The following is a 120,153-nucleotide window of genomic DNA, read 5'->3' on the forward strand; positions in this document are numbered from 1 at the left end:
CTGGTGACAGCATCCTAGAACTGGTACATCTCTGAGGGATTCAGAAAAGTTGGGGATTGAACTCCTTTCTCATCTCTGACCCAAGATGGTACAGAATCTAAGAGCTAGGGTGAAGCCTTAGTGAAGGAGGGAAGAATAGAAAGTTCTTTATAAAATTTTGCTTGGAGACTAGTATTTAAACTTAGGTATGTGGTCATTGACAGTAGGCATATTTAACTGATCAATTCACTGACTGTAAACAGTAAATTTTAAGATCAATGTTCTCTGAAAAATCATCTTGTTAAAATAGAAAATAGAAAAAAGAAACCCAAAGCAAGCCTAAAGAAGCCAAAATGGAAATCTACATTTTGGACAGGAAACATTTGTTTCTTGTAGACTTTTTTTTTTAAGTAAGAACATCATTTTTTATTAATGCTATACTTTTTTCTTCCTTTCATACAGATTTGTGTCTTTTTCAAACACTCTAACAATATTTTCTGGTGATTCCCTGCAATTTCTTAGAGAGTTTCTTGTAGTATTATTTTAGCTTCCAGGTGAAAACTAAAATGTTTGTTTGAAATGACCCTAAAGATTTCTGAAACTAAGCTCTCTGCCCAGGACGTGGGGAGTCTGGGTTATGTGAAACCCTAGCAATTTGAAAAATCTTGGAAATCTTAGAGAATCATTAAAGAAACTATCAGCTGTTCCTCTTCTATGTTTAAGAACAAAGAGTTATGTTCAAAACATTTATTACAAACTGAATTGTGTCTCAATAAGAACTTTTAACTAGGTGATGGTGTTAAGTTTCATAAGGGACTTTAAAAATTAACACACACGCAAACAAAAACATTTGTTCTAGCAGAGAAATTGCTTTTTGAGCCTGGACAATCAAATGCATAAATTCTTTATTAGTTATAATAATTTGACACTTCACATTTTCTACCATACTCTTTCTATTTTATACCTGGCCATCCTCCATCAACTTAAGTTATTTTCCAAGTTTAAGGAAAGCAGTAAAACTAAGTTACAGGTTTTATCTGAATATTTGATATTTATTTCCCAGTTTGACGCTTGTTGCAGCTAGTAGTATCCTCTTATTTCTTAAGCAACATTGCCATCTTGTGGCTAAATCCATACATTTCCCAGAAAAACTCTAGGCCTAAATTAATAGAGACCCCAAAGAGCACCAAAAACTTAAATTGATTTATGACCCTAGAATTGCCTCTAATTGTAGATCAGCTTGATTAGGAATACAGAGGTCATCCAAGAAATTTTACAACTTTGGTTTCCAATAATAAATGTTGTTTTGTCTTACATTGTCACCTTTGGCTATTCAATAAAGAAAAGCTGAATTCAGACAAGGAAAAGATAAAGAAAAAAGTCTATCTTTTCCACAAAATATCTCTGTTAGAACTATTAGCCCATGTGTTTCAAATCCTATCATATTCAAACTGGGGTTACACTTGGCCTTCTGAATCAATATTTCTTTCTTGGAACTTTACAGAACCTGCTTTTCAACCTAGACACTATAATGATGAGAAATTTTATTAGGCTCTAAAAAGAGAAGAAGAAGAAAAAATGCTTCAGTTTTCATGAATTAAAATTGAAACAGATTTGTTTCCAATCTTTTCTTTGGGACATTTGGTCTTTGAAAAGTAAATAGAAAAAGCCAAATTGCTTTCCAGTTGAGGTAAGCCACCTGTGAGGTCTAATATTTGGATGTCGGTTTCATTCTATTTTAGATGCTTCTCTAGAGACTCATATGCATATTTATAAAGATGCTCCTAACTCTGAATTGTCCAGGTGACTGGCTCCATTTGGCAGACAACCACGGCAAGGCAAACTATGGCCAATGGGGATTCTTTAGTCATGATTCTAACCATAACTCTAACTCTCAGTTACACACAGTTAACACAGAGTGGAAAGGAATGACTTATGAGTTTAGTAAGAAATATATATTCTGAAAGCTCAACAAAGAAGCTGTCCAAGTGGAAACACAAGTGGAAAGTTTTAAAATGTAGGAAAGAAAAATAATTGTTATTTTCATCCTTCTCTTTTATTGAAAATTCAATTGTCTAGCCCAAAATTGGCCATATTTTATATGTATGTATGCAGATAAAAAACACATATACTAAACTTCAGTAATGTACCTGTTACTGGAGTGAAACAAATAATTTAATATTCTCAGAGGCTTTTAAGTTAATATAGTATTTTCCTTTTAGAAAGTTAAGGGTAGTATAACATATGCAATAATTTATGCAATACTTTGCTTGTGGGACATTAAAGCTAGAACAAGACTAGTGTTTTACAAACTCATCTGCTGATGTTAACAGATGCCCCTGGAGATGCTGATTCAGCATGCTTGGAGTGGAGTCCAAGAATCCATCTCTGATAAGCGTGCCAAGTGATTTCATCACCAAACAAATTTGGGAAATACTAGTCAACATGTATATTGAAGTGACATAAGATGTAAATAAAAGCAAAGCTCAAATGTATTGGAAGTTTAAGTATAATTTAAGAATTGATTGTTATTTTTAATAAACCACGTATTCAAAAATTTAGAAAATAATCACTTGAAATTTCATAAAATCGATGCATTGTATCAATCAGGATATAAATGCGTCTTTATATGGAATGCTATTCAGTGTGTTCTAGTTTTCAATGATATCCATTTGTCTCTTTCACTGATTCATAATCACATTATTTAGGTGCCTATTTTTAAGAAGTGTAATAGATGTGCATTAGAGAGATCAACTAGGAAAGTGGAAACCCTGAAAAAGAAAGCAGAAGTGAACTAGACAGAAAACAGAAGATGCAAAGGAATAACATGGTAAGGGATTTAAGGGAAAATACAAATGTAGGAAAAACAACACTGACATAAATATTGGGCTTAAGGGAATTTTATTTCATAATACAATTGATAGAAGGGTGAGGAAAATAGGACAAAAGGAAGAGATAAGCAAAAGTATAAAGAACAGGGATAAATAAGAGATTTCCATTGGGGCCTCTTATTTAGTAACTAATTTATTGGCTGAAAAGTCTTATCAGGTGATAGAGTCAGGATTCTTCCTTTGTTGTGAAAGCTGATAAAACCTAACTCCCAATGGTCAGCAGCATCTATAATTCTAAAACATAAGTAAAGAAATAGGTCCCAAGGAAGCATTTCCTGAAATGGGTCTTCTAGAACAGTACCTCTACAAGAACTGCGTAAAAAAAGGGTTATACAGTGAAATAAATATGGAGGGCGCTGCACATGACATGCTCATGACGTGTTCCTTGAAGCTGCCCAGGAAGAACAAGGGCCCTGCAGACTCCCGCAGAGATTTGTTCAACTCACTATTTAATTCATCATTTTCCAAACTTATATAGTCACAGGGTGCGTTTTATCACTTCACATCTTAAAATCCCATAGAGTCAATGAAAAGAGAGGGTGGGCTCAACATAAGAAAACCTGGATTACAATTTTTACTCCAACATTTAGCTTCACGACCTGGAGTGGGTTACTTAATAATAATGACCTTGAGCCTTAGCCTCTCCATCTGTAAAATGGGTTTAATAATGTAGAGTGATTAGCATAACATCTGCCACATAGTAAATTTTGGATTAAGTACTAGTTATTTTTTTTAATAATGAAAGCAAAAAGTTTATTCACGTTTGCAACAATATATAACTACCAGAAGGAAGACTTTTTCAATCCGGGGTGTAATACAGTTAGAAGGGAACACAAAACGTTTTTAATACATTAGTGTTATTAGTGTTCTACAGAGCATATTCTGTGAAACTTAAGGTCATCTTAAGCTTTCAGTCCAATTATCAATATAAAGTATATGTATTAAATCATGCCTTCACACTTACGACATCCAGAAGAATTTATTTTCCAATCAAAGAAAACACGAAAGTTTTTTATTCCTCCTCCCCTTTTTCTTTTTAGTTAGGCAATTTCAAATCAAACCAAGAGTCAGAAGTCAGTCACATCAAATCAAGGCTAGGGATTCGCAGCAAAGAGGTTGTCACAAGCAACAGGATGTAGTATGGATACAAATTGGTCTTGAATCAAAGATAACCACTGTCTTAGTCTGTTCACGCTGCTATAACAAAAATGCCATAGAGTGGGTTACTTAAACAAGAAACATTTATTTCTTTGAGTTCTGGAGCTGGGAAGTCCAAGATAAGGCACTAGCAGATTCAGTGTTTGGTGAGAGCCTGATTCCTGGTTCACAGATGGACCTTTTCTTGCTGTGTCCTCACATGGCAGAAGGGGAAAGGGACCCCTCTGGGGCCAGGACCTAATCACCTTCCAAAGACTCCACCTCCAAATGGCATCACATTGGGGATTAGGTTTCAACATATGAATGTGTGGGGGACACAAACATCCAGTCTACAGCAATTCTTTGTAAAATGAAGTTGCCTTTTGGAAAGACAGAACTCTCACTGGCTAGTAAGTCTGTGCTCATTCCAGACGCAAGAGTAGAATAGGTGAAACCTGGTTTTCGTGCCCTCGACCATCCCATTCAGAGTGAAAAATCTTTCCATTACATACCCTGCTAACCTTAATCACAAACTAAGGGTCCTAATAGTCTCTCATCTCTCCATCCATATGGATTTCAGGGAAAAATCTAAAACCTCATTCATACAATGGGGTTACTACTCCAAGTTATTTGCATTCTAACATTCTTCAAAGTCTTAAGTCTGAGTAACCTTTAAAAGTGAAATGTCAAGAATTTGCTAAGAAAGTGTGGGTGAGTGGGAAGGCTTTCCTAGATCTCTTATAATTGCTTCTGTGGAAAGTAGATTCTCCAAATTTGACAATGTGTCTTCTCTTGTTCTAATTAGCCTCCTTTCTAAGGGTAAGTACAAAGTCCTTTATGCCCTGCTGGCCATTTCCAGCCCATTATTTAAGCTGCACCTGTTTTCTCTCTTATCATTGTCACACCATAAGTTACATTAAGCTGGAGAACCTCCCTAAATGAGTTATCACTTGGTGCTAAGTCTGGGCGTCCAGGTAACCATGCCAAGGAAGAGTGATTCAACTCACTAACAACAAAATTAGTTTAAGATTATCTCCAAAACAAGAAGTCATTACCAGTCATTGTCCCATCTTTCAGAGAGATCATAGTCCATTCCCATAGGCACACTCTGCCCAGGAGTACTGAGTGCATTCTCTCCACAACTGAAAGTCTTGTTCTATATTGCATCTGCAGGCCTAAGACAGTTCTTGGAACATCATTTAACAAGAATTTGCAAATGCTTGTTGAATGGATGAATGACGAATGAACAAATCACTTTTCCATTCTCACTTCAACTTGTCGCCCACAGCGCTGGGCCAATCCTAAAGTCTATTATTCTGCAGACTTGACTCTGAAACTTACCCCAGTCTAAGAAGACAGGAGTAGGAAGAAAACATAATGTCACATCCTCAGCATCCCAACACCAGAACTTACACAAGGGTCTGCTTCATCAAATGGTGCTCCAAATCTTCTGATAATCGCCTAACGACTGAAAACCTTTTCTAAAACATATTTCACATCACATTTCAAAACATTATTTTGGTTGTATCACTAAAACTGTGGCTTAATTTATATGGTAATAAAGCTATAACATACCTGTTTATCAAATTCTTTTGTTGTTCGCCCAATAAAAAAAAAAAGACTTAGCTGCCTAGTTGATGTATAATTGCCAGTATTATTACTATGGAAAGTATGACGTTCGTGCTGGCACCCAGTGGGCAGTTTTTTAGGTGTGAAGTTGTCCTATCACATTTTATTTTAAAATAAAAAAATTAGTTCCCACTTCATTATCAAGGCCCCTGTTGACTCATTATACTAAGGCCAACAAACTTCACTGCTCTGGTATTTAAATGGCATATACTGAATGTCACCCATATGGTTCCCGGGCTCACATTTCAATGACCTAATGCTGTTTGTAATACTAGTTTCTTAAAAGCTCCATTACACTTTACCCTTAATTATAGACATATTATTCAAGGTCATACTACTAAGAATCTTCCACTCAACACAAAATTCATAGAACACTATTGGCAACGATCTGCCTAGTGAAGGATTTGTGGCGTGCCTAACAGTGAATTAGAATGGTCTGCAAGTTACCCATTTACTTAGGAATACATATAGCAGGAGAAGCACACAGCTGTGGTATGGGAAGTGTAGGAATCAATCTTATAAGCTCCTCCTCCCACACTCATTTTATTGTTAATCCTAGGATCACAGGTTTAGTGTGTATTTGTTAAAAGACTGAGTAATTCGCCTGCAGATGACATAAATGAGTTACATCGAGTTACGTTCTCTTGTGTAGTTTACCAACTTCCCTTATTGTTTTGTGTAACTTTCTTATACACAGGTATTCCACCACCCCCGCCCCACCCTTGATTAATGTATTTAACCTCTTCAATTGATATGTGACATTCTCTCTTTTAAATGACACCATTTTTTTCATCCATCATATCACCAAGGAAAATCACCAAGGAATGCAACTGAACATGACATTAAGCTCCCTAAGAGCTGGAACCCTGTCCACCACTATCTTCCTAGAGTATATCCTATATCTGGCACACAGGAGATCTCACCGAATAAGCATTCATGAGTGTATGAATGAATGAATGAATGAATGAAAGGAAAACAAAAGCACTGATGCTATAGGCCAAAAGAAAACAGGACAGAATATTATTCTGAAATAAAATGCCTTGGAAGAAGACTGTGTGGTGTACTGAATGAACAGATTCCTTACCTATAACACTGAAGACATCTAGATTTGTCGTGGGGAGTGAATGAAATAATTAAGTGAAAGCTCCATGGAAATGGTAAAGCACAACTCAGAGAGAGTGTCTTGAATATGATGACAATGAACTGTGAATGAAATAAACTAAAGCTGGAAATTAAGCAATAGCATGAAACTGCAGCACTCATAGGGTCAACACCAGAGTAGGGGTGCAGTCTGCATTTCCTGAATGAGTTCCTGGCCCCGGTTTGGGCCTCAGAGAATGGAGATGGGTGAAGGACATCACTGAACTTGGGAATCTGGAAGGAAGGCATTTCATAATAAAGAACCTACAGATCCAGAAGCACTCTTTTTCTCGCTTTTATTATTAGATATTGAACCAAAAATACAGAAACTAACATTTATCCAGATTATGAAGTTAAGAGCTTTTAAGGTTAAGTTATTAAGTTTAAGGTTTTGCCCAGAGGAAATGAGTAGAGGTCAATTTCCTTTGGTTTTGTGGATCCTTTCCAAAAATTATTCTAGGCTGTTCACCATTCCCTGTGAGGTTACAATTCAAATTAGAGACCTGTTAAATGGCAAGTGGCCAGAGCACAGAGAAAATAAACTGAATTACAGGTGACCTTTTTCAAAATCAGGGCATGCATGTCTGCATTCTAATCCTAAAAAAAAATATTCTGATATGTAGGCATTCTCATAACTCAGTGAGGTTTTAGAAGAATGCACTTACTATGAAAGTCAAGGCAAAACCATAATATTTTTGTTCAAAATTCTACCAAGAGTTGTTGACCATTTCAGAAAATCATATCCAATGATAACACTGAGGTTGCCAGCACGACACACGCTGATCTGCATCATGATTCTACATTCAGGCGCAAGCACCTGATGACTTAATTTTATCTTCTAGGATGGTTAGACCCAAGCTTTTTAACTGAACTACATTTTATTTTATTAAAAACTGCTTTTTTTTTCTGCTTAACATTAGAGTACTGTACCATTTCAAAGTACATATGCAACATAGATCATATTAACTTTGAATTTCATTTCAGAATACTGAGAATAAAATATTTGTTTTAAAAGGGAGCACTGAGTCTGGGAGGGCCAAGAGGACCACTAAGCTCATCCACCCTCCTCACTTTGCGATGAAACTAAGGCTCAGAGATGTGAAGTAACTTGCTCGAGGCCGCAAATGAAGGTGATGACCAAATCAGGAATGGAGCCACCTGGACACCAAGTTCTCCTTAGAGCACAGTGCATTGCCTCAATGTGGTGACAACACAAATACACAGCGGGAGAAAAATTAACCTCACACTTCAAAGTAAGTTAGTGACCTATTGACCCAAGGGGCAGAGACTGAGACGGTCTCTCCCTCCTCTCTATCTTCCATCACAGGGGACAAAATGTTTTAGAGAAGTTTGGTTTTTTTTCACCTGCAAAGCCTCAGATGCTGGTTTTGGCACTGAGCTGGTACAAACTGAGCTGTGGCCAATTTAGAGTTTCTCTCTCAAAGGCGCGCAGCGAAAGTCACTTTGGTGAGGCTTGTGTTTAAGGCTGGCTTTAAAGTAAAAACATAATAAATAAGCAGAAAGACTATTACTTATCTTGAGAAAGCCACATTCTCTTATTCTCTTGAACTTTCAACAGTACTTCACAGGAAAGAAATCGAGGGATATATGTTCAATTTAAAATCAATAAATGGTTCTTTATGCCTTGAATTTAAGTATTTTAGTCAGATAGAGCTTTTAGGATGTCTGAATTTGTAAACAACTAGGTGGAATATGTAAAGGGCATTTCTCATGTAGCTTTTATATTCAACATGTACATTAAAATCATCTGAAACCTTCTCAGGAGATAAACACAAGGTAATCAACATTTATCTCAAACCTGGCTTCTATCCAAATCACTGCTTTGCATGTAGAGTGAAGGAAGAAAATTCTCTCAAGTAAGGAAGTAGTTTTGATACATGGCACTCAACTAAACCAAACTGGGTACTCAACATAGAAAAAGAGAAGCAGGACAATGAACTATAGTGTGTTAAATGATCATCATCATCTACTTTAGCCTGAAGTCGCTGCTACCGCTATGCTTTCCCCACTCTGAGATTAAGGATATCTTCCAAACCTTAAAAGGAAACTAAAACACCAATATTGTTTTCAAGTTAAAGCTAATACCAGCGATGATAATATTTATGATCAATTCATAAACTAAAATGACTCCTCTCGTCTTTTGGACTCAGAATAGTAAAGGTTTTCCATTTTTGTTCATATAGTTGCTATAAAAGGGCCTAGTACTTCAGCATGAAAACCCTGAACCTGTCTGATGAACTCTGCTTCAAATGAATATGATCCTAAACACCTAGGCAATCGTTTTTATCAAATTAATGGAATCTGTATCTATAAAATAAAATAAAATGCAATATATCTGAAGTTACAAATGCACTAAGCCAAAACATTTAACTCTCTGTGTGGAGTGATACACAGAATTGCCTTTTCACATTATCTTAAGTGAGGTCTGAGGCAGACACTGCAGGTAGATGGAGGCACTGGGGAGGCTGGCTGTTGCAGATGTTCCGTGGCAGAGGAACACGTCTGGTGGTTTTAAAATCCTAGGAAGAAAAAGAAACAGCTCATTATTATAGTCGCTTTCTCAGAATTTCTTTTGGGTGGACCTGAATGAAAGCAGGGTAGTTAATCTAGGTTTACATCAATAAACACCTCTCAATTCTAAGCTCCTTCTACATCGGTCAGGTAGCATCCACCCAGAAATGGAAGGTGTGAGGTGTAGGTAAAAGATGTTCCCTAGGAAGCAAAACATTCGTTTTGCTGCACAGTGCTGAGTACTAAAAAGAGCATTAAAACGCAGAAAACTGTTCCATCTAAACCATCTCACTTACTTGGCAATCCACATCTTATTGGAGAAGGGCTCCGGCTTCGAGATATCTAGAAAATATAAAAGTGTCATGTGAATTACACAGCAGATGGATCTCAATAAATGAGTCCTTTTGATGTTTTTTTTTACAAAACCAGCTAAATGTTGCTCTGAGACACTTTAGAACTAGGATTTTCCCCGCCTAAAGCTTAGCATTGCAATTCCTTTTTTACTTCCCGAAGTAAATAAGCACTCCGTTTAATGTAAATTACATTATTAATTAAAAGCAGGGCTCAGTGGCCCAGTTTTTGTTGCTTTTGTTGTTGTTGTTTAATGGTTACTAAAGACACTGAGACAGATGCAGAGTGGTCATATTACATTCAAAGCGTTCCAGAAAATTATATTATCTAATTAAAACTAAAATGATCGAATACTATCTGTTGGATCCTTTACATAAATTATCTAATGTGTCCAAAATATTGCCATATAAAGGAGGGTCATTAGGCAGCCAGAAAAAAAGTCATTTTTCAAATCTCACCTTCGCTTTCACTAAGCAAAATCTACCACATATACCCACAAACCTGCTGCAACTGAGAAATAACTGACTGCAAGCACCATTCTTGCTCTGAGCTTTTAAACACTTTAGATACATGGACACTAACAAAGACAGAAGCTGTTTTGAATTTGAGACCTCAAATAAGCCAAAAAACTAGACTAACAAAAAATATTCGTATTTTATTTTGCAGGTGTGCCAGTCTTGTAAGGAGACAGTGGTAGAAAGGGACAATTTGGGCAGCAATTTCACCTTTGAGAATATATTTTACTCTCATCTGAAGTTTAAATTAATTCGTTGTTCTTGGGCACAAAGTGGAAAAGAGAGAGGAAGTGGTTCAAACACGTGTAGGGGTTGATTAGAGAGGGACGGTGCTCATTGATAGCCTTCTAGTGAGCGTCCAGGTGAAATACTTGCCATGGCTGTAAGCACGACGGATGTCTAAATTACTCTTCTGATATGTCACTTCTTCTTAGAATGAGGAGAATTATGATTCTTCTGGTATAAAACTCAAGATTTCCTTTTTATCAGTCCACTAAATGTACTACCATTTTGTTTTTATGTATTAATATTTATTCACGAATAAAGACAATTAAGTTATATTAAAATCTCTGAGAGCAAAAAAAACTGTGTCAGATACATGCCTTTTCCATTCTCAGGCCATTTCCTTCATCGGGATTTTCCTCCCTAATTTCCCAGCTCATTGAAATTCTGCCAGATCAAATCCAACTCCTGCATGAACCCCTCACTGCCAAATCCAGAAGGAATTTCTACTTCCTCTATGCCTCTTTGTGCCTCTTTTGTAGACTGTATCATATATCACATTAAGTTACTTTGCTTAAATCATATTAAATTTCTTATATTGAAACCCATTCAGACCACGTTTTAGTCATTTTTGTGTCTTATATTGAAACCCATTCAGACCATGTTTTAGTCATTTTTGTGTCTTATATTGAAACCCATTCAGACCACGTTTTAGTCATTTTTGTGTCCCACCCTGCCTCATTCCCCCTGCCCCCCCCCCAAAAAAAATCTAGCATCTAGATACAGGAAAAAAACATTTGATAAAAGAGCGTGCTGGAGTACTAACAGATGCTCACTAAACTCAGTAAGAAAAGTGGGTCTCGTTAACTGCAGGAGTTTTTTTTTTTGGGGGGGGGGTTGTTTTTTGTTTTTTTGTTTTGTTTTGTTTTGCTAAGGGGGTTTTAGAAGTTTTAGGCTAAAGCTGCGTTGCTACAGGTAATGTCAGAGAAGTGGGATGTTGCCAGTCATGGCTCACCTTCTCCACCATTCTCTCTAAAACGAGGTCGAACAAATAGTTTTTAATTTTTTATTGGAAGGAACAGCATATTATTGTTAGCCTATTTGATGTTCATATGTCTTGGTTCAGCTGTGTATTCAAAAGACATTAACTAAATATTATTTGTTGAGTAAATGAACAGTGTTTATTCAGAAAAATGTTTTTAGTTTTCAGAGATGTTTTCATTATTCTTTGGTGTTTGACAGAGTATTAGTAATCCTCCAAAGAACTAATATGCAAAGAGACTAATCTTATTCTTCCTACTTTGAAGTTGGGAGGAAAATTAATGCCTGCAGTGCCCTTTATACGATATTGAAATCCAGACCATTTGAGCAATTTATCCTAATAATACAGTAAATTCCAGAGGAAGCAAGGACCTGTGCCGAGATCATGTGACTAAGGGAGGTGTCCCATTCTCTATTCAGAAGACAATACCTAATACCCCATTTTCATTCAAAGACAAAAATAAAACTATGAAATAAGTCTACTAGTCTTTCAACTAAGTCAGAAAAAAACTACTTCTACTTTCTTCTTTCTAGAATGATAAATTCTTCAGCTCAATGTAGTATAAATATCATTCTGGGGTGATTACGAAAGGTTCTCTTTCTATCAATAGACTTTTAATCACCTCTTTTATAGGCAACTGTTGAAGAAAAAAAATGTTTACTATAGGATGATTTTGTGTAAAAATGATTAGATATGTACCGTGCTTAAACCAATATGGCTACGAGGGCAGATGGGACTTAAACTTCTGCTTCGACATCGACTTACAGACCGCACCGAATTCCACTAAAAAGAGAAAGAAAAATAGTCAATAGTTTGTGAACACTCACGTGGCTTAAAACAATAGGCCTATCCCACAGAACAGGAGATTTTGCTGATATGATTACACTTATGCCTTACTGGTCATCAGCATGAAGTACGTTCCTTTCATTTCCTATAGCCATTCCATTATTTGACAATAAATTTGGAGTAGTTCTCAAAAAAAAAAAAATCCTACAGTGAACTTTGGTACATAACTCATGGGTGCTAATAGGATTTTGTTTTAATGAAGAAGTTGTTAGAAATTACATTAAGGTTCCAAGCGCTAGAGAATGTAAGCTCCCTGTGGGCAGGGATTTGTGTCTGCTTTGTTCACTGCTGAATCCTCAGCACCTATATATACAGTGTTTGGGTCATAAATGACTACTGACTAAATAACTATTGTTGAATAAAATGAATTAATGAGTGATTGAGTGAATCACCACTGCTGCCCATCTACTCTCTAACTAAATTAATGAATAGGAAGAAAATTATATCTACTATAATGAGATTTCATTAGTAAGGACTTCTTTAAAATATCCCTTCATTCAACCTTTTCCTTTTCTAAGTTCTTCCTTTTAGGGTATTCTCATTTTGTTCTAGGAGTTTAAGGTTGGGCAGATGTTGGTGATATGCTTGTGGGAGAGAAGGAAATTAAAAGGCAATTGCTATTTGATGTGGAACATAAGACTAGTAGCTATTTCCTCTCTGTTCCAAAATGTACTGCAGAGGGTCTACAGTAAGTGTTTCTTAACAGAGGGTAATTACTGTAGGGTCAAGCAGCATGTTTTCTGAGCTCATTCATTGTATAACATGGGTAGTTGTCAGATCAACACAACCCAATTTCTGTGGGCTCAACTTTCATAGCACAAAATATTTCATTGATACAATTAGCTACAGGGGGCTGCTTAAGTTGCAATAACCATTTTTGTAAAATCGTTTAAAAAGACACTACTTCCTTTCTCCACTAAATGGTAAAAAAGCTGCCATGAAGAACATCTCTGTTCTCCAGTTGGAAGAGAACAGAAACTGAGACCATCCAGATGGTGGCTTTGCTCTGGACTGAGGAGCTAGCTTCACTTCAGAATTTACTTAATTCTTTCTCAGAATGGCAGTGTAAAAACTCCATAATGTTCACTGTACAGAATATCCAAGCGCCCGGGGCCACCCAATCCCCATCACAACGCACACACTCACACTCACACACTTGCAGACCTAAGACTGTATTTTGAAGGATGCCCAGTTATTTAACATGTTCAAATATTTACAACTAATGTAAAATCAATCATCTCCTCTCTTCCCCACCTCCTCTGCCCTCTTTTTCTCCAACCCTCCCCACTCTATATGTCATACTAAGGAGAGAAAAATGGGGCACATCCATCGTTTCCCAAAACAGAGAATTATCTGTAAAATTTTGGCAACTGCTTCCTGAAAGTTAATCAATCACTTTTAAATGCTTAGAGTTACACAGGGCCTCCAATAAGATGATTTTAAAGGCTTTCTGCCTATAACAGCATAATATCTCTAAGATGGAAGAGGCAAATATGACTAATTCCATCTTATAAATAAATAAGGCAAAGAAATTACTGCCAGGATATTATGAGGAATTAAAGGCAAATCAAAGAAAAAATGTATTCTTTCTCAGTTAGTCCCTTTCCTCTCTTTTGTATGAAATCTTATCAAACAACTCTGTATGAACTTCTTTTATAGAATCTCTGGGTTTATAAATGTTCTCGAACTTGTGAATCAAACACTTGGGATGAATTGTCACTATGCAAGGCCACCGTACAAAAGCCCCTCTCTTGGTGACAGCTTCTCCTTTCATAATGACAGTGTCATTCTCCATGAGAGCAGGCCATACATGATAGAAGACCAGGGGAGCAGTGTAATCAGAGTCATAGCTGCGACGGTACCTATTTTGAACACACAAAAGGAGAAAGAGAAGTTAAGCAATTATGTAGCATAACTGGTCAGGGGGACATCAGTGTAAATTTTCATTTTGATTATGTTTAGATCGAGATAAATATGGAGCCTGATTCTGTTATTAAAGAGATGGCTGTGGGCTCTTAGAAGAGGAACCAGTGACGACAAGGACCCAGAATGGATTCATTAAGAACAAGTCATATCAGACTAATCTTGTCCTTCTCTTCTTAGGATTATAAGAGTTGCAGTCCAGGGAAATGTTAGAGACCATGTAAGTCCCATAGGCTTTCTAAAAGATTTCTTATGCTATGTTTGTGGACAAAAATAATGGAAGTATAAGTGGGTGATTAACTTAAGTGGGGGTGGTGGGGGGTTGGAAACTAGTTGAATTATCATCTCCAAAGAGGGGTGAATAATAGGTCAATGAGAATGTGAATAAAGGTGCAAAGTACTCCCTTTCCATCCTGTGATAAATCAACATATTCAGCAATGACTTGCGCGAAATAAGAAAAATCGTTCAAAGATGAGGACTGTGGAGTGCCAGGAAAAAACAAACAAACAAACAAAAAAAAACAGATGACAAGACTAAAAAACAGCTCAATCGGTGGGAACAGTAAGCTGATTCTAATAAGATATGATGTAATGTGGATACCTACGCAGTTCTGCAATTGAGTCTAAAAAGCATTTAACTGCACGGGTAGAAGTGACAAATGGCTTAATCACAGCACAAGTGAAAATATAATGATTTCAGTTGAACTCATAATCAGTGAACAGTGTTATATGACTGAAAAAAAAAAAAAAGAAAAACTACTACAAATTAGCTGAATTAATAGAGAATAAGAATGGAAAGCATGTTGGTCACTCTAGACTGGTCAGTTCAAACCAGGGGACTACATTCCATGTGGACACTTTCTTAAAAAGGAATGCTCAGAAGAGCACAGAGCACAGGCCAAGGAAACCAATCTATTTGTCAAGAAGTCTCAACCCCGTCCATATGGAAAAATACTAAAGCCATGAGGCCAGGGGAGGAGAATTTAAATAATTGCTTTTAAATGTGCGATAGGCTGCCCAAATAAATAAAGTGGATTAGTCTTGTTCCATGAAGTCTTAGAAGTAGAACCAAATCCAATCATTACTAGAAACTCCAGCTCTACTCCACAGCCAACCAGGAGTACAGGCCACAGAGTGTCCCCAAGAGGCTGTATGTTCCCTCTGATTAAAGGCATGTAAGCAGGCCTGCCAGAGATCTTCAGATTACATAAACTAAAATGGGTGAATATTTCCAAGTGGGACCATGCATCCTCTAAAGGAAAAGGAATGAAAAAGGAGGGGGGGGGGGGACACAGACATTATGTTCAGTAAAAGAATCAGAAAGATCCAGCTGCAGTGCAATGTTCTAATATTCAGCTCTTCTGTGAGTGGACACACGCCGTGAGCAGGAATCTGAAAGAAACTAGAAACAGGCAATGGCAAGAAAATATGGCATGCTATAAGGCAATTAGAAATGCCGTCACTGCGATTTACATAAGCAAAAGAAAGATATATGGTCACTATCATCAATAAATTTGTAGGGATATGAGGTGGCCACCAACCCGTAACTCTACAACCTAAACAAAGACCCAGAGCTGACATTTCCTAGGTGCGTACTGCAAGCCGGGGAGTGTCCTTGCGCACTTTATCTGAATGATCTCCATGAACTTTCCATAGCCCTAGGAACCAGGTATTATTATTTCTCCCATCTGACAGAGAAGAAACAAAAGGACAGAAAAATTAAGTAACCTGCTCAAGATGTACAGCTAATTAATGGTAGAACCAGAACTGGAATCCTGGTAGCCTGATACCAGAACCTGTTCTTAAACTAGGTTGGCCTCCTCCAGGATAATCTCTAACTATATCGTAAGACCTCATAAAATTTCAATAAAATGTTTAATAAATTAATTTAATGTCTTCCAATTTATAAAGAAAATATTCACCAAGTAAAAGTTAGTAGAAATCTAATGGCTGTACATAAAATAGTCTAGAGCACTCATTCCCAAATGTTAGTATGCATAAGGAATGCCTGCTGCTCGTTAAATTACAGATCCGTCAGCCCCACCTCAGACCTACTGCGAGAAATGTCACAGAGTATGATCCAGTAATCTGCATGTTTAACAAATACCTTGAATAATTCTAATGTAGGTGATCCATACACCATACTTTGAAAAAGCTGACCTAAATAATGCAATGAGAACCAATAAAAGAAAAAAACTGTTTTTGATTAAAAAATGGGCAGAGAATCTGAATAGACATTTTTCCAAAGAAGACATACAGTTGGCCATCAGGTATATAAAAATACTTAATTTGCAGTGAAATGCAAATTAAAACTACAATGAAATATCACCTCACACCTGTTAGCACAGCCAGCACAAAAAATAACCAGTGTTGGCAAAAATGTGAAAAAAAGGAAACCCTTGTGCACTGTGGATAGGACTGTAAATTGGTGCAACTACTATGGAAAACAGTCTGAAGTTTCCTCAAAAAATTAAAAATAGTCTATGGCCATGCTACCCTGAACATGCCCCATCTGGTCTGATCTCAAAAGCTAAGCAGGGTCAGGCCTGGTTAGTACTTGGATGGGAGACAACCTAGAAAGACCAGGTGCTATAGGTGCAAAAAATAAATTAAAAAGATAATAAGGGATTATAAACTGACAAGGTCCTTGCAAACTGTGAGGTCAACCAACGGGTACCTCACCTAAAAAATAGAAAATAAAATAATAAAGTTAAAAATAGAACTACCATATGATCCAGCAATTCCACTTCCGGATATTTATCTGAAGAAAACAAAAGCACTAATTTGAAAAGATATATAACACCCCTATGTTCACTGCAGCATTATTTATAATAACCACAATATGGAAAGAACTTAATCTCATATATATGTGATGGAATATTATTTAGGCACACAAAATAATGAAATCTTGCCATTTATGACAACATGGATGGGCCTAGAGGGTATTATGCTAACAGATATCAGTCAGAGAAATATGAATACCGTATGATCTCACTTATATGTGGACTCTAAAAGAACAAACAAAAACAAAACTCATAAATATAGAGAACAGTCTGGTGTTTGCCAGAGGTGGGGATGGGCGAAATGGGTTAAGGAGGTCAAAAGGTACAAACTTCCAGCTATAAAATAGATAAATCAAGGATGTATCAAACAGCATGGTGACTATAGTTAATAATACTGTATTGCATATTTAAAAGTTGCTGAGAGTAGATGAGATCTTAAAAGTTCTCATCACAAGAAAAAAATTTTTGTAAATATGTATGATGACAGATGTTAACTAGATTTTCTGCGGTGAACATTTCACAATATATACAAATATCAGACTATTGCGTTATATACCTGAAACTAATATAATGTTATATGTCAATGATACCTCAATAAGAAAAAAAATTTAAACAAGAAAAAATAAAACAGGTTTGCATTTATATAGCACCTTTCTTTTAAAATATTCCAGACAGGCTCCAGGTACTCATTAGTTCTCCCCAAGGCCAATATGTTCCATGGAAATCCTACCATCCCCTCTGAATCACACTTAATTGAGAAGGAAAATGACCCCGGGAGAGGGCCCTGCCCCAGAGAAGTATATGGCAGGGCCTGGAAACCAGGAAGTGTCTTTTGATTACCCCACCTAGAGTTCTTTTTCCTAAATTGTTTCCAGGAAATACAGACAAGGTCACTTAATTATAAAGAAACTCGTAGCTTCTGTCCTATGTCTCTTACTTGCAATCATTAAAAATTTCTCCATCGGCCCCAAATGCAATATCTAGGGGTGGCTCTAAAGTCTGCATTGCAAAGGCAATGCAACATATCTCCTGGATGAAGTTATTGAGGAGGCAAAAGTCAACTTCCGGAGGGAATGAAATCTTGGGATTGACATTCATGGCTCGGATCACATCCTGAAAAACAAAAAGATGGCATCACCTTTTTACCAACCTGTGACAAGAAACTCTGACACAATCCTAAGGACCTGATGACTAACAGAAGATTAAAAAAAAAAAAAAAAGCACACAAATAAAAACAAGTTAAAGTAGAGAAGGGGCATGTGTGCTAAAACAAGAAAGCCTCATTGATAAGGAAGGAGGAAGGACGGCAGTACAAATGACATAATAAAGGTCTCAAGAGAGTCTCAAAAAGAAAAAGGAATAAAGAAAGAAGATCCTTAGCAACTTTTATTTATTCTTTCCTTATTATTATTTTTTTAATTCTGGGCAAGTTATACGATGTGCCAACACAGAACTCTGACTTGTTCATAATCTATAAAAATAACAATAGCTTGGTTCTTTTTTTTTAGTTTACTTAGTGCAAGTCTTGTGCTAAGCAAATCACTCTTTTTCTTTCATTTAATCCTCTCAAGGTCATAGTTCATGACTTTATGGGGTCATGACCATTGTTGCTCCCACTTAAGGAGTATGAAACTAAAGCACAGCTCTAGAGGTTAAGCAAATGTGAAGATCAAACAGCTGGTAAGTGGCAGAGCCAGGATGCAAATCCATACCTATTTTTTCCCCAAATCATTGCTCTTAAGCACTATGGTAGTCTATCTTCCAATCTTAAGAGCCCATCTAAAGAGTAGAACTATAAAGCTCAGAATATTTTCCCGCTTAAAATGCCTAAGAAAGAAACAGCCAATAAGGACTGGTTATACACAGTAAATTGGATATTGCTCATTTCTTCTCTTCTGTTACATAGAAGCGAAACTAAGCGCTGAATGGATTTCTGAGTTATTAGTATTCAGAGTAAACATGAATACAGCAGCAGCAAATCAGCTCCAATAAGAGATCCAACACTTACGTTTACACTGCCTTGGGAATCATATAGATCAAGATGACAAATGATATAATCTGAGACAGCATCCTCAAAGTCATCGGACCCCACATAAGATGGTGACAACGATTTCCTCACACGGATCTTGAAATGTCTGAATGCCATTTTGGCTACATGGAATGCCTCCTGCACATAAAAATTGCAGCAAATTTATTTGGTGAGAGGAGAGGGTCTAAGAGGTCCAAAGCAAGGAATGAAGAAAGAATGCCCACCAAAAATTCAACATCATATGGGTCTCCTTATAACTAAACACAGTTGGTCAAAACTATTTCAATCTGGGAGAATGTACATATCCCAATTTTAAAAAGTACATTAATACATATACTACAACTACATAGTAACTCCTCAGACAGTGGACCATCGTTCTGGTGATCCTAAGTGCAAGAACCAGGACAGTACAGAGGGTCAAGGAAATAAATCGTCTATGGCTACATAAATACTTGAAAGGTGTTAGTTGTTTCTATGATCCTATACCATGTTACTGGTCAAGGAATATGAGAAAATTATCAGTCTAGTGTTTATGTTAAACATAGATGCATATCAAGTGTCTGGAATGTTTTCTGGCATATATTAGTTCAAGAAATATTAATTAAATGACTGTTACATAGTCGGCACTGGGAAAACTTAGTTATGCATGAAGACATGGCCTCTATACTCACAAAACTTTAACCAATTCACTAAGTGATTCTTAATTATATAAACCAAGGGTTGGCAAACTTTTTCTGTAAAGAGTTGGATAGTATATATTTTAGGCTTTGCAGGTCACATACTGTCTTTGTCACATTTTTTTTTTTTTTTACTACCTTTTAAAATTGTAAAACTCTTCTTAAAATCTTAGCTTGCAGGTGGTATTTCTCTTAGAAATACGGGCCAGGGCCAGATATGGCCCACAAGTCCTAGTTTGCTAACTCTCGATATAAATGAATACATGATAAAGTTTAGTAGATTCCAATAATTCTTCTCCCATATCATTGTTCTGTTCTGTTTTTTAATATTTAACTGTTCTCATAATGAACTCAGTATCTTAATATGGTAACCCAAGGAACAAATTCATTTGTTTTGGGAATTAAGGATTATATATGAGCACTTTTTAATCTGCCATACTCAAGTAGCTGATATGTTAGCAGCTTTAGTAACTAGTCTTAGTTGAATAAACAGAAGAGTTAACACAATCACAGCCTTCTGATTTTTCTAAGAATGAAAGGAAATCAATCAAATGATAGCCATTAGCAATAATATATCTCCTGGTGTACCTATGCCAATTTAGAAGACTCATTGTAAATCAATTTAGCATATACCCATTTGAGATAGCCCAACAGTTACGACTACTTCAACAAATGTCTGGTCGGTATCAATATTAATAAATATGAATAGTTACTGATTGTGAAAAATGATTCATCCTAAATACTTGCAATGTAAGGAAGAAAGAAAGGAAGAAGGGAGAAAGGAAATCCCACCCTCTCGCAGGAACCTCAGGATCTACCAGGATCTTTTTAAGATCCTGGACCTTTTTAGTCTGTACTGTTCGGTTTACCAAAAATTGTCTCCCCGCTGCACCCGAGGCCCTCTGGAGCGCAGCCTTAGCGTCACATACCACTGTGGCAATGTAGATGATCCGCTGCACGGTCTCGGCTTTGTCAATGCAGCGCCGTAACAGGCACTGGGCGTCCAGGCGGGCCTGGGAATAGGCGTCGCTGAACCGCGACAGGAGAGCAGCCTTGCGCGCCACACTGGACAGTTTAGCGCGATTCGGAGACGGGGTCCTGATCTTCACCACTGCAGTGGAGGGGCTGCCTGACCTGCTGCGGCTGCGGGTGCGGGTGGGGCTGTGGGTGGGGCTGCGGGTGGGGCTGTGGCTGAGGCTGCGGCTGCGGCTGTGGCTGCGGCTGCGGCTGTGACTGCGGCTGTGGCTGCGGCTGTGGCTGCGGCTGTGGCTGCGGCTGCGAGGGGTAGGGCTAGGAGACCGGCTCCTGGTGGACCTGTTGGTAAGCAAAAATCAGCAGGGAGGTGCCCTGATTCACTACTGTCTTTCCTTGTTCTCCCCACACAAGGTGCGAATGATACTCAGGAGTCACCGGCCCTTGCTGGCAGGGAGAGCAGCAGTTGCCTCCATGACCTGCCCACCAGGCCTGGGAGAGGCACTCTCTCCATGACGCCTCAAATGTGACCACAACCATGAAAGAAGACTCTTATTTGCCTGGTGAATTAAAATTGATAAAGCACTTTCACTCACTGAGCACCTCAATTTATCCTTTAAGCAGTTCTGTGAAGCCAGCATTGATAGTTGGCCATTTTATAGATGGTGAACTTGAAGCTCAGAAAAATTAATCAGCTGTCCTAGACTAACACAGCAAGCAAGAGCCCAAGTTAAAAAAGTCAGATTTCCAGTCCTTCTACCCTCAACCTTGGTAATTACTCCTTATGGCATAAAATCTTACACCATATGAGCCGTACAGTCTAAAATGAGACGAACACTGAACAATGAGAAAGATCTATGTTGCAGTTCCAGCTCCAACATGTCATAGCAATGGGGGCGTTTACAATCATTTTTCCTCCCCAGAGCCTGAGTTTTCACCTACACAATTTTTGCTCTATTTTGGGGTGGAGGAGGGATTGGAAGATCAGGTGAGCTAGTACATGTGGAAATACTTGGTTAATTGGAAAGCAGGTATCGGTGAACCGGGCACAGCTACCAAGTACAATGTAAATTACCAGACTAGCTAGCACAAAGGAAAGGGGCCCCTCAAAAGGGAACTTTTGTAGAAAAAACTGTGGAGTAAAATGTAGTGCAAAGCAGACACTGAAAGGAAGCGGAGAAAGCCCCCATTTATAGTGTTTGCCAGTTTTCATGGTGGAACGAATACTCCAACTATGGCCGATTTCAAATCATCAATGTGATGTCATTGAATTTGGTGTTAGGAAGAAATGCACGGAATCCTAATCTAACAGGAGCTAGAACAAGCCAGCACCAGCACAACACTGGCAGAGTGATTCCCCAAAATGAAAGACTAAGGTGACATTTAAGGAATGCGGACCTGGGATGGGAGTGGCTTGACAGCCTGGATCAGGGCTGGCGGTGGGGAGAGGCGAAGTGGGAGGTGTTAGAACAAGGAAGATGCAGCAACTCCAAAGAGAAACCTCTTACTTTGTCCTCACTTAACACTGTCTGAATAACCTTGTCTTAACGCCTCTGATCATCAGTAGAAAGGGGTTTCACAAGAACACTTACCTAACCTACACACTCCTTCAAACAAAGCAAGCTAGAAAAGGAAACAGGAAAATCACAGTGCCATTCCTGCACAGAGGACTCTCAGGCCTCAGAGACCCTCGTGTCACAGAACCTTCTTTCAGCATGGGTACCACCTCTGGCATCATTGGCCCATTCATATCTGATTTCAAGCCAAAGAATTGTCCTTTCACATATGTCTCAGTTTCATTCCTTAACCTTCAATGTCAGCCCTAAACCAGTTAGTGCCCAAGTTCTGGCAATCTGGGAGGTGTTGTCTCTCTCTGGAAGAATAGAGATAGAGAAAACCTTTTACAATTCAAAGCTTCCAGTATTGTCGGGGTTTGGGTCCAAGGATGTCATTTTACTTTTTCTTTTCCCAAGCCAGGCTGTCACTAACAAAAGGAACTTAAATGAAAAGATCTGTGAGACTGTGTCGGACCTTCCTTGGGGTGCGTCCTTCAGTGTTCGGGGCTGGTCCTCATATTCTTGCACGGCTTCTGGGCTCCACTTGTCAGCGCCACGCTTATCAGTGCCCCGCTGCTCCGTTCTCCTGTGCTCTGAGCGCCGAGGCTCGGTCCTGACCTCGGCATGCCTGGACTCTAAGCGCCTGGACTCCGAGCGGCGCTGCTCTGTGCTCCTCTGCGTTGAGCTTCTGTGCTCTGGGTTTTTGTGGCGGGACTCCTCCTGGGCTTGAAGAGATTTAAGCCTGAACAGGAAAAAATAAATAAATAAAATGTTTTTTTTTTTTAAAGAAAGGAGAAAGATAGAGGAACGGAGGAAAAGGTAATAAGCAACAATTGCCATACTTAAGAACAGAGGCTACTCTACTTCATATGCCATTATTGCATTGGAAAACACTGACGGAAATACATAAGAACAAACGCAAATTAGCAAGGAGTTGATTTGCCAAGGCCAGGGGGCCACTCCATGTCTACAGCTTGCATGGAAAAAGGCTCCTGAAGAAAAGATAGGTATGCAGATCCTCTGGCAAAAGCGGAGTGGGCCTATAGTCATACCATTCTATGTTGGACTGCTCTTAACAGCACAAAACTCCAGACACATATGATGTCCAAAACCTAGTCCAGAAGCTGGCCAAAAATATACTCCCTTATCCTCACTAGCTCTGCAATTCTCTGAACAGGTGAAAAGAGAGAGGAAACTACAGTGGAAATTTAATAATATCCACAATACTAAGCAGAAGTGTGGACCTATGAAAATAATGTATCACAGGAAAAAAAACAAATCTTTAGAAATAAAATTAGCATCCTCATAAAAATACAAAGAGGCATGACCATCATAAAACAGGAGCAAAAGCCATAAGAAGAGGATATGTTGTGATAAAAATGACAATGGTGTAAGATGAAAAGGTAAGGGGTAAGACTGAGATGGATGTGAGAAGCTAAAAATGCAATAGCAAAATTAAAAGCTGCACTGAGAACAGTAGAGAACAGAATCGATGCTATTGGAAATCAGTGAGTCATATGATCAATGTATTTGAGAAAGTATATCCAATAGGAATAAGAGACTAAAAAATGATGGGAGGGGAGACTGAAGCGGAAAATAGAACGATAATCCAAGTTAAATTTATGGCTATTTCTGAAGAAATCAGAAGAGCTGGAACATATGTAAAGGCAATAGAATGGTATTGGTATATGTATTTACATATATGTATTTTAATACAATTTCCACTTGCTCTTTTTGGGGGAAAAAATCAAAATTAAGATCAAGTAAAGTATAACCTTAAAAGATCGGTGTTTATTTTCCCCTTCTAGAAATTTATCTTTAGAGAATAATGTGAAATTTTAAATTAAGATTTTCCACAAAATTTATCACAATGTTATTTCCAGTGTTAAAAAAATTGGTATAAAAGTAAACAGTCAATATTAGGGAAATACCCAAACGATGGAACATGACACACCTATTCAAAACTGAGTTTTGTAGTATGTTTTTCTTAGTAATAGAGAAAAACAATGTTAAGTGAAAAAATGGGGTCCAAAATTGTAAACTTAGTCTCATGTTGTAGTCGTAACACTATTTTTAATGTATCTACTGGAAGAAAAATGTCAAATAGTACCAGTAACTAGTTCTGGAATTAGGAGAGGGTTTTTAGTTTCCTTTATACTACATTGTACTTTGAAATTTTCTCTAGTAGATAGGTAATGTTTTTGTAGGAAGAAAAATATATAAAGCACTAATAAAAATATTGTTGCCTTTCCTCATTGGTTGTGAACAGATTCTTTCACATTGTAATGGAACACCAAAAAAGCTAAATTCAAAGATTAATCATCAGGCTGCAATAATCCTGTCATTTTTTTTCTTACTGCTTTTTTAGCTGATTTATTTCCTCCTCTGCAGCCAAAAGTGATATGGATGATCTGTTCTTGGTTTCTTCAAGAGTCTTTCCAGTTTCAGCCAGACTGTAAGAGAAATCAGTAACTAAAGACAGATTTTCCAAAATTGGCACTTTCTAAATCAAGGCATAGATTCTCTTGGAAACTTTTGGCATATGATATAAATTCAACATAAACAAGATCAAATTATAAGACATCTGCATTCAATCAGATGATACTGCAAATATCACGGTGCACTTGTATGCAAAAACATGCTAGCATCCTTTCTCAATGTCAAACACGAAGAAATTACAAAGCTACCACCCCCAACCCTAAAATCCTATGTAATAATTATAAAAATTAAAATGTAAAGAACAAAGAAACTCATTCACTTCCTCCTCACCATCTTAATTCGTCTGCTCTAATCACACCAAATCCTGCGATTTACTTCGCTCTGTAAAAATCTTCATTTTTCTGCCGTATACTACTACCTATTCTCATTACTCTGCATAGTAGAGCTACATTTCAATTTTCCCAGACTTCTTAAATGTAAAAAAAAATTATTTGCCCACCTATATAAAAAGCCCTACACAATTACACTAGACAAGTATTTCTTGTCTTCCTGCCTTTGACTTCTACCACTTATTAAGCATGAGTTTCTCGAGTTTTCCACAGAGCTCCATCACTGTTAGTTGTAAGTACGCTCTTCATTGTAGGAAAATCATAATAAATCATACAATTTCTTGAAGTCTATCTAAATTTAAAAGGAAATGGGAGTGTGATGGATAACACTGGATGAAGACCAATGATTCTCAATTAAACTATTCTGATGCAGTGAGAGATCATGGGTTGGCAAAAGTTTCTTGACTTTGCCAACCCTACTTCCCAGAACACCCAGGCTCTTTCATCACAGTGGTCCTGAGGCTGAGAGAGTACAACTGCTACCTAAATTCACACCAGGCTTCCACATTCTTCAAGAGCCACTCCACAGGCCACCCCTGACTCTCTCAAGCAAAGTTTGTTTCTCCTTAGCCTGAGCTCCTCCAACACTTGGTTCACAATTATAATCTCATTACAAACACACTATGAACTACTTAAAGGCAAAGATTTTATTTTATTTATCTTTTTATCCCCAGCACCTAAAACAGTATCTGTCACATAAGTAGATATTAAAAAAAAGAATGAATGAATGAATGAATGAATGAAACATCTAAAGTCTAAAACAAAGCCATAGTAGCAATAACTTCACAAAAAAGACTCCTAGACGCTGAAAGGAAATTGCTGTAGAAAAGAAAATAGACTAAGAAAGGAAGGAAAGTATGAATAAGAATAAAGCGGTTTTTTTTTTCCTTTCAAGACATAGCATTCATGTGTGAGCACACACAGTGCCCTTGGATGACAAACACAGAGAAGAAAGGACGGTACATTCGTGTGCCAAAAATTGTTTTAAGCAGGTTAATATTTATTTAAATTTATTACAGATTTATTCATTCATTGAGCAAATTATTGAGAATGTACTATGTGGCAGGGATGATGCTGGGTGCTGGAGATACAACGATATCAAAATAGCAATACAAGACAGTAACGCTTTGGGGCTTCCTGTCCAGTGGGTCACAAATATGTAAAGAAATTTTTTAAAGTTTCAAACTGGGGTAAGTGCTATTCATAGATCATTGTGAAAAAGAATTAAAGGCGGGGGGGGGGGGGAAGGAAGGACTTTTCAATGTATAGTGGTCACAGACAGACTGAGAAAGTCACATGTAAGCTGAGACCTGAAGGACAACAAAGAGCCAGCCATGCAAAGAGCCAGCAAGAGACTTCTATTTTTCTGAAAAAAAACACAGGCAAAGGCCTCAAAGTGAAGAAGTAAACGGTTGACTAGGTGAGGGGAGCCTGGCAAGAGATGAGGGTGGAGCTAGAGGTAGGGCCAGATCATGCAGGGTTGTGAGAGCCTGGGAAGGAGTTTAGAATTTTTTTTTTCCAGTATGAAAGGAGGCTACTACCAGCTTCTAAATAAGGAAGTGACTTCATACAATAAAAATATATCTATACTTGGCTATGTGAAAAAATGTATTGTGTAGAGAAGGAATGAAAACGTGAAAGCCAGTTGGAAAGCAATGGGTTGAGGCAAGGGCTATCAGGGCAATGGTAGTAGAATAGAAAGAGACAAACGCGGGAGATGCTTAGGGGGCAAGTTCAACTGGATATTCCAATAGATGGCTTATAGGAAAGGACGAAAATTGAGATTCCTAACCAGAATCCAGGCACAAAATCTAGTGGTCTTCCTTTGCCTAGGGTGCATCGAACACAGGCAGACCTGTCCCTATCAGCACTGCATTGGAATTTACATTCTTTAAGAGTCTGATCTCTCAGTCTAACCCTTCAAATGAATACAAATGACAGATAAATGTAGCCTGCTTCATCTTGCTTTTGCTCTTCCTTTTAATTTTTCTCTTTACCTGATATCTGACACCCTCCTCAATCCTTCCCCTCTGCATCTTGATAGATTTTCATGTAACAATATGTCTATGTTTATAAATATGGGCTGATAATGGGCCTATGAAGAAGGAGCTCCAGGGATGGAGCCAAGGAGACCAGGGTCTTAGAGATCATAATATAATACAGAAATCCCGTCCCTCAAATCAAAGACCCTGACTCCCAATTCTCTCTCTCTCTCTCCTTCCCTTCCTCCCTCCCTCTCTCCCTCTCCCCACCGACACATATTACTTATAAGCAAATGTCCACATTTTACACGAGCCATTATTCTCCTTTCAAACTAAAAAATTAAATGATTAAACGATTCCTTTTGGAAAAAGATAACTTGCATTCCTCTTACTCGTCTTGAACCTGGTTGAGTTGATTACGAGTTGAGTTCAGTTCATAGTCTAATTGTGAATCCCGAGCACCAGACTCTTTCTGTTTCTCCTTATCAAATGTGTCCTGCAATGATACACACATCAAAAAATTGTTTGAATATACAAAACAACATAGACAGATTGCAAAAACATCATGCTGAGCAAAAGATATCAAGCACACAATGTATGGTTCTATTTACATGAACTTCTAGTGCACGCAAATTAATCTGGAATCATAAAGTCAGAAGAGCAGTTGCTGGTGCCCCCTTCCGGCCACCATGTTTCATGGTGTGTGGGTTTCAAACGGAGCTAGAGGCAATGGCGGCGGCAGCAGCTCGGCAGGATCCTGTAGCTCCTGCCTCCCCAGCGCTGCTGGCTACTGGTGGCCCAGAGGAGCAGAGGTCAACATTGAAATTGCAACCAAATTATAAAATAATCAATGTGGAGAATCACGTGAAGTCCAGATGATCATAACACCTACGTCTGATAATATAAAAGAGACACATCGAATCCGTGGGAACTCCCAGGCACAGAAGTTGTAGCAAAACTGAGGCTGTATTGGCTGAATGGACTTTGTCTCCCTGAGATCCTGCTTCGCCCAAGCCACAAAGTGTCTGCAGCCCATTGACAAGCAGCTTCTTGTGCCCTGCTTGGCTCTGGGGTCATGCAGTCAGCACAGGCAACAGACCTTGGCTAGTGCGGTGAGCACGTAGTGAGGAAAACAGTTGTTGATAGACTGCTGCTGCCTGTACAAGCTGCAATATCTCTTGAGGGGATCACAGAGGTCTGTACTGGCCTGACAGCCCTTGACTCCCTGAGCTCTTGCCCCATCCAATACACAAAGTGCCCGCTGTACATTGGTAGGCAGCTGCCTCTGCTCTGGGGCAGCACATTTAAGCCCAGGGTAGGCAGCAGCTGACCTTGTTATGAATGTAAACTTGTATAGGAGCTGCAGAGGCAGCGTTGGTGTGTAAACTGACACTGCAGTGGCAGGGAGAAATTTACTCGATAGACCCAGGAGATTTCCAGGGTTCCTGTGCCTCCCAACACACATATCACCCAGAGGCTCAGCCAGTTTCAGAGACGTAATTACAGGCAACTGACACGTAGTGTCAGGCCTTGAGGAGCACTGGTCCCTCTGTTAAACTGCCATAGGTCAGGGATGGGGAATAACTGACTGCTGCCTACAGCATTGTCTCTTCCACTTACCTAGAGATTCAGCATAGGCAACAACCATCTGCGGAGCGCTTTGTAGCTCTCACTGGGTAGCCCTGAGCAATCAAAAGCAGTGGGTGACCTTGGCCTACGGGAGAGCCCCTCTCAAGGGGCCACAAAACCAATGCATTTGGAGGCTGGCACCAGACCACAACAGAGCAACTCCTGACTAGTCCCATTAGTGATACACACAAAGGGTGGTTGTAACAAGTACACAAGCCTGCTAGGGCATATCCCACTCAGTGGGGTCAGCCTCCACACAACTCTTACCCTGTGGGTGCAGCCAATTTCCATAACTTGTCAGCTTGAGCGTTAATCCCATCCACTGATTTACTAACGACAATAAAGGCTTGGAGACAACAGAAGATCACACACAACCCACACAAAGATCACATCCGGAGTCCCCAGCATAAGGGATCAGGGAGAGTTCACCACTGGACACCTTCTACATTAGGCCATCTGTCCAAGGCTGAGAGATGAAAGAAATATTCCTGACACATAGGAATAAACACAGAGAGGCTAATAAAATGAGAAAACAAAGAAACATGCCACATATTAAACAAAAGGGGAAAAGTCCAGAAAATAAGCTAAATGAAATGGAGGCAAGCAACCTACCAGAGACAGAGTTCAAAATAATGATTATAAGGATGCTCAACGAACTTATGGGGAGAATAATGAGAACCTCAAGAGCATAAAAAAGGATATAGAAACCATAAAAAAGAACCAGACAGAAATAAGGAATACAATAACTGAAATGAAGAATACACTAGAAGGATTCAACAGTAGATTGGACGAAGCAGAAGATTGAATCAGCAAGTTGGAAGACAAGGTAGCATAATACATCTAATCAGAACAACAAAAAGAAAAAATGAGGATAGATTAAGAGACCTCTGGGACAACATGAAGCTTAAAAATATCTAGATCATAGGAGTACCTGAAGAGGAAGAGAGAGAGCAAGGGATTGAGAATCTATTTGAAGAAATAATCAGAAAACTTTCCTAACCTGGCAAGGGAATTAGACATACACATTTAGGAAGCACAAAGAGTCCCACAAAGAGAAATTCAAACAGACCTACACCAGACACATCATAATTAAAATGCCAAAGGTCAAAGACAAAGAGAGAACCTTAAAAGCAGAAAGAGAAAGGAAGCTAGTTCCTTACAAGGGCTCCCCCATAAGAATGTCTTCTGACTTTTCAATGGAAACTTTGCAGGCCAGAAGGGAATGGCAAGAAACATTAAAAGTTATGTAAAACAAGAATCTACAACCACAAATACTCTACCCAGCAAGGCTTTCAATTAAAATGAAAAGTGAGATAAAGAGCTTCCCAGACAGGAAAAGGCTTAAGGAATTCATCACCAACAAGCCAGCATTATAAGAAATGTTAAAGGGTCTTCTGTAAAAAGAGAAAGGGTAAAAAAGAAAATACAAATAACAAATATGAATAATAAAATGGCAGTAACAATGTACCTATCAGTAATCGTTTTAACCGTAAACGGATTAAATGTTCCAATCAAAACACATAGAGTAACCAAATGGATAAGAAAACAAGACCCATACATATGCTGTCTACAAGAGACCCACTTCAGATCAAACGACACTCATAGACTGAAAGTAAAGGAATGGAAAAAGATATTTCACACAAACAGAAATGAAAAAAAAAAAGCTGGGGTAGCAATACTTATATCAGATAAAGCAGACTTTAAAACACAGGTTTTGTTTTCTCCCTGATAAAACAGTTTAGAAAGTTTAATCCTTTGGCAATTATCTTTTCTTTTTGTTTTCCAATTATGTTAAATGCATGCTACCTAATTAAGGAATGTAGTCAGCGGTACTGTAATGGCTATGTGTAGAGCCAGGTGGATGATAATCAGGCATTGTTTCATAAACTATGCAAATGTCTAACCAATGTACTGTATACTTGAAACTAACAATAAAATGAAATGCTTTAAAAAATGTATGCAGTTTATGCTACCTATTAATACTGCATTTGTTTTCCTTTTTAGATAACACTTGTTATCTGGGCTGTGATTCGCATTGGACCTATATCACTATACCCAGAATAACATGCATTAGAAGCATATGAAAGTCCACAGGGAAAAATTTTGCCTAAAGTCAAATGATGTCTATAGAGCACTTACCACATCTAGTTGTTTCACATGCATATCACTTTAAATTCTCACAATGATCCTATTAGACCAGCAAAAGCATTATCCCCATTCAACAAATGAGGACACTGTGACATAAAAGGTTAAATAACCTACCCAGGACCATAGAAGAGGTACTAGAATTCTGTTCAGTGTTCTCTACTACCTCATAAGGCCCTGTTGCTTAGAACAGACATGTTTTAATTTTAGAAAGGAATTTATGTAAATCCATATAAACATTTAAGATCAAGGTTAGTGTTTTGCTTACCCAGCCATATGATGCCAATGCCTTAAGCAAGGTATATATTCTCTTTCCAGTCTGGTCTTCAACTGTTAAAACACGTATACTGTCCCATGGAAACCACCAATACCAACCACAGGCTGGGATACCCTTTGTCAGTCTATCAGAACTGAGCTTTCTTCTTATCTTGGAAGTTTCCAATTAGTTTTATTTTACTCTTTCAAAATACTGAGCTTTTCCCTATCTAATGATCTCTTTCTCTTCTGAGCCCCCACGGCACCCTAAAACTGCCTGAGTGACTGATCTGTCATTTAAAAGTTACCATTTAATGCCTAGTGTGGGCCAAGCCATGTTCCAGATGTACATCATCGCAAGGCCCTTTTTCTAGTGGAAGAAGCAGAGGCTCATCGATTTGCCTGAAGGTACACCACTAGTAAAGCTGGGATTTGGATGCAGGTCTGTCTTAAGAGGAAACTCAATCCATTATACCCCAGACCACCATAAACAGAAACCCACTTCTTATACCTGTGTCCCAATTCCCTAAGCATAGTTGAGCCCCTCACTAGGTCATATCTTACATATGTTTGAGTTTTCAGAGCCTGCTAAAAGTCAAGGGGAATCCTTTGGCATCCTTACCTGTAGAGAGGGGACCCTGCTGTCAACAGGTTTTCCCACGGAAGCAGCAGTAAAAGAGGCCTCCAGCCAAGGTAAAAGGCGTGATTTGATTACCTCCACACCGTCATAATGTCCTCCTAAGAGAATCCACAAATCAGGTCAGTGAGAGAAACTCAACCACACCAATTCAGTCAGAGAGCACAAAGAAAAGGAAGAAGAAGAGCTGGATGGGAAAGCACAGGCCATTCTTACCTTCTTGAGCTGTTGTGGTGAGGATTCCAAAGAGTTGTCCCTGCACTTTGGCAACTTGTTCAATGAGTTCGAGGCAAAGACTCAGATTTTGATCACATGAGTTTGTCTGCAAAGCCAAAATAGCAGGCATCAATGCAATTTCTTTACTCTGGGACCCACTACAAGTAGACAAGGGCCCCCCTTTATGTGAGGGCTGCCTGGCTCTGGTAAGCTCCCAGGACAGAGGCTGCTGTGTGTTCACCAAAATGTGTTTCCCTTTCTTCCTGTGCACACAGCTAGAACACTTTCCCAGCTACCCTAGCAGTTTGTGCAGCCATGTAACTGAGTCCTGGTCCATGAGATGGGAAGTGATGTGTGCCACTTCCAGATATGACCTAGAAGAAAACTTAAGTGATTCTCTTCTTTCTCTCTCTTTTCTCATCTGCTAGCCAAAGGCAGAGGACCAAGCAGTGGACCCCCAAGGACTTAAGGGATGGTGGAGCCACAAGATTTGGAAGTGTGCTAACTAAACACTTACAATGACTGTTACGTAACTGAGAAAGTTTATTTGTGGGTGGTAAGCCACTGAGATTTGGGGGTCATTTTAATAGCAATAACCCTGACACACTCAATGGAATCCCACAACAAATCCTTCTATAAAGTGAATAGACCCTTTGTAACACAATACAAATCATTGCTTCCTAATTTACCTGCTTTATTGGTTCTTGACCTCTAAGGTCAACATGTGCATAAAGGACACTACTTGTTAACAGTAAGAAAGTAGCACTGGGTTGAGGATACAGTGGAGAGTAAGACATAAAAGATGAGCCAGGCCACACAACACATGCAGACTAGTGGGGGAGACAGGAGAATAGGCAGTTATCCTGCAATGAAACAGTAAGTCTTACTATAGGGATAAGCACAAGCGTCTACTCAAGAGCCCATTGTCTTGGAAAGTCAGGGAAGTCTTACCAGAGGAAGTAAAAGCTAGGCAAGAAGAAATTAGGTAGACTTGGGAAAAGGGCTGTTTGAATGGCTGTGGAACATTTTAAGCAATAAGAGCAGAACATGAAGAAATCAAGGGATAGGCTTTTCAGTAATTAACTTGCTTTTGTCATCTCCTTGGTGAACTTTCACCTTTTCCTAATTAGCCAAATCTCTAATCAATTTTAACACTAAAGGAAGGAGCCCAACTACATGGAACAAGCGAAGAGTATGGGTGTAAAATGCATAGATTGATATGTCGTCTCAAGCCATACTAAGTCACTAGCACTGGGTGCTTCCTAGGCACTACAAATCTTGACACAGGAAGCAGGGTACACGGAGGATAGAAACTAGAATGAAGAGGAAAAGTTCAGAGGACCTCCGTGCAAAAGTTTACAAGTTTATAAAAAGCATATCTGTGTCATTGAGGAAAGTTGTTGAGGCAAGCAGTAAGCTCCCTGTGGACAGAGGACATGCCTTCCCCATTCGCTGTTGTATTCCCAGCCCTGCATTGAAACTCAATAGTATGTATTGGATGGATGAATAAATATGAGATAATTCACTCACTTTGGATTTGTGACATACCTCCTAAGTGCCGGACACTACTAATGCTTTACATATATAAACTCTGTTCAGCCTCACGAGAGTACACAATGAAATATGAGAGTCATTATTATCATTTCATCTTCAGATGAGAAAACTTAGATGCAGAGAGATTCAATAACTAGCCCAAGGTTGCTTAACTAGAATAATGTCAGAACTGAGGTTAGAACCAAGCTGCTAGTTCCAGAGGTGCTGGTAACTAGCTCTGCTCTAGCACTGATTTCTATTGTAGCAATTTGTCTCTGTCTCATCCTCTATCCCCTTCTCCTAAGAAGACTATGAGGTTTTTAAAAATGACTTAATCTTTTTCATGTTTGTATCAACTACCACTAATATCCATAGCAAATTGAAGGGCCCAACAATATTCATTGGATGAATGAATGAATGGTGACTTAACGCATAATACTGATATGATCGGAACATTTGGAACCCACAGCCTGAACAATTATCTCCACTCCTTCCTCATTGAACCTGCGGCTCTTTTGCCCTTGCTCTTTTACTCCTGCACTTATCACATTGACCTTCAATTCCCCTGGACAGAGAACGGGCGAGGGAGTCAAGTAGACCTGAATGAGTGTCTCAGCTCTGCTACTTGCCACAAGTTCTGTGTGATCCTGCACAGGTTACACAACCTCTCTGAGCCCATTTCCTCTCCAGAAAAAATAAGTATAGATAATGCCTTGCAGAGTGTTAGGAGAATTAAATCAAAATAGTGCATATTCAGCACCTCAGAGAGAGAAGGAGTTCAACGACTGGAACCTCCGAGGTGGTATGCAGTATTAATAGGAGCACTGGGCTTAGGAAGAAGGCAGACCTTGGTTCTACTTTTGTTCTCCATTTATGAGCTGCATTCCCTTAGAAAATAGATTTTAAATAAGAGCCTCCATTTACTCATGTGTAGGAGGTGGTTGATCTCACAAACTAACTTAGGAGAGGAGTAGAGGAGATACACAATGATCAGAAGTATTACTGTGGTATTATTACTATATGCTCCTGTGCCTTGCCTAGTACCTGGTACAAAGTAGGTGCCCAAAGGAATGTTTGTCAAATGTCTGATTTTGCAACTTAAATAACAAAAGAGAATAGACTGTCAGTTCCTGGTCCCAGGACATGTCACAACATGCCGCAACTTCTAACACAAAGCATTGCAAAAGAGACGAGTTTCGGTAGGGTCACATTACTCTACCAAACACGTACTCACACAAAATAAATAAAATAAAGATATGAACTAATTATACTGTTTTCTAATTCCAAAGCACAGACTCTCAAACTTCATTCATTATAAATCAGAATTCTTATTATATGTAAGGACTTGGGCTGCCAGCTCAGGACACAAAACCACATTTAAAAAAATTTTTTTTAAGTGGCCTGGTGACCAATGAGCTCACCAACTACAGCAGTGGGATGGAGAATGGGAAATATACAAGGGTTAAATAATTACCTGAGAGTTTAGTAGGTACTCTAGGTGGATAATGAGCTGTAGGAGGGACACAGCACTCTCTGGTAAAGGGTGAGGGGTAAGAAATTAGGGCGTGACAAGCAGAGGAACAGCAGGTACCAAGGCAAGAAGCAGCAAGGTACATTACAGGGAAAAATGGAATACAGGGCCCAGAGACCAAATAAAGAAAAACTTAATTCGCCACATGAGGGGCTCTGGGCTTTATCCCATCACTGAAGGATGTAATGGGGCAAGTAGATGAGGATGGGTATGACATAGTCGGATTTGCTTTGCATTTTACAAAAATCAGTTCTGGTAGGAATAGACCAGATAGAGTTTGGATAGACAGTGAATCTAGCTGAGAGATGCTGAGGACTGTGCAGACGCTAAGGGTCCCGTAAAGGTCCTTTCTAGACCTCGAATCATATTTGTGTCAGCCAAGATCCTAGTGATGCATTACTTGAGGAGGAAGTCGGGAGGTTCAGAAACAGGCAAGAGGTGTGAGAAGGATGACGCTGTTTTGGAACAGTTAAGATATCTGCAGGACCTTCAGATGAAGATGTCTAGTCATAGTACCTAACAATTACTGAGCACCTACTCTGTGCCAGTGAGGCACTGTGCTAAGAAGTGTAAATACGGTTTCTTTTAATCCTCAAAACAACCCTACAAATTGGATACCATCCATCATCCCGAATTCACCAATGAAAAAAACGAAGATCCTAAGTAATTTGAAGGAGACAGTGGTCGAACTAGAGCCTAAACCCATTCCTGTGGCCTCTAACACTGCAGCAGAGCTCTTGACAATGAGGCTTTACCAAAAAAAGAGTTGGAAAATCAGTCTGACCTCAGGAGAGAGGTGTGTTGGAGGCATAACTTTGGAAGCCTTCAGCAGGTGGACAGAGTAGAAGCCGTGTGCATAGATAAGATCACCAGATAGAGTACAGAGTGGGGCGAGGGCCGAGGGCCCGGCAGAAGGCAATTTTGGTAATTCAGAAATGGGCTGAGGAAGAAGAGCTGATGATTGAAAAACAAAACAAGAGCAGTAAAAAATAAGAGGACAGCGAGAAGAAAGATGAAGAAGAACCAGGAAGGCAAAGGAGATGGTTTAGTCTCTCCTTCACTCGTACATTTATGCTCTCAACAAATCTTTATGAAGGGAGTTACTGTGTGCTGAATGCTAGGGACACAATGATGAAGGAGATAGTCTCTTTCCTTCAAGGAATTTATAGCCTAAGATAAACATGTCGATGCATGCAAAACCAGGTACTGCTTGCCATAATAAAGGCAAAACCAGATTTCGGGAGTGAGGCTCAAAGGAGGAGGTGGTAAGAAGCCAAGAAAATTCAGTAAAGCCTTCACTAGAGGAGATTTGTGGGCTCCAATTCCAAGAAATTCTAATTGCTCTAGTGTGGGGCTTGGGCACTGAAAAATTTTTTAAGTTTTCTAGATGATTTTTATATGCAAACAAGATTGAGAACCATGGCATTAGTGAGAAGTGAGATCAACTTAGTAAGGTTCAGTCAGCCTAATCCTTTAAGGAAAATTAAGAGAAAAGAGTATCACAATTACTAAAGAACAGTGAAAACTTGCTCAGTTACGAAAGCATAAGGGTGTTACATGTGAAGTAAACTGCATTGATTTCTGTGGATAAATTTTAAAAACATTGTTCTAGGGAATAATGCTTTGTCCCGTGTCAAAAATCACTGGTCTGAGAAATGAATAGCCACAAAAATGACCCCTCAAACAGCCGTATCAAAGTTGGGTTGGAGGTGAGCACAGAGGAAAGCAGGGAAATCAATAGAAATATGTCATGTTATAGGTGTGGAACATAAACAAGTCACCTTCACACTTATTCTATGGCTTCATACAGATAGGAAAGCAAGAGGTAACAGAAAGGAGTAGAATATTCAGGAATATAACTGCCAGCATTATTAACATAAATAAAACTTGTCCTTTTAAAGCTACTAACCCCTGTACAACAGATAAGGGTTACTCTCCTCCTTTTGTAATCCTGATGGCTATAAAAATAGAGTCTTGTTAAGGGCAGAATGCAGGTATTTTCGCAATGAAGTTCACTTGAGATCTGCCATAAACATTCTCTAGAAGCTGGCTTTTTTTCACATGTAAGAAATGCTGGGAGCTTGAATAAGAGCAAAAGCAGCTAGAGGGGAAAGGTGGGAGATACTCGACAGATATTTAAGAGGTAGAGAGTCCTCAAGGCTTGATGAACCCATTTTGTAAGGAGAAAATAGCCCAGGTTTCTGACTTGGGCTGCAGAGGTGATTGTGATGCCATTGCCCAATCCAAGGCCACAAGCAGAGAGCCAGCAAGACTGGAGAGAGGGTAACTAGTCCTGTGTGATTCATGTTGGTTTAGAGGATGTAGAGCTCCCACATGGAACTGACTGGAAGGCAGGTGGACACTCAGGTGAGGAGCTCTGGGAAAGGTTGATGCTAGAGAGAGACTTAAAAGTCACCAGCATCTGGGAAGCTAAAGTCAAAATTTGATACCATGTGTCAACTGCTGCAGAGAAATCAAGCAAAGACTAGGGAAAAAGGAGACCAAACTTGACTGACCACGAAGTAGCCTCTAATGACTGTTACGAGCGCTATTATAGCAGAATAATGGAGCAGGGGGGTTACTTGGTGTGCTTCCAGATTGTTCCGGGTTGAAGAAGAAATGGGATTTGAAGCAGCAAAAGCAATGAGGACAGAAGGACAGATTACTCCTTCAAGAAATTTCATAGTATGGGGAGGGAGAGCAACAGCACAGAGGCTTTGTTCTCGCTCCTTCAGTGTCACCAGAAGCTCTTGACTCATTGAGCCTAAATGTTGCCTAATTTCCCAGGTCCTTCATACTACGTCCCCATACGACCTATCCTGCCTCACTCCTCCCACAGCACCCCTCTCTACTCCAGTCACTGTCGTGCTTTGCCACCACTCAGCACGTGTGCTCCAGAATGACCACCGACCCTTTGATCCCTTTCACTTCCTTCTGAGCAGCCTTGACCTTATTAACATTTCCACACGGGAGTCTGATCATCCATGCCACTACCAACGGTTCTCTCCTACCCGATATTTTATTCCTAACCTTGAATCACCTCCACAAAGTGAAGAAAAAAATTAATAAAATTTGTCACTAAACATTTGAACCAACTTGCAAACTTTGACTTGAAAAGCTCTTAAAATCCATCAATATGTATTTCAGTATGAAATACAGTTATTTCCACTTTAAGAAACTTCAGTCTCATGCACACAAATTATGCTTAATGTATATTAAATAAGAAATAGTACAAAAGGATTCATCAAAATATTTCTTTAAAATATGAGTGCTAATACATTAAATGGTTTACCTGACATTTTTATTTTTTTAAAAAAATTAATTTAAATATATTTACGTAAAACAAGAGTGCCATTCCAAACCCTCCAATTGGAGAATCTGGAGGTGAGCAAGAAAAACACTATCAACAATAGGTGTGTGGAAATTAGTCTAAGGGGTGGCATTTTGCATGCAGCTCCTTGCAGCTGGCCATGGAAATTCACACATGGAAAACAAAAGCCTGAATATCTACCTTCTCTTTTCCCCACTGTCCAAGATACATATGCTTGGGGGTGGGAGTATGGGCGGGGGCGGGGGGGCGGTGCAGGAAATGAACACTACAAGTAAGTGGAATTTCCTTACATCTTCCCTTCTCTGTAGGAAATAAGAGAATAGACTTGGCAACCAAAAGACCTGTTTCATATCCAAGTTCCACTCCTTCTTGTGGAGTGACCTTGGGTAGCTAAGCTGCCCTTTTAAGGTTTGGTTTTCTCATCTGTAAAATGTAGAAAACAAAACTTGTGATTTCATAGGTTCTTATAAGGTTTAAAGGCAATAATGCAAGAAGAGTGCTTTGCAAGTTTTCAAGGTAGTTCTTTATATATTAGTTATAACAGGCTACAACTGTTCCCCTAAGGAAGCACAGTTCCGTATGCAGCAGCCTTTCAAGTAGCTCTGCTCCCCAAATCAACCCTTTAGTCTACATCATGGCTGGCTTTGTCACAATGCTACCTCCACAGCAAAGTTTTAAAATGAAAATGCTGAATTTTAGATATAAGAAAAAAATAAGTTTATATGTACCTCGACAATGTAGCAAAAGCTTCTATTTAGGCTTCTCTACTGGATTTTAGTGTTCCAGGCCCCAATTAATATTCCTATAAGATTTCTTTCATTGTGTATTCTCCTTAAATATTAAACCATGATGATCTTTACATTAACAAGTTTGTCCAAGATGAAAATAAGAAAAGTCAAATTAAAAAGTTGATAGCCCCTCTGCTAAAAACAAAAGAACCTGCCCCAATCACTTAATTTCTCTTCTAGCCGTGAATTCATCATTAGTAACAGTGGCAGGAACAGTATCACCAATCGTATATTTCATGCGCTCTCCATTTCTCAGGCTCCCCTACAGTGAGACTGAAGCCACGTAATTCTGACCAAGGGGCGATGAGTCAAAGTGATGTGTATATGATGTAAGAGTAGTGCAAGTTCTTTGCTCTCTCTTCGCCTGCAGACCTTCGAGGTCCTGTAATGAGATGGCTGCTCCACCAGATGGAGGGCTCCCGAAACTGAGCCCGGGATGGAGAGAGTTGCCATCAGACTTTGCACGGATGAGAAATGAACCTCGGTTAACAATGAGACACTAAGATTTGGGGTTTTATTCGTTACTGCAGCATTGTCTTTCTAGGAGAGAGGAAAAAGTCCTGAAAGGAAGAAAAACGTTCTTTATAAATTTACTAATTAGAACGAATCCTCAAGAATGTAGCAGTATATTGACAAAGAGGGAGAGGTGAAGGCGGTAAGGCAATCTGAAGACCCTATAGCAATCTCATGACCTTTCGTACCAAGAATTAGGCTTATTTTGGCAGAGAGGCAGCCTCTAGTTCAAATGAAAAGATTATTCTAAAACAAAAAAGAAACCTCTTTAAGGCTCCTTTTTATGTGCTAATATTGAATACCTGTTTTCACTTGTTAGTGCAGATTTCTATAACACAAGAGGAGGATAAGGCAACAAAAAGCATTACCAGCCTGCCTTACCATCCACACTCACCTATCAAATAATCAAAAGTTTCCACATCCTGGGTCTATTATTTTACTTTAAGAAATGTAAACCCATCCTATTTTAGGGATGGGGTTATCAAGGGTATAGTAAACTCTTACCATATACTACCATAGTTACATAGAGTACATTTTAAAAGTAATAAATCTCAGAGCATCTGACCAAAGTTAATTAACTCTTAGTCCACAGGACTCAGAATGGGAACAAGCATCTCAGAGGGAGGAGAGTTTCAGCCCAGAGTTGACCTCCAGGTGCCGTTAACCTTGTCAGAAGGATAATTTCTCATCATAACATCTCTATGGAGCAATAAGGTAATCAGAATCCAGTTCTACACAGGTCATTACATAACCTTTTCACAGTTGACCAATAGCCCCATGCAGATGTAGCATGGTAAATTGGGGGCACTGGGGACAGCATCCTCGTACAAGAACCTGAGGACCATTCTCAGAGTCTTTGACCTTGTTCATTAAGTGTGCCAGCGTAGTTTACAAGAGGCTGATTCACATCATCTCTTGCCTAAAGTATCTCCCAGTCTTGTCCATTTTCCCTAGCGTTGCCTATGTCCCATGGTGCAATAACTAGAGCAAACTTTCCAAAACACAGTCCAAACACAAGTCCTCACTGCACAATGCTTTTAGTTTCTCCTTACTGCCCTCAGGATCAAGTCCAAGGCCCTCCACCCTCTGGCCCCCACCACCCCACCTCCTCAGCTTTATCTCACTTCCACGCCCTGCCTTGAACTATTTACAGTCCATTCAAATATCCCAGGCTTTTTACACTCCCATGCTTTTCGCACATGCTGTTTCCTCCATCCTTCATCCTCTTCTCCAATTAGAAGTTCATCATTAAGATGCACTTGACATTTCTATTCCTAGCACCTGGCACAGATGGGTACATCGTAAGTGCTGAAAAATATCTGTTGAATAAATTAATAAATATGCACTACAAAAAGTATAAATATAGAATGTCTCGCTGAAATCTTTACACGTAGCAGAAGCTCAGTAACCATTTGTTGAATGAATTATTAAGCTCTTAATAATCGCTTCAGTTCTTGGTTGAACAAGAAGGGATTCTCTATGGCTCTTTCAACAACGTTCTCAATAACCACAAAGGAGGAAAACAATTCTGAAAGTTATGTGTTCACACCAAGCTGTCACTGAACATTCAGTAGAATCTAAGTTTTAAAGGCCAAGTAATGCAATAATCCAGCATCAAAAAAAAAAAATGAGTTGGCAATGTTTGTTATTGTTTTTATGACTTGTTTCAAAAGCCAACATATGGACAGTGCAGATATAGAACATGTCTGTCATCATAGAAACTTTTATTGGACAGCTTCGCTCTAGAAAAAATAAGGCAGCCAGTATTGCTATAGTGGATTGAGCAAGAAACAGAGTAATAGATGAGATCACAGAGTTTAAAGGAACACAACTGTGTAGGAGTTTGATGGCCTTAGGAACTGCGGCTCTTATTCTGAGTGACATAGAAAGTCTGGAGGGTTTTGCCAGAGGAGTAACTCGATCTTATTTGACATTTAGAAGAATTAATTGCTTTGGGTTACTATTTATGTAATAATCCAGACGAAAGATGTTTGAAAGTGGACAAGGGTGGTAGTAGTGGAGATGGTGAAAAGTACTCAGGTTCTGTGTGAATTTAGAAGCTGGCACCAATAGATTGCGCTGGTGAAAAAGATATAGAGTGGTTCATGATAAAGATAAATTAGGAAAGAAGTCAGTGTTTGGGGCATTGGAGAGATAAGGTCTGTTTTGACTTCAAAATGATGGGACAACTAAAAATGTCCGATGGTCAATTGGAGAAATGAGAGTTCAGACAAGAATTGCCCCTGAATATAGATATGAGATTCATCAGCATACATATAAGAGAAGTAGGAATAGAGGTAGAACAGCCACAAGAGGGAAGCAGGTTAAGGCAAGGAGAAAAACAAGGGTGCCATAGTCAAATGTGACAGAAGCCAGAGAGTTGGATAGAAATGATGGGAAATAAACATAAACTTTGGAAAGACATTGGTCTCTGAGAGTGCAGTTTCTACTTCGTTTATAGGACTGGGCGAGAAGCTGGGTTGAAATGGTTCAGTGAGAACAGAGGAATGGGATGGGCCACTGTTAATCGGAAGGGAAAGTACAATAAATTTTGGCATTTCTCACAGGTAGTTTCTAAAACAGTCATTTAATTTGGTCCAGCCTAGTGTCATTTGTGTTAAATGTGTCTTGTGACAAACTAAACATGCTTTTTAAAACTTGGAGTTTATTTAGGCCACAGGGCAATAACAAATTTTTTTGTAAGAGCTTGTTTTAAGGAGGGTAAATATATGTATCAAGATGTGTTATTCTCAACCTTCTGAGACTAGGTAACAAGTAGGTACTGTTAAAGGCCACAGGGGGACCCCAAGGCTTTTGTAATAAAGAGGTAAATTTTAATTTTCCTGCCATCTCGATGGAGAATAGTTCTTCAAATGTGGGCAAAGCCATAAACACTAAACACTAAGAAGGAAGGCTCAGAAGAAAGCTGTAGCTGTTCTTTGAGCTCCCCCCAACTTCCACCTCAGTAGCCCTGGTTGAAGGGTGAATGAGAAAGCCCAAGGGACTCAGGACAGCAGCCAGTTGTATTTTTCCTGGTAAAACTTCAGAAACAAGCTGAGCTAGATTTAAAAACCTGAGATCCCAAAAGAAACTTTATGTATGCTATAATCCAGTCTCTCCCACCTACACAGAGGAGGTACTGAGACCCAGAGAGGTTAAATAAACGGCCCAAGGTCGTTCAGCTAATTTGTTCTATGCAGAGAGAGACCCAGGACATAGCGGCGCTAATTTCAGATCCCTGGCTCTGTCTGCCTCACCGCTATGTAAGAGTGACACTTTCCTAGGACGGACTAACTGAATGTAAAGCAAATTCAGCACTGGAGTTGCACCTTCCGTCGGGCGGGAGTAATGGGAGCTAGCGTGAGGGTGGGGATTAGGAAGCTTTGAACAGTGAGTTTGATGACAGAATATTGGCTTCTTACAAATGCCCTGGCAACGGGCTTTCTGAAATCTGCCTAGGTGTTAAAACTGTGCCTTACATTCCGCACTGACCAGCATAACAGTGAAACCTGCAACGTTGACAAGTATTCGGTTCACTCACCTCTTAGTAATAAATCCTGGGTGTATTTTCATGAAACGCTATTCTGTTACAACCCCTGGGAATCCTCAAGAGTAGGAGACATAGGGAGAGGCGGGGGCGGAGGGGAGGTTATAGCAAAAAATAATTCGAGTTGGGGGTACTGAGGTGGATTGCTGGAGGAAAGGGACGGGAGGGAAGGTGCCAGCTTGACCAGACCCCAGGCAGACAGCACGTCTTCCTCGTTGCTAGGGCCGCCAGAGTCCTTGGTTACCATTAAAAGGATTGTGCTCTCCACTGCTCCGCTCCCAGTCTCGAGCTCTGCCCGCCGCGCCACCCCAGCGCCTCCTCGTGCCGCCAGGAGGAAAGGGCGCCGGCAGACACATGCCGGTCCTTCCCTCCCAGCAATCCCAGTCCGAGGCTGGGGCCCTGTTAGGACTCTTAACCGCCGGGACTTTGCAAAGCGGCCACTCTGATTCCAGCCCTAAGAAACTCCGGTCGTAGGCTGTGCAATGAACTAGGGTGAGGGTGGGGGGAGCCCCGGGAATCTCCCGCCCCGACTCACGCTGTACTCTCTCTGCCAGCGCTCTAGCTTTTCAGGCAACGATCGTAAAAATTCGTTGGAGACCAGTTTCTTCAGGTTTTCCGCCATTGCTCACTTATCCGCTCGGCCCCACTCTGAGAGATGGAGACGTGGAGGAGACGAGTCGGTGGCCTCCGCAAGACTGCGGGGTGATACGGCCGGAAGGGTGTTATCTTCCTAAGGAGCTCAGAGCGCGGCTGATGTTTCCATCCTCCCCCTCGGGTTGGACCGGGCAGGGTTCGGGAAGCCGGGGGGAGGTGCCCTGGGCCGCAGCGGCCGAGCCTCATCCGCTGCCCGGCTCGGTTTCCTGGCTCCCCCGAGCCTGCCTTGAGCCCAGGCCATAAATACCCGGTCGATTATTAAACAAACCTTGACGTGGGCGGGCTGCTGCTAGGGACGCGCACCTCGGGCGTCTTGGCAACGCCCAGGTCGCAGCCGCCCAGCCCCCATTGCGCCCTCTCTCCACCTCCGGCCCAGACACTTCCCTAGTTTTTTTTTTTTTTTTTTTTTTTTGGGGGGGGGGGGGGGGGGGGGAGTGGTTCCAGGCACCCGCCAGGGTGCGCAACAGTTGCAGCTCCTACTGCTGCTGCTGCAGCAGCAGCTGCTTGCTGCTGGCCGAAGGCGAGGGCGCCCCATGCCGCTGAGATTCCGAGTTGGGTCAGGGGCCGGAGGACCCCCAGACTACAGATGGCAGTTGCACGAGACCCGCCCGCAGTATGGAATGGGGCGGAGGGGCGGGGATGGGAGGGTCAGCAAAGGTGGTTTCTTCATGTACGTTTTTGGTTAGGAAAGCTCGTTCGGCTCCTTTATTCTTTCACTTCTTAGGCCTTTAATTCTTCACTTGTAACGCCAAGGGCTTGCCTATATGAATTCGCTTAACTAAAAGTTCAATTCTTCCTCCTTCTATCTTTTGCTTTATTACGTGGCCCACTGAGTGAGTGCTCAAATCAATGGATTTTAGCTCTAAGATGTTCACAAATTTAAATTAATCCGTCAGTCCAAACCGAGTTCAGTCTTAGTTTGACACTATTTTAAAAGGCTGTATTAATCTGTAATGATAGCTTGAATTACTTAAGAAATGAAAGCGTTTCAACCACCGTTAAGCACTTTAAAAGCCCTTATTTTATATGCCATCAAATGATGTACTGATTGCAAATCATCCTTATCTGATATTCATTAAAACAGTAGGGGCGGTGCAGAGCCTAAGCTCACTAGTTTAATTTAATTTCTTTTCTCTAGGGACTTGAAAATATATGAAAATCGCATATGTCAAAGTACCGTAAAATTCAGAACTTTCACCACCTCTTTTCATTTCTCTTAATTACAGTGGTTTTACTGTCCTCTAATAAAAATGAGAGAATCATTTTTGGAACCTGTGTTCCTACTATTTTCTGTAGATCACAAAATGACTAAAAGGGTACATAACACGTTATTCTATCATAGTAGGATAATAATTACTAAAGTAAAAAAATATACCAAAAAAAACCCACTAAATATTCATAAGACATTTTTTCTTTAAAAAATATAAAGGGAATAGAAAAAAACTCACACATTTCTTAATTTGGAGCTAATAACTGCATATTTCAATAGGCAGTTGGAAACTTTGAATGGATTTATTTACATATTCATAAAAAATAAGTTGGAATATTTATGTCAGATCGGGGTTAAATCTTTTCCCTTGCTGTGGGTATTTTAATTAACCTCTAATTATTGATTTCATCGTCTGTAAACAAGGTATAATAGTCCTTCATAGAATTATTATGAGACTAAATAAGAATTTATGTGAAGTACTTAGTATAGTGTTTGGCATATACTATGCTTCATACATGCTATGGTCACTATTACTACGTATGTAGATCACAGTATTATATTTAATATAGAAAATTAGGAAACAATCTAAATCTCCAACAGAGTAATGGTTGAGCAAATCATTCAATGCATTGTGGCACAATAAAAATCCTATCATTGAAGACTAGGAATTCTCAAGGCATAATGTGAAGTAAAAAGAAGCAGGACTCTAGATTACATATATTGTGTTATTTTATGCAATGTGAACAAACCCAAGGTATGATTATGGGTGATTTTAATTTGCTCCTTTATACTTCTGATTTTCCAAATTTCTACCATGAACACAATTGCTTTAACGAAAAGATATTCAAAAATCAAACTACCCCAAAACTTTACCACCCTCAGAAAAATGTTAGCCAAATATCATTATTTAAGCTGACTCAAAACAGAATACGCTTTGACCAAATGTCTCTATTACTAATGTAATAATAAGACTTATAGAGCTAAGGAGAGAATGGATCTTTGAAATCCCTTTAGAATATGCTACCTGATGTTATTTATCTCTACAGTGCTCCAGCGGCACAACTAGATTTAAGACTGTTGAGGCCTGCAGTCATTTCCTGTACCTCTTGGTTTCCCTAGAACTCTTGAGTGTGGTTGTAAATAGTTAAGAACTTTTTATAAATAACAAAGAAGCATAGTACTCAATGACTCAAAACAAAGAAAATGTTGTACATATTCATTATTTACCACCGCATTACTTCCAAAAAAGGATCTGAGATGGCTTACACAAAGACTTGTAGAAAATGTTGTTACCTTAGAAATATTTTTAATGGAAAAAGCAAATATGCCTCAACTTTAAGCCTATGTACTGAGGTTGAGCCTCATTTTACATTTATTTCTGAGCTTTGTAGAAGCCAAAGCAGAAAGGAAAATGAGTGTTACGACTGATTTTTTAAACATACCAGTTCTTTAAATGGAAATGCTTTTTTCTGTTACTAATTCTGAAATATATTTATCCCTTTCCAGAGTATAGAACAACAGGGATGTAGGTGTCTTTAATAACCCTTTTTTAAAGAAAATAAACGATTTTGATATGATTGTTTCTTGCAGTCACCTTTGATCAATATCAAGGGGGCAACACTAGAACATATGTCATCAAAGAGAGGGCCAAGCAACTGACACCCCATTTCTTAGTTCTGGTGATGTTACTTGCTAGAAACTTAGAAATTCCATACCTGTAAGAATAAGTGAACATCTTCATAAGTGCCGTAATGACCATACCCTCCGCAGAGCTTTTATGGGTGCTGGATAGCAATCAATTAAAGAAAGAGCTAGAGCCTGGAGTGCAAACAGTCTGTTTCTGATTTAAGAAGAACCCATATGCTTCAAATTACAAGCATGCAGTCAACAAGGTAGAGATTCTGTTCAAAGAGTTGGTAAGCCTACTTTTTTTACATATATGAAAGAAAATAACCAATAAGGTTCTATTTAGAGAATATTTTGATGCTCTAATTTTGTCCCAATTTGATTTAGTACATTATCAACTATGCAATTATGTGGGAAGAAGAGGTAAAAATCCAACCCTTCTTTTTGTGATACACTTTTGGCTATCTCGGAGATGTTGAAAGGACAACGAATTTGGAACATGGACACACTTGCTGTATCTCATACTCTGCCAGTAGTGGTTTCTCATGACTTATACATAAGTCTTTAATCACTGAGCCTCATTTTTTTTTCCACCTATATAAAAACATGGACTAAGTAAGTTCTAAGATCTCTTACAGTTGTGACATTCTTTATTGCCAGTTGGTTTTTGTTTTAGCTTGAGTTTTTCTTTTCTTTTTTTTTACATAATGGTTAGGGTTCAAATTGAGTAAATTTTGCCCTTTGTTTCAGTTTTTGGTTTACAGTTCAGTTCAGGTCAAGCCTTGATTCTGAGAGCATTAGCTAATCACCAAAAGTTGAGCATCTTTTTTCTACAAAATGCCTCAATTTTTATTTTTACAAAGGAGGCGTACAATGTAAAATGAAAACAAGTGGAACCAAAATGTTTTACACTTTGATTAAAATATAATCATATTGAGATTATAATTATAACCCAGACAGTTTCTGTACAGCAAGGTCTGATTTCAACTGAACCTCAGCTAATTTAAAAGTCATTTCCCAATAAAGGGCGCCACTCACTTTTAGGTTCATCCTCAACATTTGCTTTTCTCTCTGAAGTTCTTCTCTATGAGGATGGATGTTCGGTTTTCTGTTTGATAAAGCAGCCAAAACACCACTACTCTTTTCTTTCTTTGCTTCACACCTCTGCACCAAGTTGCTTTCAATCTTAACTAAGGCAGGAGAAAGAGAACCAAGCATACTCAATTCCTTCTCCAAAGTTAATGCCAAGTAATCAATTAGGAAATCCTTACTTCCTAATTTTAGATTTTTGAAGAAACAGTTTGTAGGGAGAAGTCTGATGAGATTATGAAGGCACAGGAACAAAACTGTTTGATTCCTAGAATAGACTATTAAAATCCCTTCAAATGGTGTTCTTTGTTTCCAGTTGAAGAATGTCCCATACAAACTTTCTGGCTCTTTACAAAGCAAATGTCTGGAAATCCTTTGATTACTTCACATTTCATGTGTACTAAGAGCCATGCCTTCATCGAAGTGAGAGCATAGCTGGGCGATATGATTTGAAAGCAAGTTTCGTGCAACACTACAAGGAGTGCACAGAGATCTTCCACGTGTTCTCTAGGCTTCTTTGGAAATGTCGCTTGATATTTCCCACTTGAAAAATCTTCTAGACTTAAAAAAGTCTGCCACATGGAATATAATGATGCTCAAAACAGTATTTTCTCTCTCCCTAATTTGTAGCAGCACAAAGGAACAAAAATGACTGAATGCTAAAAGGTGTTACAGCAGTAATCTGTACACACTCTTTCTTAGATGGTTGTTCAAAAACCAAGCTCTCCCCTTCCTCTTCCTCACTACCAACAGTCAACCTGATCCTTTTTGCCTCTGATACTATTTCATGTGGCACTGAGCATGGTGCTGGAAAAGAGTCCCTATTCAACTTGATCACCCTATTTTGACACTTAGTAAGAGGAAAGCTGAAGCTAGTGGGATTGATCCATTAACAACAATAAAGTCACCCAGTTCAGGGACAGTTTCGAAGATGTGGTGTTCACTCCAACAACCAAGCTATCATCTATTACACGATACCACGCCTTCTGTACTAGCTGTTCTGAACCTTGAGAATTGTCTGATTTTTCATCAAAGGTATGGACAGGATTTTCTTCTTTACCACAAAGAGTAACAAGACATTCCTCCTCTGCACTGAATGTACTATCTTCTTTCCCTTGAACCAGGTTCACTAAAGCTTTGTAAGATTTTAAAATAATTTTTTCCTTAAGCAAGAGATGTTGCTATACTTCCCGAATAGAAGCCAATCCAACTTTCACTCTCCTTTCCAGAGCTGGAATCACCAAATAATGATTATCTTGTTTGTCCTCAAATAAGTCATCTTCATTGCAATCCAGTGTTTCACTTGAATAGTTTATGTGGTCAAGATCTGTTACTTTAAATGAACTCAGGCAATCTGAATTTAAGGAGTCCTGAAAAAGTAGCAGTACTTGTTCATTTCCAGTTCCAATAAAGTCATCTATGAGTACTAACCTGATTTTTTCCCATTTAGCAGCAACCTGAAAGTTCTTTTCCCAAACAGCACAAGCATCACTGGACCTACAAGATACAAGGAAAAGGAGGTCTCCACCCGAATCCTTAAGTTGAAGTGCACAAGGACCTCCACATGGAAGCTGGCACATACTTTTAGAAGTCCCATTTTAGAACGATTTCAGCTGATCGTTTTCAGTAAGGGCAATCAGAGAAATTCTTAGCTGGTTGTTGACAATCTTGGTTGCACAGACATGCACACAAGTTATCACACTGCTGTAAGCAGGAGGGATAATGTATGTATTGCTTATTACTTCTTCACCTTCAAGGGAGTATACGCAAAAGTTGGTATTCCAAAATGCATAATCTGAATTTGAAAGCTTTGGGGTACATTCTTCCTCAGATAAATAATATTTCTTTTGTCCTAAAAAACCATACCTAGATTTTCAATCTCCCCTGCCCACTCAAGAGAGGAAAAGTTGATGGATACAGTAATAACATTGCCAGCTTGGGAAGAAATATAAAAGAATGTTTTGCCATGTTTCCATAAAATTAAAGGGCCATTAAAGACCCTTATGCCATCCTGCAACTCATGGCCTAGTCTAAAACGCAAACATTTTTCAAATTTATTGGTACTGTGAAGAAACAGTAGAAAATATTTAAAAGCATTATTCTTTTCATTTGCATTGTATAACAATACAAGGGAGGTTCATCCCAGTTCTGAAATCTGACACTCAGTTGCAACACATAATTTTTAAATGAGTTTTCTTCTTTTATGTTAAAGAATCCAGTGGACTTCTGAACAAATGTTCTTGTTCCTCTGTCAAATACCATTCTTCTGACATGTAATATGGGTATTTCTGCAGACCCTTTATCTGCAAAATTTCCTTTAGACAATCGAAAAACAAGAACTTCCCCATTATAACATATGGGCCTTTCTTGTTTATTAGGCAACATTGCTTGTTTGCTCGTCATTCCACAATATCACGTCTTTGTGTTGCTCCAAGTTTCAAATGCAAATCGATTCCATTCAATGGTTGTAAACCTAAAAATGAAATAAGAAAAAAAAAATGTCTATATTCCAAGCGCCTTCTCTGTACCAAGTACTGTTGGAATTTGGGCTCACTCCTCCCAAGATCATTATGCCATAGGAACCATTATTCCATTCTATAGATGTGGAAATTGAGGTATGGAATTTAAGGATTTTCTCAAAGGCCTACAGATAGTGGCCTTTGACAGAGCTAGGATTCAAACCCATGCAGCCTCAGCATGAGGGGCCCTGAGGCCTGTGGTTGCCACTCTCCCAAGGCCACAACCCATTTGCAGTGTCCTGAAGACTCCAAATCTCCCACCACTACACTGCATCCTGAGAGGGCCAGCAGAGGCTGCACTGAGCTCAGAGGAGGCAGAGCCTGAAGAGCCGGCCAGGAGGTTGCCTAGGAATGCTGAGGAGGCAGAGCCTCTGAGCATTTTTCTTGAATACGATTTATTCTAAATGCTTGCTGGAATAACTAATATACCTAACTTTCAGAAAATAAACAAGGGATTTGTCTATAGTTGCACTTTTAATCAATTTAAACCTAGCTCAAACTGACAAAAATCTTTCTAACTCCCTCAACCCTTCGGAGCTCATGATTATCTTATGAATTCTCTTTAACTTTTGGGCATGTTAATATTGTTGCAATTATCACAGGATATTACACTTATTTGTAGGCCTCATATATAAGCTTGTGAGCTTCTTGAAGAAAAGGAAGAGGCTTATTTAGCTTTATATCTTCAGCACAGAAACTGTACATGTTTGTTAAACTGAATTGTTAACAAAAAGGGAAAAGGAAGGGAGGGAGTGAGGGAGAAAGGGAAGGAGAAAGGAAGAAAAGAAGATGATTGGCTGCTTTATATCTGATGTCATAATCCCTTTGAGTTTGAAGAAAGCAAATTTAATAGCCAGTTGGTTGTTCTATGCCATCACAATTCTATCACCCAGTCATAAGCCATTTGTTCTAGAGAAGTATAATGTGCCCAAGATCAGAATGGAATAGACTTTCTGAAAGTCCTTAAGTTTTGTCCACTCTGAATTTGACCTACATTTGTCAATTGGAGAGATTTTTAATTTGGGATATTAAGAAGCCAACAAAAAATTAACGGAATTCACTCAGTGAAGTGAGAACTATGTACGTAATTTTGTGTTACATCAAACATAAATATATGCAATAAATTACAAGGATATATGGTGGGATCCTCATTATAATTTCTAGTTCTCAGTAAGGACAGTTGCAAACCCTCAGCACCTAAGTAAACTAGCAAACACAGATTAGAAGGGAAAAAACACAAAGATATAGTGTGATTTTTGAGAGTCAAAAGATACCTCTATTTCAACCCAGGTTTCCATCATTATTGTTAGTTCAAAAAAGGAGACATCCTTGCCCTCAATCTTTTCAGCTCTGCTAGCTACATACATGGTAAATACTTGGCTTTTTGAAAATGGTTACTGAAGGAGGAAGCTTAGGACAAACTAAGCTTTCACATAGGCACAAGATCAATTCTGTAAGATACTCTCTAAGCACCCCAGGAGAGGAACATGGGACAGCATAAGGGCAGTCCTAGGATGGAGGATGTTGAAACAGATCTTTTTAGCACATTTAATAAACATTCACTGAATTTCTAGCATGATGGAAACATCTGCCTTAATAATAAGATAAAATTGGACTTAGTGTCTCATAATTTATTCAGGAGAGAGACACAACTATAGTTCAATGTGACAAATTACATTAGAGTAAACATAAAATACTATAGAAACACTGATGCTTCCCTTACCTCCTCATTTATCCCCTGGGGTAAGTTACAGAAGAAAATGACATTTAGAGCCAGCTCTGGAACAACAGAGTTCACTAAGAAGATAGAACAGAATGGACAGCAGCAAAGAGGCATAAAATTACATGGAGAGGCAGAGAATGATGAATACAAGTCTAGTGTGATGACAGAATCAGAGGGAAAAAAAACTGAAACGATGGACCGGGGTTCAGCAATAATGAGTCTCATACATTGGACTAAAGAAAGTGATCTTTATTTTGTAGGCAGTGGAGAAGCAGCAAAGGGTTGTAAATAGTATATTCTTGTCTCTTTTTTATATCATGTGGGAGGTCCTAGAGGCTAACTTTGGAAGGGCAGGACTAGACCCAGGAAGTATACTTAGGAGACACAGAGATGAGAGTTAACGACATTCTTCTCTGGGATAGTGCCTGGTGAGCATTAGAGTGGACACATGTCAGAAAGACTTGGGTACTAGTAATATTTTTTACCTAATGGAAAAAAATAATCCAATATTTACCCATCAAAGTTACTAAGTACATATTATATGTTTGGTTGCTAATGTTTTCAGGATTTAGAGCAAGAGAGCTGTACATATTGCCCCTACTACTTGTGAGCAAATTATATGTGCATGAAAGGAACATAACACAAGATAGTATGTTAAGCATCAAATGTGTGTGTGTGTGTGTGTGTGTGTGTGTGTGTGTGTGTATTTGTAATTGACAGGAGGCAGCAGGGCTAAGGTTGGTCCTTAAAGATGGATGGAATCTAGAGAGGTATCAGTTCACAGAAAAGACAGATGAGCAAGTAAATAAATTTTAGTGTAGTGGGATAAATGTGACAATATAGACATGCTTGAGGGTCACAGAGAAGAGCACAGAAATCAGAAATTTGTGATGGGGAGAAAGATTAAGAAAGGCTTCCCAGAGATAGATCATTTGAGCTGAGTTTAAGCAAACAAATAGAAGAGGTAGATTAAAAAGAGAAATATCTGCATATGTAAAGGCAAAGAGATATTAAGAATCTGATTCATTCTGGCAAATAGATGGGAAATGCAAATATTGCATGTGGCTGGAGTAAAAATGAGTTTGTAGAAGGCAGGAAAGGAGGCTAAAAGAAGTAGATGTAAAGGACCTATGTGCTAATACAAGGAGTGTATTTTCACTGTGGAAGGTACTGGGAGAGGAATATGATCAGGTTTGTATTTTAGAAGGATCACACTAGAAATAATGCAAAATGACTTCAAGGTTTCTGACTGGATGGTGGTATCCTTCCCTAAGGGACTCACGAAGAGCGGACTCGGGAAGAAGATTCTGAGTGCAATTTTTGGATGTATTGAGCTTGAAGTGTGAATTTATTTTTTAAGGGCTGCTTTAACACACTTGGTGGCTTCAAACAACAGAAGTTTATTCTCTCACAGTTCTGGAGGCTAGAAGTCAGAAGTCAGCAGAGTTGGTTTCTTCTGGAAGCTCTGAGGGAAAATCTGTTCCATGTACTCTCCTAGCTTCTAGTGACAGTCTTGACATTCCTTGCCTTGTAGAAACATCACTCCAGTCTCTGCCTCTGTCACACCATTTTCTCTGTGTATGCCTCCGTCCTCTCAACTTTTAAAGATACCAGTCATTAGATTTAGAGCCCTTCCTAAATCCAGGATGATCTCATCGTGAGATCCTTAACTTAATTATATCTTCGAAGACTCTTATTTCCAAATAACATCACATTTACAGGTAACAGGGATGAGAACTTGGATGTATCTTTTTAGGAGACACTATTCAATCCACTATAAAGTGAATGAAGGAATAACTGTCTTCATGATCTGACTAGTACTCTAGCCTCGTTTGTACTTCCACGTGCTAATAAATACACTGCAGGCAAAAGGAAAGGTAGAATTAAAGACTGTGTTATATGGTAGAAAAGCAAAGACTTCAGCCGGATGGACCTAGGTTCAATCCTGCCTCTCTATTAGTTAAAAACTTGGTTAGCCTTTTAATCTCTGAGTTTTAATTTCTTCATTTGTAAAATGGGGATGATATGACTTATCTCCTAAGACTGTTAGGAGAATGAGAGAGTGCCAAGTACATAGTAGACTCTAAATATTATTTTAGGAAAAAAAAAAAGCTTGAATATATTTGGAAATGATCACATTAAAGATGTCATCATGTGAGTGTACTGGATCTCTTTAAAGACTACAGCAATTAACATCAAACAGTATAGTGAGGTGTCCTGTCAGAGAGGTGGAGATCAGCAAAGAGGAATCCAAGAGAAGGTGATTTTTCAGATAGCCAAAGGGATATGTGGCATCAGGAAAATGAGTTATCAGTACCTCACCACCTAAGTGGGAGAGAAGTTGGCAAAATCAAAGCAAGGCTCTAGTCTTAGGAACTGGAATATCAGGCTATTTTCTAAGACATTTATTAAGTTTCATTACTATATTAGGCATTGGAGGTAAAAGGATGAGTAAGACACAGACTTTCCAGATAGAACTCACCATCTTTTAAATAACATCAGACAGGTAAACAAGACAAAATACAATATGACATAAAGTGCTACAAAAGACTAGGAGCAGAATTAAGCGAGAGACCAGCTAAAACTGACTGTGGAAGCCCGGGAAGGCTTTAGAGAGAACATGACATTTGAATGGATTCTTGGAGAATGAGTAAGAGCATGCTGGCCAGAGAAATTGAGAAGGACTTTCCAAGCAGAGGGGAAAGAGGTAAAACATAGGAAAGATCACCATACCCAAACTGGAGACAGGAACTACAGATGTGTCAAACTAAATTTAAGAAATGGGATCAGAGCCAAGCTATTTATAGAGACTTACTGCTGATTCCCAAAGCCCTGGGCTGTAACTGATGGTCTTCTTGCCTAAGACGCGGGTTTGTCCTGCAGATCCAGGCAGGAGCGAACCTAGAGATGAGTCAGGCGGTTCTAGCATTTGGGAAAGAAGATATGGAGATTGATACATGGCTGGCTAGGTACTAACATTAGCCAAAATCAGGGGAGAAAAGGAAAACTTTAATGAGGGATTATTTATGGGACAGATTATCTATTTAAACTTCACAGCATTCTTCTGATGTAAAGTAGGCAGGCAGTGAAATAATGACTCCAATCATTAAAAAGCAAAACTGACCTAGTTCCTAGAAAAAGGATGGGCCATCTGGTCTCTTTGGTGCTTCCTGCTGAGTTAGGTAGCTCTAGAGCCCACAGGTGCTTTACTAGAAGAGGTTTCAGCTGAGGAACAGTTCTTGCACCAAGGTTGCTACTGCCCTCACTGCATTTATATTTTTTAACTAAGAGGATTATTGGATTATACTGAGGACAGGGAACAAGGAATGTGTACTCAAGGTACTTGTACATTTGAGTGGGTTCCTGGTGTGTAGTAAATATCTGTTAAATTAGGTTCCCCGGGATGCACATCAACACTATCTCCAATACTAAATAGAAAACCCACTCCAGTGCCACAGAAAAAAAAAAGCTCCAGACTTCACAAAGCCCTCCAAAGTTAAGAAGCATCCCTGAAGTGACTGTCCTTGAGGAGCCTCCGTTTTCAAGATTTTAGCTGGCTAATTGGCAGTAACTTGATACCTTCTGTCCACATGATCACCAACCGGTCTTCGTACACGCGTACTCTCGAAAATGCCCATTCCACCCAGCCAGAAAGACCCAGGCCCACGGAGCCAGGAGAACGTCACGGCCGGGGATGGCACCAGCCGGGCGTGACGGGGAAGGAGGAGGAAAGGGAGAGGCGTCCTCACTACTTTGAGGACGCCCTTTCGGGAGAGTCCAGAGGCGGCCCAAGGCCACGTGGAATCCCGGTGGGCGGGGAAACGTACCCGAGGCCCAGTGCCGGGCGCCGGGGCGGCGCGGCGCGCGCCTGCAGCCCCGCGGGGACCGTCGGGGTGCGCGGGCCGAGTCCCCCTCCCGCCGCGCCTCCAGGGCGCAGGCGCAGGCGCTCGGGGTGCGGCGGCCGTGGGAAGATGGCGGCTGCGGCGGCGGCGGCGGCGGCGGCCGAGCAGGTCTGTGAGCCCCGCCGCGGCGGGGCTGGAGGGGCAGGGGCGCTGGGGCTCTGCTGGTGCGGCGGCGGCTGGGCGGGCCGGCGGGGGCCGGGCTCCGCGGGACGGGGCGGGGCGCGGCGAGAGGAGCTGTCCGCCGCCCTGATGCTAGCAGAGGCCGGGGCTGCGCGGCTGCGGCGGAGGAGCGAGCCGGGTCCCCGGCCTGGCCCCGCCGTCCCTCGGCCGGGAGGAGGAGGAGCGGTCGCTGTTCTGAGAGGCCGGAGGCGCCCGTGGCAGCCCGGAGCCCACGCCAGGACGTGCCACACTCAGTGGCCCGCGTAGACGCGGGTAAAAATAACCTCAGCCTGGAGCCGCGAGGCTCCCGGGACAGCAGCCAAGGAACAGCTGTTGCCTGGGTGTCAGCTCGCGGCCGCTTCTCGTTCGTGTCATACCGGGTACGGATACGCAGACATCCAGATTTCTCCTCCCGCTTTGGTTTTTGGAGAGTTAGTCTCCGGTAGAAAACTGTCTCCTGATTGGTCTAAAATAGTTTTTAAAAATACTTTATCAAGTAAAACCTGATCTTCATTGTAAACTTGTAACTTAGAATTGTTTAAAAGGCTTCCCCCCCCCCCAATGCAGGCTATACATATGTTATACATGTACTTGAATATGTGTGTTTAAATATACATATACATGTCCATAGTTACTAGGGTAGTATGCGATAATAAAAATAATTTTCATTGTCACTTTTTTCTTTTAACTGTTATTCCCCCTTAAAAAAAAACTATAATGTGGTAGTTTCTTTTGAAAAAAATCACATTCTTCAATATTATTTAAAAAATAAATACTAGTCAAGTAGCTAACATTCTGTTTGCAGAAAATCTCCCCCTCCCCCACCCCCCGGAAAAATTTCCTTGGATAATTAACTGCTTTTAGAGACCAATTAGATGTATATCACTGGAAGAATCATTCTAAGGGACATGAAATATAGAAGACATGAAATCTGCCTTCAAAGAGTTTAAAATCCAACTGCCTAATAAATGCAGAATAATCAGCTAAAGACAATAGGCAACTACAAGTTGTAACAGTAAAATAAAATGAAACAAAACAAAATAGGAATGAGTGAAAGTGAAAGGAGACAAAGCTTGGAGTTGTTGAGGTTATGATTTTTCCTTGGCTTCCCTGCTTTCCTTCCTAATTTATCAGCTTCTGTTTTAGACAGTTCTTTTCTAATCTACATCACCTTTTGATGTTCTCGAGGTTCTGCTGAGGTTACATTCTTGCTTCACACAAACTGGGCAATGTAATCCATCCCTCCATCTCCACTTCAAAGTCAAACATTTATGTCTTCAGCCCTGCCTTAGAATTTCCCACAGGCACCTCTAACTCAAAAGTGTTTAAAACTGGATTGCATCATGTTTACCATTAAAAAGGCTACAACTCTCCATGCACCTGGTTGACCTAGCTAGAAATTTGGGAGCTAGGCCAGTTTAGGGGTGCTCAGAAGGGACCCCCATTTGGTTTAATGCTGTGCTGTCCCAGGCTTGATATTTGGACAGAGAAACCCACATCCTCTTTTCGCTCTGGATTCCACAAATTATGTAGCAGGTTCTACTTGAGAGTCATTATAGATCCCTCTGTGACATACTCACATCAGTCAGTCACCAGGTCTTGTCAGTTCTACCTCATAACTCTGCTCCGCAATCTTCATCTCTAGTGCCAAAGTTCAGTCAAGCCCTCATTTGGACTTCTAGAGAAACCTGCTGTTGATATCTCCATCTCTAAACTTCTATTCCAGTTCATCTCTTTTTGGTTTGATTTTGGCATAATTCAAATTCCATTGTATCACTAACCTATTTTAAATCTTCAGTAGTTCCCCATCACCTTCAGGATAAAGTCCGTCATTCTTGACATGGTACTTATGTCCATTCATTTACTGGCCCCTAACCACATCTCTCATCTCAGTTTTTGCCTATTTCCTATACATGCCTGTGTATATTTCCTGTAAATGCATATATACATTTTTTATATATGTCCCTCTTTACTCTCCACATAAAGCTACCAAAATTAGTTCGTTCAGAAATGACCTGCACCCAAATTTTCCATGTTGTTCCCTCTTTCTAGAATACCTTTCTCTGTACTTTTGCCTGGCTAACTCCTGTTTATCCTTCAAGATTCAACTGAAACCTCAGCTTTTTTAAAAAAAACCTTCGCCCCCTGCTCGCCAGGTAGAGTTGCATTCCTCTTGTGTACCCTTTCAGTATCATGTGCATTGCTCCACTACAGCACTTGCCATGTTAAACTGCAATTGTTAGTGACCTCGTCTGTCTACCCTATTTGCCTCTAAGTAAGTTCATTGAGGGTAGGTGCTATGTCTTGCTCATTTTAGTAGTCTGAGCATGTGGCATATAGTAACTCTTCAATAAATGTTAAATGCATTAAATGAATATAATAATGTACATGAATTGGCAGGGAAGAGTAAAGAATGTATCTCAAGAGGAATAAATTTTGCCCTATCTTTTCTGTAGACCTAGTTTCAAATTCTGGCTAAGACTTAAATTGACCATCTATCAGCACTCTCACAAGTGTCTGTGAAAAGTAGAAAAAGGCACACCTCCCTTAAGGTATTTACTGCCTTCTGGGAAAAACTACCAAAATGCATGTTGAGCTCTAAAATGCCTGCGGTGTCGATGCATCTTCATAGATGTTGCACTTCATGCAGATATACAACCTACACAACTGTATTCACCGGCCCGATTTGTGATAAAAATCTGTTAAGTACATTAAATTCTCTCTACAGAGCCTTCTTTACTGCTTCGTGGAATTTTAAAATTTTTATCTGACACATTATTCACAATGATTATTCCTGACTCTTTTCATAAGCCCTCAACCAGCTTGCTCTCTTTGCCATCATAAGACCCCAGTAGCCCTGTCCTCCCTTTCTTGGCAGATGACCTTGCCTTTAACATTCCTAGGAAAAAGAAGAATCTTCTCCCTCATTGGTGTGAACCATTTCAAGGAAATGAGAGCCCACTCTTTCAGATTGGTCTTTCTCCTGTACTCAGTATCACTTTCCTGCCTCCTGAAGGATATCGTTTCTCACATTATCCTTCCCTACTTTGAGATCTTTGGACTTTGCCTCTCTTGGCATCTTTCCCTCTGCCATCAAACATATAAGTCCTCCCCCAAATTGGGAGTGGGAGGAAGTACTAACAACAACAAAAGGGGCACAGTTTTCCTCTGACGGTACATAATTCTTTAGCTACAGTTTTCTCTCTTTCCTTTTTTCTCCTTCTGGATTCAAAAATACATGTATACATGCTGGCATCATTTCGGGACTAATTCCTACTTAGGAATTTGATGCTTAGAGTTCATCTTATGGAGGCAGTTCCTGACAAATCAAATTCAGCATTAGTGCACATCCTTGATTTTCTTACTGTTTATTGTATTTCTCATTTTCCACTGTTCCTGCACATGTAAAGTTTCCCAAGACTACATCCTTGGCTCTTCCCTCTATACTGTTTTCACAGTAAACTGACATGGCCTCATAAATTTAACTTACCTCGAGGCTAAGGACTCTCAAATCTGTATCTCCTGATAGTCCTTCCCATTGACTTTGAAGAATGTGTTTATTTCTCATTTAGTTCAAATGCAACATATGTAGGTCATCCTGTCTTTCCTCACCCTGATTTCCACAGCATGTATTGTCTAGGCTATTGATTTTGGCCCCTGAACATATAGAATCCTATATTGCATTGCTAATTATTTCATGTACTCAGGTCACATTTTTAATATTTAGAGGATAAGGATCCTGTATTTCTTTTGTATTCCTATTTACGTGCTTAATAAATACCTTTTTAATAAATGAATTTTCTCAAAAAACATGTAAATTGGATAGTATCTGTTTCTACCCATTCCTTTTGCGTTCATAATATACCAGGTTATTACCTACGACGTCATTCAACCATAATCTAAGTTAGAGGTACTCAAACTTTTCGGTCTCAGGTTCTCTTTATACTCTTAAATTAGTGAGGATCCCAAAGAGCTTTTGTGTATATGAGGTATGTTATGATATTTACCATATTAGAAATTAAAACTGAGAAATTTTTAAACACAGGAATATATAAACACACATTCCATTAGCTATTAGAGCAATATCATCACTTATAGTCATGTAGCCTCTAGACACTCCACTGTACATGCATGAGAGGAGAGTAACAAAGGAAAATAACATCTTAGTGTTATTTTGAATATAATTTTCACCCTCCAGACCCCAGAGAGGCTTCAGGGTATCCCTCCAGGGATCCCTAGCCCATACTTTGAAAACTGCTGGTCTAGAATAATGTTAGCTTTAGCCAATTGGAGTGATGAATAACAAAGTGTGTCACCCTTTCCAAGTACTTTTCATATAAATGAATATATATGATTAAACAAATTATTATAAGTCATTAATAAAAACAAGATTACACACTGTAATCTTGTCAACTCTTCCCCCAAATGGGCTAAGTGTACGCTTTACTGAAATGGGACTCTTCACAGCTGAGAGTAGAAATGTGTATCGAGTATGTTTACACACTGAAAATTCTTCTCTGCTACCCCTCTAAGCACAGTAATGTCCTTACTTAGAGCCTGCAACTCTGTGTGAACTGAATATTAATGGAAATATATTACTAACCAATTCAGCTTTCTTTGATTATAAATATGCGATGCACTGAATAAATAAATGCATCAAAAAGAGAGGATATAGCGGTTCCCATGTGTTATACTGTGTTTTAGCAAAGTTCTAATGGTCCTGTAAAGAAGTCCATGCGTGAGAAGGCTGTCGAGAGAAGAAATGTCAATAAAGAGCACAATAGCAACTTTAAAGCCGGATATATTCCAATTGATGAAGATCGCCTCCATAAAACGGGCTTGAGAGGGAGAAAGGGCAATTTAGCCATCTGCGTGATTATCCTCTTGTTTATCCTGGCTGTCATCAACTTAATTGTGAGTATTTAGTACAGAATATTCTTTTTAATAACCATGGGGAATTTTTCATCTGTTTTTCAGTGAAATCATAGACTTTGTTTCTATAATTTCTTTTGGGACCCTCTTACTTTCTGCTTTTCTACACGTTTTATCTCTTATTGTGTTTAAGTGAATATGTATAAAAAAACCTAGTATGCTAAAATTGCCATGTATTATGTAGAAAAAAATGTTCATGGATTCTTTTAAAAGGGTTTGATCAACTCAACAGAAGAGAGTTGATCCTTTGCCTAGATTATTTTGTTGTCTTCACCTTTCCTAAAAAATATTATCCTTTCTGTTTTCATTGAACTCTTTCCGCATTTAGTCTTGTCTTATCGGCTAGATTTTAAAATCGTAAACCCATGGATGGCAGAAGAATATTATATTTTATATTTTTAAGCCTCTGTTGTCAGAAAATGAATGGATCTGGTAGACTGGTTTACACTAAGGTGCTGAGGACCTGGCATGTTGCCTTTTCCAAAGATATTTGCTTTTTTAATGAAGAAGACTTTTAATCCAAGATTGTAACTATCTGAGGGTTAAATTTGAAACCCTCTGGCATGTGTGTGGATAGATATTTTCAGAGTGTGATTATTGGTGCATCTACCACTGATCATGAATGTGGACTTTGGCAGTTCTAAAGTGATTCCATTTACTTTATTTTTGACTTGTAATACTCTTGAGCCAGTCCTTTGTATTTTATGTATATCTAAAACATTTGTGTCTAATTCTTTACTTAGATTGAAAAGAGCTGCTACTTTAAATAGCTTTACTAGGAGCACATATTTTGAATTTATTTTGTAAATTTATTTTATTGAAAGCTTTTGATTAAGATGGCAGAATAAAGATTATTCTCATCCCCTTGCTCTCTGAAAAGCTCATCCCAAAGTGAAAATGTCAAGAAACAAATGTCTTGAAAGAAAGTGGGAGTTAACTGAAATCCTAAACCATAATATATGAAGACAAAAAAAAATCAGAGGAGGAATGGCAAATAATTTATCAGAGAAGACAAACTGCTGTGTATGTTGGGGAGAGTGTTGCAGGGTGTGTTGGCAAATGTGCTTTGCAAAATCCTTAAAAGCTTCAGGAATTGAAAGTATAAATGCCCTGAAAAGCAGGAGTGAGGCAGGAACTGAAAACAGAGTTTGGTTGAAAAATCTGTGGAAGGACAAATGAGATCCCAGGTCTTCCTCTGCCTTCCATCCAGCAGTGAGGCAACCACTTCTCCTAACCCCACACAAAAATGCACTGAACCAGAGAGGATTCTTTCTGCCTGGGACATTGCACAGAGGGTAGGGATGGGTTTCCATATTGAAAGCTGGGAAGTCAGAATCCTGAGAACTAAAGCTCCCTTCCCAGCCTTTCTTATCTTCCTCCTCTACCTCCAGCTCCCTGACACCCCAGGCAAGCGATAACATGAGCAAAATATAAAATGCCCCTTTCTAGAGAAAATGAAGCACCTAGAGAAAAGACCTGAAGATATTGACATTTGGCAGGTTCTAGTAAAAAAGCCACATGATCTTCCTCCTGTAAAGCCTGTTAGTCACAAGCCTCACCCCACACAGAGTACTTTTTGCGACCTCTTCGTTAAATATGAACACTAAACTTCCAGGGATCAGTATATTTTTTTTTTTGAAAACTCCAGGAATTAAAAAATTATGATAGAGAGCAAAAACATCCAAACCATGGGGAAAGTAGGAATTCAGAGAGCTGGAGAAAATGCAATGAATAACAGAAAACTTAAAAAAAAAAAAAAAAAACTAACTAAAATCAATATCTTCGGAGAAATAAAAAGATATTGCACCCATGAAACAAGGGCAACATACCATTAAAAAAGAGCAATTAATAAGGAACAACTGATAGAAATAGATAGATGACAGGCGATAAAAATAAGATAAGATAAAATAAGATGGATATTGGAAGGAAGATAAAGAAAAGGGACTCTTCCAGAACGTTCAATAAAATTAAAGACTCAATCCAGGAAATGTAACATTCTGTTAACAGTAGTTTCAGAAAGAGAAGAGGGAACACACTGAGGAGAAAGTTATCAAATAAATAAATAAATTCCTGGAATGGATTGAAAATTACCATTTTGGATCCAGCAGAATGCATAGAATAGACTCATACCAAGACCATTACTGTGAAATTTAAGAAAACCAGAAATAAAGAGAAGATCCTAAAATCTTCCAGAGGAAAAAGAAGCAGTTTGTGTATAAAGAATACAAAATCAGAGTGGCATTGGAATTCTCAAAAGCAATACTGGAAACTAGAATCAAGAAAGCAAGGCCCTTCAAAATTCATAGAGAAAACAATTTCAAATCTAGAAACCTGTATCAAGCTACACTATCAGTCAGATGTGAGGGATTATAAAGACATTTTTTAGCCATGCACACTCACTTCATATACATTCTTTCTAAGGAAGCCAATGGAGGATATGCACTACCAAAAGATATTAACCAAGAAAGTTGAAGACAAGGATACAGGAAACTGGGTTTCTAGAGGGAAAAGCAGGAAAAAGACAAAAAGAAGTTCTAGTGTGAAAGTGCAGGAAAAGTCCATGCTTTGAGCTGCACAGCAGAACCAAAGGGTAGCAGCCCAGACTGGAGCAAGATGATATGGGTTCCAGAAAGGTTTCCTGGGAGAGAAAAATAGGATTTATAAATTATCTGAGGGGTTAGACTTCTACAACATTTTATTGAGAGACATTTGACAGAAATGTTGGAGGGTTTGAAAAAATTTAGATTTTCAAAAGAAACTAAGCAAGTGAAAGACAAATATTCAACTGAGAGCCACAAAGTACAAGAAAGGAACTGCCATCACACTACAGTATTTGGCTTAGCAGTGAATAATATTTACGTGGTTCTAATACTGAAAATACTGAGCATGGATTTAACCAAAACTTGAGATTGCAGTTGGGGGAGAAGAAATATAAATGAGCTAAAGTTCTCATCTGCTAAAATAGGAAATTAATAGATAAAACTTGAAATTGATGAATAGAGAAATGATATACACATATAATTTAGAAATATGGAGATAATTCTAAACAAAATAGCAAAAATTGTTGAAAGTGTCGTTGGATGAAATATAGAAGGGGCAGATAGAATAAAAAACTGCTTTTTTTTTTTTTTATTAAAGACCTTTTAGCTATTTGCATTTAATACCTTGATAAAAATAAAATTGGTTTGTTTATAAGTGGAAAACCAACTGATATGTTCATCTCCCTGATAAAACAGTTTAGAAATATAATCCTTTGGCAATTATCTTTTCTTTTTGTTTTCCAATTATGTTAAATGCATGCTACCTAATTAAGATATGTAGTCAGCAGTACTGTAATGGCTATGTGTAGAGCCAGGTGGATGATAATCAGGCATTGTTTCATAAACTATATAAATGTCTAACCAATGTACTGTATACTTGAAACTAATAATAAAATGAAATGCTTTAAAAAATGTATGCAGTATATGCTACCTATTAATACTGTATTTGTTTTCCTTTTTAGATAACACTTGTTATCTGGGCTGTGATTCGCATTGGACCAAATGGCTGTGACAGCATGGAGTTTCACGAAAGTGGTCTGCTTCGGTTTAAACAAGTATCTGACATGGGAGTTATACATCCGCTTTATAAGAGCACAGTAGGAGGAAGGCGAAATGAAAATTTGGTCATCATTGGCAACAACCAGCCTGTAAGTTACCACAGTAACTGAGGGATATTAAAGAAAAATTCTTTGTAAAAACGTAGAGTTGATTATTGGAAATGGATATTTTCCTTTAGAGAAAAGTTATAAGTATATTTAATAATATTCTTGGTCTTAGAATTTATTAATATTAGATACTTTCTTAATATTCTAGATTTTGTTCCATGGTAGCACTTTCTGTAAGAGGTATAATTACTATAAGAATAAATAATTTACCCTTTTCTTCTCCATATGAGGAAACCATTAAAAATAGCACCTTCCCAGATTAGAATACCCTCTAATTTCCGGAAGTCTAGAAGAGAATATACTAATCTAGTCAGTGGCAGCGCATGCCATTTGTCTGCTGTAACATGGGTTTTTAACTGTATAGAACTTCAGGGAGGTATCCTTACCTCCCCTGCCCATTTTCAGTCTCAGTCTGCATGCCCTGTGACCCATATATTCGTGCAGAACAGTAGAAGCAAATAAATATAAGCCCTCATTTAAAGAACTCTTCTCTTAAGTGAGTAGAGAAGGACAGACAGATATGGTTAAAATTATTTTAAGTTAGTCTTTTATTATAAAGTGTTTTTATAATGTTCTTGATGAATTTTGGATGCAGTCTTCTTCAAAAACATATTCATGATAAGTATATTTCTGAAGATTGTTTTTCAGCAAGGGACAACAAAGCTCAGTGTAGAAAAGAACAAAACTTCTATTACAAGTGATATTGGTATGCAGTTTTTCGACCCAAGGACTCAAAATATCCTGTTCAGCACAGACTATGAAACTCATGAGTTTCATTTACCAAGTGGAGTGAATACTTTGAATGTTCAAAAAGCCTCTACTGAAAGGGTATGATTTAATTTCTTTGCTTTATTAATGGAAGAGAATTATTGTCTAAAGTTACAAAGTGGGAGGGAAGTTTTACTGTTGGATATTGGTATGAAGTAAATTTCAGAACAGTGGAAAGGATTCGTTCTAGACGTGTTATTAACTAGCTCATGTGATCATTATCAAGTTGTCTCTCTTTATCTCAACATCTGTAAACTGTGAATGAAAACACTTGCCTTTCATATTTAATAGTTGAAACTCCTACTCCTCTATCTCTGATAATAATTCTCATTTTAATTTTGAAACTCGTTTTACTACTTTTTTTTTTTTTTTTTGGAATTTTCAGATTACCAGCAATGCTACTAGTGATTTAAATATAAAAGTTGATGGGCGTGCTATAGTGCGTGGAAATGAAGGAGTGTTCATTATGGGCAAAACCATTGAATTTCACATGGGTGGTAATATGGAGTTAAAAGCAGTGAGTATTTTTTTAAGAGTTAAAGAGAATTATTAGATTCTTGGGTACATAAGTCTGTATGCGGAATAGTATGCAATTATTAAAAATGGTAATTGTGTATTTTTGATGTGGGATGATGTCCAAAATGGATTGTGAAGTGAAAGAAAGTTGTAAAACAATTTGCGAAATATCTCATTTTTATTTTTCAGGACATAGCTATGTTTATAAAAACCTGGAAGAGTATACCAGATGTCAACAATGATTAACTATGGGTAGCAGGATAACAGATGATTTTAATTTCATTTCTACTTGCTTGTTATTGTCTAAAAAAAATTTTTTTTACATGATACCTCCATTATTTTAAAAAGGAAAAAGAAGACTTCCAAAAGAGAATTCTGGAAGATTAAGTATCCATTTCATGAAGTTGACAGGCTTTTTTTTTTTTGTTTAAGTTACAGATTTTTCATATCTCTTCTTGGATTTTATATCCAGTGATGTCACAATCAGCTAGCAAATATATAAAATGTATTTTTACGTATACATCTATTTTAAAATAAAGGAAAAAGGTTTTGCTTTTATTATAGCTGTTGAAAAGTGAGATTTTCTTTGTACTTCACAGATTATATCTGAACTTTAATATGTAACAAATTTATATATGGGAGCCATAAGTCCAAAAACACTTCACCTACTCACAATTCTGGTCAAAGCATATTTATTCAGAATGTCTTTGGACACCTGCTGTATGCTACTTAACTAAAGCTAATTAAATTTGTTTTACCAAGCATTAAATGACAGAAGAGAACTTAAGGACTTAAAAATCAATCTTTCCTTTTTATAAATTTAATTTTATAGTTCTTAGGAAAAAAATTAAAGTTCTTTATCTTTCTTAAACAACTTTTCCCCATAAAGCACATATTCCAATCTCTAAATAATAAAGATGAACATAAAGTGTGATTCTTACCAGAAACTCAATAGCAGTACTGAGTATTTTTTACATATACAAAGCCATTCCTTTAAGAGTATAGTGTTGAAGAATGGGCACAGTGGGGCTGCTGGTCTCTACTGGTAACTCAAAGAAGCAATAGATATGATAAATGTGTACCTAGCCATTAGCGAGTTACCTACATCTTTTATTTTTTCCACCTGAAAATTGTACCTGCTGTTAACATGACAAATATTAAAATACTTTGAAATATACACCACACACATATCAGATTCTTCATAGTTAAAGAAAAAGAAGCTAGTATTGAAAAGATAATTAGCTTTGTAATTCAGTTAATATAAGTAGTTAGTTCCTAAGTTTATAGCTAGCTAATCATTAGAAAGAATTTTATCAGACCGTTTTTAAAAAATGCTTTAACACTTTAAAGAAAATAAAATGAAATGACCACGAGATGGCAGCATTGGAACAAAATTGGAAAACATCACTTAAGAATTATATTTATTCCTTATACTATCACATCATAGTCAATTAGTCATTTGCATTACTTCATAACCAACTTTCTCTCATTGCTTTAAATATTCTCTATAAGCCGATGATTCTCAAATTTGGAATTCTTGTTTTATTCTCTCCTCTGAACTACAGTTCACATGTCCAACTGCCCTCTTACCATCTCCATTTAATATCTAATAGGTATCTCAAACTCAGCAAAACTAAAATCTTTATATCCTCCCTCCCTCCTCAAACATGTGTTTATTTCAAGGTTCCCTTCTAGTTCAGTGGTACCCATTAGTCAATCCATGAGTAAAGCCTTCAGAAGGATGTACAGAATCTGGCAACTTTTTACTATCTTCATCACTACCACCACCACCATCACCATAGTGTGAACCATCATAATTTTTTCCTGCACTGTTAGAACAGCCTCTTAAGTGTTCGCTACTTCCTCTTTCACCCTGGAGTCAGTTCTCTGTACAGCAGCCAGAGTAATCCTTTTAGAAGATCATATCACTTCCCTATTCAGAACCCTTCAAATAGCTTTCCAGCTAATTCAGAATAAGGCTATTCCATGGCCTTAGATTTCTGGCCTCTAGTTGTTTTGTTGACTCATCTCCTACCAGTATATCCCTTCACTCTTTCTGCTTTAGCTCCACTGGCCTCCTGCTTGTTTCTAGAGCACCAGGTATATCTTCACCTTAGGGCCTTTGTGTGTATTGTTTTCTCTGCCTAGAGTACTTCCGCAGTTACCCACATGGCTTACTCCTTCACATGATCCAGTTTCTGTTGGACTGTGGCCTTAACAGAGAGGCCTTCCCTGACCACCTTTGTAAAGTAGAACCCCTGCCTGGTCACTCTCTCTCTACTTCTCTTGACTTATTCTTCTCAAATGATGTCCTGTTTGGTTTACCCATTCGCGTGTTTATTGTCTGCCTCTCCCCATTGAAATGTCAAGTATGAGAACTTGGAATTTTCCTGTTTGTTGACTGCTGTTATTGCCAGCACATAGAATAGTATCTAACACATAGCAGACATTTAACAGTTGTTTGTTGAATGAATGAAAAGAAGGAAAGGAACGAAGAGAGAGAGGCTTAGGAATTCCTAAAAAGGAAAGGCCTACAATATAAGAATGTTCCTGGAACAGTGGGATACAGAAGAGAACCTCCAGGCAGTTTCCTCTGAGTGTCTGGTCTTCAAAATTGAGTGGTCCAAATCTTCATTTGAGGTGTTGCAAAAGCATTGAGATTTAAAATTAATTTCCTCTGGGAGAAAAAAGAGTTTTCTTCTCATTATCAGAAACTTATCAACCTTATTAACAAGGAACTATGTTAGAACTCTCTTCGGAAGTAACAAAAGAAAATGATCTGAGACTTTGTCAACATCAGTTTTATTATCTGCTTGGGAATTTTGATGTAATTTTAACTGATTGAGAAATAAATTGTGTTACAAGTATTGGTATACACTTGGACTACTACTAAGAGGTCACTAGTTGAATCTTGACATTAATTTTGTTTTCTTTGTTGTTTTGGTCATGATTTTTTCTTACTGCCTTTTTTCTTCTTAATATTTCAGTAAATTTTGTTCATTAAATTTGTTCTAACCCCGTTTGTGGAGGTAAATAAATTATATTCTCATTCTCCTAACAGGAAAACAGCATCATCCTAAATGGAACTGTGATGGTTAGCACAACTCGCCTGCCTAGTTCCTCCAGTGGAGACCAGTTTGGTACTGGCGACTGGGTGCGCTACAAGCTTTGCATGTGTGCTGACGGAACTCTCTTCAAAGTACAAGTAACAGGCCAGAACATGGGCTGCCAAATCACAGACAACCCCTGTGGAAACACTCATTAGAAGAACCTGAGAGGTCATCAGTATGTTTATATCTTGACTTGACTTTTTTTTTTTTTAAGTATGCATGCAAATCATGTTTTTACAGAGTTTGTGATACCTGGTAATTGTTTTATCTACAGAGCGCTACTGTATCTATTATATATAATCTCCGTATTTAAACTGTTCTCAGAGAGCCTAAATTCTAATACATTTTATTAAGTTGCACTGATCTTCAAATTACAGTTCTCTAAAATAATTATCAGAAGGGAATAAAATCAAAATTAATCTTGAAAATGTGTTTTTAAAATTCCACTATTCCTTTCTAAAGGATAAAGGGCTGAAGTAACTGTTTAAACTTACTTTAAGTAAGCTTTTGGTAACTAATGGGGATAGACCCACTTAAGATATTTAAAAGATATGCTGTCAATAAGTGTTACATGCTCTGTCTTTTGGCTTCTAAGAAGAAAGACAGATTTTTAGTGCATTAACTTTCAGCCATATTTTCATATGCAGGTGAAGTCATTAAAGAACTTCACATGTGAGATGGTAAGAAACTATGGTTCCTTAGTTTTGCACTAGGAAGAAAATACTCTGGAATACAATGTTTATTTGTTAAATATGGATAAATATTAAGTGTTCACAATGTGGTAGAAATTAAAATACCATCTCAGCTTTAACTCTTAGCTAATGATAATAACTGCCATTTACTAAGCATCTTATACAGCCTAAGCATTGTATATGTAATATCTCTAATTCTCACCGGAACTCTGAAAGTAGGTGTTGTTATCCTAGTTTTACCCATTAGGAAACTGAGGATCAGAGAAATTACGGAACTTGCCTGATGTTACATAGAAAATAGCAGAGTTGGGATTGAGATTTAGGTGTGAGACAAACCTCACTGTACCTGCCTCCAAATATCATGTTCTTTTCACTACCTGCACTGTAGTTTTAATTATTTAAAACTCTAGACGACTAATTCAAACTTATAGATAACAATCAAAGCAGTTATGCTTACTCTAGTTAAAAAATCAATCTCATGTCGAAAAGAAAGTGGCCAATTCCTGTTAGATTTTAAACTATCCTAAGCCAATTCCAAAATATACTATGGAGAGGTCAAATTGGCCTGACTATCGGTAACCCAGTTTCCTTTCCTGACTGATGGGCCCTGGTACATTGGAGTACCTGAATTGGAATAAAGTTTGCCAGAATATTTATACCCTCAGCCCTCAGGGCAACACAGTAAGAAGTAGGGAGGCCATGGCCCCACGCAAGTCCTGCTGACTAGTGTGCACCATACACATACCACTCTTAATGTGTGTCATGCCTGGGAAACAGCTGGGAAGCACTAGACTAAACCGCAGAAGATAATTATTCAGGAGATAATACAAGTAATTTTTAAGGAGGTATGAGACTTGATCTCTACTCCTAATATCTCCATCCCATTGCAATGATTTACAACCCTCGAGTCAGTTTGTTTTTAAAAGTATTTTACATTTAACTTGAGAGGAACTCTGGTATTTTTAAGACGTACACAACATCAGGGGCAGAGACTTCAAAGTTGTTTGCTATAAAGTAGGTAGTGGTGATAAATCATAGGCCCCAGTCCGCATTCAAGTATAACAGTATTCTGTTTTGGCTACTTTAAACTGTGTGGATAAGAAAATCAATCCAAAAAACAATTTGCATGCAATATTGTTACAGTTCTCTCTGATAGAAGAACTTGATGCTTTAGCGATTATGAATAGTCATTGAAAGATACTAAAATAAGAGATTGATTTACTACATGGTACTGAGTGCAGCTTTTAAATGAAGAAAAAAGAGTGAAATTTATAACTTCTGAATGTTATTAGTTGTAGCGATATTCAGAAACTATTTTAATATATTCAGTATCATTTAATATCTGAATGATTTCCAGATAAAATCCATTGGAATTTTCATTCAAATGCTCAATATATTTTTAAATTTTAAGTTCATTACTTGTCTACTCTATTTTGATTTGTTTTGAAAATTTCTTTAAATAAATATTTTTATAAAAATTACAGAGCGTATTATTTATTGAATTCATGAAATCTACATTTACTCCTCTTTGAGAAATACTTATGTTTTTGATACATCTCCATTAAGTGCTTTTTCATTGAAATGTAGACCTGAAAAATTCAGTAGAAAGCAGATCAAGAACAAACCGTCCGGTTTACCTGCAACCCATTTTGCGTAACAGCAAATCTTCAGCTGCTCATTCTCACCTCCAGATAGTGTTTTTCTATAAACTGTAATGTTAGCTTTCCTCTTTCTGCTGATTGTTCCTCCTCTACATTGAGCACTGATGTGACAAGCAGCAACCAAGGAGAGGTAGATAACAAAGACACCTTTGTCTAAAGAACTGCAGTAATTTAGAGGTGGATTGCAATGGTGAGGGAGACAAATGAAATAAAAGCAAAATATTTTCAAGACTCTAACGGAGAGATCGGAAAAATGCAAAACAGCACAAGATGGGGACAGCCTATATATGGTCTGCAATATTTTAAAATATATTTATTTGCATTTTTTTTTTGCATCAGGAAAAAACAAATTTCATGTAATAGTTCTGATGATGAAAGTTGAAAGTTCTACCTAGTATTGAATGTTTTTTTGTTTTTTGTTTTTTTTGAGGGTGAGAATGTTCTGGTGTTAAACTTGACAAAAAGAGACCATTGAAATGCTGATAATTTTAGTAATCTTTTAAAAAGTGCCAATGGGGTAGAAATTACAAGTCATATTATACAAAAATCAACCTATAAATCTGTTTAAGATTGCTAACTTGAGTTTCAGTAAATTTAGTTTGTAATAACGATTAACAACCTCTGTTTACAATAAAGATTCTGTCAATTGCTGTTAATTTTTTAATGGTTAAAACATTAGCAGGTTTCTACTTAATCAATACGAATATGATGAATTTAAACACAGTTTGAGAATGGGACATCATCAGTATTTCTATAACCTCTCTGGAATCCCGGAACTCAAAGTTAAAAGTTGTACAGTCTCAATTTGGATAGTCCCACCTTCTGTGCATTGCAGGAGGCCTCTCTCCAGTGGCTCCTCCCTCGGTATCCCAGGGGAATGTCCACGCTGTCACTGTGGCAAGAGGCCAGAGCCTGGTCATGAAAGTGGGTGAAAGCTCTCACAGGGCAGACTCCATGGGCAGATGGGTGGAGCCTCACAGGCTGTCTAAAATTCCCACCTGGTTTGATCCAGATAAAGACCCATTTGAAAACTACCTAAGGATCGTAAGGTATGCCTTAGAAAGTGTATTACTGTTGTGTTCTTTCTACAGCTTATAAAAAATATCCTCTTCTTCTTTTTTCTTCTAATTGTTTTAGCTTGTCTTCCTTTTAAATAAGAATGGACTCTTTATTTCCTGTCTACTTTCTGTTTTTTCTACTGCCCTCTCCTCTCTCTCTCACTCTCTGACACACACGCCCAGAATTTTTAACTGCTTCCTCATAATTCTGCTTGAATATGTACATTTAAAAGATTTACATTTTATCTAATTGTTTTCAATTAACTCAGAAATTTTTCTGGATTCCTCGGGGGTTCCTTACCTGATACATATAAGTTTATATGTAGTATATATGATTTTTCTTTATAAATTAATACCTTTCACTGTAAGACATAAGCTTATCATTACCTAGCTGTTTTGAACTCAAATCTGTTAGTTAATATACAGATCTCTTCAAGTTAGAAATTTCGAACCATGTCAATGAAAATCTTTAACTCATGTCCCCTTATGAATAAGTATTTTTCAACCATGTGTTTCTCTTCAACACTGCAAAGTAGCATGCCTGTGAATTACTATTTTTGTCGTTGCTGATATTGTTACATTCGCTTGGTATACAGTTGTGTGTATAGTGATTGCAGCTTTGAATATAGAAACAAATACCTTATTGTACAAATCAATTCAATTTCTGGTATTATGTAAGAGGTACACTATAAAAATAAATCACTTCTCCATGCTTCAGGGCACCTTTGCAGTTCATCGCTATATATAACCTGAATTTAGATGCCCTTCAAAATATGGGAGAATTGACCTTGTATGAAACCGAAGCTAAAAGTTACGTGGTAAATTTCATTCACTTTATACATTCATTTATAAAACATGGGGAAAACATATATGTATGTGTTGTATATACATGCATACACTCAAAAATTATACTTCTAGTCATTAAAGAAATCAAGAATCTCTTATGGGTTAAAAACAGACACAAAGCAAAGAAATAGCAATGCAAGATAATACTGATATTCTTTCAAACCATGTTACTTACATGCATTCATTCATTCAATAACTATTTACTGGAAGATTCCTGAAAACAAAGACAAAATAGGGGCTAACGCTGGAAAAAGGGCCGTCAGGCTACAGGATTTGAGATATAAGGATATGTAGGATTTAGACTGAGAAGAGGAAAAGGCATTGAGCTTGGAACTGGAAATGAACTAAAAGCTAATTTTAGCATGAGATGTACACACACAGTTCCATGCACAGCCACATCTTGTAGCTAGCTATTCCACACGTACTTATCTAACTAGTTCATAAGTTCAGCCAGATAATGTAATCTTGAATGTCAACCTGAGGGGTTTCGACTATAGGCATGAAGGAGCCCTTTGAGAATTTTGAATGAGGGAAGAATATGAGGAAAACAGTATTATGGGGAAATAACCATTCAGAATCTCAGGCTGGACCACGAAGGAGGACAGTAGAGAGGCAGCGGCAGGAAAAACGGTTAAGCCACTTTAGCATTTTGGATTAGTGATGAGAACAATAGTGCCAAACCCATCAGAACAAAAAGGGACATTTTGTTGCAAACCTACATACTGAATAATGTGGTTATTTGTATGCTCTCTGGTTTTTTAATGGAATTTAGTTTAAAACAAATCGCAACAATTAATTTTCTTTAAAAAAAAATTTGCGTATATATTTAGCCATTGAAATTTGTAGATTCTTATTTTAAAACTTTCCATTGCTTCCCAAGAAACTTTGGTGACAAAGATACTTGATATTTCTATATCTTATTATATCTTAATGGTTATGAGACAAAACATCTTTTTTTATAACTCATTTTATTTATGTTGAATGTATCTAAATGATTTCAAAAAGCTTTGAAAAATTACAAAAACAAAGCTTATAGTTCTTCTAGTCATTAAAAAAAAAAATCAAGAGTCCCTTTTGTGAGTTGAACTTTCAACCCATACAGTTCCACAGTTTACTGTAATTGATGGCTTGCCACTCACATAGTAAACCATGTGGCTAATTACAGTGTCATAGATAAGCATAACAGACTTTGCTCAGTACTCAGGACCAGCAAGGAAGAAGAGAGATATTTAATCTTGATAGCATTCCCTCACTCCAAAGCTGACTGCGGTGTGAATGATTCTGGAAAAGCAGACGCAGAGGTGAGACCAAAGTGAATATGTATTTTCTGAAAAATCAAGAGAGTTCTTTTTTAGAATGTGATGTAAATGTAACTGTATACTTCAGCTATATCATTTTGGTAGCTACGTTTTAATGTCCCAATTTCTAAGAAATTCTAAGAAATTTCTAGGAAATCAAAGATTCACTTACATTGGCAATCAAAACAAGATAATTTTCCTATATCTTAAATCTAAATTTTATGCTTTGCTGTTAGTTTTTACAGAAGTTATTATAAATAAATCAATTCATTATCCTTTCTCTAGGCATTATGAAAAACCTGTGTTTCAGAGTCATTGCCATAGCTATAGGTCTTTATTTTCCTGGAACAATGACAAACCCATCAAGAAAAAGCAGTATTTTATTCAATTCTGTGTGCCAATGGAATGGATATCTTCTGACAAATTGTTCTTTTACTGGAAAGCCTGATACATCTGTGGACATATCACAAACAGCAGCCACAGTGGATGTAAATTACAATTTCTTTAGGGTGCTCTTACAGTTTTCCACGAAAAAAGAATGGAATATAAAACATTTGGACCTCAGTAACAGTCTCATATCGAAAATAACTGTAAACCCTCGTGCACATTTACATGCTTTGGAAATATTAACCCTAAGCAACAATGCCAGTCACGCCATCTTGTTGGCTCTACCTAATCCTAAGTCCTCATCGATGAAACGCCAAAGAAGCAACTTGAGAAATGGGCTTCTGTTTCTGAAATTGCTAATTCTTCAAAGAAATAAACTCAGTGACATTCCCAAGGGTAAGTACAATCTTAAAAGATGGACTAGATCAAGACACAATGAGTGTGTGGAGAGTTAATATTTTATGTCAATAAGAATTCCATGTTTGTTTTCAGTTTCGTGGAAACAGCTGAAAGTAAAGCAATTTGATCAGAGCAAATATAATAAGAGAAGTTTCTTCATGGGATTTGCAGTTATGTGGAATTTATGGTCGATGCAATTTAATTTCCCATTACTATAACTTAATGTTATATGAATTTTTTGAGAGACACTAGGAAGTATGTAAATGCTGAATAATAATACACGGTTTTGAATTATCTACTTTGATTATAATATATATATCTGTGACTAAATATAGAAAAGCACTGAGAAATAAGTTACTTTTAATATGTATTACAATTCAAATTTAATGTTTTGCCATATTTACAATTTTTTTCTTAGAATACTTTTTCTGTCTACTTATTGAGTCCTCCTCAAAATGTAGACTAGAAATATGCTAATATTATACATTAATATGTAAACTTTCTTACTATCTAATAAAAATCAGAATTCCTTACTTTGGTTTCTAACAGGATACTCCACATACCTTCTTATTTTTTTTCCCCACATACCCGCTTATAATAACTTCTCATCAATTCTGGCATTTAATAATCTACTACATGTTGGAGTTCCTTTACTAATCCACAAGTGTTTTATTTAGAAATGAATCAAGTTCATTAGCCAGAGCTTCATTGGCCCTGTTTGTTTCTTTTTACATTCAGGAGTGCTGGACAATTTCCTTTCTTTGTTTGTTTTCAATCTTGGTCACTGTTTGCAAAGTACTTTGTATAAGACACTATGCTAAAAAAGAAAGTGTAAAAACATTAATATTTTTCTCTATCTCAAATTATGCATATTTAGTTTTTCTTATTTTTCAGTTCTTTTTTTTCTTTTTCTCCAGCTTCTGGTCTTGTTTTAAGCATCATTTTGACAATAATAGCCTGGCAGGAATTACTATTCCAATAATCATATCAGCAGAATTAGGTGAGAAGGGTAGAGTCTTCTCTCCCTGACATTTTCCATAAAATAATTTATGGAAAAAGTGTAATAAGATCAGTGTAAAGTGTAAATTAATTGCATTTTATTTTATAATTTTTATTGTGCTGTTCTTACTATAAAAGAAATACCTGTTAGTTGTAGAACATTAGGATTTAAAGAAAATTTTTAAGGAAAAAATTCAAGTCCTTCATGTAATATATACTCTTGAAGTTTTTCACATCTACATATGTATTTTTATTTAAATAGATCATATGTTTCATAATATTTTATAACTTGTATTTTCATGTTACAGAATATTTTGAGCATTTTTATTTAAGTTATCTTATAAATAATATTTTAAATAGTTTTCATATATACATATCTGTAACTGTTTTAATCAAACAACATATAAGTTCTTCCCCTTTTGTTTGCTGTAACTCTTTGATGAACTCATTACAGCTACTTATATCCATGATAACATGTGTTTTAACTAGGATGGTAGATGTGAATCTCAACCCACAAATTTAAGTGTACTAGAGATCTAACCTTGTACTGTCCATAACTCAATGTAGTTTCTGATTCTAAGCCTTCATTCTACTAGGATCAATTGGAGGTAGGCTGTAAGGTACTTGTACTTAACATAAATCTTTCATGAGTTTTCCTGTGCCTTTTTCCAGATTTGTACTACAGCTCTAGAATCTTATACCCTGACAAGGCATCAAAGTGTGTGTGTGTGTGTGTGTGTGTGTGTGTGTGTGTGTGTGTGTGTGTGTGTGTGGTGTATCCCTTATACCTGCTACTCAAAGAACATTTCTTTTCAGTCTTATCAATTCAGACAAAATTCTTCCCCCTGTTTGTTTCTTCAAAATCATCTGTCTGGTTACAGAAATTCCTTTCCTCTAAAGGTTTAGACCTTTGGAAAATAAAAGCCAGAAAGCCTCGTAGGCTCCTCTGTGTTGTGTCTTGCAGTTGTGCCTCCCCTGGGACAATTAACACAGAGTCTACTTTCTGCTTGAATGGCAAGAAAGGGAAAGAGAAGAGAGAAAGGTAAAAGATTAATATGTCAAAATATTATCCCACCACAAGAGTAAATAGAGAAATGGTGTTCATATCTCCATAAAATAGATGAATTCCTCTAGAGCTATTAGGAGGCTAGGGCAAGTACAATTTCATTTAAGGACCAAATATACCTATAAAATGCATATATAGCCCCATCTTCCTTTTCTGAGTTAAACTCTGCCTCCCAAAATATCAGGAAAAAAAAAGGAGGAAAAATGTGAAATTAGCTAACCCTGTATCTGAAATTCCATTAGAATTCCAGCAAATGAAACCATAGATGAATGAAACCGATGGGTGATGGAAGTCCAGTGTAAGCCCTGATCTAATTGGATATAATTCAGAGTTCTTTTATCTATAGCATTTTGTGATTTGAATTATTTTCCTGAAATCATCACACACTTTCAGTTTTCACTATGTTGAGTCCCCTCTAACATCCCTTCCCATTTTATGGTTCTGTGACTATGGCTGGATAACTCTGACTTTGAAATCTTATTTTGGAGAAAAAAGCTGGTAAGAGAAGGTGCTGTCTAGAGTGCTATGCTATTTCTGAGCAATTTTGATTCCTTTATTCTAAGCCTGTTTAAAGGTAATGTCTGGATAATGTGATATTTGCTCATAGAATTGTTGTGAAGAGTAAAGAAAAATGTATCTCAAGAACCTAACTTACCATAGTATTTGGTGTAATAAATGGCAGCTATTAAAATATGTGAAAAGTACTTTGTAACTTTGTAGTTAGCAAATATTAGTTATTATTACTCCCTTGGCACAAATTGAGAATAACAATGTGTTTAGAAACAAATAATAAATTTGTTTTAGTCTAAATTTCAAGTTATCTTTTAAAATGTTAAATAACTATTGCAGTAAATGGGACTTCTAGCCCACTATAATTTATGAATCAAGAATCATTTGTGTCTACTTATATAGGTGTTTGCTTTCATCTAAAATAATGACTTAGAGATATCTGAGAAAGCAGAAATCAAGTAACTGGACTTGTAGTATATATGTACCTTCATGAATCATGCCCCACATATCTTGAAATGGTGACAATTCATAGAGCCAATGAAAAGTCGCTTTCACTCAGGAAAGCCCACTTATATAAGGGTGAAACATCACATTGACAAATCCAATGTCAGCTAACTCGCTGTCTTCAGAGTCAACTGTAATGTCACCACTAAGCTCCATGTTGGGAAAACACCCAGAGGAGGTGCCAGCCAATGCAATTTACAAAACAGAAGCTGGACATGAATTTAATCTTGATCGTTCTACTTCCCTCTCATATTTTTGGAGTACAGTGTTAATAATGGAAAATTTAGTTAAAAAAAATTAAAAACAATGGGGTCGGTCTCCAGTTAAACTCCCCCACCTTCATCAAGCAGTCTTTTCAGAGTGCCCATAGAGTACCTGGAAATCTATTAGACCAACACTTATTATAATTCCAGTTAGGCTGACAGACTAGTATGACAGCCTGACATTAATTAACTTTCAAAATTTCAGAATCCAAGAGAGAAACGTGTTAGAAATGAGATGAAATAATACCTGATTTTGAAACTGGTAGAGTAAAAACACATAACCAGGGTATAGTAAAAACAAAAATATGTTGTATTCTTTTCATTTATAGGGAATTAAACATTCTATCCTGATTGCTGTTGGATTGTGGAAATTCCAATAACCGATGTTTTCAAAACCAGTTCAGGTTATAAAATAACAAAATGCACGCATGTCATTAAGCTAAGAGCACAAGATCTTCGACTCACTTGTAGGGCTGGCCTTATGAATCGAGGCTCTTACCTACAGCCATTCCAGACTCTATTCCAATTCTTAATACTCTTCGAACTTGAAACCATAACCCCTGAATATCATAATTTCCTCTGTTATCAGGTTATCACACTTGGGAGAGCATTTAAGGAGATCATAGTCCAAAAGAATGTATCTAAGATGGTGTAATGTCTGGGCATACCTTCTGTGGCCTTTTTCCTAATAGACACTGAGATAATTTCTTGGAAGTAATAAAACTGCTTCTGGCCACTTAAATCCAAAGACTAATCAAATTCTTGCCTCCACTGGCCTATGGGATCATCAGCAAGCAGTTCAATAAATAATTCCATCCCTGCAAAAATGCCATCATATTTTCCTCCCAACATTCAACTCTCTTCTCTTGAAACATAGAATCTATCCACTGATACCAACCAAGCCCCAGCCATTCATGCACTTTTCAACCTCTCACTCAACATTGATTCACCATGCAAAAATTTTAAAAGATCATATTTCCCCCATTGAGAAATGTGGCCAACTATCATGGAAGAGTTTACTCAAATTTCCCAGCTCCATCCTGAGAGACCCTAAACAACGAGGTCACACCTCTCACTGTCTTTGAATCAGTAGGCTAATCATAGCAGGTTATTTCATGACACTATTCTTGGAAGAAGCTACAAGAACAAGCCCCACCAAATGAGCATATTTCAAATCTTTACTCACATCATGTCTGCTAACATCTCATTGGCCAAAGCAAGTCACACGATCAAACTCGACTCAGTAGGATGGGGAAATATATTCTGCTCACAGGGAAATATATATTTGCTGAACAATAATCTAAACTGTTACACCTTGCTTGCACTGAGTTCAAAATACTCAAAGATCATAGTAATCAAAGATAGATCTCAATTCCGCCTGTGAGAAATAATTTTTAAGAAAGGAAGCTGGAGCATAGAAACCTTAAGTGATATATCCTGATTCACATCAAAAGTTACAAACAGAGCTGAAGTAAAACTCAATATTTTAAGTACTGTATTTGCTGTATGACTGACACAAATAGAATCACTAAACAACCCTCAAAACATTTGGCAGTTTTATGTATTCCATGGCCCATATCTTTCTCTTGTGTAGAGAGCCCTACCTCAGCCTATTTTCTCTTTTTTCTAAATTCAAGTTATCTTCCAGGGTGTTGTTCATGTCTTTTTTTTTTTTTTTTTTTTTTTAAGAAATGTGCATGGTACAGGGTAATGTTTAAGAAATCCGAGTTTCTAAATGAAAACAGACTTACAGAGGTCAATCTGATGAATACCAGACAGAAGGGGCTGGGGGCTGCATGAAAAGGGTGAAGAGATGAAGAAGTACAAACTAGTAGTTGCAAAATGGTCATGGGGATGTAGATCATGGCAAAGGGGATGTAGTCAATAGTCTTGTAACGGCTGTGTGTAGAGCCAGATGGGCGATAGAGTAATTATATAAATGTCTAACCAATGGATTGCATACCTGAAACTAATATAATTTTTTTTTTTTCAAATCTGAGTTTCAGTCCCAGCTCCACCTCTTCACCCACCATGTGGTAGGGCAAGTTCTTAACTTCACTGCACCTAGGTTTTGTCTTTTGCAAAATAGTAATAACCCCCAGGGCTTTGTGAGTATTAAAAAGAAATGTCTGTGAAATGCTCAGAGCACAAAAAGGGTACACAATTAAATAGGGGTTTTAAATAATTTCTTCCCTGCACTCCAAAGCTAGGCATGATCTCCCCTCCACTGAACTCCTAGTGGGCACATTCAATTCAATTAATATTCAATTCACATTCACTTCACGGAGAAATTGCAGGAACCATAAGTTCACTTCCCCATATAGGCCAGACAGGTATCATGAAAATGTTAAGGAAACTATAACTTCTTTCATATTGGTGTCTTGTGTTGCATTTTTCTTCTCACAAACCCATACCTTTGCATATTAAAACATCTAGGAATATTCTTCACTCCACAAAGACACATTTTCTCCAGGGTGGTAATACTGACATGCCCCGTACAGTGGGGCTGACCAGGGGATGAGGCAGAACACGAGTCAGCAACAGCCATCTTAGAAACCAGTATGGGAGAGTTTCTTACTAGCATATGCCAGCTGAGTATCAGCCTTGGTTCGCTCCCATTTTTTCAGACATGCAGAGTTTATTGTCTACCCTTTGTTTTCCCATTTTTGATTGAGACATGAGTACAAAGAAATATTCTTTGAGAAGTGCATATTCTTTTAAAGCAGACAGCCCTCATTCAGCTCCAGACGTTGTCTTATGCCAGTTGGAACTTCCAATCTTTCAAGAGAAGCTAGAAATGCAAATTTTTTGTATTGAATCATTATTGTTGGCTCAATAAATTTTTTTAAATCTCTGTGCAGGTCAAACACTGTGACCTGTGGCTTATTGGATTCATGTTATATCCCAGGCATTGCAAGATTTTGCAAAGATATGAATTCTGCCCCTAAGGGACTAGTTATCTGGCGGAGAGGCTAGTCTGATGGTCAGGGTATAACTACTTTGTATTACTAGTAACTTTTTCTTGTGTGTATTTCATATCATTCAACCAAACGTAAGAATTCTGTGCTGTATTTGTCCTCAGTACCAAGTGCTTTGCTCATAATGTCCTGATTGAGTTGTCCTAATGATCACTGGCTTAGTCTGTACAGTCTGTATCATATGAAGGGAACATACGATAACATAGATGTACAGCCATTCCAATTAAGTCATCTCTCTGCACAGTCTCACAGTAAGTACCTTGCAGACAGTAGGCAAGGAATAAACCTGGAATTGAACCAACCTGATCTGTTATGTAGCAGTTGGTTAAAGACACAAACTATCTGTGAGAACAGCAGAAAAAAAAAAGTAAAAATGTAGGGCTTCCTTGCAAGATTCATATGGGAAATCAAATTTGGAAGACTGCTAAGACTGGCACTTCATTCTCAACCTTTATTTTCCATGCCAAACAGGCCTCCTGGTTACTCTCTGGAATTAAGTGAAATACAATGGCAAAGACAAAAAAATTATTTAGATTATTTTGCCAGAACACAAAATCTAGCTGTAACTTACCACCTTTGAAAATACAAGAATGCCTAGATAAAAGAAAGAATACCTTAAAACTCAAAAGAGTTCATCCATATAAATAAATCATATAAATATTATCAGATAAATATTATCACATCCTACAAATTTAGATTTTTTAAATTCATGCTTTTATGATAAAAATTGGCTTAGTTTACCTGCTTCCAGGCCGTTTTCTTGCTTGTCTAAAATATGTGTATGTGTTTGCATATGGCTATTTTTTTTCCCAATAACATTGGAATTATACTCTATACTGTCCAGTCAATTCATGTTGATCTGCCACTGTTCTAAGACTACATAGTGTTTTATAGTATTGACATACCATATTTTCTTTAACCACTCCTCTATTGAAAATCAGTTAACGTTGTCTATGATTTTTCATCCTTACAAACAATGATACAGTAAATATAACCAATTTATATATTAATTTGCTTTTTAACTTTAACAGGACTATGGAAACTGAAGTCATTACAGAGTTTGGATCTGTCATTCAATAAGATATTGCAAATTGGTGTGTCTGATTTTCACAACTGCCTGCAACTGGAGAAACTCTATTTAAAGAGCAACAAGATATTCAGAATTCATCCAGGAGCCTTCAAAGACCTCAAAAAATTACAGGTCATAAAATAATTTTTATATTCCAAATATGCAAACATACAGGCAATTACCTTAGAAAAATATGTACTTTAAAGTTTCTTCAAGCCCAATAGTACTATTAATCAAAAAAGTAAGTCTATTTTGAGATTCTCCCAAAATTGCTGAAGCCTCTCTCTTGCCTTAAAAATGAGAGGCCTCAGCAACGTACATGAATTTTACTCAAACATGATACTCAGCAGCAGTAATTGGCACATTGTTTTTCTAAATCAAATTAAAGCAACTCAAAGTTTCCACTTTCCAGTTGGGAAAAAATTAAATCTTTTCTACTAGTGAGGCTCCCTCCCTGAGCCGCAAGGTCAGCAAAGGTTCTGGGGGCCTTAAGCAATCCGGAACACTTGGGGATGTTCCTCTAAAGCACGTTGGTCTATGCTGGGATGTCAGCAGCTCAGGACTAGTGACCCTGGCTTCCATACCAAAACTGAGCATGGAATACCAAAAGTGATAATGATAAAAGCTCATACTTCCATGGCACTTCCCATGTGCCGCATACTGTTCTAAACGTCAGCTTCTTATTGGGGGGCATCCATGTCACATTTTGGAGCACCTTGGCCGTTAATCTTACTGAAGGGGTGAGCTGAGGTGGGGGCGAGGTGAGGTGACTGTGAGGAAGCCCCAAAGCTCCAAAACCCTGCTCTGGTTTTGGCAGCTTCAGTGCCTTCTCCTCCAAACACTTTCCTCTACCCCCTCCTCTTTGGCGGATGTTGTAAAATCTCCCCTCAGTGCTCTTCTAGAAATACCAGGGTGGCCTCCAGAGTGGCACCTAGAGATGCCGTAGGGAGAGCTTTAGTCCCTAGGTCTGTAACCGTCATCCTTATACAGGCACGATTGTTCCATAGAAACATAATGTGAGCCACATATGCCATTTCATATATTCTAGTAACTAGATTTTAAAAGTAAAAATAAGTAGGTGAATTTCATTCTAGTAGTAATTTATAAACTAATATACCCAAATGTTATCTTCTACACATGCGATCAGTATAAAAATTATTAATGAGATATTTTACATTCTCTTTTTCATAGTGTCTTCAAAACCTGGTGTGAATTTTTTACACTTACTGCACATTCCAATTTGGACTGATGTGTGGCTAGTGGCTGTCATTTTAGACAGCTGAAATTTCCCCAGTTTTGTGTAAAGTGATATTCAAAAATAGCTTCAAGACAAATCTCTAACTCTCCCCTTTCAACCAGAATGACTCCCCAGATCCTCCCTCTATTGAAGAGAAGCTAGTGAAGCAATGGTGAGACTCTGGAGTCAGCTTCCTGGGTTTAAACCTAGGCTGTCACTTACCAGCCACATGATCTTCGGCAAGTTACCAGATCTCTGTGTGCCTTTCCCGTCTGTAAAACGGAGATGGCTTGGATTCTTTATCATAGAGTTTTGTGACAGTTAAATGTTTTAATACATTTGAAGTGCTTTGAACAGTACTTGGAACACAGTAAGCTCTTTATAAATGTAGACTATGTATAGAAATTCTGAAGTGACCACAGCACCCTACTCTTTTAACATATAAATCCGATTGTGCCACCTCTTTTTTAAAGCCCTTCTAAACTTTCACAGGCGGCTGCCTGTCTCTCCAGGCTCATTTCAGCTCTCCCCCTTCTTGCTGTGTTCTTGCCTGTTTCTACCTTGAGCTCTCTCCACTTGCTGATCTTTTGTCTGGAAGAGCTTCTTAATTCTTCCAATGTTACTTTCTCAAGGATGCCTTCCCTGGGCCTCCAGATCAAATTAGTTGCCCTTTTTTACACTCTCACAATAGGATATGCTTTTTTCACATTGCCCTTATCATAACTGAAATGATTCAGTTTTAGGTACAGTTAGTCGTTAAGCCTATATCTCCATGTGGTTGTCGGCAGGATTCATAACCCTGCTACGAGACAGTAAGCTCTTTGAAGACATACATCATGACTATTTTGTTTTCAGTGCTTAGCATATGTCTAATACATAACACATATTTTAAAACACTTGTTGAATAATCAGAGAAATGAATGAATGGTTGATGATCATGTATAGGTGTGTTAGTTATCTATTGTTGCATAACAAATTACTACAAACTTAGCAGTCTAAAACCACACACATATATTATCTCACAATTTATGTGGGTCGGGAATCCAGGCAAGGCTTAGTTGGGTCCTCTGCTAAGGGCCTCTCAAAAGGCTGCAATCGAGGAATGGGCCAGGACTGGAATCTTCCCTGAGGGCCCAACCAGAGAAGTACCCACCTCCAAGCTCACGTGGTTGTCATCAGGATTCAGTTCCTTGTAGGCTGTTGGACTGAGGGCTTGGTTCCTCCCTGGCTGTCAGGCTAAGTCTGCCTCCCCAGTTCTGTGCCATGTGGGCCTCTCTACAGGACGGTTCACAGCTGCTAGCTTGCTTCAGAGCTCAAAGGAGAGAGCCTACTAGTAAGAAGAACATTATAATCTTAAGTAATGTAATCTGGAAGTGACATCCCATTGTTTTTGCCATACACTGTTGGTTAGAACCAAATCACAGGCCTTGCCTATACTCAAGGGGAAAAGATTACTCAAGGGTGTGAATGTGAAGGCAGGGTCATTGCAGACCATCTTAGAATCTGTCTGCCATGGTAATTATCAGCATAGATAAGAAAGCCCACTTAACTTGGCAGCGCTCCCCAATTCATTACAAACAGGTGGTCAGACTACCTCGGAACCTCACTTAGTATGTTGTGTACTGATTATGTTGTGTGTGATTGCCCTATGTTTCTTTTATTTTCTATGCATTTTTATTGTGCTTTATAAGTTGTCTTCAACTCACAGGTACTATAAGCAAATGAAAAACAACCCAAGAATGTTTTAAATCATCTGTAATTCTCAATTCCCCTGAACTGCCAAGAATTATATAATTTCTCCTTTATTACTCTTTCTACATGTTTAGCAATAATGTAAAAACTGGCTTTGGAACATGATGAACATATTTGGTACCAGAAAGCTGCAGATTAAAATAGATGGTTTTCTTTTTTCAGGAGATGTAGTTAATACTTACTCTACACAATATGTCATCCCATGTTGTATTCTTCTCAGAAGCCAGACAGAGTTTTCAGAGCATGAATTCATCACTTTTTTTAGATAGAATAAATTAAGTTTCACTGGCATTTCAAATTAGTATTGCTTTTTTTTTGTATCTTATTCCATTCTTCTTAGACTCAATGATTTGTGTAGCAACATCATATGCTTCTCTCACTCTTTCTATAATGTACCCTCCTTTCAAATGATGGTGGATGGCTATTTCTTTTGGTTAGACTATTGGGTTTTAATCTTTTCTCAGAAATTATTTCTTCTGAATCATTTTATTTGTTTTCTATTCTGTCTCAAGTTTTGCTTTCAGATCCATGATTTGTAATATAATAGCTGCTAGAATGAAAAATGCAGATGTGCATTAAAAAGGAAAATAACTACTTGAAAAACAGACTATCTTGCTCTGTTTTTGAGGAGGGTTACATAAGAAAACCATTGATCTTAGGCAAGGCTAGGCCAAAGCAGTTTTTTTCTTCCCAGTCTCAAGTCTCGTACTTTCTAGCTTTGTCAGTCTTCCTTAGGAAATCAAGACTGCTTAGTTATCCAACACTGGAAAAGTCGCCCTCACTACCTAAGTTCAGGGAGAATTCTGATTCTATATGTAGTGGTCTTGGTTATGGTGCTGTTGGATTGTTTGTTTGAATCAGCTCTTCTTAGGAGTTTTTGTATCCCAAGATATCAATGCTGCTTTTTCCTTGATGTTTATAAAACAATTGACCTAGGTAAGATTCAGCCTCTCTGGTTTTCACCATAGCCCTCTTTTTATTTTTCAGCAAGGTTTGCATTCTTTTATGATTTTCTCTTCTTCTGATAACCATCTGCCCCTCCCCAAACCCCAAGACCACAGTCTGGTGCCTCATGCTCCAGGGTTCTGCCACCCAGGCCTTTGCTCTGGTGAAGTGGGAGCTCAGGCTCCAAGAGGGCGTGATCTGGAGTAAACTGCACATGCCGTGAAGCCAGATCAGATCTCAACTCTGCCACTTCATTTGCTTATTTCTTTCTCTATTATTTACTGAGTACCTGCTATGTACCAGGCGCGATTACTAGAGGCTGTGTGGGATATACTGTGTGACCCACCCCCATTTCCTACTCTGTAAGAAATGGAGAAATGAGGAATCTGTTGGAAGGACTAGCGATAATGTAGGTAAAGCACCTGATAGAATGCCAGTACACAGCAGTACTTTGCAAATGGTGGCCGAAGCTGCAGCTAACTATGCTTTCCCTGCTGTATCATGCCACTGCCAGTGCCAATGTCAACTAAATTACTTTTTTCCCCTGTTTCCCCTTCATATCTGATTAGACTAGAAAAATCGGTCACTTGTGTGTTCTAAGTAGCTGTGGATGCAGAGAAATGTACTACTACCCTTGAGATAATACTCAGTGCAAAAGACCTGTCCTTGCTACTTCTGGTCAACCACAATTCTTCTATGTTCCAGTCCTCATCATCCCGTATCTTCTCCATTTCCAACATCACCATGCATCATATAGACATTCTAGACCTCGTATTTAATTCTAGACCTTGATAACAATGGAGAGTCTAGGTTTTATCTAACAGTACAAATCATAACTCATAGGAAAAAAGGAAGGGAAAATAATTAGGCATCTAATATAGGCACCACACTTAAAGCTTTTGCATACATTTAATTCTCACAACAACCCTGGGAAGTAGGATCGTAGAGAGTAAAACAGTTGCTGAGGCTCACAGTTGTTAGAGACAGAGCGGAGATTTAAACCCACTACTATTCTCTAACTCTCAAATCCGCACTAAATTCTTATTGCCTCCATAGACCTATAAATGGTATCTGTAACACATTTATTGTCTCTAAATGTCTTTATCCTCAGACTGTTCTAAATTTCTTTCTCCTTGGGCAGGTTGTAGACCTCAGCGACAATGCTCTGACCACTATCCTGCCTATGATGACCATTGCTCTAGAACATCCCCATCTGGAGGCTAACCTGGCAGATAACCAATGGCAATGTGACAATAGCGTGACAGACTTCCAAAATTTCATTTCTGAATCTTGGAGGAAAAAGTGGAATGTAATCTGCAACAGGTCTATAGGTAAGTCAGTAGTTCCTCTTCTCTCCGTAAAGGTTCCGGACAAAATGAAAAAGCACATGAAGAATTTAGTTTCATTTGAAACAATGACAGCAAAAGTGCTGATCCATGGCATTAGTCAGCCTTGTGTTGTATCATAGAATGATCATTGGTATCTGTTTTCCTCAATTAATAAATTATTCTCTTCACACACTCAGAGAAACCTAGCTCAACTGCTTCAGAAACCACTAGATTTGATCAAAAACAGAAATTTCACCAGAAGAGGATTTTGTCCTGAAGCCCTAAAATATCATACTTTTATCCTAACTCTTAACAAATAATCAAAAAAAGAACCTTTAAAACTTGAAACATGATTATTTAAAATATTTGCTAGCCCTCTAAAAATATAATCCTGTACATGCACAAAACACACATATTTCAAGGAAATATTTTCCTTGATTGTTCTTGTCACTCCCCAAAGTTCTGAAGTTGAATATTCTGGAAAGCTTTTTCTATTACTAACTATTTTGGCTAAATCTCAAAATCCTAACTGGGTTATGGGAAGTCAGATTTTTTTTTTTCAATTATAGTTGACACTCAGTATTATTTTATACTAGTTTCAGGTGTACAGCATAGTGGTTAGACATTTGTATAATTTACAAAGTGATCCCCCAATTAGTCGAGTGCCCATCTGGCACTATACATAATTATTACAATATTATTGACTATATTCCTCATACTGTACTTCACATCCTTGTCGGATTTTTTTTAAGTGAGTTCTGGACTCTGTTCTGTACAAGACTGACGTTAAAGGAGAAACAGCCATGCGTACCAGGTTTGAAAGAAATCCAGAAAGATCAGAGATGTTTCTGTGTTGTCAGCCACACCTGTTCCATTCCTCTCTAAGAGCCACGACTGGCATTCTGAGTGTGAAGGGGAGAATGTCAGGAGCCAGTAGAGAAACCTGAATGTTTTTGCTGTTTACTGGCACTGGAGAAAGGTAAAGAAATGATAATGTGAACACGGGTAGGGCTGAGGCAGATTTTGCAGGGAGCTGATGAAATGTTCTCACAAACATGTAGTTGGTAAGGATGTGGGAGAAAGAGAAGCAGTGAGGCCGTCCCTCCAGTCTGGCTTCTTACCTCCGGTTGGTCAAGAAGCCTAAGAAAACACAAGCTCCAGGGCCTGTGAGTGGCGGGCCTCAGCCTGACGACAGCCATGTGTAAATGAGTACAGAGCCATATACACAGTATCGGCATTAGATGATCAATCGATCAATCAATCAGTCTCAGTAAAGCTGCTTATCACCATGTACATTAAATACAGCTACATAAGGACTGAGGGCTCACAGAAGCTTTTAAAACTACCAGCCTCTCATTTCGGTGTTTGTTCTCACCCTCCCCTTTCAGAGAATGAGGAGGCGCACCCGTGGGCTCCCAGAAGCAGGGCTTCCAGGGAAACACGCATTCGTCACGCTAGTCCAAGTCACGTGAAAAGCCTCACAAGGAGTGAAGACGAGAGGCACCAGGAAGGAATGTACATGCGCTTTTCCACTCTGGGTGCAAAGGCCTACGCCAGCTCTGATACTAGTGAACAGCAAGGACAGCCGTCACGATGGGCGAGGAAGCCCCGGGATGAGCAAGCTGCTGGCAGAAAGGAAGCCACTTCCCAGGACCTGTCCCTGGCCATCTGCCTGGCGGTGTTCATCACATTCTTCGTGGCCTTCTGCCTGGGGGCTTTGACGAGGCCTTACGTTGACAGACTGTGGCAACAGAGATGCCGGGACAGAAGCCCCGGTTCGGACAGTGCGTATTCCAATGAGGGCTTCTACAGTGGAGAGAACATACAGCACCCAAGGGTGGATCTGCGCCAAACTCGCCATGATCCAAACCTCTGGGAGAATCAAGACTCTTTCTTAGGGATGGAGGTCAGCCCACGTGCTGCTGTCATTGCCGATAGAACTCTAGAAATGAGCAGAAAGGAACCTGGCAGCTGGCAGAGAGAAGAACAAGGCAGGGGCCACACCGGGGCAGGAAGTAGAGAGAATAACATGGTTCCAAATGACAGTGCAGCATGGTCCGTTCTCCAGGGAATGCAAAATGCTGGTAATAATCCACAGGCTTCAGCAGGACAAGACCACACCTACAGGAATGATATTCTTGGAATAAATTATGCAGCTGTGGCCCAGGACAATTTTCTCGGTGAGCATTCAGTGGGCATCCCTATGCTGGCTGGCAGATCACAAATGGTCTCTGGCTCAATCCATAAGAATTCAAATGAATTAGACCCACCGCTCTCAAGAGAAGTGACAGCTGTGCTCTCTAAAATGCAAACACATACAAAAGCACAGAGGACTGGAGAGAGTGAGGAAAGAGAGGGCACTGAACAATTCCCTTTGGGGCTGTCTAAGGAAATGCAGGTGAGCACTTGCATTAGTTTGCTGAGTGCACAGCAGCAAAGGCTTAAGGCGGCCCGTGCTGAGGAAGAGCCGTCCACCTGCAACAGTTCGGCCACACTCAGTGACCCAGGAGATACGGACTCATCCCCATCGGCCATTCCTCCCGAATACAGGGGCCTACACATCCCTCCTGCTAACCAGGAACCAGTGCAAAAACATGCTCCTTCTGACACACAGTACGAGTTGGACACCAACTACGATTCTGATGAAGGGTCTTTATTTACTCTAAGTTCAGTAAATTCAGAGGATGCAAGAAACGTGACTGAAGGATGGGCAGATGGTAAGGAGAGCTGTAGCACCAGTGAGCCCCTGGAGGAGAAGGACTTGGGAGTGAGGAAGGACAATGTTACATCATTGGAGAGTCTTGAGGACAGTATCACCTTCCAGAAGTTTCAGGAGAAATGTGAGAATCAGGAGGCTCATTTTGAAAAACCTCTCATTTCTGGTCCAGACTCTGATTTGTGTGAGAGTTATCTGGAAAGCGCCTCTGACACCACCCAATCTGAGGGTCCGTTGACCTTGCCCAGATCTCTGGGCAATAGTCCTTCCAGCGATGAAGCCCCTGGCATGTTCATTTATGATCGTGTTGTGGCATCTCAGGCCAAGGCAGTAGAGTGGCACTGCTCACTTAGAGACTTAGAATTTTTCAGTAAGGATATTTTACCACAAACTCCACCATGTTCTGCTGAAGTTTCCTCAGACCCTGATAAGAGTGACTATCATGAAGGTGACTCAGACATTTGTACCTACAAATCTTTCCTTCAGGGATCAGACGCAGCCCAAAACAGTGTTCCTTTCCAGATCACTACAGCGGGAAACTTAAGACCCTCACAACAAGATTCTGAAGGGTGCAACGTGAATTCCAGCCCAACAGACACTGACGCAAATGAAGGGTTCATAAGTCCTGTTGAGGACTATGGTTCTAGAGAGGACCATATAAGCCAAACACAACAATTACAATTCTGTGGTGGTGAACCAGGTCAACAGTGTGAAAGAGGAGGAGGGAACTATTTTGAAGAGGGTCTCAAGAGCCAGGTACCACTATTACAAGAGCTTCCAAATAAAACTAGTTCACTAAGAACACAGGAGCCTTTCAGTGACAGAGATTGGGGTAGACATTCAGAGGAGAATTTGTCGCAGATGGAAAAAGATGATTCTAACTTTTATACTCAAATGCAGACGGAGAGCAACCTGATGGGAGCTAGCTCTCTAGGTGAGGTCTGGCTCTACTATGACAAAGACAAGGACATTCAAAATCAAAGGGAATTCAAGTAACATCTTTTAATACAGATTGAAGCACTCAGGTGAGACTACTGAACAGATTTTAAAAGATTCTGCACTGAGAACAGCACAGCTTTTAGAAGGCTGATCATGAAGCTACACGATTGGAGGGATTCAGAGCAATTCTAAATATTTTTTAATAAGTTATAGTAAAAGAGGGATCATTTTGTAGAACAAAGTGTAAATTAAAAATTCATTTTCAAGGAGAGAAGAGTCGTTTTTGTTTTTTTGTTTTGTAAAAGTAGAAGGGACCCCACCATGATCCTTGCTATCTCTTCCTTGGCCTGACTCACCCCTGGGGACTCTTGGGAGCTGTTCTCTTTATCCTCCTTTTTTTCCTGACACTCTCTCCTTTTCTTTCCTGATGCTCCTCATCTGCTTCCTCTCTTAAAACGCATTTTTCCAAAGTCTGTTCCTAGTCTTTCTTTATTCCCTCTTTAGACCCCAGTGCTTCACAGCCAGCTCTGTACAGATGACGCCCAGGTCCACATGATGAGGCTCAACCTCCCTCCCAAGCTCCAGACTCACATTCTCCACATAGATCCTCCTGGGACATAAAATTCATCATTTTTCTTCACAGGCTTGACCTCCCATATTCTATGTCTTAATCAATAGTGTCATGACATCCGCCCAGTAAAGCTAGTTGAAATTTCTGACTTGCCTCTGACTCCTTTTCCTTCATTTCCTGCGTCCGAGTAGCCTCGAAGCTCTGTGCAGCAGACGTTCCTGTTGGTCTCCACAGGGAGACATTTAGTATGGCAGTCTGGATGGGGGCTAAGCGACTTATGTCGACCAGTGTTTGCATAGAAAGCAGCCTCACCACTAGTCTTCCAGGCCCCAGCTCCTCAGTAACTCTTAGTAAGCTCTACTCTAAACCCCCAAATAAGGCACACTTCTTATCTATCACCTAGATTATTTTAAGGCCTCTTTATGACCTTTAGTACTTCTTCTGGCTGTCACTCACCCCTGAATAATATATCCTATTCATCTTTCCACTATTCAACTTTCGATAGTTCCCCACTGCCTATGTATAAAGACCAAATGCCATGATTGGGACACATCCTACCTTTTCAATTTCATCTCATGACATTATCATTTTGCCACACATTCTATATTCTGGTTTACACCATTTAAATAAATTATGTATTCATTTATTTTAGCAAACTTTTGAGGCCTTCACTGGTCCTTGATTAATCTCTTTGCCCCCATTCACAATTACTATTTTGAAATTTCCCTGTCCTTAAACTTTTACTGAGAAAATTTAGGCTATCAGGAAGAAACTCCTTCATTCCCCTACCCTATAGCAGTAAACATTTTTCTATCTATAGCTACACTCGCCCTTTTCCTCCAATCTAAGAAGCAAGCATTCTGTGGTTGTTACTCCTTTCTATCTGCCTTCACTGCAGTCCTGGGCATGGGTCCATTTACATTTTCCATTCTGGTACATCCAATCCTTCCCTGTCTAATAACTCCTCCCACAGGCCAAAACCGTGCTCGAATCCCTCCAACACCACTCTGCAGTTCCCTCAAATACCACAGCTAGGACCCTCACAGGAGCAGTTAATGACTCTACTGACCCTTCAGGGTACTGTAGTCAGGTCCACTATCCCTTTAGCCTGTGCTAGTAGAGGTTGCCCACAACCTATGAATGCCACGTGGCATGGACCTCATGCACAACCTCTGCAGCGTTTGGCACTGTAGACCAGCAGGCCCTGACCTTTTTGGCCCTAGGGACCAGTGAGCCTATGAGGATCTAATGACTGATGATCTGAGGTGGAGCTGAGGCAGTGATGCTAGCTGGGGAGTGGCTGCAAATACAGATGGCGTTTTGCTCACTTGCTGCCACTCACCTGCTACTGTGCGGCCCAGTTCCTAACAGGCCACGGACTGGTACCGGTCTGTGGCCTAAGGTTTGGGGACTCCTGCTGTAGACTATTACCACCTTGACATTCTGTTTCTGTGGCTTTGTGACATGACTATAAAGGTAAGGATCCCAGCAGGACACAGATGGCAAGGAACAGGCATGACTGGAGAGAGATGAATGAAGGAACCTTTTGGAAAGATCTGGACAGGATTAAGGGAAACTGGCAAGGGCAGATGAAGGACCTGAGAGCTAGCAGCGGGGGAAAGTCTTTCCCACCGTTAGGCCTGAAGAGACAAATGGAATTGCAGCTATGGGTACAAAGCAGAAACCATGATCTTTGCTGATATTTCCTGTAACTCCTGCTTTAAATTTTTTCTGGCACTTCACGCTCACATCCCACTGCCTATTGGATATCCCCATAGACACTTCAAACTAAATGTGTCCAAAATGAAACTCATCAGCTGCCCTAAACCCTTTCCACCCACCAAACCTGATCCTCTGTGTTCCATTTCACTATCTACTCGTTGCTCCATCCAGTACCCCGGAAGTGATTCTTTGAACTCCCTTCTCCTCACTTCCCACATCTAATTCATTAGTCATTAAGCACAGCCAAATCTAGCCCCTAAATTTTCGTCAAATCCATTCCTTCCTGTCTGTCCACACCATCACAGCTTTCGTACTCACCGCGACACCCCCACCGGATCTTTTATAACAGCCACCAACTGGCTTCTTTACCTCTGCCCTAGGCCCTACGTGCCTTTATGATTCTCACACTACAGCCAAGGGGTGGTTTCTGAAATGCAAATATGGCTGCGTAGTTCCCCTGATTAGAGTCCATCCGCAGATTAAGGGTTTTCTGTTTCTCTAAATTTCCGTCTCCAGGCCTTTGCCCATGTCGCATCTGCCTGGGTGGTCTTTCCAACCCCACCCAACGACCCTCCCCAAACCAGCCCTCCTTTAGCTCCGGAGCTCCTGCTTAGTTCTCAGGTTAATCATCTCCCTCCCAGGGAGGCCTTCTTGGACCCCACAGCACGTTAGATTTACCTGTTACAAACTCTCTGTTTACATAAGTATTGTCCTTTACAGAGGAGAGCTTACACAAGTAAAATTAAATAATGATTTGTGTGATTATTGATTTAATGTGTGTCTGCTCCCTTTTTATACAATATGCACCATGAGGACAAAAAATGTATCTCGTCTCCCCAAAGCCTTAACCACATGTCTTATCATTTTGGCTGTGAGCTATCTTCCATGGAGCCCCTTTCTGTGGAGTTCAGTGCCAAGCAAACCTCCAATGCAGGCCAGCCACCAGGTAGCCTCTGTCAGGGCTCTATGAGATTTGTTGGTTTCAGGCCAACTTCTACGTTAGCTTTACAGATTGTGGAAAAGTTATGAGACTGAAGGGAGTGGGATCACCACAGAGACCATTGCTATAATTTGGCATTTGTTACTGAAGTGGGGAGGGAAGACGGAAATGAAAGGACCAACTGGAGAAACATTATAAGGGAAGGATCCACAGTGGTGATTGACTAACCCAGTGGCTGTCACATAGTGAATACTGAGCATTTGTCAAATACATGAATGAAGGAATGGAGGGAGGGAGAGAGGAAGGGAAGAAGAAGGTAGGGATGTAGAGAATTCTGCTATAAGGAGGTTCAGCAAATATTTTTAAATCTAGATAATCCTGTCTATGGCCATGCCACCCTGAACGTGCCCGATCTCATCTGATTTCAGAAACTGGTTAGTGCTTAGATGGGAGACCGCCTAGGAATACCAGGTGCTATAGGCGTTATAAATAAATAAATAGATAGATAGATAGATAGATAGATAGATAAGCAAATAAGTACATACATACATACATACATACATACATACATACATACGTCTAGATAATCCTCTCCACTAGCACCTCTTTCTTCTCCATTGACTTGCTAAAGAAACAGGGTAAATTATCCTGCAGAGTTTCCTACATTCTGGATTTGGCAAATTGCTTCCTCCTTGTATCATTTTATTCCATCTAGGATTTGGAATTTTTGTTGTTCCTGTGTCCAGGAGTCATTTCTCTATTACTTGCCTGTGAAAATACCACTCACCCTTTACGACCTGGCTCTAAAGCTGCTCCTGTCTTTATGAAGCCTCACCTGGTTGTTCCAGAATCAACCTTCCTCATTCATGTCTCTGTGCTCCCCAAACACATACCTTATAATTCTATTTTGCTTTTATTTCATTCTGCTTTGAACTGCGTTGTTTTTCTGACATCGCTGTGTCTTGGTAGAAGTCCCAGGATAATCTTCAGAAGCTTGCTCCTTCCCTAAAATCATGTAACGAGACTTCAGACGTCCTTTCTTTAGTCATCAGAGTGTCCTCCAAACATACCGAGACAAAACACTGGCTGATGAAAGTCAGTTGCTAAAGAATAGCTTAGATTTAGGCTCTGATATCACATTTGACGTGTAAGCATGGGACTGACTTTTTACCTTATACTTTTAATAAGGTTGGTGAGCAGCCCAGGCCTTCAAAGCTGGCCCTTCTTGATGTGTGTCAGGATTATACCACTGAGCCCCTAAAAAGGGAAGGTCCCTCGACTTTCTCTGCAAGGTAGCACAAGGCAGCAGGGTGTGCACCGGCTGGGGGACTCCGGGCTGTCAGAATGACTCCTACTTCCTGCTTTTCTCTGGAGCTCCACCCAGAAGGGCTGGAGGTGGCACCAAAGCATCCTATGGGTTTACCCATACTCATGGGGCTGCACAAAGATCCACACCTTTAGAGAAAAAAAATCCTGCTCCCGATTTTACTCCCAGAACTAGAAAGTCAGTCCTTAGACTAATGCAACCCATGTCCTAGACTATAAATGCATTGAGAAAAAGATCATGTTTTATACATACCTCCCACCCTCTACATTCCAATGTCAAATATGGAACAGAACTTAAGGACAGTCAAATTTCAAATAATCCTGATGTGGTGAATTATTTCATCAAAATAGTAAACATAAAGTTGACTCTTCAGCTTTAATGAAATGTAGTTAGATATAGCTAATAAACAAGGAGAATTGGCAGAGCCTTAACCAATTCTGGGTGGAGCGTTGTAACTCACTCAACAGCCAATGAACTGGAAGGAGAGAGCCGTAGATGGGTTCCCACAGCTGTTGCCTGGAATCCACTGTCGAAATTATAGATGCTTTTCAAATTAACTGTAAAGTTCTAAAATGAACAAAAATGAAAAATAATCTCTCAGTGTCTACTTTAGAAAAAGAGATCATTTTATTAATTCCAGGTATTCCCCATAAATTCTTTGCATTCATGTAAAGTCAAGTTCTTCTCTATACTTAATGCCCTTAATAATGAATATAAATATTGCAGTCATTTCTGACATCTCATTGATTTACAAACTCGTTTTCCATTCACATGCAATGCTTCGACCATTTAAATAGCAGTTACCTAAGTATACCTAGAGTTACATACACGTTCATTGACTATTTTAAATTCATTAATTATTAACATTTTTGCCATATTTGCTTTTTTGCACTATCTTACTCTCTTTATAAATATAAACATATATACGTTTGCTTATGTATGTATATATTCATATATAGAGTATTTTATCTGATGTATATTAATTTTATATGTAAAACTCATATAGCTGTATAAGGTATTCATAAAACATAGAAACAGGTGAATACACATAATGTTGTCACAAATATCTTCAAACTGAAAAACAATAAAACAGTATTACCTGTTTCCAGACTCTGTGGACACCTTGTAGATACCGAAATCACTATTACACGTTTTTGTTTTGCCTCAGCATCAATTTATGAATGTTTGGCACATTCCCTGAACGCTGTCCATACACTCTTCTATAAGAATAAGCTTCTGATGCTGGATGATGAAAAATAATGTTGATAATTACACAGGGAATAACAAATTCGCTTCCTCTCTCTCTTTTTTTTTTCTTTCAAACTTTTCATTCTGTTCTTCATTAGAGATGATATGGATAACTGGAGTGACTTCTGGGAAGCATTGTTGCAACTGGGAGCAGCTTCTAGGAGAATAACAAGGTCAGAGCAGGAAAGAGCCCACCATTTAGTCCAGCCTTATCCTGTAGATGAGGAAACTGAAGCACAGATTAATAAATTATGTGCCTAACGCCACCCCGCTAATTCTTGTTTCCAACCAGAACTCACTTTGGACAACTAGCATCAGCGAGGGAGAACCTATCCTTTCCTCTCCCACCCCTGCTGTTTGTCTCCCCTCTGGCCAGCTGCCACCCAGGAGATTTGGAACACGTTCTTTCCAGGATATCATAGCATCTTCCAGACACTCCTTCACAGAAAAACCGGCTGCCTGTGGCAGCAAACGTGGTGGCTGGCGTGCTCACTGCTCCACTCACGGGGACAGGTAGTGGGACCCGGTGACTGGATGTAGCCCTGTGCTTTCCACAGTCCCAACCCGAACTTCCCTTTCCTGCCATCTGAGGTGGGCTTCACGAAGCCAGCTTCAAGAGTCAGGGCTTCCAGTTCTCGCTCCGCTCTCTGCCACTCTCTTGGGCTCCCGGGGAGCCCTGAGCTTCTCCCTCTGCTGATCCCACAATGCCTTTCCTCTCAGGTCACCTGGGCTTGCAGGGAACCTCTACAGCCACAGGAGCAATAACAGCTAAAATAGCCCTCAATTGCCCACACCCTCACCTTTATATATATGCATAGAATATATATATGTATAATATATAATAATATATGATATATAATATATTATATAATATATTAATGTATATTATATACAATACTATATCATATATCATATATCATATATCATATATCATTATATATTATTTTATATATTATATATTACATATTATATATTTATATTGTACATTATTTATTATAATATAATATATTATAATATATTGTTATATATTATTGTATATTATATACATATATATTTCAGTCACTGGAGTGTGTGTGTCCTGGAGTTGTTCCTGCCACAGACAGCCCTGTCCCAGTGACTCCAGGGCAGCGCCCCAGTTTGCTCTAAGCCTAGTAGCCTCCCTGCCTCCTCCCAGCACCAGTGGCAGCTGCGGGCTGTGTGCTTCGCTCCCCCTCACAGGGAGACTGAGCACAGTACAGGACCTCGAGAAAAGAGAAGTGCTCCACTCAATGTCTCCCGTTTACTGAGGGAGAATATCAGCCAGCACTGCAGGCTGTGACTCTGAGTTTAATAAGAGCTGCCAGATTTAGCAAATGTAAAAGTACAGGATGCCCAGTTGAGTTTGCCTTTCAGGTAATCAACAAATAATTTCCTAACATTTAAGTATGTCTTATGCAATACTGGGGATTTATTTATACCGAAATATTATTTGTTGTTTATCTGAAATTCAGTTTCAACTGGGTGATCTGTATTTTACCTGGCAACCCCACTACTGTAATGTTCAAATACTAAAATGAACTGAAAAATCTTCCACCCAAGGTACTGAAAGGGTCTGCAGTTCGGCAAGGAGAGAGGAAAGCAAATCTTGCTGAGCTACATTTGCTGCAGCAAAGAAGTGATTAGATGTCTGGTATGTTCTGCATTAGGCATTAAGCACATGCCATCCATGCCTACAAAACTGCCTCCCTCAAAGCCTAGGTAATGATTTACAAAGCAGTAAATGTGGAAATTCACTCATATCCAAATTCAGAGGGGAGAATATCCAGAACATCAAGTCCTGCCTGCAGTTGTCAAGGAAAAAAAAAAAAACAAAATAAACCGTGACAAAATCAAATCACTGTAAAAGTGTTTTCTTGCAGAGAGGCGAAGAGTTACTTGTAGGGAGAGTGAATTATATAAAAGCTTGCAGTTGTGAAAAGGAGAGGCTCTGGAGAGCCTCTGTTCTGTAAATTTGGCCACTGGTAGTCACACCACTCACACACAAACCCCACCTTAGCCTGGATCTAATGGCTTCAAAAATACATCAGCCTTTACTTTGGCTGACTCAGCAGCCTGGAATGGTTTACTTTCAGTTAACTCAATGGCACATTTTAAAATACCATAAGCACTAATTTGGCTAGCTAAATTGTACTCACGTACACACAGAAACACTCTTGCATTTACCACTGAATTCAGCTGAACACCTCTAATGGGCAAAAAGCTGTGCAAGCCATCGGGTGAGGATGAGTTGTGGGGTGTGAGGGAGCATGTGGGGGGGGGGGTGGACCAACACTGTCCTGCCCTCAGGGCGCTTAGAATCCAAAGAGAAAATTGCAAAGGTGAGCTTCTGACACCGGAAGTACTAGTATGTGCTTCCAGAGAAATCAATCCCATGGCTGGCGAGGGGTGGTGGAAGGAAGGGGTCGGAATGAGAAGGAGGTGGGAAATAAGCATGCTAGACTTCTGTCCATGCTGTAAAGTAATTTACGGGTGGCCGCAGAAGGAATGCCAATGTATTATTTAGACCACATATCTAAATAATAGATGTTAAATTGAATTCAAAAGTACTGAAATGTAACAGGCTACGGCCCTATGTGGGTCAGTAGAAGAAAAATCAATTTATGAATGTATGAACAAGATTCAATTTACATTTAGTGATGAAGGCCCATTTTGGACAGTCTAAATCTAGAGATGGAAGCATGTGGAAATTTCGTCTTTGAGTACATAGTGTTTTGAACTGCAATGTGTCAGCAAAATTCTACACACTGGAGGAAATGCTAATAATGCTAAATGCTAATAAATAAAATTACCATTAAGCAAAACATGACATGGTTCTTTTTAAAAATGTGAATCCTGACCTAGAAGTAAATTATAGATTGCTCTTTTGTTAGTCTCCATGAAAGGATAGTTAGGACATGCACAGTTTCCACCGAATAGTTAGATCATGTCACTGATCTTCCAAATCAGCTCTCCTTCCTTGGTCCTAAGCACCCCTGTGTCACCTGCGCTGCCCACCTCATCGCCAACTACCCCACCTTCAATTCTCCTGATCACAACACTTCAACCACACCAGCTTCTTTCAGCTCCCAGAACACCCCAGGCATGGTCCCTTCTGCTCCCAGAAATCCCCAAGCGTCGCCCCCCTCATTACCCAGAACACCCAAGCATGGTGCCTTCTGATGTTCCCTCTGTGTGGAATGTGCTGGCCATAGTTCTCACTACAGTTTTCTGTTGTAAGAAAGATCTCAGCTCAGATCTCACCTCCACAATAGGCCTTCCCACCTTACCCCGCCTATAAGATCACACCCCGCACAAAGCATTCTTTATCGCACTTTGGTGTTGTCGTCATACCATCTAAAATCATCTACGATATTTTTATTCATTAAATGTTTCCTTGTGTTTTTGTCTGTCTTCCCAATAAGGATAAAAATCTTATTTGTCTTGGTCACTAGAGCATTCCCAAGGCAGAGGACAGTGCCTGGCACAGAGTAGGTACTCAATAAAAATCTGTTGATTGAACAAATAAATTTCAGCTCCAGGTAAACCAGAAACCATGCTTTTCATCAGTTGTAAGAAAGGACACACATGTTAGTGATGGGAAAAAGGACCCAGACTGTTCACTTTTCAAAAGTGACTAAAGAAAAATATATTAATCTCCTCTAATTATGAGTTTATGTGATTTCAGGGGAAGCATCCTCATGTTCTAGAAAATTTTTAAATTAGGAAAAAAATGTTTACTATTCCTGACTTTCAACCTAACTTTTTCTTCACTTAAAACATTTCAGAAAATTTCAATAGCGAGGGCTACCAAGTTCTGGCTCCCTAACAATTTTCACCATTGGAAGATATGTTTTGACCCATATATATCTTGACTCAATTTTTAAATTTATTTTAATTAGTTTCAAGTATACAGTACATTGGTTAGACATCTATATAGTTGATAAAACAATCTCTCCAATTGCTCCCTCCCTCCCCTGACCTTCCACCTAGCCAACATATTAATGCTAATTGCATTCCCAATGCTTTGCTCCCCAACCCAGTGACCATACATCAGCTACTAATTTGTACTTCTTTAACCTTTCACCCCATTCTCCCAGCCCCCCAAACATCCCTTCCCTGTGTCCTTCTCAAATTGTCCACTATATTTGTGAGTCTATTTTTGATATAAGTGAAATCATCTAGTGTTTATCTTTCTCTGACTTAAATACCTTCTAGCTTCATCAAAACAATATCATTTTCCATCCCCTTCTTTTCATATGTAGGGGTCTTGTTTTCTTATCCTTTCAGCCACTCTTTGTTTTTTTTTTTTTTGTTTTTTGTTTTTTGGGTTTTTTTTGGTTGAAGCACTTAATTCTTTTTTTCATTTGAGGTATTTATTGATAGGAATGTAGTTGTTACCATTCTATATTCCTATTCTTGATATCGGTGTTCTCTTCTTAAAGAAGTCCCTCCAACATTTCCTGTAATTCTGGCTTGGTGGTGATATATTCCTTCAGCTTATTTTTGCCTGGAAAGCTCTTTATCTGTCCTTCAACTCTAAATGATAGCTTTGGATAAAGTATCCTTGGTTGTGGACCTCAGGTCTTCATCCTGTTGAATATTTTTTGCCAAGCCCTTCTGTCTTGAATAGTTTCTTTTGAGAAATCAGCTGCCAGTCTTATGGGTGCTCTCTTATAAGTAACTATCTGTTTTTCTCTTGCTGCTTTTAATATTCTTTCTTTGTATTTAACCATTGTCATTTTAATTATGTGTCTTGGTGTGGGCTTCTTTGGATCCCTGATTTTTGGAATTCTCTGAGCTTCCTGGAGTTTTATGTTCATTTCATTCAGCAGGTTAGGAAAACTTTCCATCATTATTTCTTCAAACATCTGTTCAACATCTTAATTTTCTTCAGTTACACTAATCAATTGGATATTCATTTAATATACTTCTCTTCTCAGATTATGTGTTCTTCATTTCAGACTGCTTCACTTTTATAATTTCCATTTCCATTTTTATGTTTTTTATCTCTTTGTCGAAATTCTCTACACTTCCCAAAAGTTCATTGAGCATCTTTATAACCAGTGTTTTGAACTCTGCATCCATTAGATTGCTTGACTCCATTATATCTGGATCTCTGTTTTCTTCTCTCATATGGTTTCTGCTTCTTTGTCTTGTTTTGGCAGCCTTTCCATGTCTGTTTCTATGTACTAAGCAAAGCTCCTAAGTTCCCCGGTCTTATTAGTATGGATTTGTGAAGTATGTGTCCTGTGAGGGGTTCAGCTGCAGGCCAAATTTAGCCCAAGCCTCTACCCCTCTGGGGCCACTTGTTAAGATTCAGCAAGCAATCCACAGACGCTGTGCTTATAGTTATCTCAAAAGGCCACATCAGAAACCAAGGCCAGCTGCCTCTAGTGTGAGTCTAGGTCCTACTCAGCAAAGAACATCTGACTCTTTGAGGATATACCCGGATGTGGCTTGGGAGGGGCCATGAGTTGGGGGAGGTGGCGTTTCAAGGATTCTGGGCAGAGCAACCTCTGTAATCCAGTCTGATGACCTCACAGCTATGGCCACACTGTGTCCGGCGCACTGGTAGAGGGGAAGGCTCAACAAGTAACAATGGATTCCACCAGCACTTCTGTACAGAGCAAGTCTCTCCTCAGCCCTCGCTCCAACATCATCTCCCTGTAAGTCCTGGTGCCCCCTGTGCACAGCCAAATCAGCACGGGTGCTCGGAGCGGGCAGGTCCATCACCGTGAAAATCCGCTCGTGGATGTGGCCCCTTTAAAAGGCATCTGCTGCTGTTGCAGCCTCCGTCTCGCTCAGCTGCTCCGGACCCAGCAGCCCCGTGTCCTCGCCCCGTCCTACTTTCTGCTGTTGCAGGGTGATTTCTTGGATTTCCCCATAGTCGTATGGCTTGTTCATCTAGATCTCAGGTGATTTTTCCTTGCTACTGCTCCTTGTTTCTGTCACAACCTTGATTTTGTCGCCAAAGCGATGAACAGGGCCTCTATCATCTACGCCATTTTTTTTCCTCCTCCAAAAACGAGGACTTTCTTAACAGCTATGTTGCCTGGTTATGGTGTTCACGCCTGCGCTTTAGGGGCAAGATGGTAAACTGCTCATTATTGCCACCCTCGGAAGGTCTTATAGCAGTCAAACATTGGGAAACATTGGTTCGGCACCAACAGCCAGATGAAGAGACTTAGGGCGAGGTCCTGCAGAAAGAAGCATCTATCTTCATGGACTTTGGGGCTGGCTCAGTGGCCCATGAATGGTTTTTTTTTTTTTTTTTTTTTTTTCACCAACCTGTAAACTCTCCTGTTTTGACCCAATTTTTACATGCTTTGGTGAAAGGATACCAAAATGTAAATGTATTTTAAAGGAGGTTGGGTAAAGATTTCCAAACTTTCTGGGCCTCCAGTGGTATCTACTCTCACCTTTCGCCTCTTGAGTCTGACACACCTTCCTCAATCATTAGTGCTTTAACCAAAGTCATGTGCTTGCCTGGCTTTCACCCAGCTAGGACACTTCCTTGATTTCTGTATGATCCATGTGCCTAACACATTAATGGAAGCCTTTTGTTATAATCTTCCATCAGTCTCCTCAGTGAGAGTTTTATGTTGAGTCGTAGCACTCTTCTAGGGCAAGGAGCGAGTTTATGTAATCCTCTCAGTAGCACCTCAGTCTACGAAACTGGAACAGTGGGAACTGTTAGCCCATGAAGGCCTCCCTGCATCTAATTGTATAATCTTTCATCTGTGTTGTAACCTTGAAAAATAAAGGGAGTAGATACAACTCTGGCATAAATCAATAATCTTAAAACTTTAAATGTAAGAACAGCTAACGGTTTCATTCTCCCCTACACTGCTCTGTTGGCGCTCATAACAAATCACAGATCATATGATCTGGAGTCAGGAAGCCAATTAATAGCTGGTTGTTACTGGAAAGAGCCACTGGCTTTGTATACGTTTAGGTTCCATAACGGCCACTGATTCAAACTGCCTACAATGAGAAAAGAGACAAATGTTACAAGTCAGCCTTCCCACCCCCAAATTCTTCACTGGGCCGCACCACATGCCCACAAACACTGGGGAAAGCGTGAGAATGGTGTGTCATGGCCACGGAACACTGGATTCAGGGAGTCACCTCTGTGATGCAAGCCTGCTCTTGGTCTGAAGGAAGATGTCACCTCACCCCTCAGGCTTGCCCTGCAAGCACAGCCCTGAGGAGGGGTGGGGTAAGAGGGGCAGGGCCTTGCACTCCTGGCACATCCAGCAAGAACTCGCAGGGACCTACATGGCGGATCAGCTCTCCCAATCAGGTCAAGAGCCATTCTCAAAGGAGCCAGGCCAGAGAGTTCCTGGCTCACTGAGTAGGAAAGATCCCGTTTCTGCCTAAGGGCTTGCTGTTGAGGACAGGAGGATGTGAAATGGTAGAAGTGAAAGGTCGGAACCTGCCCCTTCTGGTCCTAAGGGATTATAGGAGGTGGTAAGAGGAAGCAGAAAGGGAGGAGTGAGATGGGTTTGCTCATTGTGGAGGTAGGGACTGGCTTAGATGTGACCAGGAGAATGCCAAGGGCATCATTAAGGCTCTGGGAGGGGGATCCCCCTGAGACGCTACCCCCGACACAGACCTGGGATTACTAGAGCCAAGTGGACTCAATGGTGCATCAGGGTAGGAGATGAGGGGCTGGAAGTTCACTTTTCAGAGCTGTTCTTTGTGCCATTGTGGTGTGGCTCAGCCCCAGAAGATCCTGCAGTGACCCAGAGAGTTGTAGTGGCCCTGATTTAAGTGCCTCCCAGATTCCTTTGGCCATGTGCTCCTGGGCCCAGTTGTGGGGCTGCTTCCAGCCACACTGGACCCTTTCCATCCTCTGCCACCATTTAGCAACACATCAATGCCTATAAGCCTTAGTTTCTTTATCCATGTAGTAGCGATAAAAATAGCATCACCCTCTAGACATACATAACCACTTTTTGCTTCAGTTTCCTCATTTGCAAAATGAAAATAATAGTATCTATTTCTTTTTTTTCCAGTTTTATTGATATACTTGACATACAGAACTGTATAAGGTTAAGGTATATAGCATGATGATTTGACTTACATATATTGTGACATGAATACCTCAGTAAGTTTAGTTAACATCCATTGTGTCACATAATATTACCTATTTAAATTGATTGTTGTAAGGATAAAATTAGTTAACATACAGAAAGAACTCAAAACAGTGTCTGGCACTAATAAGCACCATATAAATGTTTATTGTTTGTTATCCTATTTCCAAGTTTGATTTGCCTCATCAAACTTTCTTCATGAAGCACTCCCTTAGGATATAAAAATACTTAAGTGTCATGGAATTGTAGCTTTTAGAGCTGGGACAGATTTTTAAAAATTAATCAAGCCCAACCTTTTTGTGTTACAAGTGACAAAAATAGGCTTAGAGTAGCATACCCAAGTTTAGCAAGCCCCTACTGGCAGGCCTGGGACTATCGGCCAGTCCAGAGCTCTTTCCAACATGCCTCACTGTGCTCGTGTTTATGAAACACAGCACCATGTGCCGACCGCTCTGATCAAGCCAGATCCTTTGCTGCAACAGTCAACCTTGGGCCAAGAACATAAAAGCATAATGGAAGAATTTGAAAACTGCCCCCCACACCACAACCATCCCACTGTCTTCAGCTTCGGAATATCTATAGAAACTTGATTTTTTACTCCCATACTCTCAAGGGCTGTTATAGAGCTTCCCCACTGTGCTCCACACCACAGCTTTGCATGGAATTTGAGGGATTAAACAGGAAAGTTCTTCTAGTTTTCCCTAAATTAATTCTACCTGTACCACATCTTAATTCTCCCTAAGAAGTCTCTTGTGCACTGAGTTTATGTAACTTTCAGCAATGTTCTCTTTCAGCAGCTGAATATTAATTGGTCATTGATCTTTGAACTCTACTTTTCAGACTGCTGAGTTAAAACAAAAACAAACAAACAAAAAAAACCAAAAAACAGTTTGTCTTTAAGAGTGCTTTCTGCAGCAAAAAATAAAATAAAATAAAAAATAAAAACCGTCTCATCCATTCTTTCCCCCTCCCCTTTGCCACTGCCAACACCCCAAGATGGACCCTTTTTTCCATACTGGGTGATTTAATACTGAGGTGCATTGGGGAAGAGGGTATTTTTTGAGAGAGAACTGGGTTTGAGCCCTGGCTCTGCCATTGATGTGCAGGAGAGTGCTTTTGGGGAAGTTACTTAACTCCTCTAAGCAGAGATGTGCTAGAGTTGGCTGGAGTCAGCACACAGGGACAAATTTTGAGCATCTCTTCACAACTCTGTGTTCAATGACATAGCGTTGGTAGTTTGAAAATGGCCATGGTGATGTTTTACACCATGGAAACTGGCAAATACTACAAATTAGGATCTCCCTCCCTCCTTGAGCTGGTGTCTACCAGCACACCAGTGCTCCCGAGCCTTAGGGTCTCCTCTGTGTGATGGGGATGCCACAGTAGTTGTCTAGAGTTGCTATGAGAGTTAAATGAAATAATACGTGTAAATGCCAGGAAACATCTGACATAGTGTGCTCAGTATCATTGCTGTTATTATTCACCTCCTACTTAGTCTTGTTGCTCCAAGCTATTTCCATTCTTACCCATCACTCATTCACTCAACAAACATATTCAGCCCTGCCAAGGTTCAGTTAAATCTCCCAGCATCATTTTCTCCATACTTTTCTAAGGTCTGTGATAATTTTCCCCATTCCCAACTATACTGCAGACCTATTCTGGGTCATAAGTTCTGTGAATAATGGAAGAGGAGGAAAGAGGATGTGAGTAAAAGGAAGGGAAATACAGAATAAATATAGCACTAAATACCTGCTTCACCACTTCAGGCACTGGACTTTATTCCTGGCTCCTACAGTAATTCTTTATTATCCTAGAACTGTGACATTTTCTGCAGGCCTCTGTTTATGTACCAGCAAAACATAGCCAGATGCACCTGTGTGTGCATGAGCACAGGTGTGCACACATCACCAGCACCACCAGCAACACCCAGTGTGTGGAAGTGTTCTAGGTTTGAACTGTGATGGTCAAAGCTTCTCTTATGGAAGGTAATGCTTGCCACTCAATTTTCCAAGGATACTCTCCAGGCCTTTTGCTGAATTTTCTATTTCCTGATTAGCTTTTAGCTTTTCTTGTCTGTCAATATCATCACCTCCTAATGGTAGAAGGGAAAGGAGGTTACATTGAGACTGCGCCCATATGAGTACAAAACAAAGTTAGTCCAGAACAAACCAGCTTTTTATTGGTTTTCTGGCTTCAGAAAATCTGCTTTGTGGTTTGCTATGAGCTCCAGCTGAGTAGTGGGAGGAAGATAAAACTCCTAACTGTCAACTATTTTTGAAGTTTGCAAAGTTAATTATTTATGCTAGGGTTCTGCACCCAACCTTGAAAAGACGGAAGAGAGAGGTGTTTTTCTACTCTTTCCAACTTCTCCTTTCTGCCCACACCCTTACCACAGCTTACCTCACTCTTCCCTGATTTTCCAGCTGGTCTGCTGCTGCCCATCCCTCTCCCCTGATCCCCTTGCAAACCCATAAACCTCACCTCAGCCACTTTGTTTCCCCTAGCTAACTTGCTCCAAATACAGACAAATCTCCTCACCACTCAGTTCAGGGGAGCAGAGTTTGGATGTTTTTAGAAAAAAAAGTTTTATTAAGAGCCTTAATGGCAAGCTAGTATTGAGCTGGCATTCACCAGTATGACTCTACTGGTTATAAAGATCTTGAAGCACTGCAAATGATATGGTCTTCTATATAAAAAACCCTAAAGAGACCACCAAAAAAATATTAGAAGTAATAAGTTCAGTAAAGTTCAGGGTACAAAATCAACATAAAAAAATCAGTGGTATTTCAATGGACTAACCGCAAACTATTCAAAAAAGAAATTGAGAAAAGAATTCCATTTACGATAGCATCAAAAATAATAAAACACTTTGGAATAAATTTAATCAAGGAGCTAAAATATCTATACACTGAAAACCATAAAACATTGATGAAAGAAATAAAAGACAGATAAATGAAAAGATATCCTGTGTTCATGGATTGAAAGAATTAACATTATTAAAATGATCATACTACCGAAAGTGATAAACAGATTCAATGTAATGCCTAGAAAAATTCTAATGTCATTTTTCACAGAAATAGAAAAACAACCCTAAAATTTACATAGAACCACAAAAGACCCAAAATAGCCAAATCGACCTTGAGCGAAAAGAACAAATCTGGAGATGTCACACTTCCTGATTTAAAAATATACTACAAAGCTATAATAATCAAAACAGTATGATACGGGTATAAAACCAGACATATGTTTCTAGCCTAAACCTAAGCTCCCTCCTAGAAGCATGAGGCTTCCTGGCCCAATGATTCTGAAATAGCCATTGAAGATCAGTGCCCAACTGTGATGAAGATTTTACCAGCCTACTAAGAGGTGAGTGATGTAAAATATACATTCATGTAGGGTAGATTTTGTTTTATTTTGTTTTAAGAGTAGAATGATGTCTTCATTTATTTTATGTTGTTTTTTTATTGTGATGAAATACATATAACATAAAATTTTCTATCTTAACCAATTTTAAGTGCACAGTTCACATTGGTATATAACACATCTCCAGATCGTTTTCATCTTGCAAAACTGTACCCATTAAACAACTGCCCATTCCCCTCTCCCCCAGCACCTGACAACCACTATTCTACTTTCTGTCTCCATGACTACTTTCAGTACCTTATATAAGTGAATAATATAATATTTGTGGCTGTCTTATTTTACTTAGCATAATGCCCTTGATGTTTGTTTTATGTTGTAGCATGTGTCAGAATTTAATTCCACACACACACACACACACACACACACACGTGTGTGTGTATTATGTGATATATATATATGTATATTATGTGATTGATATATATATGTGTGTGTGTATACATATACACACATACACATATATATACGGGCTATTGTGAATAACCTACTATGAACATAGGTGTACAAATATCGTCCCAGAAGCAGAATAGCTGGGTCATTTGGAGGGTCTATCTTTAACTTTGTGAGCAACTACTATGCCTTTTCCAGAGCAGCTGCACCATTCTCCATTCCCACCAACAGTTCACAAGGGTTTCAACATCTCCACAATCTTGTCAACGCTTGTTATTTTCTCTTGTTTTAACGGTAGCCATTCTAATGGGTACGATCATGTAAAGAGGAAAAATATATATGCCACTGTCTTTTACTGTCTTTTATTCTAGGATTGTGTCTTTTCTTACTTTTTTAAAAAGTTAAAATCTCCTTTCTTTCATCAAATGATGGCAATTATACGTGTCTTTTAAAAATACCCTTATATGGAAAAATTAAAAGTTGGCATTGCTATGTCAGTTCCTGCAATTAAAAGAAAATGTTTAGGTCATGTGATCCAAGTCTAGAAATCTATTGGGTAGGAAAGAGCAGTAAATGCACTACCACTGCTTGGGGTAAGAAGAGAACGTGTTTAAAAGACAAAAAGAAAGAAGATAAATGGATTCTACCATAGATGCAATAGAAATAGAATAACAGATCACCTAGTTCAAAACCAATCTCATTAACTCTAATCTAAGAGGGACAGTAGATGGGCATCAGAGACTGCAGAGTAGCACCCTGCGTCACCCCCACCCCACACTTCCGGTGAGGCCATGAGTTGAGAATGGATGCAACTGGACATATTTTATGTTCTTCTCTATTTCATATTCCTCTCTAGATTTTTTCTCATTTAAATAACTTATAGAAAACTGAATTCTCTGTATGGTTAGTAACTACCTTGGAATTTGCTTCAGATCACAGAAACTAAGGGAAAACTGCACATAATAGCTGTATTTAAAAATGCTACACTACGTGGAGGCCATCTGATAGCAAAAAGTCTAGAAAAAAATCATCTAATGCACACTGTTCAGATTTTCAAGATTTCAGATGTTGTGGAGCTATTGTAGAGCTAAAACCATTCAAGTTTCTATATCTTGTTCATACTTCTTAGAACTAGAAGTTGGTGGTAATAAATTCATATGGCAGAATTTGCAAGAGATAGCATCACAGCATTGCTCAGAATATCCAACCCAAGTAATATAAATGAGATGAAGCCATATATTAGTGACTGGCTTTTTAACGAATAAGAATGTGAAGAGATGAGTTGCTGTGTCCTTTTAAAAGTCATTATCTTGAAGGCCATAAACATATTTTTGGAACAAATTCTCTTGATTCCCCAGGGCAGTAAATCGCTATGCATTCAGAATGGATGTGATTTTTGTAAATAACCAAAAGTGATTCAGAACCACATCTGGTGAAGATGATTGGAATCACACGGGGAAATGCTAGTGTCATCAAAAAAAGGAAATACAACTACAAAATAATAGAGCTCATTTGTAAACCTATCTGAAGGCAATTCCAAAAGAGGGATTCCAGAAATATTTTGATCAATGGAAGCATTATTGGTAAAAGTGTGTAAGTACCCAAGTTGACTCTCTGAAGGAAAACCTGCAAGTTTAAACTCTGGTATGTATACCTGAGGAAGAGCAAAACAAAACAAAAACATTGAACTCACTCCCTTGGAATGCCAAACACAAACTGGTAACTCGGAGGCCATATCTTGGCCCACACTTTGGTTTTCTTTGCCTTGCATGATATTTTATTAAAATACTCTGAGTATTTAAATTGGGAGATCTAAATTTCTTTAAAATATCTGACTAATATCAATATCTGACTAATCATGAAAAATCAGCCTAACTATGCTGTCATTATCAGGCATGCTCTGGAGCCAGAACGTCTGAGTCTGAATCCCAGCTCTGCTGCTTCCTTGTTTGACCTTAAAGTTAACCTCAGCACCTTAGGACTCAAAGCAACTCAAGATATTTTGCTCAGCTGAAAAACGGGGATAATAATAGCACCTCCAGCACTGGGTTATTGTGAGCTTGAAATGAAATAATACACTTACCTCAACAAATGTAAACTTTTCTGGGAACATTGCACCCTCTCTTCTGTAGGAGCCGAGCAGTGGCTGCCTTGTTTATACAGGGTAAACATGCTCCAGTTTGACACAGCTCTCATCGGGGCCGCTTCACCCATTTACATGACCTGCCTGGCCCCTATGGTCATTTTCAGTCTGCAAACCCTGCCTTAAAATTATAGATCCAGCCAAACAGCCACATGTGAAGGTAAAGAAAGAATCAACTCCAAATCACAAACTCAGTCAACAATAGTGCTCACCAGCTCTCTGCCCATTTAGGGCCACTTTCATTGCTCTTTATATTGTCCCCACAATCTTTGCCCACACCAAAGGTTCTCACCTAGTATTCCAGTGAATTATAGCAGGGCCACAAAATCACTTACAAGGCACAGACTTGCAGAGAGAATGGAATTTCTTTCTGTAACGAATATTCTTCCCAGAAGAGCAGGAATAACTTAGACTTGCCAATGGAAAATATTTGTATCTCTTCCAACCTAATTGTCTTCTTTCTATTTAAAGCTTTAGTCTGTTGAAAATTAATTGAACTCCTTATCAGGACTGTTTAAGCAGCCTTGTTGGTATAACTTCATCTCTCTGATTTTTTTTTAAATCCACATATTTATTATAAGCACAATTAACAGTGTCATTCTCAGATAAAATCCTTAAATTAACCTGACAATAGATTTTTTTCGAGACAGCAACATAACTTATCTATACTTCCCCAAAGTAAAATTGTCTATTAACTCAATTTTCACAGTCTATGAAAAGTCTGTGACTAACTTTTACATTCTTGTCCTAATCCATTTTTCACAGAGCAGTGTACAGTCAGTTCTGAGTTTTGACAAATGCATAGTCGCATAGTCACCCCACAATCAATCAAGATGTGAAATGGTTCCATCACTCTCCCCAATTCTCAAGGCCCATTTGTAGTCAACCCCTCATTCCACACCTGGACCTTGGCATCACTAATCTATTTTCTGTACCTACAGTTTTGCCTTTTCCAGAAAATCACGTAACTCAGGGAAGATAGTCTTAGAAGTTGGGCTTTTTTTTCACTTAGCATAACGCATTTAAGATTAACCATGTTGTGTGGTTCAGTAGTTCGCTCCTTTTTATTTCTAAATCCATTGTATAGATGTACCATAGTTGGGTTTTCTGTTAACCAGTTAAAGGACATTTGGATTGTTTTTAGTTTTTAGTAATTATGAATGAAGCTGCTCTAAACAACTGTATTCAGGTTCTCCACCTAGGAGGCACAGGTAGGTCTCAGTTTTCTCTTTTTTGGCAGTCAGTTACCCCTCATCTATTAACATTTTATCTTCAAAAACAAATTTTTTTATACGACTGAGTTTTTTTTTTGAAGAATTTTAATTAGTTTCAAGTATACAGTACTTTGGTTAAACATCTACATAGTTCATAAAACGATCCCCTCAATTGCTCCCTCCCTTCCCTGACCTTCCACCTAGCCAACTTATTCATTCTAATTGTATTCCCTATGCCATGTTCCCCATCCCCATGTCCATCTATCAGCTACTAATTTGTATTTCTTTAACCCTTCACCCCATTCTCCCAGTCTCCCAAACCCCTCCCCTCTGTCCACCAAATTGTCTACTATATTTGTGAATCTGTTTTTGATTAGTTTGTTCTTTTTATTCCTTACTTTCTGCATATTAATGAATTCATATGGTGCTTCTATTTCTCAGTATGACTTAAATACCTTTTAGGTCCATCAAAGCAATATGTTTTTCCATCTCCTTCCTTTTACTCTGTGTCTTTTAATCTGAAGTGAGTCTCTTATAGGCAACATGTAGGGGTGTTGTTTTCCTTTCCATTCATCCAGTCTTTTAGGTGGAGCACTTAATTCTTTTTAATTTAAGGTACTTACTGATAGAAATGTAGTTGTTATCATTCTTTATTTCTGTTTTTGATACAGGTTTTTTCTTCTTAAATAAGTCCCTTTTTTTTCTTAAAGAACATTTCCTGTAATACAGGCTTAGTGGTGATAAATTCCTTTAGCTTATTTTTGTCTGAAAAGCTCTTTATCTGTCCTTCAACTCTAAATGATAGCTTTGCTGAATAAAGTATCTTTGGCTGTGGATCCCAGGTCTTCTTCCTGTTGAATATTTTTTGCCCCGCATAGTTTCTTTTGAGAAATCAGCTGCCAGTCTTATGAATTTCCCCTTGTAAGTAACTATCTGTTTTTCTTTTGCTGCTTTTAATATTCTTTTTTTTTTTTGTATTTAACCATTGTCATTTTAATTATGATGTGTCTTGGTGTGGGCTTCTTTGGATCCCTGATTTTTGGAATTCTCTGAGCTTCCTGGGGTTTTATGTCTATTTCCTTCACCAGATTAGGGAAGTTTCCTATCATTATTTCTTCAAACAGCTGCTCAACATCTTGATTTTCTTCAGTTATGCTGGTCAGATAGATATTTGGACCCTTAATAATATCCCATATGCTCCTTAAATTATTTTTATAACCTTGGCATCTTATGTCTTGCCATTTTGATTGAGTGTTCTTGGCTTTCCCATCCTCTAGATAGGGCATTTGATCCTTTTCTTTATTCACTCTGTTTATTTCTTTGTTCCATTTAATATACTTCTCATCTCAGATAATGGGTTCTTCATTTCAGACTGGTTCTCTTTTATAATTTCCATTTCCATTTTTATGGGGTTTTTTTTAAATCTCTTTGATGAAGTTCTCATTGAATATTTATCTACACTTTCCAAAAGTTCATTGAGCATCTTTATAACCAGTGTTTTAAACTCTGCATCTGTTAGATTACTTGACTCCATTATTTCTGGATCTCTGTTTTTTTTTTCTCTCATATAATTTCTGTATCTTTGTCTTTCCATTTTGGCTGCCTTTCCATGTCTGTTTCTATGTACTAAACAAAGCTCCTAAGCCTCCTGGTCTTAGTAGTGTGGATTTGTGAAGTAGGTGTCCAGTGGCACAGTCCTGAGAGGGGGTCAGCTACAGGCCAAATTTAGCCCAAGCCTCTGCCCCTCCGGGGCCACCAGTTAAGATTCGGCAAGCAATCCACAGACGCTGTGCTTATAGTTGTCTCAAAAGGCCACACCAGAAACTGAGGCCAGCTGCCTCCAGTGTGAGTCTAGGTGCTGCTCAGCAAAGAACACCCGACTCTTTGAGGATACACCTGAATGTGACTTGGGTTGGGCTGCAAGTTGGGTGAGGAGGGATTTCAGGGAATCCTCTGGGCAGAGCGACCTCTGTTATCCAGTTTGATGATGTCATGGCTCTGTGTCCAGGCACTGGGAGAGGGAGGGCTCAATAAGGAATAATAGATACCACCAGCACTTCTGTATAGAGTGAGTCTCACTTCAGCCCTCGCTCCGACAGTGTCTCCCTGTAAGTCCCTGGTGCTCCCTGTGCACAGCCCAATCAGCACTGGTACTCAGAGTGAGCCGGTCTGTCACCATGAAAACCTGCTTGCGGACGCGGCCCCTTTAGGAGGCTTATGCTGCTGCCGCAGCCTCCGTCTCAACCACTTGAGACCAGGCAGCCCCACACCCTTGCCCACTCCTACCTTCTGCCATTGCAGGGTACTTTCTTGAATTTCTCCTTTGTTGTATGGCTTGTTCATCAAGATCCCAAGTGATTTTTCTTTGCTGCTGCTCCTTGTTTCCATCACTACTTTGATTTTGTCGCCAGAGGGATGAACAGAGCCTCCACCATCTATGCCATTTTGGTTCTTCTCTTTCTCTGATGTTTGTCTTGTCTCCATTCCTTCCCTTGTGTTGATGTCTGGGCATATGTGGGCCATACTCTGTCTTTGAGGCTTTGGGGAGAAGGGGTCATTAAAATAAGTATTGCAGGAAGTGCTCCTGGACCGTCCAGTGGCTGGTCACGTTGTCATTCTCTGGCTGTCACTTGTCTTGGTTTTGTCAGGGTCTGGTAACTTGCCCCCACCCAGGCACTCACAAACAATGGGGTCTGACTGACAGCCCTTCCTGCCCACCTCTAAAGTCCCACCTCTAAGGCTGCCTGCCCCATTTCTATGCTCCTCTTCGACGAGGTCCTCAGGCAAGCTCCTAACTAACCTCTACACGTGCTGCCTTGAGCCTGGGGTCCCTGGGAAAAGTGTCCATGGTAAAATGTAAAAGCCAGCTTATTATTGGGAGGGGGAGCAATTGCAGGGAAGTCAGAGAGGGAAAGGTACCTGCAGTAGAGGACAAGGAAATGCAAAACAAGAGGATGCACAGGGAAACACCGCTGGCTGCTTAGGCACGTGGACATCTCTGGAGAGGCTACTCAGAATCACTGAGCCTTGGAAGAAGCATGAGGCGGGAAGTAGGGTAGAGGGAACAGGAGGAAGAGTATCTGCTGGCTTCTTCCTAGTTCCCATCTCTCCCTGTTCAAACTTCATCTCAGTGAAACTCTTCTGCACTTCCTGTTTGTATTCTCTGTCCCTCCATGCAGCATGAAGAGAAGCCAAACTCCTATCAAACTGCAATGTATCTGAACTTGAAAATCATGGGGTTCCTGCTTCAGCTGCAATAGTTCCCATAGGGCTTATATTTCAGACAGTTAAAACATCAAGTCATTAGCACAGCCTGGGCTAGTTGCATGCTCAGGCAATGTTGCTGCAGGCTGAGCTGGCCAAGTGGTCACAGTTATTTGCCCAAGGTGTCTACAATGAGTGAAGAGTGGTGGAGGATGGAAAGGGTCCAGTGTGGCTGGCAGCAGCCCCACAACTGGGCCCAGGAGCACATGGCCAAAGGAATCTGGGAGGCACTTAAATCAGGGCCACTACAACTCTCTGGGTCACTGCAGGATCTTCTGGGGCTGAGCCACAGCACAATGGCACAAAGAACAGCTCTGAAAAGTGAACTTCTAGCCCCTCATCTCCTACCGTGATGCACCATTGAGTCCGCTTGGCTCTAGTAATCCCAGGTCTGTGTCGGGGGTAGCGTCTCAGGGGATCCCCCTCCCAGAGCCTTAATGATGCCCTTGGCATTCTCCTGGTCACATCTAAGCCAGTCCCTACCTCCACAATGAGCAAACCCATCTCACTCCTCCCTTTCTGCTTCCTCTTACCACCTCCTATAATCCCTTAGGACCAGAAGGGACAGGTTCCGACCTTTCACTTCTACCATTTCACAGCCTCCTGTCCTCAACAGCAAGCTCTTGGGCAAGAACAGGATCTTTCCTACTCAGTGAGCCAGGAACTCTCTGGCCTGGCTCCTTTGAGAATGGCTCTTGACCTGATTGGGAGAGCTGATCCGCCATGTGGGTCCCTGTGAGTTCTTGCTGGATGTGCCAGGAGTGCAAGTTCCTCCCCCGTTTACCCCAGCCACTCCTCAAGGCTGTGTTTGCAGGGCGAGCCTGAGGGGTGAGGTGACATCTTCCTTCAGACCAAGAGCAGGCTTGCATCACGGAGGTGACTCCCTGAATCCAGTGTTCCGTGGCCATGACACACCATTCTCACGCTTTCCCTGGTGTTTGTGGGCAGGCGGTGCAACCCAGCAAAGAAACTGCAAATGGGTGCAAATCGTGTAGCTCCACAGGTTCTTTATTCTTCTGCTAGTGATTTGTTAAAAAAAAAAAACTTAGTTGACTCCATCTTACCAGCTTATATAGTACCTAGAAGCACCTGCTGTAGCCACGTAAGTGCTCACTGCCCATCCTTTTTGGATGTTCCTATCTTTCCTTAGACAAGTTGGTTGGTTGCTACCTCAGCTTCCTGACAGGGTTGAGAAAAGTTGTAAATTTGTAGATTTTCTGGCAGATTATCACTTATTTGATTAAGCCCTAAAAGCATTAAAGAGAAAGACTATGATGAACTCACTGAAGAAAATGATTCAGCAGTAAACATAAATTGGAGAATATACCATCGAATAACAACAGACAACTTTTGGATATTAAAAATATGATGAGTAAGCTGGGCTGGGAATGAATACTACAGATGACTTGGTTTCATTAGAATCCTTTCTGAATTACACAATTCATAACCATGTCCATAATATTACTTTGATAGGAAGATTTTCAAGTTATAGAAGGCACATGAAATCTTACTTATCACTAAGTCATGAGCAATAGACAAAGCATCCCAATCATATGTTGTTGGTAGCTGGTACAGTTTAGGGATACATCAAAACCACAGAACCCGAATCTGTTCCACTGAGAGAATGTCAATCAGCTCCTCTCCAAGAAACTGAAATTAAAAGTCTGAGAAGAGCTGGCTCACTGTAAAATTGACATTTCTATGCTTCTTCTTTATCTCTTAGATGACTAAAAAGAATTGAGTTGCTTACAGCACCAATTTGGTATCTTAGAATTAGTATTCGTATAATTAAGTTGCATGAGAGGAGCCATGCGTAGCAGGTTTCGCGTGTTGAGATCACTGCCTGGACAAGCCGGAACACTCCAATGGTTAAACTATTCGCTGTGGCTTCAGTCAAGCTTCATTCCCGCAAACAAGCACTTTGCCATCCGCTGACATCCAACAGTTACCTGGGTTGGAATCATAGAGTTCCCAGACAGCCTGGCACCCCTAAAAATCTAAGCCATGTTAGGGTTCTGCTTGTCTTCTCTTAAAGCTCTTTCCTTAATCGAGCATTTCCAGAGACACATTTACGGAAAGAAATGAGTCATAAGGATATGTGTCATATTTCAGCTATTAGTGAATTTCTTGGGCACTTTCCATTTAGTGGCTTAGAATTTAATTTGAAGGAGTAACTAGCTTTCACTCACTCTAAGGTGAAGCTGGGTCAAACAGGAACTGACACTTTGGAAACGTGGAAAGTTCTCAGCATCTTAAGGGGGACGGAAAGTGTCAAAATCTGTACCCCTGGTTCCCACACTGGCCCAGTGGCTCGTCAGAGAAACAAATAATAAATTCATACAATTTCATATATGTTCAAATAAAGAGATAAATAAAAACCAAGAGTATCTGACAAAAACAAAACAAAACAAAACAAACTAAATGGGATCCCACTGAGAAAAGTCTAATGTTAAAAAATGACATGCTACCTATAATCTCCTTTCTTCCCAAGGAATTAGGGTTTGAACCAGACAGGGTGTTTGTTGAACAGAACAGGGCTTAGCAAAGAGGGGGATCCTACTGCTTCCAGAAATGGGCAGAGTTACTGTCGCAGCCAAGCTCTCCTGAGGTCAGAAGCTGCTTCCACTTGGTCAGCAACCTCCCCAATGCCACGCCTCCTCCTTGACTAGGCAGGAGGAAGAGTTTTCGATTGTAAGACTGCCAAAGCAAGAGCTTGCCACACATAAATGCGTTTCTAAACCACAGCCAACAGAGAAAATTTTTTTTCTTTGGGCAGGAAGAATATTCTTCCCAGGCATAAAAAATTGTATTTTCCATACCATTACTGAGCATGTATGCGAGAGCAGTTAAGATGGCTGCTATCCGCCTAGAGGAGCTGTGTGTATAAAAGTTAAGAGTATTGGAATTTCATGTTAATTCCATGTACGCACACATCAGAACTTGAATTTCTCCTGTTAAAAAAGAAAAATCCAAGTGACCCCCCCACACACACACACACAGGTTAAGAGTATGGGCTCTTTGGCCACATTATCTGGGTTCAAATCTTGCCTCTTTTTAACTGTGTGACCATGGGAAAATTGCTTAACCGGTCTGTGCCTCTGGTATTTTCAGCTGTGTAATGAGAGTAATAAGATGTAGTGAGGACTAAGCTGTTGCCTACAAAGCACTTAGGATAGGGCCTGGCTCATAAAAAGCGTTGAGCAGATGTTACCTACGATTATTTTGGTGGCAAACTTATCATATCTCAATTGCTTGTGATCCACGAGGTGTCCTCGACCCGTCAACAGAGAAGAATCATCTGAGAGTTCTCGCAGGGTATTTGTTACATGAAGTTGCTTCAAAACTTTCCCCATGCCTTGCTCTATGCATCTCTTCCATCTAGCTTTTCCTGTGTTACATCGTTTTATGATAAACTGGTGAGCTAGTAAGTAGAGTGTTTCTCTGAGTTCTGTGAGCTGCTCTAGCAAATTAATCAACTCCCCAGAAGAGGTGTGGGAACCTCCAATTTATAGCCAGTTGGTGAGAAGAAAGGGAGACTTGTGATTGGCTTCTGGAGTGGGGAGTGGGGGGAAACAGAGCAGTCTTGTGGGGCTGAGACTTTAATCTGTGGGATCTGATGGTATCTCCAGGTTGAACATGAGAACTGAGTTGTTGCTGTTTAGACAACACACATACATCACATACTTCTGAAAAGTGGCCAGTCAGTAGCAGCCTCACTCCAGTGACCTCAGTTCCACGGCTGAAGCTTAACCGATCTCTAAACATTCCCACTTCTGAAAATCCAGCCAGTCCTTGAACTCTGTGTTTCCCTGAAACTCTTGATAAAATTAGTGGGAGAGAGGGCCCAAGGAAGTCCACCAGAAAACCAACTAGCACACATGGTGCTTACCGCCTCGACCTTCCTCCTGGCAAACTTATCTCTGCACCATGTGGCCTCTCCTGTATCTGCTGGGTGGAGACATCTGTCCAAGTCTAAATTGAGCTCCCCCACCTTCTAACATGTGACTTAGAACATTGTGAACCTCAGTTTTCTCCTTATACTCCTCATGATTGTTGAAAGATGTTCAAGGAAATCGGTGT

The 120,153-nt window shown here is 39.3% G+C and overlaps 3 protein-coding genes, 1 long non-coding RNA gene and 1 pseudogene across 7 annotated transcripts; 2 read left to right on the forward strand and 3 right to left on the reverse strand.

The window, feature by feature from the left end:
* Positions 1 to 2,880: 2,880 nt before the first annotated feature.
* On the reverse strand, positions 2,881 to 44,057 carry SPATA18 (spermatogenesis associated 18). 3 transcript variants are annotated; one of them, XR_004953114.1, is made up of 13 exons: positions 43,695 to 44,057; positions 31,917 to 32,022; positions 31,686 to 31,801; positions 27,427 to 27,530; positions 24,582 to 24,677; positions 22,700 to 22,966; positions 20,626 to 21,010; positions 18,999 to 19,157; positions 17,928 to 18,103; positions 13,973 to 14,146; positions 12,138 to 12,221; positions 9,605 to 9,650; positions 2,881 to 9,316 (listed from the first exon to the last, which is right to left on the reverse strand). XR_004953114.1 is itself a non-coding variant. In XM_036227943.1 (13 exons), exons 1-13 carry the CDS (start codon positions 43,779 to 43,781, stop codon positions 9,309 to 9,311), a joined length of 1,758 nt encoding a protein of 585 aa, XP_036083836.1. In that variant the 5' UTR covers positions 43,782 to 44,056; the 3' UTR covers positions 2,882 to 9,308. The 3 variants fall into 3 exon arrangements, 1 of the variants encoding a protein (XP_036083836.1); XM_036227943.1 differs by having other exon boundaries at positions 2,882 to 9,316; positions 14,023 to 14,146; positions 43,695 to 44,056; XR_004953113.1 differs by lacking the exon at positions 2,881 to 9,316 and having other exon boundaries at positions 9,615 to 9,650; positions 12,138 to 14,146.
* Positions 44,058 to 45,283: 1,226 nt separating this feature from the next.
* On the reverse strand, positions 45,284 to 55,810 carry LOC118608682 (annotated as a pseudogene).
* A 50-nt stretch (positions 55,811 to 55,860) lies between these two features.
* On the forward strand, positions 55,861 to 70,142 carry SGCB (sarcoglycan beta). Its single transcript, XM_016151159.2, has 6 exons — positions 55,861 to 55,990; positions 60,746 to 60,955; positions 64,476 to 64,661; positions 65,316 to 65,507; positions 65,833 to 65,964; positions 69,025 to 70,142. The coding sequence occupies exons 1-6, from the start codon at positions 55,952 to 55,954 to the stop codon at positions 69,226 to 69,228; spliced, it is 963 nt and encodes a 320-aa protein (XP_016006645.1). The 5' UTR covers positions 55,861 to 55,951; the 3' UTR covers positions 69,229 to 70,142.
* Positions 70,143 to 71,150: 1,008 nt separating this feature from the next.
* On the forward strand, positions 71,151 to 92,286 carry LRRC66 (leucine rich repeat containing 66). Of its 2 annotated transcripts, none has more exons than XM_016151142.2 (5): positions 71,151 to 72,475; positions 74,914 to 75,411; positions 82,766 to 82,935; positions 87,879 to 88,068; positions 89,454 to 92,286. In XM_016151142.2, the coding sequence occupies exons 2-5, from the start codon at positions 74,919 to 74,921 to the stop codon at positions 91,775 to 91,777; spliced, it is 3,177 nt and encodes a 1,058-aa protein (XP_016006628.2). In that variant the 5' UTR covers positions 71,151 to 72,475; positions 74,914 to 74,918; the 3' UTR covers positions 91,778 to 92,286. The 2 variants fall into 2 exon arrangements, with proteins under 2 accessions (XP_016006628.2, XP_016006637.2); XM_016151151.2 differs by lacking the exon at positions 71,151 to 72,475 and adding an exon at positions 74,327 to 74,631.
* Positions 92,287 to 95,849: 3,563 nt separating this feature from the next.
* On the reverse strand, positions 95,850 to 97,752 carry LOC118608683. The gene is made up of 3 exons (XR_004953115.1): positions 97,380 to 97,752; positions 96,741 to 96,847; positions 95,850 to 95,958 (listed from the first exon to the last, which is right to left on the reverse strand). It is a non-coding gene; the product is annotated as an uncharacterized LOC118608683 (long non-coding RNA).
* Positions 97,753 to 120,153: the final 22,401 nt, after the last annotated feature.

Source organism: Rousettus aegyptiacus, unplaced genomic scaffold, assembly GCF_014176215.1.
Source record: "Rousettus aegyptiacus isolate mRouAeg1 unplaced genomic scaffold, mRouAeg1.p scaffold_m13_p_10, whole genome shotgun sequence".
Taxonomy (NCBI): Eukaryota; Metazoa; Chordata; class Mammalia; order Chiroptera; family Pteropodidae; genus Rousettus; species Rousettus aegyptiacus.

Coding starts and splice junctions, on each gene's coding strand:
- SPATA18 (XM_036227943.1), bottom strand. CDS start 43,781: ATGGCGGAAAACCTGAAGAAACTGGTCTCCAACGAATTTTTACGATCG. Junction 22,967..24,581: donor ATAAATCAGCTAAAAAAGCA/GTAAGAAAAAAA, acceptor TTTCCTGTTCAG/GCTTAAATCTCTTCAAGCCC. Junction 19,158..20,625: donor TCATCTACATTGCCACAGTG/GTATGTGACGCT, acceptor TTTTATGTGCAG/GAGGCATTCCATGTAGCCAA.
- LRRC66 (XM_016151142.2), top strand. CDS start 74,919: ATGAAAAACCTGTGTTTCAGAGTCATTGCCATAGCTATAGGTCTTTAT. Junction 75,412..82,765: donor ACTCAGTGACATTCCCAAGG/GTAAGTACAATC, acceptor TAACTTTAACAG/GACTATGGAAACTGAAGTCA. Junction 88,069..89,453: donor AATCTGCAACAGGTCTATAG/GTAAGTCAGTAG, acceptor CTCCCCTTTCAG/AGAATGAGGAGGCGCACCCG.
- SGCB (XM_016151159.2), top strand. CDS start 55,952: ATGGCGGCTGCGGCGGCGGCGGCGGCGGCGGCCGAGCAG. Junction 64,662..65,315: donor TCATTGGCAACAACCAGCCT/GTAAGTTACCAC, acceptor ATATTTCTGAAG/ATTGTTTTTCAGCAAGGGAC. Junction 65,508..65,832: donor AAAAAGCCTCTACTGAAAGG/GTATGATTTAAT, acceptor TGGAATTTTCAG/ATTACCAGCAATGCTACTAG.